We start from the raw sequence: 144,179 nt of genomic DNA on the forward strand, positions 1-144,179 counted from the left end.
ATATATTTTTGGTGTACTTTCATATTTTATGTATAGTATATAATATATATTTTTTGAAATTTGATATTATATGTACAGTATATAATATATATTTGGTGAAATTTGATATTTTATGGACAGTATATAATATATATTTGGTGAAATTTGATATTTTATGTACAGTATATAATATGTATTTGCTGTATTTTCATATTTTATGTATAGTATATAATATACATTTGGTGAAATTTGATATTTTATATACAGTATATCAAATATATTTGGTGAAATTTGATATTTTATGGACAGTATGATATATATATTTGGTGTACTTTCACAATTTATGTACAATATATATTATATATTTGGTTAAATTTGATATTTTGTGTACAGTATATAATATGCATTTGGTGTACTTTCATATTTTATTTACAGTATATAATATATATTTGCTGTAGTTTGATATTTTATGTAGAGTATATAATATAAATTTGGTGTACTTTCATATTTTATGTACAGTAGATAACATATTTTTGGGGTACTTTCATATCTTATGTACAGTATGTAATATATATTTGGTTAAATTTGATATTATATGTACAGTATATAATTTATATTTGGTGAAATTTGATATTTTATGGACAGTATATAATATATATTTGGTGAAATTTGATATTTTATGTACAGCATATAATATATATTTGGTGTACTTTCATCTTTTATGTACAGTATGTAATATTTATTTTTTGAAATTTGATATTTTATGTAGAGTATATAATATATATTTCGTGGAATTTGATATTTTATGGACAGTATATAATATATATTTGTTGAAATTTGATATTTTATGTACAGTATATAATATGTATTTGCTGTATTTTCATATTTTATGTATAGTATATAATATACATTTGGTGAAATTTGATATTTTATATACAGTATATCAAATATATTTGGTGAAATTTGATATTTTATGTACAGTATGATATATATATTTGGTGTACTTTCATAATTTATGTACAATATATATTATATATTTGGTTAAATTTGATATTTTGTGTGCAGTATATAATATGCATTTGGTGAACTTTCATATTTTATTTACAATATATAATATATATTTGCTGTACTTTGATATTTTATATAGAGTATATAATATAAATTTGGTGTACTTTCTTGTTTTATGTACAGTAGATAACATATTTTTGGGGTACTTTCATATTTTAAGTACAGTATACAATATATATTTGGTGAAATTTGATATTTTATGTACAGTATATAATATATATTTGGTGAAATTTGATATTTTATGTACAGTATATAATATATTTTTGGTGTACTTTCATATTTTATGTACAGTATATAATATATAATTTTGAAATTTGATATTATATGTACACTATATAATATATATTTGGTGAAATTTGATATTTTATGGACAGTATATAATATATATTTGGTGAAATTTGATATTTTATGTACAGTATGTAATATGCATTTGCTGTGTTTTCATATTTTATGTATAGTATATAATATACATTTGGTGAAATTTGATATTTTATATACAGTATATCAAATATATTTGGTGAAATTTGATATTTTATGTACAGTATGATATATATATTTGGTGTACTTTCATAATTTATGTACAATATATATTATATATTTGGTTAAATTTGATATTTTGTGTACAGTATATAATATGCATTTGGTGTACTTTCATATTTTATTTACAGTATATAATATATATTTGCTGTACTTTGATATTTTATGTAGAGTATATAATATAAATTTGGTGTACTTTCATATTTTATGTACAGTAGATAACATATTTTTGGGGTACTTTCATATTTTAAGTACAGTATACAATATATATTTGGTGAAATTTGATATTGTATGTACAGTATATAATATATATTTGGTGAAATTTGATATTTTATGTACAGTATATAATATATTTTTGGTGTACTTTCATATTTTATGTACAGTATATAATATATATTTTTTGAAATTTGATATTATATGTACAGTATATAATATATATTTGGTGAAATTTGATATTTTATGGACAGTATATAATATATATTTGGTGAAATTTGATATTTTATGTACAGTATATAATATGTATTTGCTGTATTTTCATATTTTATGTATAGTATATAATATACATTTGGTGAAATTTGATATTTTATATACAGTATATCAAATATATTTGGTGAAATTTGATATTTTATGGACAGTATGATATATATATTTGGTGTACTTTCACAATTTATGTACAATGTATAATACATATTTGGTTAAATTTGATATTTTGTGTACAGTGTATAATATGCATTTGGTGTACTTTCATATTTTATTTACAGTATATAATATATATTTGCTGTAGTTTGATATTTTATGCAGAGTATATAATATAAATTTGGTGTACTTTCATATTTTATGTACAGTAGATAACATATTTTTGGGGTACTTTCATATCTTATGTACAGTATGTAATATATATTTGGTTAAATTTGATATTATATGTACAGTATATAATATATATTTGGTGAAATTTGATATTTTATGGACAGTATATAATATATATTTGGTGAAATTTGATATTGTATGTACAGTATATAATATATTTTTGGTGTACTTTCATATTTTATGTACAGTATATAATATATATTTTTTGAAATTTGATATTATATGTACAGTATATAATATATATTTGGTGAAATTTGATATTTTATGGACAGTATATAATATATATTTGGTGAAATTTGATAATTTATGTACAGTATATAATATGTATTTGCTGTGTTTTCATATTTTATGTATAGTATATAATATACATTTGGTGAAATTTGATATTTTATATACAGTATATCAAATATACTTGGTGGAATTTCATATTTTATGTACAGTATGATATATGTATTTGGTGTACTTTCATAATTTATGTACAATATATATTATATATTTGGTTAAATTTGATATTTTGTGTACAGTATATAATATGCATTTGGTGTACTTTCATATTTTATTTACAGTATATAATATATATTTGCTGTACTTTGATATTTTATGTAGAGTATATAATATAAATTTGGTGTACTTTCATATTTTATGTACAGTAGATAACATATTTTTGGGGTACTTTCATATCTTATGTACAGTATACAATATATATTTGGTGAAATTTGATATTTTATGTACAGTATATAATATATTTCTGGTGTACTTTCATATCTTATGTACAGTATGTAATATATATTTGGTTAAATTTGATATTATATGTACAGTATATAATATATATTTGGTGAAATTTGATATTTTATGGACAGTATATAATATATATTTGGTGTAATTTGATATTTTATGTACAGTATATAATATATTTTTGGTGTACTTTCATATTTTATGTACAGTATATAATATATATTTTTTGAAATTTGATATTATATGTACAGTATATAATATATATTTGGTGAAATTTGATATTTTATGGACAGTATATAATATATATTTGGTGAAATTTGATAATTTATGTACAGTATATAATATGTATTTGCTGTGTTTTCATATTTTATGTATAGTATATAATATACATTTGGTGAAATTTGATATTTTATATACAGTATATCAAATATATTTGGTGAAATTTGATATTTTATGTACAGTATGATATATGTATTTGGTGTACTTTCATAATTTTTGTACAATATATATTATATATTTGGTTAAATTTGATATTTTGTGTACAGTATATAATATGCATTTGGTGTACTATCATATTTTATTTACAGTATATAATATATATTTGCTGTACTTTGATATTTTATGTAGAGTATATAATATAAATTTGGTGTACTTTCATATTTTATGTACAGTAGATAACATATTTTTTGGGTACTTTCATATTTTAAGTACAGTATACAATATATATTTGGTGAAATTTGATATGTTATGTACAGTATATAATATATATGTGGTGAAATTTGATATTTTATGTACAGTATATAATATATTTTTGGTGTACTTTCATATTTTATGTATAGTATATAATATATATTTTTTGAAATTTGATATTATATGTACAGTATATAATATATATTTGGTGAAATTTGATATTTTATGGACAGTATATAATATATATTTGGTGAAATTTGATATTTTATGTACAGTATATAATATGTATTTGCTGTATTTTCATATTTTATGTATAGTATATAATATACATTTGGTGAAATTTGATATTTTATATACAGTATATCAAATATATTTGGTGAAATTTGATATTTTATGGACAGTATGATATATATATTTGGTGTACTTTCACAATTTATGTACAATATATATTATATATTTGGTTAAATTTGATATTTTGTGTACAGTATATAATATGCATTTGGTGTACTTTCATATTTTATTTTCAGTATATAATATATATTTGCTGTAGTTTGATATTTTATGTAGAGTATATAATATAAATTTGGTGTACTTTCATATTTTATGTACAGTAGATAACATATTTTTGGGGTACTTTCATATCTTATGTACAGTATGTAATATATATTTGGTTAAATTTGATATTATATGTACAGTATATAATTTATATTTGGTGAAATTTGATATTTTATGGACAGTATATAATATATATTTGGTGAAATTTGATATTTTATGTACAGCATATAATATATATTTGGTGTACTTTCATCTTTTATGTACAGTATGTAATATTTATTTTTTGAAATTTGATATTTTATGTACAGTATATAATATATATTTCGTGGAATTTGATATTTTATGGACAGTATATAATATATATTTGTTGAAATTTGATATTTTATGTACAGTATATAATATGTATTTGCTGTATTTTCATATTTTATGTATAGTATATAATATACATTTGGTGAAATTTGATATTTTATATACAGTATATCAAATATATTTGGTGAAATTTGATATTTTATGTACAGTATGATATATATATTTGGTGTACTTTCATAATTTATGTACAATATATATTATATATTTGGTTAAATTTGATATTTTGTGTGCAGTATATAATATGCATTTGGTGAACTTTCATATTTTATTTACAATATATAATATATATTTGCTGTACTTTGATATTTTATATAGAGTATATAATATAAATTTGGTGTACTTTCTTGTTTTATGTACAGTAGATAACATATTTTTGGGGTACTTTCATATTTTAAGTACAGTATACAATATATATTTGGTGAAATTTGATATTTTATGTACAGTATATAATATATATTTGGTGAAATTTGATATTTTATGTACAGTATATAATATATTTTTGGTGTACTTTCATATTTTATGTACAGTATATAATATATAATTTTGAAATTTGATATTATATGTACACTATATAATATATATTTGGTGAAATTTGATATTTTATGGACAGTATATAATATATATTAGGTGAAATTTGATATTTTATGTACAGTATGTAATATGCATTTGCTGTGTTTTCATATTTTATGTATAGTATATAATATACATTTGGTGAAATTTGATATTTTATATACAGTATATCAAATATATTTGGTGAAATTTGATATTTTATGTACAGTATGATATATATATTTGGTGTACTTTCATAATTTATGTACAATATATATTATATATTTGGTTAAATTTGATATTTTGTGTACAGTATATAATATGCATTTGGTGTACTTTCATATTTTATTTACAGTATATAATATATATTTGCTGTACTTTGATATTTTATGTAGAGTATATAATATAAATTTGGTGTACTTTCATATTTTATGTACAGTAGATAACATATTTTTGGGGTACTTTCATATTTTAAGTACAGTATACAATATATATTTGGTGAAATTTGATATTTTATGTACAGTATATAATATATATTTGGTGAAATTTGATATTTTATGTACAGTATATAATATATTTTTGGTGTACTTTCATATTTTATGTACAGTATATAATATATATTTTTTGAAATTTGATATTATATGTACAGTATATAATATATATTTGGTGAAATTTGATATTTTATGGACAGTATATAATATATATTTGGTGAAATTTGATATTTTATGTACAGTATATAATATGTATTTGCTGTATTTTCATATTTTATGTATAGTATATAATATACATTTGGTGAAATTTGATATTTTATATACAGTATATCAAATATATTTGGTGAAATTTGATATTTTATGGACAGTATGATATATATATTTGGTGTACTTTCACAATTTATGTACAATGTATAATATATATTTGGTTAAATTTGATATTTTGTGTACAGTGTATAATATGCATTTGGTGTACTTTCATATTTTATTTACAGTATATAATATATATTTGCTGTAGTTTGATATTTTATGCAGAGTATATAATATAAATTTGGTGTACTTTCATATTTTATGTACAGTAGATAACATATTTTTGGGGTACTTTCATATCTTATGTACAGTATGTAATATATATTTGGTTAAATTTGATATTATATGTACAGTATATAATATATATTTGGTGAAATTTGATATTTTATGGACAGTATATAATATATATTTGGTGAAATTTGATATTTTATGTACAGTATATAATATATTTTTGGTGTACTTTCATATTTTATGTACAGTATATAATATATATTTTTTGAAATTTGATATTATATGTACAGTATATAATATATATTTGGTGAAATTTGATATTTTATGGACAGTATATAATATATATTTGGTGAAATTTGATAATTTATGTACAGTATATAATATGTATTTGCTGTGTTTTCATATTTTATGTATAGTATATAATATACATTTGGTGAAATTTGATATTTTATATACAGTATATCAAATATACTTGGTGGAATTTCATATTTTATGTACAGTATGATATATGTATTTGGTGTACTTTCATAATTTATGTACAATATATATTATATATTTGGTTAAATTTGATATTTTGTGTACAGTATATAATATGCATTTGGTGTACTTTCATATTTTATTTACAGTATATAATATATATTTGCTGTACTTTGATATTTTATGTAGAGTATATAATATAAATTTGGTGTACTTTCATATTTTATGTACAGTAGATAACATATTTTTTGGGTACTTTCATATTTTAAGTACAGTATACAATATATATTTGGTGAAATTTGATATTTTATGTACAGTATATAATATATATGTGGTGAAATTTGATATTTTATGTACAGTATATAATATATTTTTGGTGTACTTTCATATTTTATGTATAGTATATAATATATATTTTTTGAAATTTGATTTTATATGTACAGTATATAATATATATTTGGTGAAATTTGATATTTTATGGACAGTATATAATATATATTTGGTGAAATTTGATATTTTATATACAGTATATAATATGTATTTGCTGTATTTTCATATTTTATGTATAGTATATAATATACATTTGGTGAAATTTGATATTTTATATACAGTATATCAAATATATTTGGTGAAATTTGATATTTTATGGACAGTATGATATATATATTTGGTGTACTTTCACAATTTATGTACAATATATATTATATATTTGGTTAAATTTGATATTTTGTGTACAGTATATAATATGCATTTGGTGTACTTTCATATTTTATTTACAGTATATAATATATATTTGCTTTACTTTGATATTTTATGTAGAGTATATAATATAAATTTGGTGTACTTTCATATTTTATGTACAGTAGATAACATATTTTTGGGGTACTTTCATATCTTATGTACAGTATGTAATATATATTTGGTTAAATTTGATATTATATGTACAGTATATAATTTATATTTGGTGAAATTTGATATTTTATGGACAGTATATAATATATATTTGGTGAAATTTGATATTTTATGTACAGCATATAATATATATTTGGTGTACTTTCATCTTTTATGTACAGTATGTAATATTTATTTTTTGAAATTTGATATTTTATGTACAGTATATAATATATATTTCGTGGAATTTGATATTTTATGGACAGTATATAATATATATTTGGTGAAATTTGATATTTTATGTACAGTATATAATATGTATTTGCTGTATTTTCATATTTTATGTATAGTATATAATATACATTTGGTGAAATTTGATATTTTATATACAGTATATCAAATATATTTGGTGAAATTTGATATTTTATGTACAGTATGATATATATATTTGGTGTACTTTCATAATTTATGTGCAATATATATTATATATTTGGTTAAATTTGATATTTTGTGTGCAGTATATAATATGCATTTGGTGAACTTTCATATTTTATTTACAGTATATAATATATATTTGCTGTACTTTGATATTTTATGCAGAGTATATAATATAAATTTGGTGTACTTTCATGTTTTATGTACAGTAGATAACATATTTTTGGGGTACTTTCATATTTTAAGTACAGTATACAATATATATTTGGTGAAATTTGATATTTTATGGACAGTATATAATATATATTTGGTGAAATTTGATATTTTATGTACAGTATATAATATATTTTTGGTGTACTTTCATATTTTATGTACAGTATATAATATATATTTTTTGAAATTTGATATTATATGTACACTATATAATATATATTTGGTGAAATTTGATATTTTATGGACAGTATATAATATATATTTGGTGAAATTTGATATTTTATGTACAGTATGTAATATGCATTTGCTGTGTTTTAATATTTTATGTATAGTATATAATATACATTTGGTGAAATTTGATATTTTATATACAGTATATCAAATATATTTGGTGAAATTTGATATTTTATGTACAGTATGATATATGTATATGGTGTACTTTCATAATTTATGTACAATATATATTATATATTTGGTTAAATTTGATATTTTGTGTACAGTATATAATATGCATTTGGTGTACTTTCATATTTTATTTACAGTATATAATATATATTTGCTGTACTTTGATATTTTATGTAGAGTATATAATATAAATTTGGTGTACTTTCATATTTTATGTACAGTAGATAACATATTTTTTGGGTACTTTCATATTTCAAGTACAGTATACAATATATATTTGGTGAAATTTGATATTTTATGTACAGTATATAATATATATGTGGTGAAATTTGATATTTTATGTACAGTATATAATATATTTATGGTGTACTTTCATATTTTATGTATAGTATATAATATATATTTTTTGAAATTTGATTTTATATGTACAGTATATAATATATATTTGGTGAAATTTGATATTTTATGGACAGTATATAATATATATTTGGTGAAATTTGATATTTTATGTACAGTATATAATATGTATTTGCTGTATTTTCATATTTTATGTATAGTATATAATATACATTTGGTGAAATTTGATATTTTATATACAGTATATCAAATATATTTGGTGAAATTTGATATTTTATGGACAGTATGATATATATATTTGGTGTACTTTCACAATTTATGTACAATATATATTATATATTTGGTTAAATTTGATATTTTGTGTACAGTATATAATATGCATTTGGTGTACTTTCATATTTTATTTACAGTATAAAATATATATTTGCTGTACTTTGATATTTTACGTAGAGTATATAATATAAATTTGGTGTACTTTCATATTTTATGTACAGTAGATAACATATTTTTGTGGTACTTTCATATTTTAAGTACAGTATACAATATATATTTGATGAAATTTGATATTTTATGTACAGTATATAATATATATTTGGTGAAATTTGATATTTTATGCACAGTATATAATATATTTTTGGTGTACTTTCATATTTTATGTACAGTATATAATATATATTTTTTGAAATTTGATATTATATGTACAGTATATAATATATATTTGTTGAAATTTGATATTTTATGGACAGTATATAATATATATTTGGTGAAATTTGATATTTTATGTAAAGTATATAATATATACTTGGTGTATTTTCATATTTTATGTACAGTATGTAATATATATTTTTTGAAATTTGATATTATATGTACAGTATTTAGTATATATTTGGTGAAATTTGATATTTCAAGGACAGTATATAATATATATTAGGTGAAATTTCATATTATATGTACAGTATATAATATATATTTGCTGTCTTTTCATATTTTATGTATAGTATATAATGCACATTTGCTGAAATTTGATATTTTATATACAGTATATCAAATATATTTGGTGAAATTTGATATTTTATGTACAGTATATTATATATAGTTGTTAAAATTTGATATTTTATGTACAGTATATAATGTATATTTGGTGAAATTTGATATTTCATATACAGTATATAATATGTATTTGCTGTATTTTCATATTTTATGTATAGTATATAATATACATTTGGTGAAATTTGATATTTTATATACAGTATATCAAATATATTTGGTGAAATTTGATATTTTATGGACAGTATGATATATATATTTGGTGTACTTTCACAATTTATGTACAATATATATTATATATTTGGTTAAATTTGATATTTTGTGTACAGTATATAATATGCATTTGGTGTACTTTCATATTTTATTTACAGTATATAATATATATTTGCTGTACTTTGATATTTTATGTAGAGTATATAATATAAATTTGGTGTACTTTCATATTTCATGTACAGTAGATAACATATTTTTGGGGTACTTTCATATCTTATGTACAGTATGTAATATATATTTGGTTAAATTTGATATTATATGGACAGTATATAATATATATTTGGTGAAATTTGATATTTTATGGACAGTATATAATATATATTTGGTGAAATTTGATATTTTATGTACAGCATATAATATATATTTGGTGTACTTTCATCTTTTATGTACAGTATGTAATATTTATTTTTTGAAATTTGATATTTTATGTACAGTATATAATATATATTTCGTGGAATTTGATATTTTATGGACAGTATATAATATATATTTGGTGAAATTTGATATTTTATGTACAGTATATAATATGTATTTGCTGTATTTTCATATTTTATGTATAGTATATAATATACATTTGGTGAAATTTGATATTTTATATAGAGTATATCAAATATATTTGGTGAAATTTGATATTTTATGTACAGTATAATATATATATTTGGTGTACTTTCATAATTTATGTACAATATATATTATATATTTGGTTAAATTTGATATTTTGTGTACAGTATATAATATGCATTTGGTGTACTTTCATATTTTATTTACAGTATATAATATATATTTGCTCTACTTTGATATTTTATGTAGAGTATATAATATAAATTTGGTGTACTTTCATGTTTTATGTACAGTAGATAACATATTTTTGGGGTACTTTCATATTTTAAGTACAGTATACAATATATATTTGGTGAAATTTGATATTTTATGTACAGTATATAATATATATTAGGTGAAATTTGATATTTTATGTACAGTATATAATATATTTTTGGTGTACTTTCATATTTTATGTACAGTATATAATATATATTTTTTGAAATTTGATATTATATGCACAGTATATAATATATATTTGGTGAAATTTGATATTTTATGGACAGTATATAATATATATTTGGTGAAATTTGATATTTTATGTACAGTATATAATATGTATTTGCTGTGTTTTCATATTTTATGTATAGTATATAATATACATTTGGTGAAATTTGATATTTTATATACAGTATATCAAATATATTTGGTGAAATTTGATATTTTATGTACAGTATGATATATGTATTTGGTGTACTTTCATAATTTATGTACAATATATATTATATATTTGGTTAAATTTGATATTTTGTGTACAGTATATAATATGTATTTGGTGTACTTTCATATTTTATTTACAGTATATAATATATATTTGCTGTACTTTGATATTTTACGTAGAGTATATAATATAAATTTGGTGTACTTTCATATTTTATGTACAGTAGATAACATATTTTTGGGGTACTTTCATATTTTAAGTACAGTATACAATATATATTTGGTGAAATTTGATATTTTATGTACAGTATATAATATATATTTGGTGAAATTTGATATTTTATGTACAGTATATAATATATTTTTGGTGTACTTTCATATTTTATGTACAGTATATAATATATATTTTTTGAAATTTGATATTATATGTACAGTATATAATATATATTTGGTGAAATTTGATATTTTATGGACAGTATATAATATATATTTGGTGAAATTTGATATTTTATGTACAGTATATAATATGTATTTGCTGTATTTTCATATTTTATGTATAGTATATAATATACATTTGGTGAAATTTGATATTTTATATACAGTATATCAAATATATTTGGTGAAATTTGATATTTTATGGACACTATGATATATATATTTGGTGTACTTTCACAATTTATGTACAATATATATTATATATTTGGTTAAATTTGATATTTTGTGTACAGTTTATAATATGCATTTGGTGTACTTTCATATTTTATTTACAGTATATAATATATATTTGCTGTAGTTTGATATTTTATGTAGAGTATATAATATAAATTTGGTGTACTTTCATATTTTATGTACAGTAGATAACATATTTTTGGGGTACTTTCATATCTTATGTACAGTATGTAATATATATTTGGTTAAATTTGACATTATATGTACAGTATATAATATATATTTGGTGAAATTTGATATTTTATGGACAGTATATAATGTATATTTGGTGAAATTTGATATTTTATGTACAGCATATAATATATATTTGGTGTACTTTCATCTTTTATGTACAGTATGTAATATTTATTTTTTGAAATTTGATATTTTATGTACAGTATGTAATATATATTTCATGGAATTTGATATTTTATGGACAGTATATAATATATATTTGGTGAAATTTGATATTTTATGTACAGTATATAATATGTATTTTCTGTATTTTCATATTTTATGTATAGTATATAATATACATTTGGTGAAATTTTATATTTTATATACAGTATATCAAATATATTTGGTGAAATTTGATATTTTATGTACAGTATGATATATATATTTGGTGTACTTTCATAATTTATGTACAATATATATTATATATTTGGTTAAATTTGATATTTTGTGTACAGTATATAATATGCATTTGGTGTACTTTCATATTTTATTTACTGTATATAATATATATTTGCTGTACTTTGATATTTTATGTAGAGTATATAATATAAATTTGGTGTACTTTCATGTTTTATGTACAGTAGATAACATATTTTTGGGGTACTTTCATATTTTAAGTACAGTATACAATATATATTTGGTGAAATTTGATATGTTATGTACAGTATATAATATATATTTGGTGAAATTTGATATTTTATGTACAGTATATAATATATTTTTGGTGTACTTTCATATTTTATGTACAGTATATAATATATATTTTTTGAAATTTGATATTATATGCACAGTATATAATATATATTTGGTGAAATTTGATATTTTATGGACAGTATATAATATATATTTGGTGAAATTTGATATTTTATGTACAGTATATAATATGTATTTGCTGTGTTTTCATATTTTATGTATAGTATATAATATACATTTGGTGAAATTTGATATTTTATATACAGTATATCAAATATATTTGGTGAAATTAGATATTTTATGTACAGTATGATATATGTATTTGGTGTACTTTCATAATTTATGTACAATATATATTATATATTTGGTTAAATTTGATATTTTGTGTACAGTATATAATATGCATTTGGTGTACTTTCATATTTTATTTACAGTATATAATATATATTTGCTGTACTTTGATATTTTATGTAGAGTATATAATATAAATTTGGTGTACTTTCATATTTTATGTACAGTAGATAACATATTTTTGGGGTACTTTCATATTTTAAGTACAGTATACAATATATATTTGGTGAAATTTGATATTTTATGTACAGTATATAATATATATTTGGTGAAATTTGATATTTTATGTACAGTATATAATATATTTTTGGTGTACTTTCATATTTTATGTACAGTATATAATATATATTTTTTGAAATTTGATATTATATGTACAGTATATAATATATATTTGGTGAAATTTGATATTTTATGGACAGTATATAATATATATATGGTGAAATTTGATATTTTATGTACAGTATATAATATGTATTTGCTGTATTTTCATATTTTATGTATAGTATATAATATACATTTGGTTAAATTTGATATTTTATATACAGTATATCAAATATATTTGGTGAAATTTGATATTTTATGGACAGTATGATATATATATTTGGTGTACTTTCACAATTTATGTACAATGTATAATATATATTTGGTTAAATTTGATGTTTTGTGTACAGTGTATAATATGCATTTGGTGTACTTTCATATTTTATTTACAGTATATAATATATATTTGCTGTAGTTTGATATTTTATGCAGAGTATATAATATAAATTTGGTGTACTTTCATATTTTATGTACAGTAGATAACATATTTTTGGGGTACTTTCATATCTTATGTACAGTATGTAATATATATTTGGTTAAATTTGATATTATATGTACAGTATATAATATATATTTGGTGAAATTTGATATTTTATGGACAGTATATAATATATATTTGGTGAAATTTGATATTTTATGTACAGTATATAATATATTTTTGGTGTACTTTCATATTTTATGTACAGTATATAATATATATTTTTTGAAATTTGATATTATATGTACAGTATATAATATATATTTGGTGAAATTTGATATTTTATGGACAGTATATAATATATATTTGGTGAAATTTGATAATTTATGTACAGTATATAATATGTATTTGCTGTGTTTTCATATTTTATGTATAGTATATAATATACATTTGGTGAAATTTGATATTTTATATACAGTATATCAAATATACTTGGTGGAATTTGATATTTTATGTACAGTATGATATATGTATTTGGTGTACTTTCATAATTTATGTACAATATATATTATATATTTGGTTAAATTTGATATTTTGTGTACAGTATATAATATGCATTTGGTGTACTTTCATATTTTATTTACAGTATATAATATATATTTGCTGTACTTTGATATTTTATGTAGAGTATATAATATAAATTTGGTGTACTTTCATATTTTATGTACAGTAGATAACATATTTTTTGGGTACTTTCATATTTTAAGTACAGTGTACAATATATATTTGGTGAAATTTGATATTTTATGTACAGTATATAATATATATGTGGTGAAATTTGATATTTTATGTACAGTATATAATATATTTTTGGTGTACTTTCATATTTTATGTATAGTATATAATATATATTTTTTGAAATTTGATTTTATATGTACAGTATATAATATATATTTGGTGAAATTTGATATTTTATGGACAGTATATAATATATATTTGGTGAAATTTGATATTTTATATACAGTATATAATATGTATTTGCTGTATTTTCATATTTTATGTATAGTATATAATATACATTTGGTGAAATTTGATATTTTATATACAGTATATCAAATATATTTGGTGAAATTTGATATTTTATGGACAGTATGATATATATATTTGGTGTACTTTCACAATTTATGTACAATATATATTATATATTTGGTTAAATTTGATATTTTGTGTACAGTATATAATATGCATTTGGTGTACTTTCATATTTTATTTACAGTATATAATATATATTTGCTTTACTTTGATATTTTATGTAGAGTATATAATATAAATTTGGTGTACTTTCATATTTTATGTACAGTAGATAACATATTTTTGGGGTACTTTCATATCTTATGTACAGTATGTAATATATATTTGGTTAAATTTGATATTATATGTACAGTATATAATTTATATTTGGTGAAATTTGATATTTTATGGACAGTATATAATATATATTTGGTGAAATTTGATATTTTATGTACAGCATATAATATATATTTGGTGTACTTTCATCTTTTATGTACAGTATGTAATATTTATTTTTTGAAATTTGATATTTTATGTACAGTATATAATATATATTTCGTGGAATTTGATATTTTATGGACAGTATATAATATATATTTGGTGAAATTTGATATTTTATGTACAGTATATAATATGTATTTGCTGTATTTTCATATTTTATGTATAGTATATAATATACATTTGGTGAAATTTGATATTTTATATACAGTATATCAAATATATTTGGTGAAATTTGATATTTTATGTACAGTATGATATATATATTTGGTGTACTTTCATAATTTATGTGCAATATATATTATATATTTGGTTAAATTTGATATTTTGTGTGCAGTATATAATATGCATTTGGTGAACTTTCTTATTTTATTTACAGTATATAATATATATTTGCTGTACTTTGATATTTTATGCAGAGTATATAATATAAATTTGGTGTACTTTCATGTTTTATGTACAGTAGATAACATATTTTTGGGGTACTTTCATATTTTAAGTACAGTATACAATATATATTTGGTGAAATTTGATATTTTATGTACAGTATATAATATATATTTGGTGAAATTTGATATTTTATGTACAGTATATAATATATTTTTGGTGTACTTTCATATTTTATGTACAGTATATAATATATATTTTTTGAAATTTGATATTATATGTACACTATATAATATATATTTGGTGAAATTTGATATTTTATGGACAGTATATAATATATATTTGGTGAAATTTGATATTTTATGTACAGTATGTAATATGCATTTGCTGTGTTTTCATAGTTTATGTATAGTATATAATATACATTTGGTGAAATTTGATATTTTATATACAGTATATCAAATATATTTGGTGAAATTTGATATTTTATGTACAGTATGATATATGTATATGGTGTACTTTCATAATTTATGTACAATATATATTATATATTTGGTTAAATTTGATATTTTGTGTACAGTATATAATATGCATTTGGTGTACTTTCATATTTTATTTACAGTATATAATATATATTTGCTGTACTTTGATATTTTATGTAGAGTATATAATATAAATTTGGTGTACTTTCATATTTTATGTACAGTAGATAACATATTTTTTGGGTACTTTCATATTTCAAGTACAGTATACAATATATATTTGGTGAAATTTGATATTTTATGTACAGTATATAATATATATGTGGTGAAATTTGATATTTTATGTACAGTATATAATATATTTTTGGTGTACTTTCATATTTTATGTATAGTATATAATATATATTTTTTGAAATTTGATTTTATATGTACAGTATATAATATATGTTTGGTGAAATTTGATATTTTATGGACAGTATATAATATATATTTGGTGAAATTTGATATTTTATGTACAGTATATAATATGTATTTGCTGTATTTTCATATTTTATGTATAGTATATAATATACATTTAGTGAAATTTGATATTTTATATACAGTATATCAAATATATTTGGTGAAATTTGATATTTTATGGACAGTATGATATATATATTTGGTGTACTTACACAATTTATGTACAATATATATTATATATTTGGTTAAATTTGATATTTTGTGTACAGTATATAATATGCATTTGGTGTACTTTCATATTTTATTTACAGTATAAAATATATATTTGCTGTACTTTGATATTTTACGTAGAGTATATAATATAAATTTGGTGTACTTTCATATTTTATGTACAGTAGATAACATATTTTTGTGGTACTTTCATATTTTAAGTACAGTATACAATATATATTTGATGAAATTTGATATTTTATGTACAGTATATAATATATATTTGGTGAAATTTGATATTTTATGTACAGTATATAATATATTTTTGGTGTACTTTCATATTTTATGTACAGTATATAATATATATTTTTTGAAATTTGATATTATATGTACAGTATATAATATATATTTGTTGAAATTTGATATTTTATGGACAGTATATAATATATATTTGGTGAAATTTGATATTTTATGTAAAGTATATAATATATACTTGGTGTATTTTCATATTTTATGTACAGTATGTAATATATATTTTTTAAAATTTGATATTATATGTACAGTATTTAGTATATATTTGGTGAAATTTGATATTTCAAGGACAGTATATAATATATATTAGGTGAAATTTCATATTATATGTACAGTATATAATATATATTTGCTGTCTTTTCATATTTTATGTATAGTATATAATGCACATTTGCTGAAATTTGATATTTTATATACAGTATATCAAATATATTTGGTGAAATTTGATATTTTATGTACAGTATATTATATATAGTTGTTGAAATTTGATATTTTATGTACAGTATATAATGTATATTTGGTGAAATTTGATATTTCATATACAGTATATAATATATATTTGCTGTACTTTCATATTTTATATACAGTATATCATATATATTTTGTTAAATTTGATATTTTATGCACTGTATATAATACATATTTAGTGTACTTTCATGTTTTATGTACAGTATATAGTATATATTAGGTGAAATTTGATGTTCTATATACAGTATATAATATATATTTCGTCTACTTTCATATTTCATATACAGTATAAAATAAATTTGGTGTACTTTCATATTTTATGTACAGCATATAATATATATTTGGTGTACTTTCATATTTTATTTACAGTAGATAACATATATTTGGTGTACTTTCATATTTTATTTACAGTAGATAACATATATTTGGTGTACTTTCATATTTTATATACAGTATACAATATATATTTGGTGAAATTTGATATTTTCTGTACAGTATACAATATATATTTGGTGAAATTTGATATTTTATGTACAGTATATAATATATATTTGGTGAAATTTGATATTTTATGTACAGTATATAATATATTTTTGGTGTAATTTCATATTTTATGTATAGTATATAATATATATTTTTTGAAATTTGATATTATATGTACAGTATATAATATATATTTGGTGAAATTTGATATTTTATGGACAGTATATAATATATATTTGGTGTACTTTCATATTTCATATACACTATATAGTATATATTTTCTGAAATTTGATATTTTATGTACAGTATATAATATATATTTGGTGAAATTTGATATTTCATGTACGGCATTTAATATATATTTGTTGAAATTTGATATTTTATGTACAGTATATAATATATATTTGCTGTATTTTCATATTTTATGTATGGTATATAATATATATTTGGTGAAATTTGATATTTTATGCACAGCATATAATATATATTTGGTGAAATTTGGTATTTTATGTACAGTATATAATGTATTTCTGGTGTACTTTCATATTTTATGAACAGGATATAATATATATTTTTTGAAATTTGATATTACATGTACAGTATATAATACATATTTGGTGTAATTTGATATTTTATGGACAGTATATAATATATATTTGGTGAAATTTGTTATTTTATGTACAGTATATAATATATATTTGGTGTACTTTCATCTTTTATGTACAGTATGTAATATATATTTTTTGAAATTTGATATTTTATGTACAGTATATAATATATATTTTGTGGAATTTGATATTTTATGGACAGTATATAATATATTTTAGGTGAAATTTGATATTTTATGTACAGTATATAATATGTATTTGCTGTATTTTCATATTTTATTTATAGTATATAATATACATTTGGTGAAATTTGGTATTTTATATACAGTATTTCAAATATATTTGGTGAAATTTGATATTTTATGTACAGTATGATATATATATTTGGTGTACTTTCATAATTTATGTACAATATATATTATATATTTGGTTAAATTTGATATTTTGTGTACAGTAGATAATATGCATTTGGTGAACTTTCATATTTTTTTACAGTATATAATATATATTTGCTGTACTTTGATATTTTATGTAGAGTATATAATATATATTTGGTGTACTTTCATATTTTATGTACAGTAGATAACATATTTTTGGGGAACTTTCATATTTTATGTACAGTATACAATATATATTTGGTGAAATTTGATATTTTCTGTACAGTATATAATATATATTTGGTGAAATTTGATATTTTATGTACAGTATATAATATATTTTTGGTGTACTTTCATATTTTATGTACAGTATATAATATATATTTTTTGAAATTTGATACATGTACAGTATATAATATATATTTGGTGAAATTTGATATTTTATGGACAGTATATAATATATATTTGGTGAAATTTGATATTTTATGTAAAGTATATTATATATACTTGGTGTACTTTCATATTTTATGTACAGTATGTAATATATATTTTTTGAAATTTGATATTATATGTACAGTATTTAATATATATTTGGTGAAATTTGATATTTCATGGACAGTATATAATATATATTAGGTGAAATTTCATATTATATGTACAGTATATAATATATATTTGCTGTCTTTTCATATTTTATGTATAGTATATAATGCACATTTGCTGAAATTTGATATTTTATATACAGTATATCAAATATATTTGGTGAAATTTGATATTTTATGTACAGTATATTATATATAGTTGTTAAAATTTGATATTTTATGTACAGTATATAATGTATATTTGGTGAAATTTGATATTTCATATACAGTATATAATATGTATTTGCTGTATTTTCATATTTTATGTATAGTATATAATATACATTTGGTGAAATTTGATATTTTATATACAGTATATCAAATATATTTGGTGAAATTTGATATTTTATGGACAGTATGATATATATATTTGGTGTACTTTCACAATTTATGTACAATATATATTATATATTTGGTTAAATTTGATATTTTGTGTACAGTATATAATATGCATTTGGTGTACTTTCATATTTTATTTACAGTATATAATATATATTTGCTGTAGTTTGATATTTTATGTAGTGTATATAATATAAATTTGGTGTACTTTCATATTTTATGTACAGTAGATAACATATTTTTGGGGTACTTTCATATCTTATGTACAGTATGTAATATATATTTGGTTAAATTTGATATTATATGTACAGTATATAATATATATTTGGTGAAATTTGATATTTTATGGACAGTATATAATATATATTTGGTGAAATTTGATATTTTATGTACAGCATATAATATATATTTGGTGTACTTTCATCTTTTATGTACAGTATGTAATATTTATTTTTTGAAATTTGATATTTTATGTACAGTATATAATATATATTTCGTGGAATTTGATATTTTATGGACAGTATATAATATATATTTGGTGAAATTTGATATTTTATGTACAGTATATAATATGTATTTGCTGTATTTTCATATTTTATGTATAGTATATAATATACATTTGGTGAAATTTGATATTTTATATACAGTATATCAAATATATTTGGTGAAATTTGATATTTTATGTACAGTATGATATATATATTTGGTGTACTTTCATAATTTACGTACAATATATATTATATATTTGGTTAAATTTGATATTTTGTGTACAGTATATAATATGCATTTGGTGTACTTTCATATTTTATTTACAGTATATAATATATATTTGCTGTACTTTGATATTTTATGTAGAGTATATAATATAAATTTGGTGTACTTTCATGTTTTATGTACAGTAGATATATTTTTGGGGTACTTTCATATTTTAAGTACAGTATACAATATATATTTGGTGAAATTTGATATTTTATGTACAGTATATAATATATATTTGGTGAAATTTGATATTTTATGTACGGTATATAATATATTTTTGGTGTACTTTCATATTTTATGTACAGTATATAATATATATTTTTTGAAATTTGATATTATATGTACAGTATATAATATATATTTGGTGAAATTTGATATTTTATGGACAGTATATAATATATATTTGGTGAAATTTGATATTTTATGGACAGTATATAATATGTATTTGCTGTATTTTCATATTTTATGTATAGTATATAATATACATTTGGTGAAATTTGATATTTTATATACAGTATATCAAATATATTTGGTGAAATTTGATATTTTATGGACAGTATGATATATATATTTGGTGTACTTTCACAATTTATGTACAATATATATTATATATTTGGTTAAATTTGATATTTTGTGTACAGTATATAATATGCATTTGGTGTACTTTCATATTTTATTTACAGTATATAATATATATTTGCTGTAGTTTGATATTTTATGTAGAGTATATAATATAAATTTGGTGTACTTTCATATTTCATGTACAGTAGATAACATATTTTTGGGGTACTTTCATATCTTATGTACAGTATGTAATATATATTTGGTTAAATTTGATATTATATGGACAGTATATAATATATATTTGGTGAAATTTGATATTTTATGGACAGTATATAATATTTATTTGGTGAAATTTGATATTTTATGTACAGCATATAATATATATTTGGTGTACTTTCATCTTTTATGTACAGTATGTAATATTTATTTTTTGAAATTTGATATTTTATGTACAGTATATAATATATATTTCGTGGAATTTGATATTTTATGGACAGTATATAATATATATTTGGTGAAATTTGATATTTTATGTACAGTATATAATATGTATTTGCTGTATTTTCATATTTTATGTATAGTATATAATATACATTTGGTGAAATTTGATATTTTATATAGAGTATATCAAATATATTTGGTGAAATTTGATATTTTATGTACAGTATAATATATATATTTGGTGTACTTTCATAATTTATGTACAATATATATTATATATTTGGTTAAATTTGATATTTTGTGTACAGTATATAATATGCATTTGGTGTACTTTCATATTTTATTTACAGTATATAATATATATTTGCTCTACTTTGATATTTTATGTAGAGTATATAATATAAATTTGGTGTACTTTCATGTTTTATGTACAGTAGATAACATATTTTTGGGGTACTTTCATATTTTAAGTACAGTATACAATATATATTTGGTGAAATTTGATATTTTATGTACAGTATATAATATATATTAGGTGAAATTTGATATTTTATGTACAGTATATAATATATTTTTGGTGTACTTTCATATTTTATGTACAGTATATAATATATATTTTTTGAAATTTGATATTATATGCACAGTATATAATATATATTTGGTGAAATTTGATATTTTATGGACAGTATATAATATATATTTGGTGAAATTTGATATTTTATGTACAGTATATAATATGTATTTGCTGTGTTTTCATATTTTATGTATAGTATATAATATACATTTGGTGAAATTTGATATTTTATATACAGTATATCAAATATATTTGGTGAAATTTGATATTTTATGTACAGTATGATATATGTATTTGGTGTACTTTCATAATTTATGTACAATATATATTATATATTTGGGTAAATTTGATATTTTGTGTACAGTATATAATATGTATTTGGTGTACTTTCATATTTTATTTACAGTATATAATATATATTTGCTGTACTTTGATATTTTACGTAGAGTATATAATATAAATTTGGTGTACTTTCATATTTTATGTACAGTAGATAACATATTTTTGGGGTACTTTCATATTTTAAGTACAGTATACAATATATATTTGGTGAAATTTGATATTTTATGTACAGTATATAATATATATTTGGTGAAATTTGATATTTTATGTACAGTATATAATATATTTTTGGTGTACTTTCATATTTTATGTACAGTATATAATATATATTTTTTGAAATTTGATATTATATGTACAGTATATAATATATATTTGGTGAAATTTGATATTTTATGGACAGTATATAATATATATTTGGTGAAATTTGATATTTTATGTACAGTATATAATATGTATTTGCTGTATTTTCATATTTTATGTATAGTATATAATATACATTTGGTGAAATTTGATATTTTATATACAGTATATCAAATATATTTGGTGAAATTTGATATTTTATGGACACTATGATATATATATTTGGTGTACTTTCACAATTTATGTACAATATATATTATATATTTGGTTAAATTTGATATTTTGTGTACAGTATATAATATGCATTTGGTGTACTTTCATATTTTATTTACAGTATATAATATATATTTGCTGTAGTTTGATATTTTATGTAGAGTATATAATATAAATTTGGTGTACTTTCATATTTTATGTACAGTAGATAACATATTTTTGGGGTACTTTCATATCTTATGTACAGTATGTAATATATATTTGGTTAAATTTGACATTATATGTACAGTATATAATATATATTTGGTGAAATTTGATATTTTATGGACAGTATATAATGTATATTTGGTGAAATTTGATATTTTATGTACAGCATGTAATATATATTTGGTGTACTTTCATCTTTTATGTACAGTATGTAATATTTATTTTTTGAAATTTGATATTTTATGTACAGTATGTAATATATATTTCATGGAATTTGATATTTTATGGACAGTATATAATATATATTTGGTGAAATTTGATATTTTATGTACAGTATATAATATGTATTTTCTGTATTTTCATATTTTATGTATAGTATATAATATACATTTGGTGAAATTTGATATTTTATATACAGTATATCAAATATATTTGGTGAAATTTGATATTTTATGTACAGTATGATATATATATTTGGTGTACTTTCATAATTTATGTACAATATATATTATATATTTGGTTAAATTTGATATTTTGTGTACAGTATATAATATGCATTTGGTGTACTTTCATATTTTATTTACAGTATATAATATATATTTGCTGTACTTTGATATTTTATGTAGAGTATATAATATAAATTTGGTGTACTTTCATGTTTTATGTACAGTAGATAACATATTTTTGGGGTACTTTCATATTTTAAGTACAGTATACAATATATATTTGGTGAAATTTGATATGTTATGTACAGTATATAATATATATTTGGTGAAATTTGATATTTTATGTACAGTATATAATATATTTTTGGTGTACTTTCATATTTTATGTACAGTATATAATATATATTTTTTGAAATTTGATATTATATGCACAGTATATAATATATATTTGGTGAAATTTGATATTTTATGGACAGTATATAATATATATTTGGTGAAATTTGATATTTTATGTACAGTATATAATATGTATTTGCTGTGTTTTCATATTTTATGTATAGTATATAATATACATTTGGTGAAATTTGATATTTTATATACAGTATATCAAATATATTTGGTGAAATTAGATATTTTATGTACAGTATGATATATGTATTTGGTGTACTTTCATAATTTATGTACAATATATATTATATATTTGGTTAAATTTGATATTTTGTGTACAGTATATAATATGCATTTGGTGTACTTTCATATTTTATTTACAGTATATAATATATATTTGCTGTACTTTGATATTTTATGTAGAGTATATAATATAAATTTGGTGTACTTTCATATTTTATGTACAGTAGATAACATATTTTTGGGGTACTTTCATATTTTAAGTACAGTATACAATATATATTTGGTGAAATTTGATATTTTATGTACAGTATATAATATATATTTGGTGAAATTTGATATTTTATGTACAGTATATAATATATTTTTGGTGTACTTTCATATTTTATGTACAGTATATAATATATATTTTTTGAAATTTGATATTATATGTACAGTATATAATATATATTTGGTGAAATTTGATATTTTATGGACAGTATATAATATATATATGGTGAAATTTGATATTTTATGTACAGTATATAATATGTATTTGCTGTATTTTCATATTTTATGTATAGTATATAATATACATTTGGTTAAATTTGATATTTTATATACAGTATATCAAATATATTTGGTGAAATTTGATATTTTATGGACAGTATGATATATATATTTGGTGTACTTTCACAATTTATCTACAATATATATTATATATTTGGTTAAATTTGATATTTTGTGTACAGTATATAATATGCATTTGGTGTACTTTCATATTTTATTTACAGTATATAATATATATTTGCTGTAGTTTGATATTTTATGTAGAGTATATAATATAAATTTGGTGTACTTTCATATTTTATGTACAGTAGATAACATATTTTTGGGGTACTTTCATATCTTATGTACAGTATGTAATATATATTTGGTTAAATTTGATATTATATGTACAGTATATAATTTATATTTGGTGAAATTTGATATTTTATGGACAGTATATAATATATATTTGGTGAAATTTGATATTTTATGTACAGCATATAATATATATTTGGTGTACTTTCATCTTTTATGTACAGTATGTAATATTTATTTTTTGAAATTTGATATTTTATGTACAGTATAAAATATATATTTCGTGGAATTTGATATTTTATGGACAGTATATAATATATATTTGGTGAAATTTGATATTTTATGTACAGTATATAATATGTATTTGCTGTATTTTCATATTTTATGTATAGTATATAATATACATTTGGTGAAATTTGATATTTTATATACAGTATATCAAATATATTTGGTGAAATTTGATATTTTATGTACAGTATGATATATATATTTGGTGTACTTTCATAATTTATGTACAATATATATTATATATTTGGTTAAATTTGATATTTTGTGTGCAGTATATAATATGCATTTGGTGTACTTTCATATTTTATTTACAGTATATAATATATATTTGCTGTACTTTGATATTTTATGTAGAGTATATAATATAAATTTGGTGTACTTTCATGTTTTATGTACAGTAGATAACATATTATTGGGGTACTTTCATATTTTAAGTACAGTATACAATATATATTTGGTGAAATTTGATATGTTATGTACAGAATATAATATATATTTGGTGAAATTTGATATTTTATGTACAGTATATAATATATTTTTGGTGTACTTTCATATTTTATGTACAGTATATAATATATATTTTTTGAAATTTGATATTATATGCACAGTCTATAATATATATTTGGTGAAATTTGATATTTTATGGACAGTATATAATATATATTTGGTGAAATTTGATATTTTATGTACAGTATATAATATGTATTTGCTGTGTTTTCATATTTTATGTATAGTATATAATATACATTTGGTGAAATTTGATATTTTATATACAGTATATCAAATATATTTGGTGAAATTTGATATTTTATGTACAGTATGATATATGTATTTGGTGTACTTTCATAATTTATGTACAATATATATTATATATTTGGTTAAATTTGATATTTTGTGTACAGTATATAATATGCATTTGGTGTACTTTCATATTTTATTTACAGTATAAAATATATATTTGCTGTACTTTGATATTTTACGTAGAGTATATAATATAAATTTGGTGTACTTTCATATTTTATGTACAGTAGATAACATATTTTTGTGGTACTTTCATATTTTAAGTACAGTATACAATATATATTTGATGAAATTTGATATTTTATGTACAGTATATAATATATATTTGGTGAAATTTGATATTTTATGTACAGTATATAATATATTTTTGGTGTACTTTCATATTTTATGTACAGTATATAATATATATTTTTTGAAATTTGATATTATATGTACAGTATATAATATATATTTGGTGAAATTTGATATTTTATGGACAGTATATAATATATATTTGGTGAAATTTGATATTTTATGTAAAGTATATAATATATACTTGGTGTATTTTCATATTTTATGTACAGTATGTAATATATATTTTTTGAAATTTGATATTATATGTACAGTATTTAGTATATATTTGGTGAAATTTGATATTTCAAGGACAGTATATAATATATATTAGGTGAAATTTCATATTATATGTACAGTATATAATATATATTTGCTGTCTTTTCATATTTTATGTATAGTATATAATGCACATTTGCTGAAATTTGATATTTTATATACAGTATATCAAATATATTTGGTGAAATTTGATATTTTATGTACAGTATATTATATATAGTTGTTGAAATTTGATATTTTATGTACAGTATATAATGTATATTTGGTGAAATTTGATATTTCATATACAGTATATAATATATATTTGCTGTACTTTCATATTTTATATACAGTATATCATATATATTTTGTGAAATTTGATATTTTATGCACTGTATATAATACATATTTAGTGTACTTTCATGTTTTATGTACAGTATATAGTATATATTAGGTGAAATTTGATGTTTTATATACAGTATACAATATATATTTCGTCTACTTTCATATTTCATATACAGTATAAAATAAATTTGGTGTACTTTCATATTTTATGTACAGCATATAATATATATTTGGTGTACTTTCATATTTTATTTACAGTAGATAACATATATTTGGTGTACTTTCATATTTTATATACAGTATACAATATATATTTGGTGAAATTTGATATTTTCTGTACAGTATACAATATATATTTGGTGAAATTTGATATTTTATGTACAGTATATAATATATATTTGGTGTACTTTCATATTTTATATACAGTATATAGTATATATTTTCTGAAATTTGATATTTTATGTACAGTATATAATATATATTTGGTGAAATTTGATATTTCATGTACGGCATTTAATATATATTTGTTGAAATTTGATATTTTATGTACAGTATATAATATATATTTGCTGTATTTTCATATTTTATGTATGGTATATAATATATATTTGGTGAAATTTGATATTTTATGCACAGCATATAATATATATTTGGTGTAATTTGATATTTTATGTACAGTATATAATGTATTTCTGGTGTACTTTCATATTTTATGAACAGGATATAATATATATTTTTTGAAATTTGATATTACATGTACAGTATATAATACATATTTGGTGTAATTTGATATTTTATGGACAGTATATAATATATATTTGGTGAAATTTGTTATTTTATGTACAGTATATAATATATATTTGGTGTACTTTCATCTTTTATGTACAGTATGTAATATATATTTTTTGAAATTTGATATTTTATGTACAGTATATAATATATATTTTGTGGAATTTGATATTTTATGGACAGTATATAATATATTTTAGGTGAAATTTGATATTTTATGTACAGTATATAATATGTATTTGCTGTATTTTCATATTTTATTTATAGTATATAATATACATTTGGTGAAATTTGGTATTTTATATACAGTATTTCAAATATATTTGGTGAAATTTGATATTTTATGTACAGTATGATATATATATTTGGTGTACTTTCATAATTTATGTACAATATATATTATATATTTGGTTAAATTTGATATTTTGTGTACAGTATATAATATGCATTTGGTGAACTTTCATATTTTTTTACAGTATATAATATATATTTGCTGTACTTTGATATTTTATGTAGAGTATATAATATATATTTGGTGTACTTTCATATTTTATGTACAGTAGATAACATATTTTTGGGGAACTTTCATATTTTATGTACAGTATACAATATATATTTGGTGAAATTTGATATTTTCTGTACAGTATATAATATATATTTGGTGAAATTTGATATTTTATGTACAGTATATAATATATTTTTTGTGTACTTTCATATTTTATGTACAGTATATAATATATATTTTTTGAAATTTGATACATGTACAGTATATAATATATATTTGGTGAAATTTGATATTTTATGGACAGTATATAATATATATTTGGTGAAATTTGATATTTTATGTAAAGTATATAATATATACTTGGTGTACTTTCATATTTTATGTACAGTATGTAATATATATTTTTTGAAATTTGATATTATATGTACAGTATTTAGTATATATTTGGTGAAATTTGATATTTCATGGACAGTATATAATATATATTAGGTGAAATTTCATATTATATGTACAGTATATAATATATATTTGCTGTCTTTTCATATTTTATGTATAGTATATAATGCACATTTGCTGAAATTTGATATTTTATATACAGTATATCAAATATATTTGGTGAAATTTGATATTTTATGTACAGTATATTATATATAGTTGTTAAAATTTGATATTTTATGTACAGTATATAATGTATATTTGGTGAAATTTGATATTTCATATACAGTATATAATATGTATTTGCTGTATTTTCATATTTTATGTATAGTATATAATATACATTTGGTGAAATTTGATATTTTATATACAGTATATCAAATATATTTGGTGAAATTTGATATTTTATGGACAGTATGATATATATATTTGGTGTACTTTCACAATTTATGTACAATATATATTATATATTTGGTTAAATTTGATATTTTGTGTACAGTATATAATATGCATTTGGTGTACTTTCATATTTTATTTACAGTATATAATATATATTTGCTGTAGTTTGATATTTTATGTAGTGTATATAATATAAATTTGGTGTACTTTCATATTTTATGTACAGTAGATAACATATTTTTGGGGTACTTTCATATCTTATGTACAGTATGTAATATATATTTGGTTAAATTTGATATTATATGTACAGTATATAATATATATTTGGTGAAATTTGATATTTTATGGACAGTATATAATATATATTTGGTGAAATTTGATATTTTATGTACAGCATATAATATATATTTGGTGTACTTTCATCTTTTATGTACAGTATGTAATATTTATTTTTTGAAATTTGATATTTTATGTACAGTATATAATATATATTTCGTGGAATTTGATATTTTATGGACAGTATATAATATATATTTGGTGAAATTTGATATTTTATGTACAGTATATAATATGTATTTGCTGTATTTTCATATTTTATGTATAGTATATAATATACATTTGGTGAAATTTGATATTTTATATACAGTATATCAAATATATTTGGTGAAATTTGATATTTTATGTACAGTATGATATATATATTTGGTGTACTTTCATAATTTACGTACAATATATATTATATATTTGGTTAAATTTGATATTTTGTGTACAGTATATAATATGCATTTGGTGTACTTTCATATTTTATTTACAGTATATAATATATATTTGCTGTACTTTGATATTTTATGTAGAGTATATAATATAAATTTGGTGTACTTTCATGTTTTATGTACAGTAGATATATTTTTGGGGTACTTTCATATTTTAAGTACAGTATACAATATATATTTGGTGAAATTTGATATTTTATGTACAGTATATAATATATATTTGGTGAAATTTGATATTTTATGTACAGTATATAATATATTTTTGGTGTACTTTCATATTTTATGTACAGTATATAATATATATTTTTTGAAATTTGATATTATATGTACAGTATATAATATATATTTGGTGATATTTGATATTTTATGGACAGTATATAATATATATTTGGTGAAATTTGATATTTTATGTACAGTATGTAATATGTATTTGCTGTGTTTTCATATTTTATGTATAGTATATAATATACATTTGGTGAAATTTGATATTTTATATAGAGTATATCAAATATATTTGGTGAAATTTGATATTTTATGTACAGTATGATATATGTATTTGGTGTACTTTCATAATTTATGTACAATATATATTATATATTTGGTTAAATTTGATATTTTGTGTACAGTATATAATATGCATTTGGTGTACTTTCATATTTTATTTACAGTATATAATATATATTTGCTGTACTTTGATATTTTATGTAGAGTATATAATATAAATTTGGTGTACTTTCATGTTTTATGTACAGTAGATAACATATTTTTGTGGTACTTTCATATTTTAAGTACAGTATACAATATATATTTGGTGAAATTTGATATTTTATGGACAGTATATAATATATATTTGGTGAAATTTGATATTTTATGTACAGTATATAATATATTTTTGGTGTACTTTCATATTTTATGTACAGTATATAATATATATTTTTTGAAATTTGATATTATATGTACAGTATATAATATATATTTGGTGAAATTTGATATTTTATGGACAGTATATAATATATATTTGGTGAAATTTGATATTTTATGGACAGTATATAATATGTATTTGCTGTGTTTTCATATTTTATGTATAGTATATAATATACATTTGGTGATATTTGATATTTTATATACAGTATATCAAATATATTTGGTGAAATTTGATATTTTATGTACAGTATGATATATGTATTTGGTGTACTTTCATAATTTATGTACTATATATCATATATTTGGTTAAATTTGATATTTTGTGTACAGTATATAATATGCATTTGGTGTACTTTCATATTTTATTTACAGTATATAATATATATTTGCTGTACTTTGATATTTTATATAGAGTATATAATATATATTTGGTGTACTTTCATATTTTATGTACAGTAGATAACACATTTTTGGGGTACTTTCATATTTTAAGTACAGTATACAATATATATTTGGTGAAATTTGATATTTTATGTACAGTATATAATATATATTTGGTGAAATTTGATATTTTATGTACAGTATATAATATATTTTTGGTGTACTTTCATATTTTATGTACAGTATATAATATATATTTTTTGAAATTTGATATTATATGTACAGTATATAATATATATTTGGTGAAATTTGATATTTTATGGACAGTATATAATATATATTTGGTGAAATTTGATATTTTATGTACAGTATATAATATGTATTTGCTGTATTTTCATATTTTTTGTATAGTATATAATATACATTTGGTGAAATTTGATATTTTATATACAGTATATCAAATATATTTGGTGAAATTTGATATTTTATGGACAGTATGATATATATATTTGGTGTACTTTCACAATTTATGTACAATATATATTATATATTTGGTTAAATTTGATATTTTGTGTACAGTATATAATATGCATTTGGTGTACTTTCATATTTTATTTACAGTATATAATATATATTTGCTGTAGTTTGATATTTTATGTAGAGTATATAATATAAATTTGGTGTACTTTCATATTTCATGTACAGTAGATAACATATTTTTGGGGTACTTTCATATCTTATGTACAGTATGTAATATATATTTGGTTAAATTTGATATTATATGGACAGTATATAATATATATTTGGTGAAATTTGATATTTTATGGACAGTATATAATATATATTTGGTGAAATTTGATATTTTATGTACAGCATATAATATATATTTGGTGTACTTTCATCTTTTATGTACAGTATGTAATATTTATTTTTTGAAATTTGATATTTTATGTACAGTATATAATATATATTTCGTGGAATTTGATATTTTATGGACAGTATATAATATATATTTGGTGAAATTTGATATTTTATGTACAGTATATAATATGTATTTGCTGTATTTTCATATTTTATGTATAGTATATATTATATATTTGGTTAAATTTGATATTTTGTGTACAGTATATAATATGCATTTGGTGTACTTTCATATTTTATTTACAGTATATAATATATATTTGCTCTACTTTGATATTTTATGTAGAGTATATAATATAAATTTGGTGTACTTTCATGTTTTATGTACAGTAGATAACATATTTTTGGGGTACTTTCATATTTTAAGTACAGTATACAATATATATTTGGTGAAATTTGATATTTTATGTACAGTATATAATATATATTTGGTGAAATTTGATATTTTATGTACAGTATATAATATATTTTTGGTGTACTTTCATATTTTATGTACAGTATATAATATATATTTTTTGAAATTTGATATTATATGCACAGTATATAATATATATTTGGTGAAATTTGATATTTTATGGACAGTATATAATATATATTTGGTGAAATTTGATATTTTATGGACAGTATATAATATATATTTGGTGAAATTTGATATTTTATGGACAGTATATAATATGTATTTGCTGTGTTTTCATATTTTATGTATAGTATATAATATACATTTGGTGATATTTGATATTTTATATACAGTATATCAAATATATTTGGTGAAATTTGATATTTTATGTACAGTATGATATATGTATTTGGTGTACTTTCATAATTTATGTACTATATATCATATATTTGGTTAAATTTGATATTTTGTGTACAGTATATAATATGCATTTGGTGTACTTTCATATTTTATTTACAGTATATAATATATATTTGCTGTACTTTGATATTTTATATAGAGTATATAATATATATTTGGTGTACTTTCATATTTTATGTACAGTAGATAACACATTTTTGGGGTACTTTCATATTTTAAGTACAGTATACAATATATATTTGGTGAAATTTGATATTTTATGTACAGTATATAATATATATTTGGTGAAATTTGATATTTTATGTACAGTATATAATATATTTTTGGTGTACTTTCATATTTTATGTACAGTATATAATATATATTTTTTGAAATTTGATATTATATGTACAGTATGTAATATATATTTGGTTAAATTTGATATTATATGGACAGTATATAATATATATTTGGTGAAATTTGATATTTTATGTACAGTATATAATATGTATTTGCTGTATTTTCATATTTTATGTATAGTATATAATATACATTTGGTGAAATTTGATATTTTATATACAGTATATCAAATATATTTGGTGAAATTTGATATTTTATGGACAGTATGATATATATATTTGGTGTACTTTCACAATTTATGTACAATATATATTATATATTTGGTTAAATTTGATATTTTGTGTACAGTATATAATATGCATTTGGTGTACTTTCATATTTTATTTACAGTATATAATATATATTTGCTGTAGTTTGATATTTTATGTAGAGTATATAATATAAATTTGGTGTACTTTCATATTTTATGTACAGTAGATAACATATTTTTGGGGTACTTTCATATCTTATGTACAGTATGTAATATATATTTGGTTAAATTTGACATTATATTGACAGTATATAATATATATTTGGTGAAATTTGATATTTTATGGACAGTATATAATATATATTTGGTGAAATTTGATATTTTATGTACAGCATATAATATATATTTGGTGTACTTTCATCTTTTATGTACAGTATGTAATATTTATTTTTTGAAATTTGATATTTTATGTACAGTATATAATATATATTTCGTGGAATTTGATATTTTATGGACAGTATATAATATATATTTGGTGAAATTTGATATTTTATGTACAGTATATAATATGTATTTGCTGTATTTTCATATTTTATGTATAGTATATATTATATATTTGGTTAAATTTGATATTTTGTGTACAGTATATAATATGCATTTGGTGTACTTTCATATTTTATTTACAGTATATAATATATATTTGCTCTACTTTGATATTTTATGTAGAGTATATAATATAAATTTGGTGTACTTTCATGTTTTATGTACAGTAGATAACATATTTTTGGGGTACTTTCATATTTTAAGTACAGTATACAATATATATTTGGTGAAATTTGATATTTTATGGACAGTATATAATATATATTTGGTGAAATTTGATATTTTATGTACAGTATATAATATATTTTTGGTGTACTTTCATATTTTATGTACAGTATATAATATATATTTTTTGAAATTTGATATTATATGTACAGTATATAATATATATTTGGTGAAATTTGATATTTTATGGACAGTATATAATATATATTTGGTGAAATTTGATATTTTATGGACAGTATATAATATGTATTTGCTGTATTTTCATATTTTATGTATAGTATATAATATACATTTGGTGAAATTTGATATTTTATATACAGTATATCAAATATATTTGGTGAAATTTGATATTTTATGGACAGTATGATATATATATTTGGTGTACTTTCACAATTTATGTACAATATATATTATATATTTGGTTAAATTTGATATTTTGTGTACAGTATATAATATGCATTTGGTGTACTTTCATATTTTATTTACAGTATATAATATATATTTGCTGTAGTTTGATATTTTATGTAGAGTATATAATATAAATTTGGTGTACTTTCATATTTCATGTACAGTAGATAACATATTTTTGGGGTACTTTCATATCTTATGTACAGTATGTAATATATATTTGGTTAAATTTGATATTATATGGACAGTATATAATATATATTTGGTGAAATTTGATATTTTATGGACAGTATATAATATATATTTGGTGAAATTTGATATTTTATGTACAGCATATAATATATATTTGGTGTACTTTCATCTTTTATGTACAGTATGTAATATTTATTTTTTGAAATTTGATATTTTATGTACAGTATATAATATATATTTCGTGGAATTTGATATTTTATGGACAGTATATAATATATATTTGGTGAAATTTGATATTTTATGTACAGTATATAATATGTATTTGCTGTATTTTCATATTTTATGTATAGTATATAATATACATTTGGTGAAATTTGATATTTTATATAGAGTATATCAAATATATTTGGTGAAATTTGATATTTTATGTACAGTATAATATATATATTTGGTGTACTTTCATAATTTATGTACAATATATATTATATATTTGGTTAAATTTGATATTTTGTGTACAGTATATAATATGCATTTGGTGTACTTTCATATTTTATTTACAGTATATAATATATATTTGCTCTACTTTGATATTTTATGTAGAGTATATAATATAAATTTGGTGTACTTTCATGTTTTATGTACAGTAGATAACATATTTTTGGGGTACTTTCATATTTTAAGTACAGTATACAATATATATTTGGTGAAATTTGATATTTTATGTACAGTATATAATATATATTTGGTGAAATTTGATATTTTATGTACAGTATATAATATATTTTTGGTGTACTTTCATATTTTATGTACAGTATATAATATATATTTTTTGAAATTTGATATTATATGCACAGTATATAATATATATTTGGTGAAATTTGATATTTTATGGACAGTATATAATATATATTTGGTGAAATTTGATATTTTATGTACAGTATATAATATGTATTTGCTGTGTTTTCATATTTTATGTATTGTATATAATATACATTTGGTGAAATTTGATATTTTATATACAGTATATCAAATATATTTGGTGAAATTTGATATTTTATGTACAGTATGATATATGTATTTGGTGTACTTTCATAATTTATGTACAATATATATTATATATTTGGTTAAATTTGATATTTTGTGTACAGTATATAATATGTATTTGGTGTACTTTCATATTTTATTTACAGTATATAATATATATTTGCTGTACTTTGATATTTTACGTAGAGTATATAATATAAATTTGGTGTACTTTCATATTTTATGTACAGTAGATAACATATTTTTGGGGTACTTTCATATTTTAAGTACAGTATACAATATATATTTGGTGAAATTTGATATTTTATGTACAGTATATAATATATATTTGGTGAAATTTGATATTTTATGTACAGTATATAATATATTTTTGGTGTACTTTCATATTTTATGTACAGTATATAATATATATTTTTTGAAATTTGATATTATATGTACAGTATATAATATATATTTGGTGAAATTTGATATTTTATGGACAGTATATAATATATATTTGGTGAAATTTGATATTTTATGTACAGTATATAATATGTATTTGCTGTATTTTCATATTTTATGTATAGTATATAATATACATTTGGTGAAATTTGATATTTTATATACAGTATATCAAATATATTTGGTGAAATTTGATATTTTATGGACAGTATGATATATATATTTGGTGTACTTTCACAATTTATGTACAATATATATTATATATTTGGTTAAATTTGATATTTTGTGTACAGTATATAATATGCATTTGGTGTACTTTCATATTTTATTTACAGTATATAATATATATTTGCTGTAGTTTGATATTTTATGTAGAGTATATAATATAAATTTGGTGTACTTTCATATTTTATGTACAGTAGATAACATATTTTTGGGGTACTTTCATATCTTATGTACAGTATGTAATATATATTTGGTTAAATTTGACATTATATGTACAGTATATAATATATATTTGGTGAAATTTGATATTTTATGGACAGTATATAATGTATATTTGGTGAAATTTGATATTTTATGTACAGCATATAATATATATTTGGTGTACTTTCATCTTTTATGTACAGTATGCAATATTTATTTTTTGAAATTTGATATTTTATGTACAGTATGTAATATATATTTCGTGGTATTTGATATTTCATGGACAGTATATAATATATATTTGGTGAAATTTGATATTTTATGTACAGTATATAATATGTATTTGCTGTATTTTCATATTTTATGTATAGTATATAATATACATTTGGTGAAATTTGATATTTTATATACAGTATATCAAATATATTTGGTGAAATTTGATATTTTATGTACAGTATGATATATATATTTGGTGTACTTTCATAATTTATGTACAATATATATTATATATTTGGTTAAATTTGATATTTTGTGTACAGTATATAATATGCATTTGGTGTACTTTCATATTTTATTTACAGTATATAATATATATTTGCTGTACTTTGATATTTTATGTAGAGTGTATAATATAAATTTGGTGTACTTTCATGTTTTATGTACAGTAGATAACATATTTTTGGGGTACTTTCATATTTTAAGTACAGTATACAATATATATTTGGTGAAATTTGATATTTTATGTACAGTATATAATATATATTTGGTGAAATTTGATATTTTATGTACAGTATATAATATATTTTTGGTGTACTTTCATATTTTATGTACAGTATATAATATATATTTTTTGAAATTTGATATTATATGTACAGTATATTATATATTTGGTGAAATTTGATATTTTATGTACAGTATATAATATGTATTTGCTGTGTTTTCATATTTTATGTATAGTATATAATATACATTTGGTGAAATTTGATATTTTATATACAGTATATCAAATATATTTGGTGAAATTTGATATTTTATGGACAGTATGATATATATATTTGGTGTACTTTCACAATTTATGTACAATATATATTATATATTTGGTTAAATTTGATATTTTGTGTACAGTGTATAATATGCATTTGGTGTACTTTCATATTTTATTTACAGTATATAATATATATTTCCTGTAGTTTGATATTTTATGTAGAGTATATAATATAAATTTGGTGTACTTTCATATTTTATGTACAGTAGATAACATATTTTTGGGGTACTTTCATATCTTATGTACAGTATGTAATATATATTTGGTTAAATTTGATATTATATGTACAGTATATAATATATATTTGGTGAAATTTGATATTTTATGGACAGTATATAATATATATTTGGTGAAATTTGATATTTTATTTACAGTATATAATATATTTTTGGTGTACTTTCATATTTTATGTACAGTATATAATATATATTTTTTGAAATTTGATATTATATGTACAGTATATAATATATATTTGGTGAAATTTGATATTTTATGGACAGTATATAATATATATTTGGTGAAATTTGATAATTTATGTACAGTATATAATATGTATTTGCTGTGTTTTCATATTTTATGTATAGTATATAATATACATTTGGTGAAATTTGATATTTTATATACAGTATATCAAATATATTTGGTGAAATTTGATATTTTATGTACAGTATGATATATGTATTTGGTGTACTTTCATAATTTTTGTACAATATATATTATATATTTGGTTAAATTTGATATTTTGTGTACAGTATATAATATGCATTTGGTGTACTATCATATTTTATTTACAGTATATAATATATATTTGCTGTACTTTGATATTTTATGTAGAGTATATAATATAAATTTGGTGTACTTTCATATTTTATGTACAGTAGATAACATATTTTTTGGGTACTTTCATATTTTAAGTACAGTATACAATATATATTTGGTGAAATTTGATATTTTATGTACAGTATATAATATATATGTGGTGAAATTTGATATTTTATGTACAGTATATAATATATTTTTGGTGTACTTTCATATTTTATGTATAGTATATAATATATATTTTTTGAAATTTGATATTATATGTACAGTATATAATATATATTTGGTGAAATTTGATATTTTATGGACAGTATATAATATATATTTGGTGAAATTTGATATTTTATGGACAGTATATAATATGTATTTGCTGTATTTTCATATTTTATGTATAGTATATAATATACATTTGGTGAAATTTGATATTTTATATACAGTATATCAAATATATTTGGTGAAATTTGATATTTTATGGACAGTATGATATATATATTTGGTGTACTTTCACAATTTATGTACAATATATATTATATATTTGGTTAAATTTGATATTTTGTGTACAGTATATAATATGCATTTGGTGTACTTTCATATTTTATTTACAGTATATAATATATATTTGCTGTAGTTTGATATTTTATGTAGAGTATATAATATAAATTTGGTGTACTTTCATATTTTATGTACAGTAGATAACATATTTTTGGGGTACTTTCATATCTTATGTACAGTATGTAATATATATTTGGTTAAATTTGATATTATATGTACAGTATATAATTTATATTTGGTGAAATTTGATATTTTATGGACAGTATATAATATATATTTGGTGAAATTTGATATTTTATGTACAGCATATAATATATATTTGGTGTACTTTCATCTTTTATGTACAGTATGTAATATTTATTTTTTGAAATTTGATATTTTATGTACAGTATATAATATATATTTCGTGGAATTTGATATTTTATGGACAGTATATAATATATATTTGGTGAAATTTGATATTTTATGCACAGTATATAATATGTATTTGCTGTATTTTCATATTTTATGTATAGTATATAATATACATTTGGTGAAATTTGATATTTTATATACAGTATATCAAATATATTTGGTGAAATTTGATATTTTATGTACAGTATGATATATATATTTGGTGTACTTTCATAATTTATGTACAATATATATTATATATTTGGTTAAATTTGATATTTTGTGTGCAGTATATAATATGCATTTGGTGAACTTTCATATTTTATTTACAGTATATAATATATATTTGCTGTACTTTGATATTTTATATAGAGTATATAATATAAATTTGGTGTACTTTCTTGTTTTATGTACAGTAGATAACATATTTTTGGGGTACTTTCATATTTTATGTACAGTATACAATATATATTTGGTGAAATTTGATATTTTATGTACAGTATATAATATATATTTGGTGAAATTTGATATTTTATGTACAGTATATAATATATTTTTGGTGTACTTTCATATTTTATGTACAGTATATAATATATAATTTTGAAATTTGATATTATATGTACACTATATAATATATATTTGGTGAAATTTGATATTTTATGGACAGTATATAATATATATTTGGTGAAATTTGATATTTTATGTACAGTATGTAATATGCATTTGCTGTGTTTTCATATTTTATGTATAGTATATAATATACATTTGGTGAAATTTGATATTTTATATACAGTATATCAAATATATTTGGTGAAATTTGATATTTTATGTACAGTATGATATATATATTTGGTGTACTTTCATAATTTATGTACAATATATATTATATATTTGGTTAAATTTGATATTTTGTTTACAGTATATAATATGCATTTGGTGTACTTTCATATTTTATTTACAGTATATAATATATATTTGCTGTACTTTGATATTTTATGTAGAGTATATAATATAAATTTGGTGTACTTTCATATTTTATGTACAGTAGATAACATATTTTTGGGGTACTTTCATATTTTAAGTACAGTATACAATATATATTTGGTGAAATTTGATATTTTATGTACAGTATATAATATATATTTGGTGAAATTTGATATTTTATGTACAGTATATAATATATTTTTGGTGTACTTTCATATTTTATGTACAGTTTATAATATATATTTTTTGAAATTTGATATTATATGTACAGTATATAATATATATTTGGTGAAATTTGATATTTTATGGACAGTATATAATATATATTTGGTGAAATTTGATATTTTATGTACAGTATATAATATGTATTTGCTGTATTTTCATATTTTATGTATAGTATATAATATACATTTGGTGAAATTTGATATTTTATATACAGTATATCAAATATATTTGGTGAAATTTGATATTTTATGGACAGTATGATATATATATTTGGTGTACTTTCACAATTTATGTACAATGTATAATATATATTTGGTTAAATTTGATATTTTGTGTACAGTGTATAATATGCATTTGGTGTACTTTCATATTTTATTTACAGTATATAATATATATTTGCTGTAGTTTGATATTTTATGCAGAGTATATAATATAAATTTGGTGTACTTTCATATTTTATGTACAGTAGATAACATATTTTTGGGGTACTTTCATATCTTATGTACAGTATGTAATATATATTTGGTTAAATTTGATATTATATGTACAGTATATAATATATATTTGGTGAAATTTGATACTTTATGGACAGTATATAATATATATTTGGTGAAATTTGATATTTTATGTACAGTATATAATATATTTTTGGTGTACTTTCATATTTTATGTACAGTATATAATATATATTTTTTGAAATTTGATATTATATGTACAGTATATAATATATATTTGGTGAAATTTGATATTTTATGGACAGTATATAATATATATTTGGTGAAATTTGATAATTTATGTACAGTATATAATATGTATTTGCTGTGTTTTCATATTTTATGTATAGTATATAATATACATTTGGTGAAATTTGATATTTTATATACAGTATATCAAATATACTTGGTGGAATTTGATATTTTATGTACAGTATGATATATGTATTTGGTGTACTTTCATAATTTATGTACAATATATATTATATATTTGGTTAAATTTGATATTTTGTGTACAGTATATAATATGCATTTGGTGTACTTTCATATTTTATTTACAGTATATAATATATATTTGCTGTACTTTGATATTTTATGTAGAGTATATAATATAAATTTGGTGTACTTTCATATTTTATGTACAGTAGATAACATATTTTTTGGGTACTTTCATATTTTAAGTACAGTATACAATATATATTTGGTGAAATTTGATATTTTATGTACAGTATATAATATATATGTGGTGAAATTTGATATTTTATGTACAGTATATAATATATTTTTGGTGTACTTTCATATTTTATGTATAGTATATAATATATATTTTTTGAAATTTGATTTTATATGTACAGTATATAATATATATTTGGTGAAATTTGATATTTTATGGACAGTATATAATATATATTTGGTGAAATTTGATATTTTATATAAAGTATATAATATGTATTTGCTGTATTTTCATATTTTATGTATAGTATATAATATACATTTGGTGAAATTTGATATTTTATATACAGTATATCAAATATATTTGGTGAAATTTGATATTTTATGGACAGTATGATATATATATTTGGTGTACTTTCACAATTTATGTACAATATATATTATATATTTGGTTAAATTTGATATTTTGTGTACAGTATATAATATGCATTTGGTGTACTTTCATATTTTATTTACAGTATATAATATATATTTGCTTTACTTTGATATTTTATGTAGAGTATATAATATAAATTTGGTGTACTTTCATATTTTATGTACAGTAGATAACATATTTTTGGGGTACTTTCATATCTTATGTACAGTATGTAATATATATTTGGTTAAATTTGATATTATATGTACAGTATATAATTTATATTTGGTGAAATTTGATATTTTATGGACAGTATATAATATATATTTGGTGAAATTTGATATTTTATGTACAGCATATAATATATATTTGGTGTACTTTCATCTTTTATGTACAGTATATAATATTTATTTTTTGAAATTTGATATTTTATGTACAGTATATAATATATATTTCGTGGAATTTGATATTTTATGGACAGTATATAATATATATTTGGTAAAATTTGATATTTTATGTACAGTATATAATATGTATTTGCTGTATTTTCATATTTTATGTATAGTATATAATATACATTTGGTGAAATTTGATATTTTATATACAGTATATCAAATATATTTGGTGAAATTTGATATTTTATGTACAGTATGATATATATATTTGGTGTACTTTCATAATTTATGTGCAATATATATTATATATTTGGTTAAATTTGATATTTTGTGTGCAGTATATAATATGCATTTGGTGAACTTTCATATTTTATTTACAGTATATAATATATATTTGCTGTACTTTGATATTTTATGCAGAGTATATAATATAAATTTGGTGTACTTTCATGTTTTATGTACAGTAGATAACATATTTTTGGGGTACTTTCATATTTTAAGTACAGTATACAATATATATTTGGTGAAATTTGATATTTTATGTACAGTATATAATATATATTTGGTGAAATTTGATATTTTATGTACAGTATATAATATATTTTTGGTGTACTTTCATATTTTATGTACAGTATATAATATATATTTTTTGAAATTTGATATTATATGTACACTATATAATATATATTTGGTGAAATTTGATATTTTATGGACAGTATATAATATATATTTGGTGAAATTTGATATTTTATGTACAGTATGTAATATGCATTTGCTGTGTTTTCATATTTTATGTATAGTATATAATATACATTTGGTGAAATTTGATATTTTATATACAGTATATCAAATATATTTGGTGAAATTTGATATTTTATGTACAGTATGATATATGTATTTGGTGTACTTTCATAATTTATGTACAATATATATTATATATTTGGTTAAATTTGATATTTTGTGTACAGTATATAATATGCATTTGGTGTACTTTCATATTTTATTTACAGTATATAATATATATTTGCTGTACTTTGATATTTTATGTAGAGTATATAATATAAATTTGGTGTACTTTCATATTTTATGTACAGTAGATAACATATTTTTTGGGTACTTTCATATTTCAAGTACAGTATACAATATATATTTGGTGAAATTTGATATTTTATGTACAGTATATAATATATATGTGGTGAAATTTGATATTTTATGAACAGTATATAATATATTTTTGGTGTACTTTCATATTTTATGTATAGTATATAATATATATTTTTTGAAATTTGATTTTATATGTACAGTATATAATATATATTTGGTGAAATTTGATATTTTATGGACAGTATATAATATATATTTGGTGAAATTTGATATTTTATGTACAGTATATAATATGTATTTGCTGTATTTTCATATTTTATATATAGTATATAATATACATTTGGTGAAATTTGATATTTTATATACAGTATATCAAATATATTTGGTGAAATTTGATATTTTATGGACAGTATGATATATATATTTGGTGTACTTTCACAATTTATGTACAATATATATTATATATTTGGTTAAATTTGATATTTTGTGTACAGTATATAATATGCATTTGGTGTACTTTCATATTTTATTTACAGTATAAAATATATATTTGCTGTACTTTGATATTTTACGTAGAGTATATAATATAAATTTGGTGTACTTTCATATTTTATGTACAGTAGATAACATATTTTTTGGGTACTTTCATATTTCAAGTACAGTATACAATATATATTTGGTGAAATTTGATATTTTATGTACAGTATATAATATATATGTGGTGAAATTTGATATTTTATGTACAGTATATAATATATTTTTGGTGTACTTTCATATTTTATGTACAGTATATAATATATATTTTTTGAAATTTGATTTTATATGTACAGTATATAATATATATTTGGTGAAATTTGATATTTTATGGACAGTATATAATATATATTTGGTGAAATTTGATATTTTATGTAAAGTATATAATATATACTTGGTGTATTTTCATATTTTATGTACAGTATGTAATATATATTTTTTGAAATTTGATATTATATGTACAGTATTTAGTATATATTTGGTGAAATTTGATATTTCAAGGACAGTATATAATATATATTAGGTGAAATTTCATATTATATGTACAGTATATAATATATATTTGCTGTCTTTTCATATTTTATGTATAGTATATAATGCACATTTGCTGAAATTTGATATTTTATATACAGTATATCAAATATATTTGGTGAAATTTGATATTTTATGTACAGTATATTATATATAGTTGTTGAAATTTGATATTTTATGTACAGTATATAATGTATATTTGGTGAAATTTGATATTTCATATACAGTATATAATATATATTTGCTGTACTTTCATATTTTATATACAGTATATCATATATATTTTGTGAAATTTGATATTTTATGCACTGTATATAATACATATTTAGTGTACTTTCATGTTTTATGTACAGTATATAGTATATATTAGGTGAAATTTGATGTTTTATATACAGTATATAATATATATTTCGTCTACTTTCATATTTCATATACAGTATAAAATAAATTTGGTGTACTTTCATATTTTTTGTACAGCATATAATATATATTTGGTGTACTTTCATATTTTATTTACAGTAGATAACATATATTTGGTGTACTTTCATATTTTATATACAGTATACAATATATATTTGGTGAAATTTGATATTTTCTGTACAGTATACAATATATATTTGGTGAAATTTGATATTTTATGTACAGTATATAATATATATTTGGTGAAATTTGATATTTTATGTACAGTATATAATATATTTTTGGTGTAATTTCATATTTTATGTATAGTATATAATATATATTTTTTGAAATTTGATAATATATGTACAGTATATAATATATATTTGGTGAAATTTGATATTTTATGGACAGTATATAATATATATTTGGTGTACTTTCATATTTTATATACAGTATATAGTATATATTTTCTGAAATTTGATATTTTATGTACAGTATATAATATATATTTGGTGAAATTTGATATTTCATGTACGGCATTTAATATATATTTGTTGAAATTTGATATTTTATGTACAGTATATAATATATATTTGCTGTATTTTCATATTTTATGTATGGTATATAATATATATTTGGTGAAATTTGATATTTTATGCACAGCATATAATATATATTTGGTGAAATTTGATATTTTATGTACAGTATATAATGTATTTCTGGTGTACTTTCATATTTTATGAACAGGATATAATATATATTTTTTGAAATTTGATATTACATGTACAGTATATAATACATATTTGGTGTAATTTGATATTTTATGGACAGTATATAATATATATTTGGTGAAATTTGTTATTTTATGTACAGTATATAATATATATTTGGTGTACTTTCATCTTTTATGTACAGTATGTAATATATATTTTTTGAAATTTGATATTTTATGTACACTATATAATATATATTTTGTGGAATTTGATATTTTATGGACAGTATATAATATATTTTAGGTGAAATTTGATATTTTATGTACAGTATATAATATGTATTTGGTGTATTTTCATATTTTATTTATAGTATATAATATACATTTGGTGAAATTTGGTATTTTATATACAGTATTTCAAATATATTTGGTGAAATTTGATATTTTATGTACAGTATGATATATATATTTGGTGTACTTTCATAATTTATGTACAATATATATTATATATTTGGTTAAATTTGATATTTTGTGTACAGTATATAATATGCATTTGGTGAACTTTCATATTTTTTTACAGTATATAATATATATTTGCTGTACTTTGATATTTTATGTAGAGTATATAATATATATTTGGTGTACTTTCATATTTTATGTACAGTAGATAACATATTTTTGGGGAACTTTCATATTTTATGTACAGTATACAATATATATTTGGTGAAATTTGATATTTTCTGTACAGTATATAATATATATTTGGTGAAATTTGATATTTTATGTACAGTATATAATATATTTTTGGTGTACTTTCATATTTTATGTACAGTATATAATATATATTTTTTGAAATTTGATACATGTACAGTATATAATATATATTTGGTGAAATTTGATATTTTATGGACAGTATATAATATATATTTGGTGAAATTTGATATTTTATGTAAAGTATATAATATATACTTGGTGTACTTTCATATTTTATGTACAGTATGTAATATATATTTTTTGAAATTTGATATTATATGTACAGTATTTAGTATATATTTGGTGAAATTTGATATTTCATGGACAGTATATAATATATATTAGGTGAAATTTCATATTATATGTACAGTATATAATATATATTTGCTGTCTTTTCATATTTTATGTATAGTATATAATGCACATTTGCTGAAATTTGATATTTTATATACAGTATATCAAATATATTTGGTGAAATTTGATATTTTATGTACAGTATATTATATATAGTTGTTAAAATTTGATATTTTATGTACAGTATATAATGTATATTTGGTGAAATTTGATATTTCATATACAGTATATAATATGTATTTGCTGTATTTTCATATTTTATGTATAGTATATAATATACATTTGGTGAAATTTGATATTTTATATACAGTATATCAAATATATTTGGTGAAATTTGATATTTTATGGACAGTATGATATATATATTTGGTGTACTTTCACAATTTATGTACAATATATATTATATATTTGGTTAAATTTGATATTTTGTGTACAGTATATAATATGCATTTGGTGTACTTTCATATTTTATTTACAGTATATAATATATATTTGCTGTAGTTTGATATTTTATGTAGTGTATATAATATAAATTTGGTGTACTTTCATATTTTATGTACAGTAGATAACATATTTTTGGGGTACTTTCATATCTTATGTACAGTATGTAATATATATTTGGTTAAATTTGATATTATATATACAGTATATAATATATATTTGGTGAAATTTGATATTTTATGGACAGTATATAATATATATTTGGTGAAATTTGATATTTTATGTACAGCATATAATATATATTTGGTGTACTTTCATCTTTTATGTACAGTATGTAATATTTATTTTTTGAAATTTGATATTTTATGTACAGTATATAATATATATTTCGTGGAATTTGATATTTTATGGACAGTATATAATATATATTTGGTGAAATTTGATATTTTATGTACAGTATATAATATGTATTTGCTGTATTTTCATATTTTATGTATAGTATATAATATACATTTGGTGAAATTTGATATTTTATATACAGTATATCAAATATATTTGGTGAAATTTGATATTTTATGTACAGTATGATATATATATTTGGTGTACTTTCATAATTTACGTACAATATATATTATATATTTGTTTAAATTTGATATTTTGTGTACAGTATATAATATGCATTTGGTGTACTTTCATATTTTATTTACAGTATATAATATATATTTGCTGTACTTTGATATTTTATGTAGAGTATATAATATAAATTTGGTGTACTTTCATGTTTTATGTACAGTAGATATATTTTTGGGGTACTTTCATATTTTAAGTACAGTATACAATATATATTTGGTGAAATTTGATATTTTATGTACAGTATATAATATATATTTGGTGAAATTTGATATTTTATGTACAGTATATAATATATTTTTGGTGTACTTTCATATTTTATGTACAGTATATAATATATATTTTTTGAAATTTGATATTACATGTACAGTATATAATATATATTTGGTGATATTTGATATTTTATGGACAGTATATAATATATATTTGGTGAAATTTGATATTTTATGTACAGTATGTAATATGTATTTGCTGTGTTTTCATATTTTATGTATAGTATATAATATACATTTGGTGAAATTTGATATTTTATATAGAGTATATCAAATATATTTGGTGAAATTTGATATTTTATGTACAGTATGATATATGTATTTGGTGTACTTTCATAATTTATGTACAATATATATTATATATTTGGTTAAATTTGATATTTTGTGTACAGTATATAATATGCATTTGGTGTACTTTCATATTTTATTTACAGTATATAATATATATTTGCTGTACTTTGATATTTTATGTAGAGTATATAATATAAATTTGGTGTACTTTCATGTTTTATGTACAGTAGATAACATATTTTTGGGGTACTTTCATATTTTAAGTACAGTATACAATATATATTTGGTGAAATTTGATATTTTATGGACAGTATATAATATATATTTGGTGAAATTTGATATTTTATGTACAGTATATAATATATTTTTGGTGTACTTTCATATTTTATGTACAGTATATAATATATATTTTTTGAAATTTGATATTATATGTACAGTATATAATATATATTTGGTGAAATTTGATATTTTATGGACAGTATATAATATATATTTGGTGAAATTTGATATTTTATGGACAGTATATAATATGTATTTGCTGTGTTTTCATATTTTATGTATAGTATATAATATACATTTGGTGATATTTGATATTTTATATACAGTATATCAAATATATTTGGTGAAATTTGATATTTTATGTTCAGTATGATATATGTATTTGGTGTACTTTCATAATTTATGTACTATATATCATATATTTGGTTAAATTTGATATTTTGTGTACAGTATATAATATGCATTTGGTGTACTTTCATATTTTATTTACAGTATATAATATATATTTGCTGTACTTTGATATTTTATATAGAGTATATAATATAAATTTGGTGTACTTTCATATTTTATGTACAGTAGATAACATATTTTTGGGGTACTTTCATATTTTAAGTACAGTATACAATATATATTTGGTGAAATTTGATATTTTATGTACAGTATATAATATATATTTGGTGAAATTTGATATTTTATGTACAGTATATAATATATTTTTGGTGTACTTTCATATTTTATGTACAGTATATAATATATATTTTTTGAAATTTGATATTATATGTACAGTATATAATATATATTTGGTGAAATTTGATATTTTATGGACAGTATATAATATATATTTGGTGAAATTTGATATTTTATGTACAGTATATAATATGTATTTGCTGTATTTTCATATTTTATGTATAGTATATAATATACATTTGGTGAAATTTGATATTTTATATACAGTATATCAAATATATTTGGTGAAATTTGATATTTTATGGACAGTGTGATATATATATTTGGTGTACTTTCACAATTTATGTACAATATATATTATATATTTGGTTAAATTTGATATTTTGTGTACAGTATATAATATGCATTTGGTGTACTTTCATATTTTATTTACAGTATATAATATATATTTGCTGTAGTTTGATATTTTATGTAGAGTATATAATATAAATTTGGTGTACTTTCATATTTTATGTACAGTAGATAACATATTTTTGGGGTACTTTCATATCTTATGTACAGTATGTAATATATATTTGGTTATTTTACGTAGAGTATATAATATAAATTTGGTGTACTTTCATATTTTATGTACAGTAGATAACATATTTTTGGGGTACTTTCATATTTTAAGTACAGTATACAATATATATTTGGTGAAATTTGATATTTTATGTACAGTATATAATATATATTTGGTGAAATTTGATATTTTATGTACAGTATATAATATATATTTGGTGAAATTTGATAATTTATGTACAGTATATAATATATATTTTTTGAAATTTGATATTATATGTAGAGTATATAATATATATTTGGTGAAATTTGATATTTTATGGACAGTATATAATATATATTTGGTGAAATTTGATATTATATGTACAGTATATAATATGTATTTGCTGTGTTTTCATATTTTATGTATAGTATATAATATACATTTGGTGAAATTTGATATTTTATATACAGTATATCAAATATATTTGGTGAAATTTGATATTTTATGTACAGTATGATATATGTATTTGGTGTACTTTCATAATTTATGTACAATATATATTATATATTTGGTTAAATTTGATATTTTGTGTACAGTATATAATATGCATTTGGTGTACTTTCATATTTTATTTACAGTATATAATATATATTTGCTGTACTTTGATATTTTATGTAGAGTATATAATATAAATTTGGTGTACTTTCATATTTTATGTACAGTAGATAACATATTTTTGGGGTACTTTCATATTTTAAGTACAGTATACAATATATATTTGGTGAAATTTGATATTTTATGTACAGTATATAATATATATTTGGTGAAATTTGATATTTTATGTACAGTATATAATATATTTTTGGTGTACTTTCATATTTTATGTACAGTATATAATATATATTTTTTGAAATTTGATATTATATGTACAGTATATAATATATATTTGGTGAAATTTGATATTTTATGGACAGTATATAATATATATATGGTGAAATTTGATATTTTATGTACAGTATATAATATGTATTTGCTGTATTTTCATATTTTATGTATAGTATATAATATACATTTGGTGAAATTTGATATTTTATATACAGTATATCAAATATATTTGGTGAAATTTGATATTTTATGGACAGTATGATATATATATTTGGTGTACTTTCACAATTTATGTACAATATATATTATATATTTGGTTAAATTTGATATTTTGTGTACAGTATATAATATGCATTTGGTGTACTTTCATATTTTATTTACAGTATATAATATATATTTGCTGTAGTTTGATATTTTATGTAGAGTATATAATATAAATTTGGTGTACTTTCATATTTTATGTACAGTAGATAACATATTTTTGGGGTACTTTCATATCTTATGTACAGTATGTAATATATATTTGGTTAAATTTGATATTATATGTACAGTATATAATTTATATTTGGTGAAATTTGATATTTTATGGACAGTATATAATATATATTTGGTGAAATTTGATATTTTATGTACAGCATATAATATATATTTGGTGTACTTTCATCTTTTATGTACAATATGTAATATTTATTTTTTGAAATTTGATATTTTATGTACAGTATATAATATATATTTCGTGGAATTTGATATTTTATGGACAGTATATAATATATATTTGGTGAAATTTGATATTTTATGTACAGTATATAATATGTATTTGCTGTATTTTCATATTTTATGTATAGTATATAATATACATTTGGTGAAATTTGATATTTTATATACAGTATATCAAATATATTTGGAGAAATTTGATATTTTATGTACAGTATGATATATATATTTGGTGTATTTTCATAATTTATGTACAATATATATTATATATTTATTAAATTTGATATTTTGTGTGCAGTATATAATATGCATTTGGTGTACTTTCATATTTTATTTACAGTATATAATATATATTTGCTGTACTTTGATATTTTATGTAGAGTATATAATATATATTTGGTGTACTTTCATGTTTTATGTACAGTAGATAACATATTATTGGGGTACTTTCATATTTTAAGTACAGTATACAATATATATTTGGTGAAATTTGATATGTTATGTACAGAATATAATATATAATTGGTGAAATTTTATATTTTATGTACAGTATATAATATATTTTTGGTGTACTTTCATATTTTATGTACAGTATATAATATATATTTTTTGAAATTTGATATTATATGCACAGTCTATAATATATATTTGTTGAAATTTGATATTTTATGGACAGTATATAATATATATTTGGTGAAATTTGATATTTTATGTACAGTATATAATATGTATTTGCTGTGTTTTCATATTTTATGTATAGTATATAATATACATTTGGTGAAATTTGATATTTTATATACAGTATATCAAATATATTTGGTGAAATTAGATATTTTATGTACAGTATGATATATGTATTTGGTGTACTTTCATAATTTATGTACAATATATATTATATATTTGGTTAAATTTGATATTTTGTGTACAGTATATAATATGCATTTGGTGTACTTTCATATTTTATTTACAGTATATAATATATATTTGCTGTACTTTGATATTTTATGTAGAGTATATAATATAAATTTGGTGTACTTTCATATTTTATGTACAGTAGATAACATATTTTTGGGGTACTTTCATATTTTAAGTACAGTATACAATATATATTTGGTGAAATTTGATATTTTATGTACAGTATATAATATATATTTGGTGAAATTTGATATTTTATGTACAGTATATAATATATTTTTGGTGTACTTTCATATTTTATGTACAGTATATAATATATATTTTTTGAAATTTGATATATGTACAGTATATAATATATATTTGGTGAAATTTGATATTTTATGGACAGTATATAATATATATATGGTGAAATTTGATATTTTATGTACAGTATATAATATGTATTTGCTGTATTTTCATATTTTATGTATAGTATATAATATACATTTGGTTAAATTTGATATTTTATATACAGTATATCAAATATATTTGGTGAAATTTGATATTTTATGGACAGTATGATATATATATTTGGTGTACTTTCACAATTTATGTACAATATATATTATATATTTGGTTAAATTTGATATTTTGTGTACAGTATATAATATGCATTTGGTGTACTTTCATATTTTATTTACAGTATATAATATATATTTGTTGTAGTTTGATATTTTATGTAGAGTATATAATATAAATTTGGTGTACTTTCATATTTTATGTACAGTAGATAACATATTTTTGGGGTACTTTCATATCTTATGTACAGTATGTAATATATATTTGGTTAAATTTGATATTATATGTACAGTATATAATTTATATTTGGTGAAATTTGATATTTTATGGACAGTATATAATATATATTTGGTGAAATTTGATATTTTATGTACAGCATATAATATATATTTGGTGTACTTTCATCTTTTATGTACAGTATGTAATATTTATTTTTTGAAATTTGATATTTTATGTACAGTATATAATATATATTTCGTGGAATTTGATATTTTATGGACAGTATATAATATATATTTGGTGAAATTTGATATTTTATGTACAGTATATAATATGTATTTGCTGTATTTTCATATTTTATGTATACTATATAATATACATTTGGTGAAATTTGATATTTTATATACAGTATATCAAATATATTTGGTGAAATTTGATATTTTATGTACAGTATGATATATATATTTGGTGTACTTTCATAATTTATGTACAATATATATTATATATTTGGTTAAATTTGATATTTTGTGTGCAGTATATAATATGCATTTGGTGTACTTTCATATTTTATTTACAGTATATAATATATATTTGCTGTACTTTGATATTTTATGTAGAGTATATAATATAAATTTGGTGTACTTTCATGTTTTATGTACAGTAGATAACATATTATTGGGGTACTTTCATATTTTAAGTACAGTATACAATATATATTTGGTGAAATTTGATATGTTATGTACAGAATATAATATATATTTGGTGAAATTTGATATTTTATGTACAGTATATAATATATTTTTGGTGTACTTTCATATTTTATGTACAGTATATAATATATATTTTTTGAAATTTGATATTATATGCACAGTCTATAATATATATTTGGTGAAATTTGATATTTTATGGACAGTATATAATATATATTTGGTGAAATTTGATATTTTATGTACAGTATATAATATGTATTTGCTGTGTTTTCATATTTTATGTATAGTATATAATATACATTTGGTGAAATTTGATATTTTATATACAGTATATCAAATATATTTGGTGAAATTTGATATTTTATGGACAGTATGATATATGTATTTGGTGTACTTTCATAATTTATGTACAATATATATTATATATTTGGTTAAATTTGATATTTTGTGTACAGTATATAATATGCATTTGGTGTACTTTCATATTTTATTTACAGTATATAATATATATTTGCTGTAGTTTGATATTTTATGTAGAGTATATAATATAAATTTGGTGTACTTTCATATTTTATGTACAGTAGATAACATATTTTTGGGGTACTTTCATATCTTATGTACAGTATGTAATATATATTTGGTTAAATTTGATATTATATGTACAGTATATAATTTATATTTGGTGAAATTTGATATTTTATGGACAGTATATAATATATATTTGGTGAAATTTGATATTTTATGTACAGCATATAATATATATTTGGTGTACTTTCATCTTTTATGAACAGTATGTAATATTTATTTTTTGAAATTTGATATTTTATGTACAGTATATAATATATATTTCGTGGAATTTGATATTTTATGGACAGTATATAATATATATTTGGTGAAATTTGATATTTTATGTACAGTATATAATATGTATTTGCTGTATTTTCATATTTTATGTATAGTATATAATATACATTTGGTGAAATTTGATATTTTATATACAGTATATCAAATATATTTGGTGAAATTTGATATTTTATGTACAGTATGATATATATATTTGGTGTACTTTCATAATTTATGTACAATATATATTATATATTTGGTTAAATTTGATATTTTGTGTGCAGTATATAATATGCATTTGGTGTACTTTCATATTTTATTTACAGTATATAATATATATTTGCTGTACTTTGATATTTTATGTAGAGTATATAATATAAATTTGGTGTACTTTCATGTTTTATGTACAGTAGATAACATATTATTGGGGTACTTTCATATTTTAAGTACAGTATACAATATATATTTGGTGAAATTTGATATGTTATGTACAGAATATAATATATATTTGGTGAAATTTGATATTTTATGTACAGTATATAATATATTTTTGGTGTACTTTCATATTTTATGTACAGTATATAATATATATTTTTTGAAATTTGATATTATATGCACAGTCTATAATATATATTTGGTGAAATTTGATATTTTATGGACAGTATATAATATATATTTGGTGAAATTTGATATTTTATGTACAGTATATAATATGTATTTGCTGTGTTTTCATATTTTATGTATAGTATATAATATACATTTGGTGAAATTTGATATTTTATATACAGTATATCAAATATATTTGGTGAAATTAGATATTTTATGTACAGTATGATATATGTATTTGGTGTACTTTCATAATTTATGTACAATATATATTATATATTTGGTTAAATTTGATATTTTGTGTACAGTATATAATATGCATTTGGTGTACTTTCATATTTTATTTACAGTATATAATATATATTTGCTGTACTTTGATATTTTATGTAGAGTATATAATATAAATTTGGTGTACTTTCATATTTTATGTACAGTAGATAACATATTTTTGGGGTACTTTCATATTTTAAGTACAGTATACAATATATATTTGGTGAAATTTGATATTTTATGTACAGTATATAATATATATTTGGTGAAATTTGATATTTTATGTACAGTATATAATATATTTTTGGTGTACTTTCATATTTTATGTACAGTATATAATATATATTTTTTGAAATTTGATATTATATGTACAGTATATAATATATATTTGGTGAAATTTGATATTTTATGGACAGTATATAATATATATATGGTGAAATTTCATATTTTATGTACAGTATATAATATGTATTTGCTGTATTTTCATATTTTATGTATAGTATATAATATACATTTGGTGAAATTTGATATTTTATATACAGTATATCAAATATATTTGGTGAAATTTGATATTTTATGGACAGTATGATATATATATTTGGTGTACTTTCACAATTTATGTACAATATATATTATATATTTGGTTAAATTTGATATTTTGTGTACAGTATATAATATGCATTTGGTGTACTTTCATATTTTATTTACAGTATATAATATATATTTGCTGTAGTTTGATATTTTATGTAGAGTATATAATATAAATTTGGTGTACTTTCATATTTTATGTACAGTAGATAACATATTTTTGGGGTACTTTCATATCTTATGTACAGTATGTAATATATATTTGGTTAAATTTGATATTATATGTACAGTATATAATTTATATTTGGTGAAATTTGATATTTTATGGACAGTATATAATATATATTTGGTGAAATTTGATATTTTATGTACAGCATATAATATATATTTGGTGTACTTTCATCTTTTATGTACAATATGTAATATTTATTTTTTGAAATTTGATATTTTATGTACAGTATATAATATATATTTCGTGGAATTTGATATTTTATGGACAGTATATAATATATATTTGGTGAAATTTGATATTTTATGTACAGTATATAATATGTATTTGCTGTATTTTCATATTTTATGTATAGTATATAATATACATTTGGTGAAATTTGATATTTTATATACAGTATATCAAATATATTTGGTGAAATTTGATATTTTATGTACAGTATGATATATATATTTGGTGTATTTTCATAATTTATGTACAATATATATTATATATTTGGTTAAATTTGATATTTTGGGTGCAGTATATAATATGCATTTGGTGTACTTTCATATTTTATTTACAGTATATAATATATATTTGCTGTACTTTGATATTTTATGTAGAGTATATAATACATATTTGGTGTACTTTCATGTTTTATGTACAGTAGATAACATATTATTGGGGTACTTTCATATTTTAAGTACAGTATACAATATATATTTGGTGAAATTTGATATGTTATGTACAGAATATAATATATAATTGGTGAAATTTTATATTTTATGTACAGTATATAATATATTTTTGGTGTACTTTCATATTTTATGTACAGTATATAATATATATTTTTTGAAATTTGATATTATATGCACAGTCTATAATATATATTTGGTGAAATTTGATATTTTATGGACAGTATATAATATATATTTGGTGAAATTTGATATTTTATGTACAGTATATAATATGTATTTGCTGTGTTTTCATATTTTATGTATAGTATATAATATACATTTGGTGAAATTTGATATTTTATATACAGTATATCAAATATATTTGGTGAAATTAGATATTTTATGTACAGTATGATATATGTATTTGGTGTACTTTCATAATTTATGTACAATATATATTATATATTTGGTTAAATTTGATATTTTGTGTACAGTATATAATATGCATTTGGTGTACTTTCATATTTTATTTACAGTATATAATATATATTTGCTGTACTTTGATATTTTACGTAGAGTATATAATATAAATTTGGTGTACTTTCATATTTTATGTACAGTAGATAACATATTTTTGGGGTACTTTCATATTTTAAGTACAGTATACAATATATATTTGGTGAAATTTGATATTTTATGTACAGTATATAATATATATTTGGTGAAATTTTATATTTTATGTACAGTATATAATATATTTTTGGTGTACTTTCATATTTTATGTACAGTATATAATATATATTTTTTGAAATTTGATATTATATGCACAGTCTATAATATATATTTGGTGAAATTTGATATTTTATGGACAGTATATAATATATATTTGGTGAAATTTGATATTTTATGTACAGTATATAATATGTATTTGCTGTGTTTTCATATTTTATGTATAGTATATAATATACATTTGGTGAAATTTGATATTTTATATACAGTATATCAAATATATTTGGTGAAATTAGATATTTTATGTACAGTATGATATATGTATTTGGTGTACTTTCATAATTTATGTACAATATATATTATATATTTGGTTAAATTTGATATTTTGTGTACAGTATATAATATGCATTTGGTGTACTTTCATATTTTATTTACAGTATATAATATATATTTGCTGTACTTTGATATTTTACGTAGAGTATATAATATAAATTTGGTGTACTTTCATATTTTATGTACAGTAGATAACATATTTTTGGGGTACTTTCATATTTTAAGTACAGTATACAATATATATTTGGTGAAATTTGATATTTCATGTACAGTATATAATATATATTTGGTGAAATTTGATATTTTATGTACAGTATATAATATATTTTTGGTGTACTTTCATATTTTATGTACAGTATATAATATATATTTTTTGAAATTTGATATTATATGTACAGTATATAATATATATTTGGTGAAATTTGATATTTTATGGACAGTATATAATATATATTTGGTGAAATTTGATATTTTATGTACAGTATATAATATGTATTTGCTGTATTTTCATATTTTATGTATAGTATATAATATACATTTGGTGAAATTTGATATTTTATATACAGTATATCAAATATATTTGGTGAAATTTGATATTTTATGGACAGTATGATATATATATTTGGTGTGCTTTCACAATTTATGTACTATATATTATATATTTGGTTAAATTTGATATTTTGTGTACAGTATATAATATGCATTTGGTGTACTTTCATATTTTATTTACAGTATATAATATATATTTGCTGTAGTTTGATATTTTATGTAGAGTATATAATATAAATTTGGTGTACTTTCATATTTTATGTACAGTAGATAACATATTTTTGGGGTACTTTCATATCTTATGTACAGTATGTAATATATATTTGGTTAAATTTGATATTATATGTACAGTATATAATATATATTTGGTGAAATTTGATATTTTAGGGACAGAATATAATATATATTTGGTGAAATTTGATATTTTATGTACAGCATATAATATATATTTGGTGTACTTTCATCTTTTATGTACAGTATGTAATATTTATTTTTTGAAATTTGATATTTTATGTACAGTATATAATATATATTTCGTGGAATTTGATATTTTATGGACAGTATATAATATACATTTGGTGAAATTTGATATTTTATGTACAGTATATAATATGTATTTGCTGTGTTTTCATATTTAATGTATAGTATATAATATACATTTGGTGAAATTTGATATTTTATATAGAGTATATCAAATATATTTGGTGAAATTTGATATTTTATGGACAGTATGATATATGTATTTGGTGTACTTTCATAATTTATGTACAAGATATATTATATATTTGGTTAAATTTGATATTTTGTGTACAGTATATAATATGCATTTGGTGTACTTTCATATTTTATTTACAGTATATAATATATATTTGCTGTACTTTGATATTTTACGTAGAGTATATAATATAAATTTGGTGTACTTTCATATTTTATGTACAGTAGATAACATATTTTTGGGGTACTTTCATATTTTAAGTACAGTATACAATATATATTTGGTGAAATTTGATATTTTATGTACAGTATATAATATATATTTGGTGAAATTTGATATTTTATGTACAGTATATAATATATTTTTGGTGTACTTTTATATTTTATGTACAGTATATAATATATATTTTTTGAAATTTGATATTATATGTAGAGTATATAATATATATTTGGTGAAATTTGATATTTTATGGACAGTATATAATATATATTTGGTGAAATTTGATATTATATGTACAGTATATAATATGTATTTGCTGTGTTTTCATATTTTATGTATAGTATATAATATACATTTGGTGAAATTTGATATTTTATATACAGTATATCAAATATATTTGGTGAAATTTGATATTTTATGTACAGTATGATATATGTATTTGGTGTACTTTCATAATTTATGTACAATATATATTATATATTTGGTTAAATTTGATATTTTGTGTACAGTATATAATATGCATTTGGTGTACTTTCATATTTTATTTACAGTATATAATATATATTTGCTGTACTTTGATATTTTATGTAGAGTATATAATATATATTTGGTGTACTTTCATGTTTTATGTACAGTAGATAACATATTATTGGGGTACTTTCATATTTTAAGTACAGTATACAATATATATTTGGTGAAATTTGATATGTTATGTACAGAATATAATATATAATTGGTGAAATTTTATATTTTATGTACAGTATATAATATATTTTTGGTGTACTTTCATATTTTATGTACAGTATATAATATATATTTTTTGAAATTTGATATTATATGCACAGTCTATAATATATATTTGGTGAAATTTGATATTTTATGGACAGTATATAATATATATTTGGTGAAATTTGATATTTTATGTACAGTATATAATATGTATTTGCTGTGTTTTCATATTTTATGTATAGTATATAATATACATTTGGTGAAATTTGATATTTTATATACAGTATATCAAATATATTTGGTGAAATTAGATATTTTATGTACAGTATGATATATTTATTTGGTGTACTTTCATAATTTATGTACAATATATATTATATATTTGGTTAAATTTGATATTTTGTGTACAGTATATAATATGCATTTGGTGTACTTTCATATTTTATTTACAGTATATAATATATATTTGCTGTACTTTGATATTTTACGTAGAGTATATAATATAAATTTGGTGTACTTTCATATTTTATGTACAGTAGATAACATATTTTTGGGGTACTTTCATATTTTAAGTACAGTATACAATATATATTTGGTGAAATTTGATATTTTATGTACAGTATATAATATATATTTGGTGAAATTTGATATTTTATGTACAGTATATAATATATTTTTGGTGTACTTTCATATTTTATGTACAGTATATAATATATATTTTTTGAAATTTGATATTATATGTACAGTATATAATATATATTTGGTGAAATTTGATATTTTATGGACAGTATATAATATATATTTGGTGAAATTTGATATTTTATGTACAGTATATAATATGTATTTGCTGTATTTTCATATTTTATGTATAGTATATAATATACATTTGGTGAAATTTGATATTTTATATACAGTATATCAAATATATTTGGTGAAATTTGATATTTTATGGACAGTATGATATATATATTTGGTGTACTTTCACAATTTATGTACAATATATATTATATATTTGGTTAAATTTGATATTTTGTGTACAGTATATAATATGCATTTGGTGTACTTTCATATTTTATTTACAGTATATAATATATATTTGCTGTAGTTTGATATTTTATGTAGAGTATATAATATAAATTTGGTGTACTTTCATATTTTATGTACAGTAGATAACATATTTTTGGGGTACTTTCATATCTTATGTACAGTATGTAATATATATTTGGTTAAATTTGATATTATATGTACAGTATATAATATATATTTGGTGAAATTTGATATTTTATGGACAGAATATAATATATATTTGGTGAAATTTGATATTTTATGTACAGCATATAATATATATTTGGTGTACTTTCATCTTTTATGTACAGTATGTAATATTTATTTTTTGAAATTTGATATTTTATGTACAGTATATAATATATATTTCGTGGAATTTGATATTTTATGGACAGTATATAATATACATTTGGTGAAATTTGATATTTTATGTACAGTATATAATATGTATTTGCTGTGTTTTCATATTTAATGTATAGTATATAATATACATTTGGTGAAATTTGATATTTTATATAGAGTATATCAAATATATTTGGTGAAATTTGATATTTTATGGACAGTATGATATATGTATTTGGTGTACTTTCATAATTTATGTTCAATATATATTATATATTTGGTTAAATTTGATATTTTGTGTACAGTATATAATATGCATTTGGTGTACTTTCATATTTTATTTACAGTATATAATATATATTTGCTGTACTTTGATATTTTACGTAGAGTATATAATATAAATTTGGTGTACTTTCATATTTTATGTACAGTAGATAACATATTTTTGGGGTACTTTCATATTTTAAGTACAGTATACAATATATATTTGGTGAAATTTGATATTTTATGTACAGTATATAATATATATTTGGTGAAATTTGATATTTTATGTACAGTATATAATATATTTTTGGTGTACTTTCATATTTTATGTACAGTATATAATATATATTTTTTGAAATTTGATATTATATGTAGAGTATATAATATATATTTGGTGAAATTTGATATTTTATGGACAGTATATAATATATATTTGGTGAAATTTGATATTATATGTACAGCATATAATATATATTTGGTGTACTTTCATCTTTTATGTACAGTATGTAATATTTATTTTTTGAAATTTGATATTTTATGTACAGTATATAATATATATTTCGTGGAATTTGATATTTTATGGACAGTATATAATATACATTTGGTGAAATTTGATATTTTATGTACAGTATATAATATGTATTTGCTGTGTTTTCATATTTAATGTATAGTATATAATATACATTTGGTGAAATTTGATATTTTATATAGAGTATATCAAATATATTTGGTGAAATTTGATATTTTATGGACAGTATGATATATGTATTTGGTGTACTTTCATAATTTATGTTCAATATATATTATATATTTGGTTAAATTTGATATTTTGTGTACAGTATATAATATGCATTTGGTGTACTTTCATATTTTATTTACAGTATATAATATATATTTGCTGTACTTTGATATTTTACGTAGAGTATATAATATAAATTTGGTGTACTTTCATATTTTATGTACAGTAGATAACATATTTTTGGGGTACTTTCATATTTTAAGTACAGTATACAATATATATTTGGTGAAATTTGATATTTTATGTACAGTATATAATATATATTTGGTGAAATTTGATATTTTATGTACAGTATATAATATATTTTTGGTGTACTTTCATATTTTATGTACAGTATATAATATATATTTTTTGAAATTTGATATTATATGTAGAGTATATAATATATATTTGGTGAAATTTGATATTTTATGGACAGTATATAATATATATTTGGTGAAATTTGATATTATATGTACAGTATATAATATGTATTTGCTGTGTTTTCATATTTTATGTATAGTATATAATATACATTTGGTGAAATTTGATATTTTATATACAGTATATCAAATATATTTGGTGAAATTTGATATTTTATGTACAGTATGATATATGTATTTGGTGTACTTTCATAATTTATGTACAATATATATTATATATTTGGTTAAATTTGATATTTTGTGTACAGTATATAATATGCATTTGGTGTACTTTCATATTTTATTTACAGTATATAATATATATTTGCTGTACTTTGATATTTTATGTAGAGTATATAATATAAATTTGGTGTACTTTCATATTTTATGTACAGTAGATAACATATTTTTGGGGTACTTTCATATTTTAAGTACAGTATACAATATATATTTGGTGAAATTTGATATTTTATGTACAGTATATAATATATATTTGGTGAAATTTGATATTTTATGTACAGTATATAATATATTTTTGGTGTACTTTCATATTTTATGTACAGTATATAATATATATTTTTTGAAATTTGATATTATATGTACAGTATATAATATATATTTGGTGAAATATGATATTTTATGGGCAGTATATAATATATATATGGTGAAATTTGATATTTTATGTACAGTATATAATATGTATTTGCTGTATTTTCATATTTTATGTATAGTATATAATATACATTTGGTGAAATTTGATATTTTATATACAGTATATCAAATATATTTGGTGAAATTTGATATTTTATGGACAGTATGATATATATATTTGGTGTACTTTCACAATTTATGTACAATATATATTATATATTTGGTTAAATTTGATATTTTGTGTACAGTATATAATATGCATTTGGTGTACTTTCATATTTTATTTACAGTATATAATATATATTTGCTGTAGTTTGATATTTTATGTAGAGTATATAATATAAATTTGGTGTACTTTCATATTTTATGTACAGTAGATAACATATTTTTGGGGTACTTTCATATCTTATGTACAGTATGTAATATATATTTGGTTAAATTTGATATTATATGTACAGTATATAATTTATATTTGGTGAAATTTGATATTTTATGGACAGTATATAATATATATTTGGTGACATTTGATATTTTATGTACAGCATATAATATATATTTGGTGTACTTTCATCTTTTATGTACAATATGTAATATTTATTTTTTGAAATTTGATATTTTATGTACAGTATATAATATATATTTCGTGGAATTTGATATTTTATGGACAGTATATAATATATATTTGGTGAAATTTGATATTTTATGTACAGTATATAATATGTATTTGCTGTATTTTCATATTTTATGTATAGTATATAATATACATTTGGTGAAATTTGATATTTTATATACAGTATATCAAATATATTTGGTGAAATTTGATATTTTATGTACAGTATGATATATATATTTGGTGTATTTTCATAATTTATGTACAACATATACTATATTTGGTTAAATTTGATATTTTGTGTGCAGTATATAATATGCATTTGGTGTACTTTCATATTTTATTTACAGTATATAATATATATTTGCTGTACTTTGATATTTTATGTAGAGTATATAATATATATTTGGTGTACTTTCATGTTTTATGTACAGTAGATAACATATTATTGGGGTACTTTCATATTTTAAGTACAGTATACAATATATATTTGGTGAAATTTGATATGTTATGTACAGAATATAATATATAATTGGTGAAATTTTATATTTTATGTACAGTATATAATATATTTTTGGTGTACTTTCATATTTTATGTACAGTATATAATATATATTTTTTGAAATTTGATATTATATGCACAGTCTATAATATATATTTGGTGAAATTTGATATTTTATGGACAGTATATAATATATATTTGGTGAAATTTGATATTTTATGTACAGTATATAATATGTATTTGCTGTGCTTTCATATTTTATGTATAGTATATAATATACATTTGGTGAAATTTGATATTTTATATACAGTATATCAAATATATTTGGTGAAATTAGATATTTTATGTACAGTATGATATATGTATTTGGTGTACTTTCATAATTTATGTACAATATATATTATATATTTGGTTAAATTTGATATTTTGTGTACAGTATATAATATGCATTTGGTGTACTTTCATATTTTATTTACAGTATATAATATATATTTGCTGTACTTTGATATTTTACGTAGAGTATATAATATAAATTTGGTGTACTTTCATATTTTATGTACAGTAGATAACATATTTTTGGGGTACTTTCATATTTTAAGTACAGTATACAATATATATTTGGTGAAATTTGATATTTTATGTACAGTATATAATATATATTTGGTGAAATTTGATATTTTATGTACAGTATATAATATATTTTTGGTGTACTTTCATATTTTATGTACAGTATATAATATATATTTTTTGAAATTTGATATTATATGTACAGTATATAATATATATTTGGTGAAATTTGATATTTTATGGACAGTATATAATATATATATGGTGAAATTTCATATTTTATGTACAGTATATAATATGTATTTGCTGTATTTTCATATTTTATGTATAGTATATAATATACATTTGGTGAAATTTGATATTTTATATACAGTATATCAAATATATTTGGTGAAATTTGATATTTTATGGACAGTATGATATATATATTTGGTGTACTTTCACAATTTATGTACAATATATATTATATATTTGGTTAAATTTGATATTTTGTGTACAGTATATAATATGCATTTGGTGTACTTTCATATTTTATTTACAGTATATAATATATATTTGCTGTAGTTTGATATTTTATGTAGAGTATATAATATAAATTTGGTGTACTTTCATATTTTATGTACAGTAGATAACATATTTTTGGGGCACTTTCATATCTTATGTACAGTATGTAATATATATTTGGTTAAATTTGATATTATATGTACAGTATATAATATATATTTGGTGAAATTTGATATTTTATGGACAGAATATAATATATATTTGGTGAAATTTGATATTTTATGTACAGCATATAATATATATTTGGTGTACTTTCATCTTTTATGTACAGTATGTAATATTTATTTTTTGAAATTTGATATTTTATGTACAGTATATAATATATATTTCGTGGAATTTGATATTTTATGGACAGTATATAATATACATTTGGTGAAATTTGATATTTTATGTACAGTATATAATATGTATTTGCTGTGTTTTCATATTTAATGTATAGTATATAATATACATTTGGTGAAATTTGATATTTTATATAGAGTATATCAAATATATTTGGTGAAATTTGATATTTTATGGACAGTATGATATATGTATTTGGTGTACTTTCATAATTTATGTACAATATATATTATATATTTGGTTAAATTTGATATTTTGTGTACAGTATATAATATGCATTTGGTGTACTTTCATATTTTATTTACAGTATATAATATATATTTGCTGTACTTTGATATTTTACGTAGAGTATATAATATAAATTTGGTGTACTTTCATATTTTATGTACAGTAGATAACATATTTTTGGGGTACTTTCATATTTTAAGTACAGTATACAATATATATTTGGTGAAATTTGATATTTTATGTACAGTATATAATATATATTTGGTGAAATTTGATATTTTATGTACAGTATATAATATATTTTTGGTGTACTTTCATATTTTATGTACAGTATATAATATATATTTTTTGAAATTTGATATTATATGTAGAGTATATAATATATATTTGGTGAAATTTGATATTTTATGTACAGTATACAATATATATTTGGTGAAATTTGATATTATATGTACAGTATATAATATGTATTTGCTGTGTTTTCATATTTTATGTATAGTATATAATATACATTTGGTGAAATTTGATATTTTATATACAGTATATCAAATATATTTGGTGAAATTTGATATTTTATGTACAGTATGATATATGTATTTGGTGTACTTTCATAATTTATGTACAATATATATTATATATTTGGTTAAATTTGATATTTTGTGTACAGTATATAATATGCATTTGGTGTACTTTCATATTTTATTTACAGTATATAATATATATTTGCTGTACTTTGATATTTTATGTAGAGTATATAATATAAATTTGGTGTACTTTCATGTTTTATGTACAGTAGATAACATATTATTGGGGTACTTTCATATTTTAAGTACAGTATACAATATATATTTGGTGAAATTTGATATGTTATGTACAGAATATAATATATATTTGGTGAAATTTGATATTTTATGTACAGTATATAATATATTTTTGGTGTACTTTCATATTTTATGTACAGTATATAATATATATTTTTTGAAATTTGATATTATATGCACAGTCTATAATATATATTTGGTGAAATTTGATATTTTATGGACAGTATATAATATATATTTGGTGAAATTTGATATTTTATGTACAGTATATAATATGTATTTGCTGTGTTTTCATATTTTATGTATAGTATATAATATACATTTGGTGAAATTTGATATTTTATATACAGTGTATCAAATATATTTGGTGAAATTAGATATTTTATGTACAGTATGATATATGTATTTGGTGTACTTTCATAATTTATGTACAATATATATTATATATTTGGTTAAATTTGATATTTTGTGTACAGTATATAATATGCATTTGGTGTACTTTCATATTTTATTTACAGTATATAATATATATTTGCTGTACTTTGATATTTTATGTAGAGTATATAATATAAATTTGGTGTACTTTCATATTTTATGTACAGTAGATAACATATTTTTGGGGTACTTTCATATTTTAAGTACAGTATACAATATATATTTGGTGAAATTTGATATTTTATGTACAGTATATAATATATATTTGGTGAAATTTGATATTTTATGTACAGTATATAATATATTTTTGGTGTACTTTCATATTTTATGTACAGTATATAATATATATTTTTTGAAATTTGATATTATATGTACAGTATATAATATATATTTGGTGAAATTTGATATTTTATGGACAGTATATAATATATATATGGTGAAATTTCATATTTTATGTACAGTATATAATATGTATTTGCTGTATTTTCATATTTTATGTATAGTATATAATATACATTTGGTGAAATTTGATATTTTATATACAGTATATCAAATATATTTGGTGAAATTTGATATTTTATGGACAGTATGATATATATATTTGGTGTACTTTCACAATTTATGTACAATATATATTATATATTTGGTTAAATTTGATATTTTGTGTACAGTATATAATATGCATTTGGTGTACTTTCATATTTTATTTACAGTATATAATATATATTTGCTGTAGTTTGATATTTTATGTAGAGTATATAATATAAATTTGGTGTACTTTCATATTTTATGTACAGTAGATAACATATTTTTGGGGTACTTTCATATCTTATGTACAGTATGTAATATATATTTGGTTAAATTTGATATTATATGTACAGTATATAATTTATATTTGGTGAAATTTGATATTTTATGGACAGTATATAATATATATTTGGTGAAATTTGATATTTTATGTACAGCATATAATATATATTTGGTGTACTTTCATCTTTTATGTACAATATGTAATATTTATTTTTTGAAATTTGATATTTTATGTACAGTATATAATATATATTTCGTGGAATTTGATATTTTATGGACAGTATATAATATATATTTGGTGAAATTTGATATTTTATGTACAGTATATAATATGTATTTGCTGTATTTTCATATTTTATGTATAGTATATAATATACATTTGGTGAAATTTGATATTTTATATACAGTATATCAAATATATTTGGTGAAATTTGATATTTTATGTACAGTATGATATATATATTTGGTGTATTTTCATAATTTATGTACAATATATATTATATATTTGGTTAAATTTGATATTTTGGGTGCAGTATATAATATGCATTTGGTGTACTTTCATATTTTATTTACAGTATATAATATATATTTGCTGTACTTTGATATTTTATGTAGAGTATATAATACATATTTGGTGTACTTTCATGTTTTATGTACAGTAGATAACATATTATTGGGGTACTTTCATATTTTAAGTACAGTATACAATATATATTTGGTGAAATTTGATATGTTATGTACAGAATATAATATATAATTGGTGAAATTTTATATTTTATGTACAGTATATAATATATTTTTGGTGTACTTTCATATTTTATGTACAGTATATAATATATATTTTTTGAAATTTGATATTATATGCACAGTCTATAATATATATTTGGTGAAATTTGATATTTTATGGACAGTATATAATATATATTTGGTGAAATTTGATATTTTATGTACAGTATATAATATGTATTTGCTGTGTTTTCATATTTTATGTATAGTATATAATATACATTTGGTGAAATTTGATATTTTATATACAGTATATCAAATATATTTGGTGAAATTAGATATTTTATGTACAGTATGATATATGTATTTGGTGTACTTTCATAATTTATGTACAATATATATTATATATTTGGTTAAATTTGATATTTTGTGTACAGTATATAATATGCATTTGGTGTACTTTCATATTTTATTTACAGTATATAATATATATTTGCTGTACTTTGATATTTTACGTAGAGTATATAATATAAATTTGGTGTACTTTCATATTTTATGTACAGTAGATAACATATTTTTGGGGTACTTTCATATTTTAAGTACAGTATACAATATATATTTGGTGAAATTTGATATTTTATGTACAGTATATAATATATATTTGGTGAAATTTGATATTTTATGTACAGTATATAATATATTTTTGGTGTACTTTCATATTTTATGTACAGTATATAATATATATTTTTTGAAATTTGATATTATATGTACAGTATATAATATATATTTGGTGAAATTTGATATTTTATGGACAGTATATAATATATATTTGGTGAAATTTGATATTTTATGTACAGTATATAATATGTATTTGCTGTATTTTCATATTTTATGTATAGTATATAATATACATTTGGTGAAATTTGATATTTTATATACAGTATATCAAATATATTTGGTGAAATTTGATATTTTATGGACAGTATGATATATATATTTGGTGTACTTTCACAATTTATGTACAATATATATTATATATTTGGTTAAATTTGATATTTTGTGTACAGTATATAATATGCATTTGGTGTACTTTCATATTTTATTTACAGTATATAATATATATTTGCTGTAGTTTGATATTTTATGTAGAGTATATAATATAAATTTGGTGTACTTTCATATTTTATGTACAGTAGATAACATATTTTTGGGGTACTTTCATATCTTATGTACAGTATGTAATATATATTTGGTTAAATTTGATATTATATGTACAGTATATAATATATATTTGGTGAAATTTGATATTTTATGGACAGAATATAATATATATTTGGTGAAATTTGATATTTTATGTACAGCATATAATATATATTTGGTGTACTTTCATCTTTTATGTACAGTATGTAATATTTATTTTTTGAAATTTGATATTTTATGTACAGTATATAATATATATTTCGTGGAATTTGATATTTTATGGACAGTATATAATATACATTTGGTGAAATTTGATATTTTATGTACAGTATATAATATGTATTTGCTGTGTTTTCATATTTAATGTATAGTATATAATATACATTTGGTGAAATTTGATATTTTATATAGAGTATATCAAATATATTTGGTGAAATTTGATATTTTATGGACAGTATGATATATGTATTTGGTGTACTTTCATAATTTATGTACAATATATATTATATATTTGGTTAAATTTGATATTTTGTGTACAGTATATAATATGCATTTGGTGTACTTTCATATTTTATTTACAGTATATAATATATATTTGCTGTACTTTGATATTTTACGTAGAGTATATAATATAAATTTGGTGTACTTTCATATTTTATGTACAGTAGATAACATATTTTTGGGGTACTTTCATATTTTAAGTACAGTATACAATATATATTTGGTGAAATTTGATATTTTATGTACAGTATATAATATATATTTGGTGAAATTTGATATTTTATGTACAGTATATAATATATTTTTGGTGTACTTTTATATTTTATGTACAGTATATAATATATATTTTTTGAAATTTGATATTATATGTAGAGTATATAATATATATTTGGTGAAATTTGATATTTTATGGACAGTATATAATATATATTTGGTGAAATTTGATATTATATGTACAGTATATAATATGTATTTGCTGTGTTTTCATATTTTATGTATAGTATATAATATACATTTGGTGAAATTTGATATTTTATATACAGTATATCAAATATATTTGGTGAAATTTGATATTTTATGTACAGTATGATATATGTATTTGGTGTACTTTCATAATTTATGTACAATATATATTATATATTTGGTTAAATTTGATATTTTGTGTACAGTATATAATATGCATTTGGTGTACTTTCATATTTTATTTACAGTATATAATATATATTTGCTGTACTTTGATATTTTATGTAGAGTATATAATATATATTTGGTGTACTTTCATGTTTTATGTACAGTAGATAACATATTATTGGGGTACTTTCATATTTTAAGTACAGTATACAATATATATTTGGTGAAATTTGATATGTTATGTACAGAATATAATATATAATTGGTGAAATTTTATATTTTATGTACAGTATATAATATATTTTTGGTGTACTTTCATATTTTATGTACAGTATATAATATATATTTTTTGAAATTTGATATTATATGCACAGTCTATAATATATATTTGGTGAAATTTGATATTTTATGGACAGTATATAATATATATTTGGTGAAATTTGATATTTTATGTACAGTATATAATATGTATTTGCTGTGTTTTCATATTTTATGTATAGTATATAATATACATTTGGTGAAATTTGATATTTTATATACAGTATATCAAATATATTTGGTGAAATTAGATATTTTATGTACAGTATGATATATTTATTTGGTGTACTTTCATAATTTATGTACAATATATATTATATATTTGGTTAAATTTGATATTTTGTGTACAGTATATAATATGCATTTGGTGTACTTTCATATTTTATTTACAGTATATAATATATATTTGCTGTACTTTGATATTTTACGTAGAGTATATAATATAAATTTGGTGTACTTTCATATTTTATGTACAGTAGATAACATATTTTTGGGGTACTTTCATATTTTAAGTACAGTATACAATATATATTTGGTGAAATTTGATATTTTATGTACAGTATATAATATATATTTGGTGAAATTTGATATTTTATGTACAGTATATAATATATTTTTGGTGTACTTTCATATTTTATGTACAGTATATAATATATATTTTTTGAAATTTGATATTATATGTACAGTATATAATATATATTTGGTGAAATTTGATATTTTATGGACAGTATATAATATATATTTGGTGAAATTTGATATTTTATGTACAGTATATAATATGTATTTGCTGTATTTTCATATTTTATGTATAGTATATAATATACATTTGGTGAAATTTGATATTTTATATACAGTATATCAAATATATTTGGTGAAATTTGATATTTTATGGACAGTATGATATATATATTTGGTGTACTTTCACAATTTATGTACAATATATATTATATATTTGGTTAAATTTGATATTTTGTGTACAGTATATAATATGCATTTGGTGTACTTTCATATTTTATTTACAGTATATAATATATATTTGCTGTAGTTTGATATTTTATGTAGAGTATATAATATAAATTTGGTGTACTTTCATATTTTATGTACAGTAGATAACATATTTTTGGGGTACTTTCATATCTTATGTACAGTATGTAATATATATTTGGTTAAATTTGATATTATATGTACAGTATATAATATATATTTGGTGAAATTTGATATTTTATGGACAGAATATAATATTTATTTGGTGAAATTTGATATTTTATGTACAGCATATAATATATATTTGGTGTACTTTCATCTTTTATGTACAGTATGTAATATTTATTTTTTGAAATTTGATATTTTATGTACAGTATATAATATATATTTCGTGGAATTTGATATTTTATGGACAGTATATAATATACATTTGGTGAAATTTGATATTTTATGTACAGTATATAATATGTATTTGCTGTGTTTTCATATTTAATGTATAGTATATAATATACATTTGGTGAAATTTGATATTTTATATAGAGTATATCAAATATATTTGGTGAAATTTGATATTTTATGGACAGTATGATATATGTATTTGGTGTACTTTCATAATTTATGTTCAATATATATTATATATTTGGTTAAATTTGATATTTTGTGTACAGTATATAATATGCATTTGGTGTACTTTCATATTTTATTTACAGTATATAATATATATTTGCTGTACTTTGATATTTTACGTAGAGTATATAATATAAATTTGGTGTACTTTCATATTTTATGTACAGTAGATAACATATTTTTGGGGTACTTTCATATTTTAAGTACAGTATACAATATATATTTGGTGAAATTTGATATTTTATGTACAGTATATAATATATATTTGGTGAAATTTGATATTTTATGTACAGTATATAATATATTTTTGGTGTACTTTCATATTTTATGTACAGTATATAATATATATTTTTTGAAATTTGATATTATATGTAGAGTATATAATATATATTTGGTGAAATTTGATATTTTATGGACAGTATATAATATATATTTGGTGAAATTTGATATTATATGTACAGTATATAATATGTATTTGCTGTGTTTTCATATTTTATGTATAGTATATAATATACATTTGGTGAAATTTGATATTTTATATACAGTATATCAAATATATTTGGTGAAATTTGATATTTTATGTACAGTATGATATATGTATTTGGTGTACTTTCATAATTTATGTACAATATATATTATATATTTGGTTAAATTTGATATTTTGTGTACAGTATATAATATGCATTTGGTGTACTTTCATATTTTATTTACAGTATATAATATATATTTGCTGTACTTTGATATTTTATGTAGAGTATATAATATAAATTTGGTGTACTTTCATATTTTATGTACAGTAGATAACATATTTTTGGGGTACTTTCATATTTTAAGTACAGTATACAATATATATTTGGTGAAATTTGATATTTTATGTACAGTATATAATATATATTTGGTGAAATTTGATATTTTATGTACAGTATATAATATATTTTTGGTGTACTTTCATATTTTATGTACAGTATATAATATATATTTTTTGAAATTTGATATTATATGTACAGTATATAATATATATTTGGTGAAATTTGATATTTTATGGGCAGTATATAATATATATATGGTGAAATTTGATATTTTATGTACAGTATATAATATGTATTTGCTGTATTTTCATATTTTATGTATAGTATATAATATACATTTGGTGAAATTTGATATTTTATATACAGTATATCAAATATATTTGGTGAAATTTGATATTTTATGGACAGTATGATATATATATTTGGTGTACTTTCACAATTTATGTACAATATATATTATATATTTGGTTAAATTTGATATTTTGTGTACAGTATATAATATGCATTTGGTGTACTTTCATATTTTATTTACAGTATATAATATATATTTGCTGTAGTTTGATATTTTATGTAGAGTATATAATATAAATTTGGTGTACTTTCATATTTTATGTACAGTAGATAACATATTTTTGGGGTACTTTCATATCTTATGTACAGTATGTAATATATATTTGGTTAAATTTGATATTATATGTACAGTATATAATTTATATTTGGTGAAATTTGATATTTTATGGACAGTATATAATATATATTTGGTGAAATTTGATATTTTATGTACAGCATATAATATATATTTGGTGTACTTTCATCTTTTATGTACAATATGTAATATTTATTTTTTGAAATTTGATATTTTATGTACAGTATATAATATATATTTCGTGGAATTTGATATTTTATGGACAGTATATAATATATATTTGGTGAAATTTGATATTTTATGTACAGTATATAATATGTATTTGCTGTATTTTCATATTTTATGTATAGTATATAATATACATTTGGTGAAATTTGATATTTTATATACAGTATATCAAATATATTTGGTGAAATTTGATATTTTATGTACAGTATGATATATATATTTGGTGTATTTTCATAATTTATGTACAACATATACTATATTTGGTTAAATTTGATATTTTGTGTGCAGTATATAATATGCATTTGGTGTACTTTCATATTTTATTTACAGTATATAATATATATTTGCTGTACTTTGATATTTTATGTAGAGTATATAATATATATTTGGTGTACTTTCATGTTTTATGTACAGTAGATAACATATTATTGGGGTACTTTCATATTTTAAGTACAGTATACAATATATATTTGGTGAAATTTGATATGTTATGTACAGAATATAATATATAATTGGTGAAATTTTATATTTTATGTACAGTATATAATATATTTTTGGTGTACTTTCATATTTTATGTACAGTATATAATATATATTTTTTGAAATTTGATATTATATGCACAGTCTATAATATATATTTGGTGAAATTTGATATTTTATGGACAGTATATAATATATATTTGGTGAAATTTGATATTTTATGTACAGTATATAATATGTATTTGCTGTGTTTTCATATTTTATGTATAGTATATAATATACATTTGGTGAAATTTGATATTTTATATACAGTATATCAAATATATTTGGTGAAATTAGATATTTTATGTACAGTATGATATATGTATTTGGTGTACTTTCATAATTTATGTACAATATATATTATATATTTGGTTAAATTTGATATTTTGTGTACAGTATATAATATGCATTTGGTGTACTTTCATATTTTATTTACAGTATATAATATATATTTGCTGTACTTTGATATTTTACGTAGAGTATATAATATAAATTTGGTGTACTTTCATATTTTATGTACAGTAGATAACATATTTTTGGGGTACTTTCATATTTTAAGTACAGTATACAATATATATTTGGTGAAATTTGATATTTTATGTACAGTATATAATATATATTTGGTGAAATTTGATATTTTATGTACAGTATATAATATATTTTTGGTGTACTTTCATATTTTATGTACAGTATATAATATATATTTTTTGAAATTTGATATTATATGTACAGTATATAATATATATTTGGTGAAATTTGATATTTTATGGACAGTATATAATATATATTTGGTGAAATTTGATATTTTATGTACAGTATATAATATGTATTTGCTGTATTTTCATATTTTATGTATAGTATATAATATACATTTGGTGAAATTTGATATTTTATATACAGTATATCAAATATATTTGGTGAAATTTGATATTTTATGGACAGTATGATATATATATTTGGTGTACTTTCACAATTTATGTACAATATATATTATATATTTGGTTAAATTTGATATTTTGTGTACAGTATATAATATGCATTTGGTGTACTTTCATATTTTATTTACAGTATATAATATATATTTGCTGTAGTTTGATATTTTATGTAGAGTATATAATATAAATTTGGTGTACTTTCATATTTTATGTACAGTAGATAACATATTTTTGGGGCACTTTCATATCTTATGTACAGTATGTAATATATATTTGGTTAAATTTGATATTATATGTACAGTATATAATATATATTTGGTGAAATTTGATATTTTATGGACAGAATATAATATATATTTGGTGAAATTTGATATTTTATGTACAGCATATAATATATATTTGGTGTACTTTCATCTTTTATGTACAGTATGTAATATTTATTTTTTGAAATTTGATATTTTATGTACAGTATATAATATATATTTCGTGGAATTTGATATTTTATGGACAGTATATAATATACATTTGGTGAAATTTGATATTTTATGTACAGTATATAATATGTATTTGCTGTGTTTTCATATTTAATGTATAGTATATAATATACATTTGGTGAAATTTGATATTTTATATAGAGTATATCAAATATATTTGGTGAAATTTGATATTTTATGGACAGTATGATATATGTATTTGGTGTACTTTCATAATTTATGTACAATATATATTATATATTTGGTTAAATTTGATATTTTGTGTACAGTATATAATATGCATTTGGTGTACTTTCATATTTTATTTACAGTATATAATATATATTTGCTGTACTTTGATATTTTACGTAGAGTATATAATATAAATTTGGTGTACTTTCATATTTTATGTACAGTAGATAACATATTTTTGGGGTACTTTCATATTTTAAGTACAGTATACAATATATATTTGGTGAAATTTGATATTTTATGTACAGTATATAATATATATTTGGTGAAATTTGATATTTTATGTACAGTATATAATATATTTTTGGTGTACTTTCATATTTTATGTACAGTATATAATATATATTTTTTGAAATTTGATATTATATGTAGAGTATATAATATATATTTGGTGAAATTTGATATTTTATGTACAGTATATAATATATATTTGGTGAAATTTGATATTATATGTACAGTATATAATATGTATTTGCTGTGTTTTCATATTTTATGTATAGTATATAATATACATTTGGTGAAATTTGATATTTTATATACAGTATATCAAATATATTTGGTGAAATTTGATATTTTATGTACAGTATGATATATGTATTTGGTGTACTTTCATAATTTATGTACAATATATATTATATATTTGGTTAAATTTGATATTTTGTGTACAGTATATAATATGCATTTGGTGTACTTTCATATTTTATTTACAGTATATAATATATATTTGCTGTACTTTGATATTTTATGTAGAGTATATAATATAAATTTGGTGTACTTTCATGTTTTATGTACAGTAGATAACATATTATTGGGGTACTTTCATATTTTAAGTACAGTATACAATATATATTTGGTGAAATTTGATATGTTATGTACAGAATATAATATATAATTGGTGAAATTTTATATTTTATGTACAGTATATAATATATTTTTGGTGTACTTTCATATTTTATGTACAGTATATAATATATATTTTTTGAAATTTGATATTATATGCACAGTCTATAATATATATTTGGTGAAATTTGATATTTTATGGACAGTATATAATATATATTTGGTGAAATTTGATATTTTATGTACAGTATATAATATGTATTTGCTGTGTTTTCATATTTTATGTATAGTATATAATATACATTTGGTGAAATTTGATATTTTATATACAGTGTATCAAATATATTTGGTGAAATTAGATATTTTATGTACAGTATGATATATGTATTTGGTGTACTTTCATAATTTATGTACAATATATATTATATATTTGGTTAAATTTGATATTTTGTGTACAGTATATAATATGCATTTGGTGTATTTTCATATTTTATTTACAGTATATAATATATATTTGCTGTACTTTGATATTTTACGTAGAGTATATAATATAAATTTGGTGTACTTTCATATTTTATGTACAGTAGATAACATATTTTTGGGGTACTTTCATATTTTAAGTACAGTATACAATATATATTTGGTGAAATTTGATATTTTATGTACAGTATATAATATATATTTGGTGAAATTTGATATTTTATGTAGAGTATATAATATATTTTTGGTGTACTTTCATATTTTATGTACAGTATATAATATATATTTTTTGAAATTTGATATTATATGTACAGTATATAATATATATTTGGTGAAATTTGATATTTTATGGACAGTATATAATATATATTTGGTGAAATTTGATATTTTATATACAGTATATCAAATATATTTGGTGAAATTTGATATTTTATGTACAGTATGATATATATATTTGGTGTATTTTCATAATTTATGTACAATATATATTATATATTTGGTTAAATTTGATATTTTGTGTGCAGTATATAATATGCATTTGGTGTACTTTCATATTTTATTTACAGTATATAATATATATTTGCTGTACTTTGATATTTTATGTAGAGTATATAATATATATTTGGTGTACTTTCATGTTTTATGTACAGTAGATAACATATTATTGGGGTACTTTCATATTTTAAGTACAGTATACAATATATATTTGGTGAAATTTGATATGTTATGTACAGAATATAATATATAATTGGTGAAATTTTATATTTTATGTACAGTATATAATATATTTTTGGTGTACTTTCATATTTTATGTACAGTATATAATATATATTTTTTGAAATTTGATATTATATGCACAGTCTATAATATATATTTGGTGAAATTTGATATTTTATGGACAGTATATAATATATATTTGGTGAAATTTGATATTTTATGTACAGTATATAATATGTATTTGCTGTGTTTTCATATTTTATGTATAGTATATAATATACATTTGGTGAAATTTGATATTTTATATACAGTATATCAAATATATTTGGTGAAATTAGATATTTTATGTACAGTATGATATATGTATTTGGTGTACTTTCATAATTTATGTACAATATATATTATATATTTGGTTAAATTTGATATTTTGTGTACAGTATATAATATGCATTTGGTGTACTTTCATATTTTATTTACAGTATATAATATATATTTGCTGTACTTTGATATTTTATGTAGAGTATATAATATAAATTTGGTGTACTTTCATATTTTATGTACAGTAGATAACATATTTTTGGGGTACTTTCATATTTTAAGTACAGTATACAATATATATTTGGTGAAATTTGATATTTTATGTACAGTATATAATATATATTTGGTGAAATTTGATATTTTATGTACAGTATATAATATATTTTTGGTGTACTTTCATATTTTATGTACAGTATATAATATATATTTTTTGAAATTTGATATTATATGTACAGTATATAATATATATTTGGTGAAATTTGATATTTTATGGACAGTATATAATATATATTTGGTGAAATTTGATATTTTATGTACAGTATATAATATGTATTTGCTGTATTTTCATATTTTATGTATAGTATATAATATACATTTGGTGAAATTTGATATTTTATATACAGTATATCAAATATATTTGGTGAAATTTGATATTTTATGGACAGTATGATATATATATTTGGTGTACTTTCACAATTTATGTACAATATATATTATATATTTGGTTAAATTTGATATTTTGTGTACAGTATATAATATGCATTTGGTGTACTTTCATATTTTATTTACAGTATATAATATATATTTGCTGTAGTTTGATATTTTATGTAGAGTATATAATATAAATTTGGTGTACTTTCATATTTTATGTACAGTAGATAACATATTTTTGGGGCACTTTCATATCTTATGTACAGTATGTAATATATATTTGGTTAAATTTGATATTATATGTACAGTATATAATATATATTTGGTGAAATTTGATATTTTATGGACAGAATATAATATATATTTGGTGAAATTTGATATTTTATGTACAGCATATAATATATATTTGGTGTACTTTCATCTTTTATGTACAGTATGTAATATTTATTTTTTGAAATTTGATATTTTATGTACAGTATATAATATATATTTCGTGGAATTTGATATTTTATGGACAGTATATAATATACATTTGGTGAAATTTGATATTTTATGTACAGTATATAATATGTATTTGCTGTGTTTTCATATTTAATGTATAGTATATAATATACATTTGGTGAAATTTGATATTTTATATAGAGTATATCAAATATATTTGGTGAAATTTGATATTTTATGGACAGTATGCTATATGTATTTGGTGTACTTTCATAATTTATGTACAATATATATTATATATTTGGTTAAATTTGATATTTTGTGTACAGTATATAATATGCATTTGGTGTACTTTCATATTTTATTTACAGTATATAATATATATTTGCTGTACTTTGATATTTTACGTAGAGTATATAATATAAATTTGGTGTACTTTCATATTTTATGTACAGTAGATAACATATTTTTGGGGTACTTTCATATTTTAAGTACAGTATACAATATATATTTGGTGAAATTTGATATTTTATGTACAGTATATAATATATATTTGGTGAAATTTGATATTTTATGCACAGTATATAATATATTTTTGGTGTACTTTCATATTTTATGTACAGTATATAATATATATTTTTTGAAATTTGATATTATATGTAGAGTATATAATATATATTTGGTGAAATTTGATATTTTATGTACAGTATATAATATATATTTGGTGAAATTTGATATTATATGTACAGTATATAATATGTATTTGCTGTGTTTTCATATTTTATGTATAGTATATAATATACATTTGGTGAAATTTGATATTTTATATACAGTATATCAAATATATTTGGTGAAATTTGATATTTTATGTACAGTATGATATATGTATTTGGTGTACTTTCATAATTTATGTACAATATATATTATATATTTGGTTAAATTTGATATTTTGTGTACAGTATATAATATGCATTTGGTGTACTTTCATATTTTATTTACAGTATATAATATATATTTGCTGTACTTTGATATTTTATGTAGAGTATATAATATAAATTTGGTGTACTTTCATGTTTTATGTACAGTAGATAACATATTATTGGGGTACTTTCATATTTTAAGTACGGTATACAATATATATTTGGTGAAATTTGATATGTTATGTACAGAATATAATATATAATTGGAGAAATTTTATATTTTATGTACAGTATATAATATATTTTTGGTGTACTTTCATATTTTATGTACAGTATATAATATATATTTTTTGAAATTTGATATTATATGCACAGTCTATAATATATATTTGGTGAAATTTGATATTTTATGGACAGTATATAATATATATTTGGTGAAATTTGATATTTTATGTACAGTATATAATATGTATTTGCTGTGTTTTCATATTTTATGTATAGTATATAATATACATTTGGTGAAATTTGATATTTTATATACAGTATATCAAATATATTTGGTGAAATTAGATATTTTATGTACAGTATGATATATGTATTTGGTGTACTTTCATAATTTATGTACAATATATATTATATATTTGGTTAAATTTGATATTTTGTGTACAGTATATAATATGCATTTGGTGTACTTTCATATTTTATTTACAGTATATAATATATATTTGCTGTACTTTGATATTTTACGTAGAGTATATAATATAAATTTGGTGTACTTTCATATTTTATGTACAGTAGATAACATATTTTTGGGGTACTTTCATATTTTAAGTACAGTATACAATATATATTTGGTGAAATTTGATATTTTATGTACAGTATATAATATATATTTGGTGAAATTTGATATTTTATGTACAGTATATAATATATTTTTGGTGTACTTTCATATTTTATGTACAGTATATAATATATATTTTTTGAAATTTGATATTATATGTACAGTATATAATATATATTTGGTGAAATTTGATATTTTATGGACAGTATATAATATATATTTGGTGAAATTTGATATTTTATGTACAGTATATAATATGTATTTGCTGTATTTTCATATTTTATGTATAGTATATAATATACATTTGGTGAAATTTGATATTTTATATACAGTATATCAAATATATTTGGTGAAATTTGATATTTTATGTACAGTATGATATATATATTTGGTGTATTTTCATAATTTATGTACAATATATATTATATATTTGGTTAAATTTGATATTTTGTGTGCAGTATATAATATGCATTTGGTGTACTTTCATATTTTATTTACAGTATATAATATATATTTGCTGTACTTTGATATTTTATGTAGAGTATATAATATATATTTGGTGTACTTTCATGTTTTATGTACAGTAGATAACATATTATTGGGGTACTTTCATATTTTAAGTACAGTATACAATATATATTTGGTGAAATTTGATATGTTATGTACAGAATATAATATATAATTGGTGAAATTTTATATTTTATGTACAGTATATAATATATTTTTGGTGTACTTTCATATTTTATGTACAGTATATAATATATATTTTTTGAAATTTGATATTATATGCACAGTCTATAATATATATTTGGTGAAATTTGATATTTTATGGACAGTATATAATATATATTTGGTGAAATTTGATATTTTATGTACAGTATATAATATGTATTTGCTGTGTTTTCATATTTTATGTATAGTATATAATATACATTTGGTGAAATTTGATATTTTATATACAGTATATCAAATATATTTGGTGAAATTAGATATTTTATGTACAGTATGATATATGTATTTGGTGTACTTTCATAATTTATGTACAATATATATTATATATTTGGTTAAATTTGATATTTTGTGTACAGTATATAATATGCATTTGGTGTACTTTCATATTTTATTTACAGTATATAATATATATTTGCTGTACTTTGATATTTTACGTAGAGTATATAATATAAATTTGGTGTACTTTCATATTTTATGTACAGTAGATAACATATTTTTGGGGTACTTTCATATTTTAAGTACAGTATACAATATATATTTGGTGAAATTTGATATTTTATGTACAGTATATAATATATATTTGGTGAAATTTGATATTTTATGTACAGTATATAATATATTTTTGGTGTACTTTCATATTTTATGTACAGTATATAATATATATTTTTTGAAATTTGATATTATATGTACAGTATATAATATATATTTGGTGAAATTTGATATTTTATGGACAGTATATAATATATATTTGGTGAAATTTGATATTTTATGTACAGTATATAATATGTATTTGCTGTATTTTCATATTTTATGTATAGTATATAATATACATTTGGTGAAATTTGATAATTTATATACAGTATATCAAATATATTTGGTGAAATTTGATATTTTATGGACAGTATGATATATATATTTGGTGTACTTTCACAATTTATGTACAATATATATTATATATTTGGTTAAATTTGATATTTTGTGTACAGTATATAATATGCATTTGGTGTACTTTCATATTTTATTTACAGTATATAATATATATTTGCTGTAGTTTGATATTTTATGTAGAGTATATAATATAAATTTGGTGTACTTTCATATTTTATGTACAGTAGATAACATATTTTTGGGGTACTTTCATATCTTATGTACAGTATGTAATATATATTTGGTGAAATTTGATATTATATGTACAGTATATAATATATATTTGGTGAAATTTGATATTTTATGGACAGAATATAATATATATTTGGTGAAATTTGATATTTTATGTACAGCATATAATATATATTTGGTGTACTTTCATCTTTTATGTACAGTATGTAATATTTATTTTTTGAAATTTGATATTTTATGTACAGTATATAATATATATTTCGTGGAATTTGATATTTTATGGACAGTATATAATATACATTTGGTGAAATTTGATATTTTATGTACAGTATATAATATGTATTTGCTGTGTTTTCATATTTAATGTATAGTATATAATATACATTTGGTGAAATTTGATATTTTATATAGAGTATATCAAATATATTTGGTGAAATTTGATATTTTATGGACAGTATGATATATGTATTTGGTGTACTTTCATAATTTATGTACAATATATATTATATATTTGGTTAAATTTGATATTTTGTGTACAGTATATAATATGCATTTGGTGTACTTTCATATTTTATTTACAGTATATAATATATATTTGCTGTACTTTGATATTTTACGTAGAGTATATAATATAAATTTGGTGTACTTTCATATTTTATGTACAGTAGATAACATATTTTTGGGGTACTTTCATATTTTAAGTACAGTATACAATATATATTTGGTGAAATTTGATATTTTATGTACAGTATATAATATATATTTGGTGAAATTTGATATTTTATGTACAGTATATAATATATTTTTGGTGTACTTTCATATTTTATGTACAGTATATAATATATATTTTTTGAAATTTGATATTATATGTAGAGTATATAATATATATTTGGTGAAATTTGATATTTTATGTACAGTATATAATATATATTTGGTGAAATTTGATATTATATGTACAGTATATAATATGTATTTGCTGTGTTTTCATATTTTATGTATAGTATATAATATACATTTGGTGAAATTTCATATTTTATAAACAGTATATCAAATATATTTGGTGAAATTTGATATTTTATGTACAGTATGATATATGTATTTGGTGTACTTTCATAATTTATGTACAATATATATTATATATTTGGTTAAATTTGATATTTTGTGTACAGTATATAATATGCATTTGGTGTACTTTCATATTTTATTTACAGTATATAATATATATTTGCTGTACTTTGATATTTTATGTAGAGTATATAATATAAATTTGGTGTACTTTCATGTTTTATGTACAGTAGATAACATATTATTGGGGTACTTTCATATTTTAAGTACAGTATACAATATATATTTGGTGAAATTTGATATGTTATGTACAGAATATAATATATAATTGGTGAAATTTTATATTTTATGTACAGTATATAATATATTTTTGGTGTACTTTCATATTTTATGTACAGTATATAATATATATTTTTTGAAATTTGATATTATATGCACAGTCTATAATATATATTTGGTGAAATTTGATATTTTATGGACAGTATATAATATATATTTGGTGAAATTTGATATTTTATGTACAGTATATAATATGTATTTGCTGTGTTTTCATATTTTATGTATAGTATATAATATACATTTGGTGAAATTTGATATTTTATATACAGTATATCAAATATATTTGGTGAAATTAGATATTTTATGTACAGTATGATATATGTATTTGGTGTACTTTCATAATTTATGTACAATATATATTATATATTTGGTTAAATTTGATATTTTGTGTACAGTATATAATATGCATTTGGTGTACTTTCATATTTTATTTATAGTATATAATATATATTTGCTGTACTTTGATATTTTACGTAGAGTTTATAATATAAATTTGGTGTACTTTCATATTTTATGTACAGTAGATAACATATTTTTGGGGTACTTTCATATTTTAAGTACAGTATACAATATATATTTGGTGAAATTTGATATTTTATGTACAGTATATAATATATATTTGGTGAAATTTGATATTTTATGTACAGTATATAATATATTTTTGGTGTACTTTCATATTTTATGTACAGTATATAATATATATTTTTTGAAATTTGATATTATATGTACAGTATATAATATATATTTGGTGAAATTTGATATTTTATGGACAGTATATAATATATATTTGGTGAAATTTGATATTGTATGTACAGTATATAATATGTATTTGCTGTATTTTCATATTTTATGTATAGTATATAATATACATTTGGTGAAATTTGATATTTTATATACAGTATATCAAATATATTTGGTGAAATTTGATATTTTATGGACAGTATGATATATATATTTGGTGTACTTTCACAATTTATGTACAATATATATTATATATTTGGTTAAATTTGATATTTTGTGTACAGTATATAATATGCATTTGGTGTACTTTCATATTTTATTTACAGTATATAATATATATTTGCTGTAGTTTGATATTTTATGTAGAGTATATAATATAAATTTGGTGTACTTTCATATTTTATGTACAGTAGATAACATATTTTTGGGGTACTTTCATATCTTATGTACAGTATGTAATATATATTTGGTTAAATTTGATATTATATGTACAGTATATAATATATATTTGGTGAAATTTGATATTTTATGGACAGAATATAATATATATTTGGTGAAATTTGATATTTTATGTACAGCATATAATATATATTTGGTGTACTTTCATCTTTTATTTACAGTATGTAATATTTATTTTTTGAAATTTGATATTTTATGTACAGTATATAATATATATTTCGTGGAATTTGATATTTTATGGACAGTATATAATATACATTTGGTGAAATTTGATATTTTATGTACAGTATATAATATGTATTTGCTGTGTTTTCATATTTAATGTATAGTATATAATATACATTTGGTGAAATTTGATATTTTATATAGAGTATATCAAATATATTTGGTGAAATTTGATATTTTATGGACAGTATGATATATGTATTTGGTGTAATTTCATAATTTATGTACAATATATATTATATATTTGGTTAAATTTGATATTTTGTGTACAGTATATAATATGCATTTGGTGTACTTTCATATTTTATTTACAGTATATAATATATATTTGCTGTACTTTGATATTTTACGTAGAGTATATAATATAAATTTGGTGTACTTTCATATTTTATGTACAGTAGATAACATATTTTTGGGGTACTTTCATATTTTAAGTACAGTATACAATATATATTTGGTGAAATTTGATATTTTATGTACAGTATATAATATATATTTGGTGAAATTTGATATTTTATGTACAGTATATAATATATTTTTGGTGTACTTTCATATTTTATGTACAGTATATAATATATATTTTTTGAAATTTGATATTATATGTAGAGTATATAATATATATTTGGTGAAATTTGATATTTTATGGACAGTATATAATATATATTTGGTGAAATTTGATATTATATGTACAGTATATAATATGTATTTGCTGTGTTTTCATATTGTATGTATAGTATATAATATACATTTGGTGAAATTTGATATTTTATATACAGTATATCAAATATATTTGGTGAAATTTGATATTTTATGTACAGTATGATATATGTATTTGGTGTACTTTCATAATTTATGTACAATATATATTATATATTTGGTTAAATTTGATATTTTGTGTACAGTATATAATATGCATTTGGTGTACTTTCATATTTTATTTACAGTATATAATATATATTTGCTGTACTTTGATATTTTATGTAGAGTATATAATATAAATTTGGTGTACTTTCATATTTTATGTACAGTAGATAACATATTTTTGGGGTACTTTCATATTTTAAGTACAGTATACAATATATATTTGGTGAAATTTGATATTTTATGTACAGTATATAATATATATTTGGTGAAATTTGATATTTTATGTACAGTATATAATATATTTTTGGTGTACTTTCATATTTTATGTATAGTATATAATATATATTTTTTGAAATTTGATATTATATGTACAGTATATAATATATATTTGGTGAAATTTGATATTTTATGGACAGTATATAATATATATTTGGTGAAATTTGATATTTTATGTACAGTATATAATATGTATTTGCTGTATTTTCATATTTTATGTATAGTATATAATATACATTTGGTGAAATTTGATATTTTATATACAGTATATCAAATATATTTGGTGAAATTTGATATTTTATGGACAGTATGATATATATATTTGGTGTACTTTCACAATTTATGTACAATATATATTATATATTTGGTTAAATTTGATATTTTGTGTACAGTATATAATATGCATTTGGTGTACTTTCATATTTTATTTACAGTATATAATATATATTTGCTGTAGTTTGATATTTTATGTAGAGTATATAATATAAATTTGGTGTACTTTCATATTTTATGTACAGTAGATAACATATTTTTGGGGTACTTTCATATCTTATGTACAGTATGTAATATATATTTGGTTAAATTTGATATTATATGTACAGTATATAATATATATTTGGTGAAATTTGATATTTTATGGACAGAATATAATATATATTTGGTGAAATTTGATATTTTATGTACAGCATATAATATATATTTGGTGTACTTTCATCTTTTATGTACAGTATGTAATATTTATTTTTTGAAATTTGATATTTTATGTACAGTATATAATATATATTTCGTGGAATTTGATATTTTATGGACAGTATATAATATACATTTGGTGAAATTTGATATTTTATGTACAGTATATAATATGTATTTGCTGTGTTTTCATATTTAATGTATAGTATATAATATACATTTGGTGAAATTTGATATTTTATATAGAGTATATCAAATATATTTGGTGAAATTTGATATTTTATGGACAGTATGATATATGTATTTGGTGTACTTTCATAATTTATGTACAATATATATTATATATTTGGTTAAATTTGATATTTTGTGTACAGTATATAATATGCATTTGGTGTACTTTCATATTTTATTTACAGTATATAATATATATTTGCTGTACTTTGATATTTTACGTAGAGTATATAATATAAATTTGGTGTACTTTCATATTTTATGTACAGTAGATAACATATTTTTGGGGTACTTTCATATTTTAAGTACAGTATACAATATATATTTGGTGAAATTTGATATTTTATGTACAGTATATAATATATATTTGGTGAAATTTGATATTTTATGTACAGTATATAATATATTTTTGGTGTACTTTCATATTTTATGTACAGTATATAATATATATTTTTTGAAATTTGATATTATATGTAGAGTATATAATATATATTTGGTGAAATTTGATATTTTATGGACAGTATATAATATATATTTGGTGAAATTTGATATTATATGTACAGTATATAATATGTATTTGCTGTGTTTTCATATTTTATGTATAGTATATAATATACATTTGGTGAAATTTGATATTTTATATACAGTATATCAAATATATTTGGTGAAATTTGATATTTTATGTACAGTATGATATATGTATTTGGTGTACTTTCATAATTTATGTACAATATATATTATATATTTGGTTAAATTTGATATTTTGTGTACAGTATATAATATGCATTTGGTGTACTTTCATATTTTATTTACAGTATATAATATATATTTGCTGTACTTTGATATTTTATGTAGAGTATATAATATAAATTTGGTGTACTTTCATATTTTATGTACAGTAGATATATTTTTGGGGTACTTTCATATTTTAAGTACAGTATACAATATATATTTGGTGAAATTTGATATTTTATGTACAGTATATAATATATATTTTGTGAAATTTGATATTTTATGTACAGTATATAATATATTTTTGGTGTACTTTCATATTTTATGTATAGTATATAATATATATTTTTTGAAATTTGATATTATATGTACAGTATATAATATATATTTGGTGAAATTTGATATTTTATGGACAGTATATAATATATATTTGGTGAAATTTGATATTTTATGTACAGTATATAATATGTATTTGCTGTATTTTCATATTTTATGTATAGTATATAATATACATTTGGTGAAATTTGATATTTTATATACAGTATATCAAATATATTTGTTGAAATTTGATATTTTATGGACAGTATGATATATATATTTGGTGTACTTTCACAATTTATGTATAATATATATTATATATTTGGTTAAATTTGATATTTTGTGTACAGTATATAATATGCATTTGGTGTACTTTCATATTTTACTTACAGTATATAATATATATTTGCTGTAGTTTGATATTTTATGTAGAGTATATAATATAAATTTGGTGTACTTTCATATTTTATGTACAGTAGATAACATATTTTTGGGGTACTTTCATATCTTATGTACAGTATGTAATATATATTTGGTTAAATTTGATATTATATGTACAGCATATAATATATATTTGGTGAAATTTGATATTTTATGGACAGTATATAATATATATTTGGTGAAATTTGATATTTTATGGACAGCATATAATATATATTTGGTGTACTTTCATCTTTTATGTACAGTATGTAATATTTATTTTTTGAAATTTGATATTTTATGTACAGTATATAATATATATTTCGTGGAATTTGATATTTTATGGACAGTATATAATATATATTTGGTGAAATTTGATATTTTATGTACAGTATATAATATGTATTTGCTGTGTTTTCATATTTTATGTATAGTATATAATATACATTTGGTGAAATTTGATATTTTATATACAGTATATCAAATATATTTGGTGAAATTAGATATTTTATGTACAGTATGATATATGTATTTGGTGTACTTTCATAATTTATGTACAATATATATTATATATTTGGTTAAATTTGATATTTTGTTTACAGTATATAATATGCATTTGGTGTACTTTCATATTTTATTTACAGTATATAATATATATTTGCTGTACTTTGATATTTTACGTAGAGTATATAATATAAATTTGGTGTACTTTCATATTTTATGTACAGTAGATAACATATTTTTGGGGTACTTTCATATTTTAATTACAGTATACAATATATATTTGGTGAAATTTGATATTTTATGTACAGTATATAATATATATTTTTTGAAATTTGATATTTTATGTACAGTATATAATATATTTTTGGTGTACTTTCATATTTTATGTACAGTATATAATATATATTTTTTGAAATTTGATATTTTATGTACAGTATATAATATATATTTGGTGAAATTTGATATTTTATGGACAGTATATAATATATATTTGGTGAAATTTGATATTATATGTACAGTATATAATATGTATTTGCTGTGTTTTCATATTTTATGTATAGTATATAATATACATTAGGTGAAATTTGATATTTTATATACAGTATATCAAATATATTTGGTGAAATTTGATATTTTATGTACAGTATGATATATGTATTTGGTGTACTTTCATAATTTATGTACAATATATATTATATATTTGGTTAAATTTGATATTTTGTGTACAGTATATAATATGCATTTGGTGTACTTTCATATTTTATTTACAGTATATAATATATATTTGCTGTACTTTGATATTTTATGTAGAGTATATAATATAAATTTGGTGTACTTTCATATTTTATGTACAGTAGATAACATATTTTTGGGGTACTTTCATATTTTAAGTACAGTATACAATATATATTTGGTGAAATTTGATATTTTATGTACAGTATATAATATATATTTGGTGAAATTTGATATTTTATGTACAGTATATAATATATTTTTGGTGTACTTTCATATTTTATGTATAGTATATAATATATATTTTTTGAAATTTGATATTATATGTACAGTATATAAAATATATTTGGTGAAATTTGATATTTTATGGACAGTATATAATATATATTTGGTGAAATTTGATATTTTATGTACAGTATATAATATGTATTTGCTGTATTTTCATATTTTATGTATAGTATATAATATACATTTGGTGAAATTTGATATTTTATATACAGTATATCAAATATATTTGGTGAAATTTGATATTTTATGGACAGTATGATATATATATTTGGTGTACTTTCACAATTTATGTATAATATATATTATATATTTGGTTAAATTTGATATTTTGTGTACAGTATATAATATGCATTTGGTGTACTTTCATATTTTATTTACAGTATATAATATATATTTGCTGTACTTTCATATTTTATGTAGAGTATATAATATAAATTTGGTGTACTTTCATATTTTATGTACAGTAGATAACATATTTTTGGGGTACTTTCATATCTTATGTACAGTATGTAATATATATTTGGTTAAATTTGATATTATATGTACAGCATATAATATATATTTGGTGAAATTTGATATTTTATGGACAGTATATAATATATATTTGGTTAAATTTGATATTTTATGTACAGCATATAATATATATTTGGAGTACTTTCATCTTTTATGTACAGTATGTAATATTAATTTTTTGAAATTTGATATTTTATGTACAGTATATAATATATATTTGGTGAAATTTGATATTTTATGTACAGTATATAATATATTTTTGGTGTACTTTCATATTTTATGTACAGTATATAATATATATTTTTTGAAATTTGATATTATATGTACAGTATATAATATATATTTGGTGAAATTTGATATTTTATGGACAGTATATAATATATATTTGGTGAAATTTGATATTTTATGTACAGTATATAATATGTATTTGCTGTATTTTCATATTTTATGTATAGTATATAATATACATTTGGTGAAATTTGATATTTTATATACAGTATATCAAATATATTTGGTGAAATTTGATATTTTATGTACAGTATGATATATATATTTGGTGTACTTTCGTAATTTATGTACAATATATGTTATATATTTGGTTAAATTTGATATTTTGTGTACAGTATATAATATGCATTTGGTGTACTTTCATATTTTATTTACAGTATATAATATATATTTGCTGTAGTTTGATATTTTATGTAGAGTATATAATATAAATTTGGTGTACTTTCATATTTTATGTACAGTAGATAACATATTTTTGGGGTACTTTCATATCTTATGTACAGTATACAATATATATTTGGTGAAATTTGATATTTTATGTACAGTATATAATATATTTCTGGTATACTTTCATATTTTATGTACAGTAGATAACATATTTTTGGCGTACTTTCATATTTTATGTACAGTATATAATATATATTTGGTGAAATTTGATATTTTATGGACAGTATATAATATATATTTGGTGAAATTTGATATTTTATGTACAGCATATAATATATATTTGGTGTACTTTCATCTTTTATGTACAGTATGTAATATTTATTTTTTGAAATTTGATATTTTATGTACAGTATATAATATATATTTTGTGGAATTTGGTATTTTATGGACAGTATGTAATATATATTTGGTGAAATTTGATATTTTATGTACAGTATATAATATGTATTTGCTGTATTTTCATATTTTATGTATAGTATATAATATACATTTGGTGAAATTTGATATTTTATATACAGTATATCAAATATATTTGGTGAAATTTGATATTTTATGTACAGTATGATATATATATTTGGTGTACTTTCATAATTTATGTACAATATATATTATATATTTGGTTAAATTTGATATTTTGTGTACAGTATATAATATGCATTTGGTGTACTTTCATATTTTATTTACAGTATATAATATATATTTGCTGTACTTTGATATTTTATATAGAGTATATAATATATTTCTGGTGTACTTTCATATTTTATGAACAGTATATAATATATATTTTTTGAAATTTGATATTATATGTACAGTATATAATATATATTTGGTGAAATTTGATATTTTATGGACAGTATATAATATATATTTGGTGAAATTTGATATTTTATGTACAGCATATAATATATATTTGGTGTACTTTCATCTTTTATGTACAGTATGTAATATTTATTTTTTGAAATTTGATATTTTATGTAGAGTATATAATATATATTTTGTGGAATTTGATATTTTATGGACAGTATGTAATATATATTTGGTGAAATTTGATATTTTATGTACAGTATATAATATGTATTTGCTGTATTTTCATATTTTATGTATAGTATATAATATACATTTGGTGAAATTTGATATTTTATATACAGTATATCAAATATATTTGGTGAAATTTGATATTTTATGTACAGTATGATATATATATTTGGTGTACTTTCGTAATTTATGTACAATATATGTTATATATTTGGTTAAATTTGATATTTTGTGTACAGTATATAATATGCATTTGGTGTACTTTCATATTTTATTTACAGTATATAATATATATTTGCTGTAGTTTGATATTTTATGTAGAGTATATAATATAAATTTGGTGTACTTTCATATTTTATGTACAGTAGATAACATATTTTTGGGGTACTTTCATATCTTATGTACAGTATACAATATATATTTGGTGAAATTTGATATTTTATGTACAGTATATAATATATTTCTGGTATACTTTCATATTTTATGTACAGTAGATAACATATTTTTGGGGTACTTTCATATTTTATGTACAGTATATAATATATATTTGGTGAAATTTGATATTTTATGGACAGTATATAATATATATTTGGTGAAATTTGATATTTTATGTACAGCATATAATATATATTTGGTGTACTTTCATCTTTTATGTACAGTATGTAATATTTATTTTTTGAAATTTGATATTTTATGTACAGTATATAATATATATTTTGTGGAATTTGGTATTTTATGGACAGTATGTAATATATATTTGGTGAAATTTGATATTTTATGTACAGTATATAATATGTATTTGCTGTATTTTCATATTTTATGTATAGTATATAATATACATTTGGTGAAATTTGATATTTTATATACAGTATATCAAATATATTTGGTGAAATTTGATATTTTATGTACAGTATGATATATATATTTGGTGTACTTTCATAATTTATGTACAATATATATTATATATTTGGTTAAATTTGATATTTTGTGTACAGTATATAATATGCATTTGGTGTACTTTCATATTTTATTTACAGTATATAATATATATTTGCTGTACTTTGATATTTTATATAGAGTATATAATATATTTCTGGTGTACTTTCATATTTTATGAACAGTATATAATATATATTTTTTGAAATTTGATATTATATGTACAGTATATAATATATATTTGGTGAAATTTGATATTTTATGGACAGTATATAATATATATTTGGTGAAATTTGATATTTTATGTACAGCATATAATATATATTTGGTGTACTTTCATCTTTTATGTACAGTATGTAATATTTATTTTTTGAAATTTGATATTTTATGTAGAGTATATAATATATATTTTGTGGAATTTGATATTTTATGGACAGTATGTAATATATATTTGGTGAAATTTGATATTTTATGTACAGTATATAATATGTATTTGCTGAATTTTCATATTTTATGTATAGTATGTAATATACATTTGGTGAAATTTGATATTTTATATACCGTATATCTAATATATTTGGTGAAATTTGATATTTTATGTATAGTATGATATATATATTTGGTGTACTTTCATAATTTATGTACAATTTATATTATATATTTGGTTAAATTTGATATTTTGTGTACAGTATAAAATATGCATTTGGTGTATTTTCATATTTTATTTACAGTATATAATATATATTTGCTGTAGTTTGATATTTTATGTAGAGTATATAATATAAATTTGGTGTACTTTCATATTTTATGTACAGTAGATAACATATTTTTGGGGTACTTTCATATCTTATGTACAGTATACAATATATATTTGGTGAAATTTGATATTTTATGTACAGTATATAATATATTTCTGGTATACTTTCATATTTTATGTACAGTAGATAACATATTTTTGGGGTACTTTCATATTTTATGTACAGTATATAATATATATTTGGTGAAATTTGATATTTTATGGACAGTATATAATATATATTTGGTGAAATTTGATATTTTATGTACAGCATATAATATATATTTGGTGTACTTTCATCTTTTATGTACAGTATGTAATATTTATTTTTTGAAATTTGATATTTTATGTACAGTATATAATATATATTTTGTGGAATTTGGTATTTTATGGACAGTATGTAATATATATTTGGTGAAATTTGATATTTTATGTACAGTATATAATATGTATTTGCTGTATTTTCATATTTTATGTATAGTATATAATATACATTTGGTGAAATTTGATATTTTATATACAGTATATCAAATATATTTGGTGAAATTTGATATTTTATGTACAGTATGATATATATATTTGGTGTACTTTCATAATTTATGTACAATATATATTATATATTTGGTTAAATTTGATATTTTGTGTACAGTATATAATATGCATTTGGTGTACTTTCATATTTTATTTACAGTATATAATATATATTTGCTGTACTTTGATATTTTATATAGAGTATATAATATATTTCTGGTGTACTTTCATATTTTATGAACAGTATATAATATATATTTTTTGAAATTTGATATTATATGTACAGTATACAATATATATTTGGTGAAATTTGATATTTTATGGACAGTATATAATATATATTTGGTGAAATTTGATATTTTATGTACAGCATATAATATATATTTGGTGTACTTTCATCTTTTATGTACAGTATGTAATATTTATTTTTTGAAATTTGATATTTTATGTAGAGTATATAATATATATTTTGTGGAATTTGATATTTTATGGACAGTATGTAATATATATTTGGTGAAATTTGATATTTTATGTACAGTATATAATATGTATTTGCTGAATTTTCATATTTTATGTATAGTATGTAATATACATTTGGTGAAATTTGATATTTTATATACCGTATATCTAATATATTTGGTGAAATTTGATATTTTATGTATAGTATGATATATATATTTGGTGTACTTTCATAATTTATGTACAATTTATATTATATATTTGGTTAAATTTGATATTTTGTGTACAGTATAAAATATGCATTTGGTGTATTTTCATATTTTATTTACAGTATATAATATATATTTGCTGTACTTTGATATTTTATGTAGAGTATATAATATAAATTTGGTGTACTTTCATATTTTATGTACAGTAGATAACATATTTTTGGGGTACTTTCATATCTTATGTACAGTATAAAATATATATTTGGTGAAATTTGATATTTTATGTACAGTATATAATATATATTTGGTGAAATTTGATATTTTATGTACAGTATATAATATATTTTTGGTGTACTTTCATATTTTATGTACAGTATATAATATATATTTTTTGAAATTTGATATTATTTGTACAGTATATAATATATATTTGGTGAAATTTGATATTTTATGGACAGTATATAATATATATTTGGTGAAATTTGATATTTTATGTACAGTATATAATATGTATTTGCTGTATTTTCATATTTTATGTATAGTATATAATATACATTTGGTGAAATTTGATATTTTATATACAGTATATCAAATATATTTGGTGAAATTTGATATTTTATGGACAGTATGATATATATATTTGGTGTACTTTCATAATTTATGTACAATATATATTATATATTTGGTTAAATTTGATATTTTGTGTACAGTATATAATATGCATTTGGTGTACTTTCATATTTTATTTACAGTATATAATATATATTTGCTGTACTTTGATATTTTATATAGAGTATATAATATATTTCTGGTGTACTTTCATATTTTATGAACAGTATATAATATATATTTTTTGAAATTTGATATTATATGTACAGTATATAATATATATTTGGTGAAATTTGATATTTTATGGACAGTATATTATATATATTTGGAGAAATTTGATATTTTATGTACAGCATATAATATATATTTGGTGTACTTTCATCTTTTATGTACAGTATGTAATACTTATTTTTTGAAATTTGATATTTTATGTAGAGTATATAATATATATTTTGTGGAATTTGATGTTTTATGGACAGTATGTAATATTTATCTTTTGAAATTTGATATTTTATGGACAGTATGTAATATATATTTGGTGAAATTTGATATTTTATGTACAGTATATAATATGTATTTGCTGTATTTTCATATTTTATGTATAGTATATAATATACATTTGGTGAAATTTGATATTTTATATACAGTATATGAAATATATTTGGAGAAATTTGATATTTTATGTGCAGTATGATATATATATTTGGTGTACTTTCATAATTTATGTACAATATATATTATATATTTGGTTAAATTTGATATTTTGTGTACAGTATATAATATGCATTTGGTGTACTTTCGTATTTTATTTACAGTATATAATATATATTTGCTGTACTTTGATATTTTATATAGAGTATATAATATATTTCTGGTGTACTTTCATATTTTATGAACAGTATATAATATATATTTTTTGAAATTTGATATTATATGTACAGTATAAAATATATATTTGGTGAAATTTGATATTTTATGTACAGTATATAATATATATTTGGTGAAATTTGATATTTTATGTACAGTATATAATATATTTTTGGTGTACTTTCATATTTTATGTACAGTATATAATATATATTTTTTGAAATTTGATATTATATGTACAGTATATAATATATATTTGGTGAAATTTGATATTTTATGGACAGTATATAATATATATTTGGTGAAATTTGATATTTTATGTACAGTATATAATATGTATTTGCTGTATTTTCATATTTTATGTATAGTATATAATATACATTTGGTGAAATTTGATATTTTATATACAGTATATCAAATATATTTGGTGAAATTTGATATTTTATGGACAGTATGATATATATATTTGGTGTACTTTCATAATTTATGTACAATATATATTATATATTTGGTTAAATTTGATATTTTGTGTACAGTATATAATATGCATTTGGTGTACTTTCATATTTTATTTACAGTATATAATATATATTTGCTGTACTTTGATATTTTATATAGAGTATATAATATATTTCTGGTGTACTTTCATATTTTATGAACAGTATATAATATATATTTTTTGAAATTTGATATTATATGTACAGTATATAATATATATTTGGTGAAATTTGATATTTTATGGACAGTATATAATATATATTTGGAGAAATTTGATATTTTATGTACAGCATATAATATATATTTGGTGTACTTTCATATTTTATGTACAGTATGTAATATTTGTTGTTTGAAATTTGATATTTTATGTAGAGTATATAATATATATTTTGTGGAATTTGATGTTTTATGGACAGTATGTAATATTTATCTTTTGAAATTTGATATTTTATGGACAGTATGTAATATATATTTGGTGAAATTTGATATTTTATGTACAGTATATAATATGTATTTGCTGTATTTTCATATTTTATGTATAGTATATAATATACATTTGGTGAAATTTGATATTTTATATACAGTATATCAAATATATTTGGTGAAATTTGATATTTTATGTACAGTATGATATATATATTTGGTGTACTTTCATAATTTATGTACAATATATATTATATATTTGGTTAAATTTGATATTTTGTGTACAGTATATAATATGCATTTGGTGTACTTTCATATTTTATTTACAGTATATAATATATATTTGCTGTACTTTGATATTTTATATAGAGTATATAATATATTTCTGGTGTACTTTCATATTTTATGAACAGTATATAATATATATTTTTTGAAATTTGATATTATATGTACAGTATATAATATATATTTGGTGAAATTTGATATTTTATGGACAGTATATAATATATATTTGGTGAAATTTGATATTTTATGTACAGCATATAATATATATTTGGTGTACTTTCATCTTTTATGTACAGTATGTAATATTTATTTTTTGAAATTTGATATTTTATGTAGAGTATATAATATATATTTTGTGGAATTTGATATTTTATGGACAGTATGTAATATATATTTGCTGAAATTTGATATTTTATGTACAGTATATAATATGTATTTGCTGAATTTTCATATTTTATGTATAGTATGTAATATACATTTGGTGAAATTTGATATTTTATATACCGTATATCAAATATATTTGGTGAAATTTGATATTTTATGTATAGTATGATATATATATTTGGTGTACTTTCATAATTTATGTACAATTTATATTATATATTTGGTTAAATTTGATATTTTGTGTACAGTATAAAATATGCATTTGGTGTATTTTCATATTTTATTTACAGTATATAATATATATTTGCTGTACTTTGATATTTTATGTAGAGTATATAATATAAATTTGGTGTACTTTCATATTTTATGTACAGTAGATAACATATTTTTGGGGTACTTTCATATCTTATGTACAGTATAAAATATATATTTGGTGAAATTTGATATTTTATGTACAGTATATAATATATATTTGGTGAAATTTGATATTTTATGTACAGTATATAATATATTTTTGGTGTACTTTCATATTTTATGTACAGTATATAATATATATTTTTTGAAATTTGATATTATATGTACAGTATATAATATATATTTGGTGAAATTTGATATTTTATGGACAGTATATAATATATATTTGGTGAAATTTGATATTTTATGTACAGTATATAATATGTATTTGCTGTATTTTCATATTTTATGTGTAGTATATAATATACATTTGGTGAAATTTGATATTTTATATACAGTATATCAAATATATTTGGTAAAATTTGATATTTTATGTACAGTATGATATATATATTTGGTGTACTTTCATAATTTATGTACAATATATATTATATATTTGGTTAAATTTGATATTTTGTGTACAGTATTTAATATGCATTTGGTGTACTTTCATATTTTATTTACAGTATATAATATATATTTGCTGTACTTTGATATTTTATATAGAGTATATAATATATTTCTGCTGTACTTTCATATTTCATGAACAGTATATAATATATATTTTTTGAAATTTGATATTATATGTACAGTATATAATATATATTTGGTGAAATTTGATATTTTATGGACTGTATATAATATATATTTGGTGAAATTTGATATTTTATGTACAGCATATAATATATATTTGGTGTACTTTCATCTTTTATGTACAGTATGTAATATTTATTTTTTGAAATTTGATATTTTATGTAGAGTATATAATATATATTTTGTGGAATTTGATATTTTATGGACAGTATGTAATATATATTTGGTGAAATTTGATATTTTATGGACAGTATGTAATATATATTTGGTGAAATTTGATATTTTATGTACAGTATATAATATGTATTTGCTGTATTTTCATATTTTATGTATAGTATATAATATACATTTGGTGAAATTTGATATTTTATATACAGTATATCAAATATATTTGGTGAAATTTGATATTTTATGTACAGTATGATATATATATTTGGTGTACTTTCATAATTTATGTACAATATATATTACATATTTGGTTAAATTTGATATTTTGTGTACAGTATATAATATGCATTTGGTGTAATTTCATATTTTATTTACAGTATATAATATATATTTGCTGTACTTTGATATTTTATATAGAGTATATAATATATTTCTGGTGTACTTTCTTATTTTATGAACAGTATATAATATATATTTTTTGAAATTTGATATTATATGTACAGTATATAATATATATTTGGTGAAATTTGATATTTTATGGACAGTATATAATATATATTTGGTGAAATTTGATATTTTATGTACAGCATATAATATATATTTGGTGTACTTTCATCTTTTATGTACAGTATGTAATATTTATTTTTTGAAATTTGATATTTTATGTACAGTATATAATATATATTTTGTGGAATTTGATATTTTATGGACAGTATGTAATATATATTTTGTGAAATTTGATATTTTATGTACAGTATATAATATGTATTTGCTGAATTTTCATATTTTATGTATAGTATATAATATACATTTGGTGAAATTTGATATTTTATATACCGTATATCAAATATATTTGGTGAAATTTGATATTTTATGTATAGTATGATATATATATTTGGTGTACTTTCATAATTTATGTACAATTTATATTATATATTTGGTTAAATTTGATATTTTGTGTACAGTATAAAATATGCATTTGGTGTATTTTCATATTTTATTTACAGTATATAATATATATTTGCTGTACTTTGATATTTTATGTAGAGTATATAATATAAATTTGGTGTACTTTCATATTTTATGTACAGTAGATAACATATTTTTGGGGTACTTTCATATCTTATGTACAGTATAAAATATATATTTGGTGAAATTTGATATTTTATGTACAGTATATAATATATATTTGGTGAAATTTGATATTTTATGTACAGTATATAATATATTTTTGGTGTACTTTCATATTTTATGTACAGTATATAATATATATTTTTTGAAATTTGATATTATATGTACAGTATATAATATATATTTGGTGAAATTTGATATTTTATGGACAGTTTATAATATATATTTGGTGAAATTTGATATTTTATGTACAGTATATAATATGTATTTGCTGTATTTTCATATTTTATGTATAGTATATAATATACATTTGGTGAAATTTGATATTTTATATACAGTATATCAAATATATTTGGTGAAATTTGATATTTTATGTACAGTATGATATATATATTTGGTGTACTTTCATAATTTATGTACAATATATATTATATATTTGGTTAAATTTGATATTTTGTGTACAGTATATAATATGCATTTGGTGTACTTTCATATTTTATTTACAGTATACAATATATATTTGCTGTAGTTTGATATTTTATGTAGAGTATATAATATAAATTTGGTGTACTTTCATATTTTATGTACAGTAGATAACATATTTTTGGGGTACTTTCATATCTTATGTACAGTATACAATATATATTTGGTGAAATTTGATATTTTATGTACAGTATATAATATATTTCTGGTGTACTTTCATATTTTATGTACAGTAGATAACATATTTTTGGGGTACTTTCATATTTTATGTACAGTATATAATATATATTTGGTGAAATTTGATATTTTATGGACAGTATATAATATATATTTTGTGGAATTTGGTATTTTATGGACAGTATGTAATATATATTTGGTGAAATTTGATATTTTATGGACAGTATATAATATATATTTGGTGAAATTTGATATTTTATGTACAGCATATAATATATATTTGGTGTACTTTCATCTTTTATGTACAGTATGTAATATTTATTTTTTGAAATTTGATATTTTATGTACAGTATATAATATGTATTTTGTGGAATTTGGTATTTTATGGACAGTATGTAATATATATTTGGTGAAATTTGATATTTTATGTACAGTATATAATATGTATTTGCTGTATTTTCATATTTTATGTATAGTATATAATATACATTTGGTGAAATTTGATATTTTATATACAGTATATCAAATATATTTGGTGAAATTTGATATTTTATGTACAGTATGATATATATATTTGGTGTACTTTCATAATTTATGTACAATATATATTATATATTTGGTTAAATTTGATATTTTGTGTACAGTATATAATATGCATTTGGTGTACTTTCATATTTTATTTACAGTATATAATATATATTTGCTGTACTTTGATATTTTATATAGAGTATATAATATATTTCTGGTGTACTTTCATATTTTATGAACAGTATATAATATATATTTTTTGAAATTTGATATTATATGTACAGTATATAATATATATTTGGTGAAATTTGATATTTTGTGGACAGTATATAATATATATTTGGTGAAATTTGATATTTTATGTACAGCATATAATATATATTTGGTGTACTTTCATCTTTTATGTACAGTATGTAATATTTATTTTTTGAAATTTGATATTTTATGTACAGTATATAATATATATTTTGTGGAATTTGGTATTTTATGGACAGTATGTAATATATATTTGGTGAAATTTGATATTTTATGTACAGTATATAATATGTATTTGCTGTATTTTCATATTTTATGTATAGTATATAATATACATTTGGTGAAATTTGATATTTTATATACAGTATATCAAATATATTTGGTGAAATTTGATATTTTATGTACAGTATGATATATATATTTGGTGTACTTTCATAATTTATGTACAATATATATTATATATTTGGTTAAATTTGATATTTTGTGTACAGTATATAATATGCATTTGGTGTACTTTCATATTTTATTTACAGTATATAATATATATTTGCTGTACTTTGATATTTTATATAGAGTATATAATATATTTCTGGTGTACTTTCATATTTTATGAACAGTATATAATATATATTTTTTGAAATTTGATATTATATGTACAGTATATAATATATATTTGGTGAAATTTGATATTTTATGGACAGTATATAATATATATTTGGTGAAATTTGATATTTTATGTACAGCATATAATATATATTTGGTGTACTTTCATCTTTTATGTACAGTATGTAATATTTATTTTTTGAAATTTGATATTTTATGTAGAGTATATAATATATATTTTGTGGAATTTGATATTTTATGGACAGTATGTAATATATATTTGCTGAAATTTGATATTTTATGTACAGTATATAATATGTATTTGCTGAATTTTCATATTTTATGTATAGTATGTAATATACATTTGGTGAAATTTGATATTTTATATACCGTATATCAAATATATTTGGTGAAATTTGATATTTTATGTATAGTATGATATATATATTTGGTGTACTTTCATAATTTATGTACAATTTATATTATATATTTGGTTAAATTTGATATTTTGTGTACAGTATAAAATATGCATTTGGTGTATTTTCATATTTTATTTACAGTATATAATATATATTTGCTGTACTTTGATATTTTATGTAGAGTATATAATATTAATTTGGTGTACTTTCATATTTTATGTACAGTAGATAACATATTTTTGGGGTACTTTCATATCTTATGTACAGTATAAAATATATATTTGGTGAAATTTGATATTTTATGTACAGTATATAATATATATTTGGTGAAATTTGATATTTTATGTACAGTATATAATATATTTTTGGTGTACTTTCATATTTTATGTACAGTATATAATATATATTTTTTGAAATTTGATATTATATGTACAGTATATAATATATATTTGGTGAAATTTGATATTTTATGGACAGTATATAATATATATTTGGTGAAATTTGATATTTTATGTACAGTATATAATATGTATTTGCTGTATTTTCATATTTTATGTATAGTATATAATATACATTTGGTGAAATTTGATATTTTATATACAGTATATCAAATATATTTGGTGAAATTTGATATTTTATGTACAGCATGATATATATATTTGGTGTACTTTCATAATTTATGTACAATATATATTATATATTTGGTTAAATTTGATATTTTGTGTACAGTATATAATATGCATTTGGTGTACTTTCATATTTTATTTACAGTATATAATATATATTTGCTGTACTTTGATATTTTATATAGAGTATATAATATATTTCTGCTGTACTTTCATATTTTATGAACAGTATATAATATATATTTTTTGAAATTTGATATTATATGTACAGTATATAATATATATTTGGTGAAATTTCATATTTTATGGACAGTATATAATATATATTTGGTGAAATTTGATATTTTATGTACAGCATATAATATATATTTGGTGTACTTTCATCTTTTATGTACAGTATGTAATATTTATTTTTTGAAATTTGATATTTTATGTATAGTATATAATATATATTTTGTGGAATTTGATATTTTATGGACAGTATGTAATATATATTTGGTGAAATTTGATATTTTATGGACAGTATGTAATATATATTTGGTGAAATTTGATATTTTATGTACAGTATATAATATGTATTTGCTGTATTTTCATATTTTATGTATAGTATATAATATACATTTGGTGAAATTTGATATTTTATATACAGTATATCAAATATATTTGGTGAAATTTGATATTTTATGTACAGTATGATATATATGTACAGTATGATATTTTATGTACAGTATGATATATATATTTGGTGTACTTTCATAATTTATGTACAATATATATTATATATTTGGTTAAATTTGATATTTTGTGTACAGTATATAATATGCATTTGGTGTACTTTCATATTTTATTTACAGTATATAATATATATTTGCTGTACTTTGATATTTTTTATAGAGTATATAATATATTTCTGGTGTACTTTCTTATTTTATGAACAGTATATAATATATGTTTTTTGAAATTTGATTTTATATGTACAGTATATAATATATATTTGGTGATATTTGATATTTTATGGACAGTATATAATATATATTTGGTGAAATTTGATATTTTATGTACAGCATATAATATATATTTGGTGTACTTTCATCTTTTATGTACAGTATGTAATATTTATTTTTTGAAATTTGATATTTTATGTACAGTATATAATATATATTTTGTGGAATTTGATATTTTATGGACAGTATGTAATATATATTTTGTGAAATTTGATATTTTATGTACAGTATATAATATGTATTTGCTGAATTTTCATATTTTATGTATAGTATATAATATACATTTGGTGAAATTTGATATTTTATATACCGTATATCAAATATATTTGGTGAAATTTGATATTTTATGTATAGTATGATATATATATTTGGTGTACTTTCATAATTTATGTACAATTTATATTATATATTTGGTTAAATTTGATATTTTGTGTACAGTATAAAATATGTATTTTTATATTTTATTTACAGTATATAATATATATTTGCTGTACTTTGATATTTTATGTAGAGTATATAATATAAATTTGGTGTACTTTCATATTTTATGTACAGTAGATAACATATTTTTGGGGTACTTTCATATCTTATGTACAGTATAAAATATATATTTGGAGACATTTGATATTTTATGTACAGTATATAATATATATTTGGTGAAATTTGATATTTTATGTACAGTATATAATATATTTTTGGTGTACTTTCATATTTTATGTACAGTATATAATATATATTTTTTGAAATTTGATATTATATGTACAGTATATAATATATATTTGGTGAAATTTGATATTTTATGGACAGTATATAATATATATTTGGTGAAATTTGATATTTTATGTACAGTATATAATATGTATTTGCTGTATTTTCATATTTTATGTATAGTATATAATATACATTTGGTGAAATTTGATATTTTATATACAGTATATCAAATATATTTGGTGAAATTTGATATTTTATGTACAGTATGATATATATATTTGGTGTACTTTCGTAATTTATGTACAATATATGTTATATATTTGGTTAAATTTGATATTTTGTGTACAGTATATAATATGCATTTGGTGTACTTTCATATTTTATTTACAGTATATAATATATATTTGCTGTAGTTTGATATTTTATGTAGAGTATATAATATAAATTTGGTGTACTTTCATATTTTATGTACAGTAGATAACATATTTTTGGGGTACTTTCATATCTTATGTACAGTATACAATATATATTTGGTGAAATTTGATATTTTATGTACAGTATATAATATATTTCTGGTATACTTTCATATTTTATGCACAGTAGATAACATATTTTTGGGGTACTTTCATATTTTATGTACAGTATATAATATATATTTGGTGAAATTTGATATTTTATGGACAGTATATAATATATATTTGGTGAAATTTGATATTTTATGTACAGCATATAATATATATTTGGTGTACTTTCATCTTTTATGTACAGTATGTAATATTTATTTTTTGAAATTTGATATTTTATGTACAGTATATAATATATATTTTGTGGAATTTGGTATTTTATGGACAGTATGTAATATATATTTGGTGAAATTTGATATTTTATGTACAGTATATAATATGTATTTGCTGTATTTTCATATTTTATGTATAGTATATAATATACATTTGGTGAAATTTGATATTTTATATACAGTATATCAAATATATTTGGTGAAATTTGATATTTTATGTACAGTATGATATATATATTTGGTGTACTTTCATAATTTATGTACAATATATATTATATATTTGGTTAAATTTGATATTTTGTGTACAGTATATAATATGCATTTGGTGTACTTTCATATTTTATTTACAGTATATAATATATATTTGCTGTACTTTGATATTTTATATAGAGTATATAATATATTTCTGGTGTACTTTCATATTTTATGAACAGTATATAATATATATTTTTTGAAATTTGATATTATATGTACAGTATATAATATATATTTGGTGAAATTTGATATTTTATGGACAGTATATAATATATATTTGGTGAAATTTGATATTTTATGTACAGCATATAATATATATTTGGTGTACTTTCATCTTTTATGTACAGTATGTAATATTTATTTTTTGAAATTTGATATTTTATGTAGAGTATATAATATATATTTTGTGGAATTTGATATTTTATGGACAGTATGTAATATATATTTGGTGAAATTTGATATTTTATGTACAGTATATAATATGTATTTGCTGAATTTTCATATTTTATGTATAGTATATAATATACATTTGGTGAAATTTGATATTTTATATACCGTGTATCAAATATATTTGGTGAAATTTGATATTTTATATATAGTATGATATATATATTTGGTGTACTTTCATAATTTATGTACAATTTATATTATATATTTGGTTAAATTTGATATTTTGTGTACAGTATAAAATATGCATTTGGTGTACTTTCATATTTTATTTACAGTATATAATATATATTTGCTGTACTTTGATATTTTATGTAGAGTATATAATATAAATTTGGTGTACTTTCATATTTTATGTACAGTAGATAACATATTTTTGGGGTACTTTCATATCTTATGAACAGTATAAAATATATATTTGGTGAAATTTGATATTTTATGTACAGTATATAATATATATTTGGTGAAATTTGATATTTTATGTACAGTATATAATATATTTTTGGAGTACTTTCATATTTTATGTACAGTATATAATATATATTTTTTGAAATTTGATATTATATGTACAGTATATAATATATATTTGGTGAAATTTGATATTTTATGGACAGTATATAATATATATTTGGTGAAATTTGATATTTTATGTACAGTATATAATATGTATTTGCTGTATTTTCATATTTTATGTATAGTATATAATATACATTTGGTGAAATTTGATATTTTATGTACAGTATGATATATATATTTGGTGTACTTTCATAATTTATGTACAATATATATTATATATTTGGTTAAATTTGATATTTTGTGTACAGTATATAATATGCATTTGGTGTACTTTCATGTTTTATTTACAGTATATAATATATATTTGCTGTAGTTTGATATTTTATGTAGAGTATATAATATAAATTTGGTGTACTTTCATATTTTATGTACAGTAGATAACATATTTTTGGGGTACTTTCATATCTTATGTACAGTATACAATATATATTTGGTGAAATTTGATATTTTATGTACAGTATATAATATATTTCTGGTGTACTTTCATATTTTATGTACAGTAGATAACATATTTTTGGGGTACTTTCATATTTTATGTACAGTATATAATATATATTTGGTGAAATTTGATATTTTATGGACAGTATATAATATATATTTGGTGAAATTTGATATTTTATGTACAGCATATAATATATATTTGGTGTACTTTCATCTTTTATGTACAGTATGTAATATTTATTTTTTGAAATTTGATATTTTATGTACAGTATATAATATATATTTTGTGGAATTTGATATTTTATGGACAGTATGTAATATATATTTGGTGAAATTTGATATTTTATGAAGAGTATATAATATGTATTTGCTGTATTTTCATATTTTATGTATAGTATATAATATACATTTGGTGAAATTTGATATTTTATATACAGTATATCAAATATATTTGGTGAAATTTGATATTTTATGTACAGTATGATATATATATTTGGTGTACTTTCATAATTTATGTACAATATATATTATATATTTGGTTAAATTTGATATTTTGTGTACAGTATATAATATGCATTTGGTGTACTTTCATATTTTATTTACAGTATATAATATATATTTGCTGTAGTTTGATATTTTATGTAGAGTATATAATATAAATTTGGTGTACTTTCATATTTTATGTACAGTAGATAACATATTTTTGGGGTACTTTCATATCTTATGTACAGTATACAATATATATTTGGTGAAATTTGATATTTTATGTACAGTATATAATATATTTCTGGTGTACTTTCATATTTTATGTACAGTAGATAACATATTTTTGGGGTACTTTCATATTTTATGTACAGTATATAATATATATTTGGTGAAATTTGATATTTTATGGACAGTATATAATATATATTTGGTGAAATTTGATATTTTATGTACAGCATATAATATATATTTGGTGTACTTTCATCTTTTATGTACAGTATGTAATATTTATTTTTTGAAATTTGATATTTTATGTACAGTATATAATATATATTTTGTGGAATTTGATATTTTATGGACAGTATGTAATATATATTTGGTGAAATTTGATATTTTATGAAGAGTATATAATATGTATTTGCTGTATTTTCATATTTTATGTATAGTATATAATATACATTTGGTGAAATTTGATATTTTATATACAGTATATCAAATATATTTGGTGAAATTTGATATTTTATGTACAGTATGATATATATATTTGGTGTACTTTCATAATTTATGTACAATATATATTATATATTTGGTTAAATTTGATATTTTGTGTACAGTATATAATATGCATTTGGTGTACTTTCATATTTTATTTACAGTATATAATATATATTTGCTGTACTTTGATATTTTATATAGAGTATATAATATATTTCTGGTGTACTTTCATATTTTATGAACAGTATATAATATATATTTTTTGAAATTTGATATTATATGTACAGTATATAATATATATTTGGTGAAATTTGATATTTTATGGACAGTATATAATATATATTTGGTGAAATTTGATATTTTATGTACAGCATATAATATATATTTGGTGTACTTTCATCTTTTATGTACAGTATGTAATATTTATTTTTTGAAATTTGATATTTTATGTAGAGTATATAATATATATTTTGTGGAATTTGATATTTTATGGACAGTATGTAATATATATTTTGTGAAATTTGATATTTTATGTACAGTATATAATATGTATTTGCTGAATTTTCATATTTTATGTATAGTATATAATATACATTTGGTGAAATTTGATATTTTATATACCGTATATCAAATATATTTGGTGAAATTTGATATTTTATGTATAGTATGATATATATATTTGGTGTACTTTCATAATTTATGTACAATTTATATTATATATTTGGTTAAATTTGATATTTTGTGTACAGTATAAAATATGCATTTGGTGTACTTTCATATTTTATTTACAGTATATAATATATATTTGCTGTACTTTGATATTTTATGTAGAGTATATAATATAAATTTGGTGTACTTTCATATTTTATGTACAGTAGATAACATATTTTTGGGGTACTTTCATATCTTATGTACAGTATACAATATATATTTGGTGAAATTTGATATTTTATGTACAGTATATAATATATTTCTGGTGTACTTTCATATTTTATGTACAGTAGATAACATATTTTTGGGGTACTTTCATATTTTATGTACAGTATATAATATATATTTGGTGAAATTTGATATTTTATGGACAGTATATAATATATATTTGGTGAAATTTGATATTTTATGTACAGCATATAATATTTATTTGGTGTACTTTCATCTTTTATGTACAGTATGTAATATTTATTTTTTGAAATTTGATATTTTATGTACAGTATATAATATATATTTTGTGGAATTTGGTATTTTATGGACAGTATGTAATATATCTTTGGTGAAATTTGATATTTTATGTACAGTATATAATATGTATTTGCTGTATTTTCATATTTTATATATAGTATATAATATACATTTGGTGAAATTTGATATTTTATATACAGTATATCAAATATATTTGGTGAAATTTGATATTTTATGTACAGTATGATATATATATTTGGTGTACTTTCATAATTTATGTACAATATATATTATATATTTGGTTAAATTTGATATTTTGTGTACAGTATATAATATGCATTTGGTGTACTTTCATATTTTATTTACAGTATATAATATATATTTGCTGTACTTTGATATTTTATATAGAGTATATAATATATTTCTGGTGTACTTTCATATTTTATGAACAGTATATAATATATATTTTTTGAAATTTGATATTATATGTACAGTATATAATATATATTTGGTGAAATTTGATATTTTATGGACAGTATATAATATATATTTGGTGAAATTTGATATTTTATGTACAGCATATAATATATATTTGGTGTACTTTCATCTTTTATGTACAGTATGTAATATTTATTTTTTGAAATTTGATATTGTATGTAGAGTATATAATATATATTTTGTGGAATTTGATATTTTATGGACAGTATGTAATATATATTTTGTGAAATTTGATATTTTATGTACAGTATATAATATGTATTTGCTGAATTTTCATATTTTATGTATAGTATATAATATACATTTGGTGAAATTTGATATTTTATATACCGTATATCAAATATATTTGGTGAAATTTGATATTTTATGTATAGTATGATATATATATTTGGTGTACTTTCATAATTTATGTACAATTTATATTATATATTTGGTTAAATTTGATATTTTGTGTACAGTATAAAATATGTATTTGGTGTACTTTCATATTTTATTTACAGTATATAATATATATTTGCTGTACTTTGATATTTTATGTAGAGTATATAATATAAATTTGGTGTACTTTCATATTTTATGTACAGTAGATAACATATTTTTGGGGTACTTTCATATCTTATGTACAGTATACAATATATATTTGGTGAAATTTGATATTTTATGGACAGTATATAATATATTTCTGGTGTACTTTCATATTTTATGTACAGTAGATAACATATTTTTGGGGTACTTTCATATTTTATGTACAGTATATAATATATATTTGGTGAAATTTGATATTTTATGGACAGTATATAATATATATTTGGTGAAATTTGATATTTTATGTACAGCATATAATATATATTTGGTGTACTTTCATCTTTTATGTACAGTATGTAATATTTATTTTTTGAAATTTGATATTTCATGTACAGTATATAATATATATTTTGTGGAATTTGGTATTTTATGGACAGTATGTAATATATATTTGGTGAAATTTGATATTTTATGTACAGTATATAATATGTATTTGCTGTATTTTCATATTTTATGTATAGTATATAATATACATTTGGTGAAATTTGATATTTTATATACAGTATATCAAATATATTTGGTGAAATTTGATATTTTATGTACAGTATGATATATATATTTGGTGTACTTTCATAATTTCTGTACAATATATATTATATATTTGGTTAAATTTGATATTTTGTGTACAGTATATAATATGCATTTGGTGTACTTTCATATTTTATTTACAGTATATAGTATATATTTGCTGTACTTTGATATTTTATATAGAGTATATAATATATTTCTGGTGTACTTTCATATTTTATGAACAGTATATAATATATATTTTTTGAAATTTGATATTATATGTACAGTATATAATATATATTTGGTGAAATTTGATATTTTATGGACAGTATATAATATATATTTGGTGAAATTTGACATTTTATGTACAGCATATAATATATATTTGGTGTACTTTCATCTTTTATGTACAGTATGTAATATTTATTTTTTGAAATTTGATATTTTATGTAGAGTATATAATATATATTTTGTGGAATTTGATATTTTATGGACAGTATGTAATATATATTTTGTGAAATTTGATATTTTATGTACAGTATATAATATGTATTTGCTGAATTTTCATATTTGATGTATAGTATATAATATACATTTGGTGAAATTTGATATTTTATATACCGTATATCAAATATATTTGGTGAAATTTGATATTTTATGTATAGTATGATATATATATTTGGTGTACTTTCATAATTTATGTACAATTTATATTATATATTTGGTTAAATTTGATATTTTGTGTACAGTATAAAATATGCATTTGGTGTACTTTCATATTTTATTTACAGTATATAATATATATTTGCTGTACTTTGATATTTTATGTAGAGTATATAATATAAATTTGGTGTACTTTCATATTTTATGTACAGTAGATAACATTTTTTTGGGGTACTTTCATATCTTATGTACAGTATAAAATATATATGTTTGGTGAAATTTGATATTTTATGTACAGTATATAATATATATTTGGTGAAATTTGATATTTTATGTACAGTATATAATATATTTTTGGTGTACTTTCATATTTTATGTACAGTATATAATATATATTTTTTGAAATTTGATATTATATGTACAGTATATAATATATATTTGGTGAAATTTGATATTTTATGGACAGTATATAATATATATTTGGTGAAATTTGATATTTTATGTACAGTATATAATATGTATTTGCTGTATTTTCATATTTTATGTATAGTATATAATATACATTTGGTGAAATTTGATATTTTATATACAGTATATCAAATATATTTGGTGAAATTTGATATTTTATGTACAGTATGATATATATATTTGGTGTACTTTCATAATTTATGTACAATATATATTATATATTTGGTTAAATTTGATGTTTTGTGTACAGTATATAATATGCATTTGGTGTACTTTCATATTTTATTTACAGTATATAATATATATTTGCTGTATTTTGATATTTTATGTAGAGTATATAATATAAATTTGGTGTACTTTCATATTTTATGTACAGTAGATAACATATTTTTGGGGTACTTTCATATCTTATGTACAGTATACAATATATATTTGGTGAAATTTGATATTTTATGTACAGTATATAATATATTTCTGGTGTACTTTCATATTTTATGTACAGTAGATAACATATTTTTGGGGTACTTTCATATTTTATGTACAGTATATAATATATATTTGGTGAAATTTGATATTTTATGGACAGTATATAATATATATTTGGTGAAATTTGATATTTTATGTACAGCATATAATATATATTTGGTGTACTTTCATCTTTTATGTACAGTATGTAATATTTATTTTTTGAAATTTGATATTTTATGTACAGTATGTAATATATATTTTGTGGAATTTGATATTTTATGGACAGTATGTAATATATATTTGGTGAAATTGGTATTTTATGTACAGTATATAATATGTATTTGCTGTATTTTCATATTTTATGTATAGTATATAATATACATTTGGTGAAATTTGATATTTTATATACAGTATATCAAATATATTTGGTGAAATTTGATATTTTATGTACAGTATGATATATATATTTGGTGTACTTTCATAATTTATGTACAGTATATATTATATATTTGGTTAAATTTGATATTTTGTGTACAGTATATAATATGCATTTGGTGTACTTTCATATTTTATTTACAGTATATAATATATATTTGCTGTACTTTGATATTTTATATAGAGTATATAATATATTTCTGGTGTACTTTCATATTTTATGAACAGTATATAATATATATTTTTTGAAATTTGATATTATATGTACAGTATATAATATATATTTGGTGAAATTTGATATTTTATGGACAGTATATAATATATATTTGGTGAAATTTGATATTTTATGTACAGCATATAATATATATTTGGTGTACTTTCATCTTTTATGTACAGTATGTAATATTTATTTTTTGAAATTTGATATTTTATGTAGAGTATATAATATATATTTTGTGGAATTTGATATTTTATGGAGAGTATGTAATATATATTTTGTGAAATTTGATATTTTATGTAGAGTATATAATATGTATTTGCTGAATTTTCATATTTTATGTATAGTATATAATATACATTTGTTGAAATTTGATATTTTATATACCGTATATCAAATATATTTGGTGAAATTTGATATTTTATGTATAGTATGATATATATATTTGGTGTACTTTCATAATTTATGTACAATTTATATTATCTATTTGGTTAAATTTGATATTTTGTGTACAGTATAAAATATGCATTTGGTGTACTTTCATATTTTATTTACAGTATATAATATATATTTGCTGTACTTTGATATTTTATGTAGAGTATATAATATAAATTTGGTGTACTTTCATATTTTATGTACAGTAGATAACATATTTTTGGGGTACTTTCATATCTTATGTACAGTATAAAATATATATTTGGTGAAATTTGATATTTTATGTACAGTATATAATATATATTTGGTGAAATTTGATATTTTATGTACAGTATATAATATATTTTTGGTGTACTTTCATATGAAATTTGATATTATATATACAGTATATAATATATATTTGGTGAAATTTGATATTTTATGGACAGTATATAATATATATTTGGTGAAATTTGATATTTTATGTACAGCATATAATATATATTTGGTGTACTTTCATCTTTTATGTACAGTATGTAATATTTATTTTTTGAAATTTGATATTTTATGTAGAGTATATAATATATATTTTGTGGAATTTGATATTTTATGGAGAGTATGTAATATATATTTTGTGAAATTTGATATTTTATGTACAGTATATAATATGTATTTGCTGAATTTTCATATTTTATGTATAGTATATAATATACATTTGGTGAAATTTGATATTTTATATACCGTATATCAAATATGTTTGGTGAAATTTGATATTTTATGTAAAGTATGATATATATATTTGGTGTACTTTCATAATTTATGTACAATTTATATTATATATTTGGTTAAATTTGATATTTTGTGTACAGTATAAAATATGCATTTGGTGTACTTTCATATTTTATTTACAGTATATAATATATATTTGCTGTACTTTGATATTTTATGTAGAGTATATAATATAAATTTGGTGTACTTTCATATTTTATGTACGGTAGATAACATATTTTTGGGGTACTTTCATATCTTATGTACAGTATAAAATTTATATTTGGTGAAATTTGATATTTTATGTACAGTATATAATATATATTTGGTGAAATTTGATATTTTATGTACAGTATATAATATATTTTTGGTGTACTTTCATATTTTATGTACAGTATATAATATATATTTTTTGAAATTTGATATTATATGTACAGTATATAATATATATTTGGTGAAATTTGATATTTTATGGACAGTATATAATATATATTTGGTGAAATTTGATATTTTATGTACAGTATATAATATGTATTTGCTGTATTTTCATATTTTATGTATAGTATATAATATACATTTGGTGAAATTTGATATTTTATATACAGTATATCAAATATATTTGGTGAAATTTGATATTTTATGTACAGTATGATATATATATTTGGTGTACTTTCATAATTTATGTACAATATATATTATATATTTGGTTAAATTTGATATTTTGTGTACAGTATATAATATGCATTTGGTGTACTTTCATATTTTATTTACAGTATATAATATATATTTGCTGTAGTTTGATATTTTATGTAGAGTATATAATATAAATTTGGTGTACTTTCATATTTTATGTACAGTAGATAACATATTTTTGGGGTACTTTCATATCTTATGTACAGTATACAATATATATTTGGTGAAATTTGATATTTTATGTACAGTATATAATATATTTCTGGTGTACTTTCATATTTTATGTACAGTAGATAACATATTTTTGGGGTACTTTCATATTTTATGTACAGTATATAATATATATTTGGTGAAATTTGATATTTTATGGACAGTATATAATATATATTTGGTGAAATTTGATATTTTATGTACAGCATATAATATATATTTGGTGTACTTTCATCTTTTATGTACAGTATGTAATATTTATTTTTTGAAATTTGATATTTTATGTACAGTATATAATATATATTTTGTGGAATTTGATATTTTATGGACAGTATGTAATATATATTTGGTGAAATTTGATATTTTATGTACAGTATATAATATGTATTTGCTGTATTTTCATATTTTATGTATAGTATATAATATACATTTGGTGAAATTTGATATTTTATATACAGTATATCAAATATATTTGGTGAAATTTGATATTTTATGTACAGTATGATATATATATTTGGTGTACTTTCATAATTTATGTACAATATATATTATATATTTGGTTAAATTTGATATTTTGTGTACAGTATATAATATGCATTTGGTGTACTTTCATATTTTATTTACAGTATATAATATATATTTGCTGTACTTTGATATTTTATATAGAGTATATAATATATTTCTGGTGTACTTTCATATTTTATGAACAGTATATAATATATATTTTTTGAAATTTGGTATTATATGTACAGTATATAATATATATTTGGTGAAATTTGATATTTTATGAACAGTATATAATATATATTTGGTGAAATTTGATATTTTATGTACAGCATATAATATATATTTGGTGTACTTTCATCTTTTATGTACAGTATGTAATATATATTTTTTGAAATTTGATATTTTATGTAGAGTATATAATATAAATTTTGTGGAATTTGATATTTTATGGACAGTATGTAATATATATTTTGTGAAATTTGATATTTTATGTACAGTATATAATATGTATTTGCTGAATTTTCATATTTGATGTATAGTATATAATATACATTTGGTGAAATTTGATATTTTATATACCGTATATCAAATATATTTGGTGAAATTTGATATTTTATGTATAGTATGATATATATATTTGGTGTACTTTCATAATTTATGTACAATTTATATTATATATTTGGTTAAATTTGATATTTTGTGTACAGTATAAAATATGCATTTGGTGTACTTTCATATTTTATTTACAGTATATAATATATATTTGCTGTACTTTGATATTTTATGTAGAGTATATAATATAAATTTGGTGTACTTTCATATTTTATGTACAGTAGATAACATATTTTTGGGGTACTTTCATATCTTATGTACAGTATACAATATATATTTGGTGAAATTTGATATTTTATGTACAGTATATAATATATTTCTGGTGTACTTTCATATTTTATGTACAGTAGATAACATATTTTTGGGGTACTTTCATATCTTATGTACAGTATAAAATATATATTTGGTGAAATTTGATATTTTATGTACAGTATATAATATATATTTGGTGAAATTTGATATTTTATGTACAGTATATAATATATTTTTGGTGTACTTTCATATTTTATGTACAGTATATAATATATATTTTTTGAAATTTGATATTATATGTACATTATATAATATATATTTGGTGAAATTTGATATTTTATGGACAGTATATAATATATATTTGGTGAAATTTGATATTTTATGTACAGCATATAATATATATTTGGTGTACTTTCATCTTTTATGTACAGTATGTAATATATATTTTTTGAAATTTCATATTATATGTACAGTATATAATATATATTTCGTGAAATTTGATATTTTATGGACAGTATATAATATATATTTGGTGAAATTTGATATTTTATGGACAGTATATAACATATATTTGGTGAAATTTGATATTTTATGTACAGCATATAATATATATTTGGTGTACTTTCATCTTTTATGTACAGTATGTAATATTTATTTTTTGAAATTTGATATTTTATGTAGAGTATATAATATATATTTTGTGGAATTTGATATTTTATGGACAGTATGTAATATATCTTTGGTGAAATTTGATATTTTATGTACAGTATATAATATGTATTTGCTGTATTTTCATATTTTATGTATAGTATATAATATACATTTGGTGAAATTTGATATTTTATATACAGTATATCAAATATATTTGGTGAAATTTGATATTTTATGTACAGTATGATATATATATTTGGTGTACTTTCATAATTTATGTACAATATATATTATATATTTGGTTAAATTTGATATTTTGTGTACAGTATATAATATGCATTTGGTGTACTTTCATATTTTATTTACAGTATATAATATATATTTGCTGTACTTTGATATTTTATATAGAGTATATAATATATTTCTGGTGTACTTTCATATTTTATGAACAGTATATAATATATATTTTTTGAAATTTGATATTATATGTACAGTATATAATATATATTTGGTGAAATTTGATATTTTATGGACAGTATATAATATATATTTGGTGAAATTTGATATTTTATGTACAGCATATAATATATATTTGGTGTACTTTCATCTTTTATGTACAGTATGTAATATTTATTTTTTGAAATTTGATATTTTATGTAGAGTATATAATATATATTTTGTGGAATTTGATATTTTATGGACAGTATGTAATATATATTTGGTGAAATTTGATATTTTATGTACAGTATATTATATGTATTTGCTGAATTTTCATATTTTATGTATAGTATATAATATACATTTGGTGAAATTTGATATTTTATATACCGTATATCAAATACATTTGGTGAAATTTGATATTTTATGTATAGTATGATATATATATTTGGTGTACTTTCATAATTTATGTACAATTTATATTATATATTTGGTTAAATTTGATATTTTGTGTACAGTATAAAATATGCATTTGGTGTACTTTCATATTTTATTTACAGTATATAATATATATTTGCTGTACTTTGATATTTTATGTAGAGTATATAATATAAATTTGGTGTACTTACTTATTTTATGTACAGTAGATAACATATTTTTGGGGTACTTTCATATCTTATGTACAGTATACAATATATATTTGGTGAAATTTGATATTTTATGTACAGTATATAATATATTTCTGGTGTACTTTCATATTTTATGTACAGTAGATAACATATTTTTGGGGTACTTTCATATTTTATGTACAGTATATAATATATATTTGGTGAAATTTGATATTTTATGGACAGTACATAATATATATTTGGTGAAATTTGATATTTTATGTACAGCATATAATATATATTTGGTGTACTTTCATCTTTTATGTACAGTATGTAATATTTATTTTTTGAAATTTGATATTTTATGTACAGTATATAATATATATTTTGTGGAATTTGGTATTTTATGGACAGTATGTAATATATATTTGGTGAAATTTGATATTTTATGTACAGTATATAATATGTATTTGCTGTATTTTCATATTTTATGTATAGTATATAATATACATTTGGTGAAATTTGATATTTTATATACAGTATATCAAATATATTTGGTGAAATTTGATATTTTATGTACAGTATGATATATATATTTGGTGTACTTTCATAATTTCTGTACAATATATATTATATATTTGGTTAAATTTGATATTTTGTGTACAGTATATAATATGCATTTGGTGTACTTTCATATTTTATTTACAGTATATAGTATATATTTGCTGTACTTTGATATTTTATATAGAGTATATAATATATTTCTGGTGTACTTTCATATTTTATGAACAGTATATAATATATATTTTTTGAAATTTGATATTATATGTACAGTATATAATATATATTTGGTGAAATTTGATATTTTATGGACAGTATATAATATATATTTGGTGAAATTTGATATTTTATGTACAGCATATAATATATATTTGGTGTACTTTCATCTTTTATGTACAGTATGTAATATTTATTTTTTGAAATTTGATATTTTATGTAGAGTATATAATATATATTTTGTGGAATTTGATATTTTATGGACAGTATGTAATATATATTTTGTGAAATTTGATATTTTATGTACAGTATATTATATGTATTTGCTGAATTTTCATATTTTATGTATAGTATATAATATACATTTGGTGAAATTTGATATTTTATATACCGTATATCAAATATATTTGGTGAAATTTGATATTTTATGTATAGTATGATATATATACTTGGTGTACTTTCATAATTTATGTACAATTTATATTATATATTTGGTTAAATTTGATATTTTGTGTACAGTATAAAATATGCATTTGGTGTACTTTCATATTTTATTTACAGTATATAATATATATTTGCTGTACTTTGATATTTTATGTAGAGTATAGAATATAAATTTGGTGTACTTTCATATTTTATGTACAGTAGATAACATATTTTTGGGGTACTTTCATATCTTATGTACAGTATAAAATATATATTTGGTGAAATTTGATATTTTATGTACAGTATATAATATATATTTGGTGAAATTTGATATTTTATGTACAGTATATAATATATTTTTGGTGTACTTTCATATTTTATGTACAGTATATAATATACATTTTTTGAAATTTGATATTATATGTACAGTATATAATATATATTTGGTGAAATTTGATATTTTATGGACAGTATATAATATATATTTGGTGAAATTTGATATTTTATGTACAGTATATAATATGTATTTGCTGTATTTTCATATTTTATGTATAGTATATAATATACATTTGGTGAAATTTGATATTTTATATACAGTATATCAAATATATTTGGTGAAATTTGATATTTTATGTACTGTATGATATATATATTTGGTGTACTTTCATAATTTATGTACAATATATATTATATATTTGGTTAAATTTGATATTTTGTGTACAGTATATAATATGCATTTGGTGTACTTTCATATTTTATTTAAAGTATATAATATATATTTGCTGTAGTTTGATATTTTATGTAGAGTATATAATATAAATTTGGTGTACTTTCATATTTTATGTACAGTAGATAACATATTTTTGGGGTACTTTCATATCTTATGTGCAGTATACAATATATATTTGGTGAAATTTGATATTTTATGTACAGTATATAATATATTTCTGGTGTACTTTCATATTTTATGTACAGTAGATAACATATTTTTGGGGTACTTTCATATTTTATGTACAGTATATAATATATATTTGGTGAAATTTGATATTTTATGGACAGTATATAATATATATTTGGTGAAATTTGATATTTTATGTACAGCATATAATATATATTTGGTGTACTTTCATCTTTTATGTACAGTATGTAATATTTATTTTTTGAAATTTGATATTTTATGTACAGTATATAATATATATTTTGTGGAATTTGATATTTTATGGACAGTATGTAATATATATTTGGTGAAATTTGATATTTTATGTACAGTATATAATATGTATTTGCTGTATTTTCATATTTTATGTATAGTATATAATATACATTTGGTGAAATTTGATATTTTATATACAGTATATCAAATATATTTGGTGAAATTTGATATTTTATGTACAGTATGATATATATATTTGGTGTACTTTCATAATTTATGTACAATATATATTATATATTTGGTTAAATTTGATATTTTGTGTACAGTATATAATATGCATTTGGTGTACTTTCATATTTTATTTACAGTATATAATATATATTTGCTGTACTTTGATATTTTATATAGAGTATATAATATATTTCTGGTGTACTTTCATATTTTATGAACAGTATATAATATATAATTTTTGAAATTTGATATTATATGTACAGTATATAATATATATTTGGTGAAATTTGATATTTTATGAACAGTATATAATATATATTTGGTGAAATTTGATATTTTATGTACAGCATATAATATATATTTGGTGTACTTTCATCTTTTATGTACAGTATGTAATATTTATTTTTTGAAATTTGATATTTTATGTAGAGTATATAATATAAATTTTGTGGAATTTGATATTTTATGGACAGTATGTAATATATATTTTGTGAAATTTGATATTTTATGTACAGTATATAATATGTATTTGCTGAATTTTCATATTTGATGTATAGTATATAATATACATTTGGTGAAATTTGATATTTTATATACCGTATATCAAATATATTTGGTGAAATTTGATATTTTATGTATAGTATGATATATATATTTGGTGTACTTTCATAATTTATGTACAATTTATATTATATATTTGGTTAAATTTGATATTTTGTGTACAGTATAAAATATGCATTTGGTGTACTTTCATATTTTATTTACAGTATATAATATATATTTGCTGTACTTTGATATTTTATGTAGAGTATATAATATAAATTTGGTGTACTTTCATATTTTATGTACAGTAGATAACATATTTTTGGGGTACTTTCATATATTATGTACAGTATAAAATATATATTTGGTGAAATTTGATATTTTATGTACAGTATATAATATATATTTGGTGAAATTTGATATTTTATGTACAGTATATAATATATTTTTGGTGTACTTTCATATTTTATGTACAGTATATAATATATATTTTTTGAAATTTGATATTATATGTACAGTATATAATATATATTTGGTGAAATTTGATATTTTATGGACAGTATATAATATATATTTGGTGAAATTTGATATTTTATGTACAGTATATAATATGCATTTGCTGTATTTTCATATTTTATGTATAGTATATAATATACATTTGGTGAAATTTGATATTTTATATACAGTATATCAAATATATTTGGTGAAATTTGATATTTTATGTACAGTATGATATATATATTTGGTGTACTTTCATAATTTAAGTACAATATATATTATATATTTGGTTAAATTTGATGTTTTGTGTACAGTATATAATATGCATTTGGTGTACTTTCATATTTTATTTACAGTATATAATATATATTTGCTGTAGTTTGATATTTTATGTAGAGTATATAATATAAATTTGGTGTACTTTCATATTTTATGTACAGTAGATAACATATTTTTGGGGTACTTTCATATCTTATGTACAGTATACAATATATATTTGGTGAAATTTGATATTTTATGTACAGTATATAATATATTTCTGGTGTACTTTCATATTTTATGTACAGTAGATAACATATTTTTGGGGTACTTTCATATTTTATGTACAGTATATAATATATATTTGGTGAAATTTGATATTTTATGGACAGTATATAATATATATTTGGTGAAATTTGATATTTTATGTACAGCATATAATATATATTTGGTGTACTTTCATCTTTTATGTACAGTATGTAATATTTATTTTTTGAAATTTGATATTTTATGTAGAGTATATAATATATATTTTGTGGAATTTGATATTTTATGGACAGTATGTAATATATATTTTGTGAAATTTGATATTTTATGTACAGTATATAATATGTATTTGCTGAATTTTCATATTTTATGTATAGTATATAATATACATTTGGTGAAATTTGATATTTTATATACCGTATATCAAATATATTTGGTGAAATTTGATATTTTATGTATAGTATGATATATATATTTGGTGTACTTTCATAATTTATGTACAATTTATATTATATATTTGGTTAAATTTGATATTTTGTGTACAGTATATAATATGCATTTGGTGTACTTTCATATTTTATTTACAGTATATAATATATATTTGCTGTAGTTTGATATTTTATGTATAGTATATAATATAAATTTGGTGTACTTTCATATTTTATGTACAGTAGATAACATATTTTTGGGGTACTTTCATATCTTATGTACAGTATACAATATATATTTGGTGAAATTTGATATTTTATGTACAGTATATAATATATTTCTGGTGTACTTTCATATTTTATGTACAGTAGATAACATATTTTTGGGGTACTTTCATATTTTATGTACAGTATATAATATATATTTGGTGAAATTTGATATTTTATGGACAGTATATAATATATATTTGGTGAAATTTGATATTTTATGTACAGCATATAATATATATTTGGTGTACTTTCATCTTTTATGTACAGTATTTAATATTTATTTTTTGAAATTTGATATTTTATGTACAGTATATAATATATATTTTGTGGAATTTGATATTTTATGGACAGTATGTAATATATGTTTGGTGAAATTTGATATTTTATGTACAGTATATAATATGTATTTGCTGTATTTTCATATTTTATGTATAGTATATAATATACATTTGGTGAAATTTGATATTTTATATACAGTATATCAAATATATTTGGTGAAATTTGATATTTTATGTACAGTATGATATATATATTTGGTGTACTTTCATAATTTATGTACAATATATATTATATATTTGGTTAAATTTGATATTTTGTGTACAGTATATAATATGCATTTGGTGTACTTTCATATTTTATTTACAGTATATAATATATATTTGCTGTACTTTGATATTTTATATAGAGTATATAATATATTTCTGGTGTACTTTCATATTTTATGAACAGTATATAATATATATTTTTTGAAATTTGATATTATATGTACAGTATATAATATATATTTGGTGAAATTTGATATTTTATGAACAGTATATAATATATATTTGGTGAAATTTGATATTTTATGTACAGCATATAATATATATTTGGTGTACTTTCATCTTTTATGTACAGTATGTAATATTTATTTTTTGAAATTTGATATTTTATGTAGAGTATATAATATAAATTTTGTGGAATTTGATATTTTATGGACAGTATGTAATATATATTTTGTGAAATTTGATATTTTATGTACAGTATATAATATGTATTTGCTGAATTTTCATATTTGATCTATAGTATATAATATACATTTGGTGAAATTTGATATTTTATATACCGTATATCAAATATATTTGGTGAAATTTGATATTTTATGTATAGTATGATATATATATTTTGTGTACTTTCATAATTTATGTACAATTTATATTATATATTTGGTTAAATTTGATATTTTGTGTACAGTATAAAATATGCATTTGGTGTACTTTCATATTTTATTTACAGTATATAATATATATTTGCTGTACTTTGATATTTTATGTAGAGTATATAATATAAATTTGGTGTACTTTCATATTTTATGTACAGTAGATAACATATTTTTGGGGTACTTTCATATATTATGTACAGTTTAAAATATATATTTGGTGAAATTTGATATTTTATGTACAGTATATAATATATATTTGGTGAAATTTGATATTTTATGTACAGTATATAATATATTTTTGGTGTACTTTCATATTTTATGTACAGTATATAATATATATTTTTTGAAATTTGATATTATATGTACAGTATATAATATATATTTGGTGAAATTTGATATTTTATGGACAGTATATAATATATATTTGGTGAAATTTGATATTTTATGTACAGTATATAATATGTATTTGCTGTATTTTCATATTTTATGTATAGTATATAATATACATTTGGTGAAATTTGATATTTTATATACAGTATATCAAATATATTTGGTGAAATTTGATATTTTATGAACAGTATGATATATATATTTGGTGTACTTTCATAATTTATGTACAATATATATTATATATTTGGTTAAATTTGATGTTTTGTGTACAGTATATAATATGCATTTGGTGTACTTTCATATTTTATTTACAGTATATAATATATATTTGCTGTAGTTTGATATTTTATGTAGAGTATATAATATAAATTTGGTGTACTTTCATATTTTATGTACAGTAGATAACATATTTTTGGGGTACTTTCATATCTTATGTACAGTATACAATATATATTTGGTGAAATTTGATATTTTATGTACAGTATATAATATATTTCTGCTGTACTTTCATATTTTATGTACAGTAGATAACATATTTTTGGGGTACTTTCATATTTTATGTACAGTATATAATATATATTTGGTGAAATTTGATATTTTATGGACAGTATATAATATATATTTGGTGAAATTTGATATTTTATGTACAGCATATAGTATATATTTGGTGTACTTTCATCTTTTATGTACAGTATGTAATATTTATTTTTTGAAATTTGATATTTTATGTAGAGTATATAATATATATTTTGTGGAATTTGATATTTTATGGACAGTATGTAATATATATTTTGTGAAATTTGATATTTTATGTACAGTATATAATATGTATTTGCTGAATTTTCATATTTTATGTATAGTATATAATATACATTTGGTGAAATTTGATATTTTATATACCGTATATCAAATATATTTGGTGAAATTTGATATTTTATGTATAGTATGATATATATATTTGGTGTACTTTCATAATTTATGTACAATTTATATTATCTATTTGGTTAAATTTGATATTTTGTGTACAGTATAAAATATGCATTTGGTGTACTTTCATATTTTATTTACAGTATATAATATATATTTGCTGTACTTTTATATTTTATGTAGAGTATATAATATAAATTTGGTGTACTTTCATATTTTATGTACAGTAGATAACATATTTTTGGGGTACTTTCATATCTTATGTACAGTATACAATATATATTTGGTGAAATTTGATATTTTATGTACAGTATATAATATATTTCTGGTGTACTTTCATATTTTATGTACAGTAGATAACATATTTTTGGGGTACTTTCATATTTTATGTACAGTATATAATATATATTTGGTGAAATTTGATATTTTATGGACAGTATATAATATATATTTGGTTAAATTTGATATTTTATGGACAGCATATAATATATATTTGGTGTACTTTCATCTTTTATGTACAGTATGTAATATTTATTTTTTGAAATTTGATATTTTATGTAGAGTATATAATATATATTTTGTGGAATTTGATATTTTATGGACAGTATGTAATATATATTTGGTGAAATTTGATATTTTATGTACAGTATATAATATGTATTTGCTGAATTTTCATATTTTATGTATAGTATATAATATACATTTGGTGAAATTTGATATTTTATATACCGTATATCAAATATATTTGGTGAAATTTGATATTTTATGTATAGTATGATATATATATTTGGTGTACTTTCATAATTTATGTACAATTTATATTATATATTTGGTTAAATTTGATATTTTGTGTACAGTATAAAATATGCATTTGGAGTACTTTCATATTTTATTTACAGTATATAATATATATTTGCTGTACTTTGATATTTTATGTAGAGTATATAATATAAATTTGGTGTACTTTCATATTTTATGTACAGTAGATAACATATTTTTGGGGTACTTTCATATCTTATGTACAGTATAAAATATATATTTGGTGAAATTTGATATTTTATGTACAGTATGATATATATATTTGGTGTACTTTCATAATTTATGTACAATATATATTATATATTTGGTTAAATTTGATATTTTGTGTACAGTATATAATATGCATTTGGTGTACTTTCATATTTTATTTACAGTATATAATATATATTTGCTGTACTTTGATATATTATATAGAGTATATAATATATTTCTGGTGTACTTTCATATTTTATGAACAGTATATAATATATATTTTTTGAAATTTGATATTATATGTACAGTATATAATATATATTTGGTGAAATTTGATATTTTATGGACAGTATATAATATATATTTGGTGAAATTTGATATTTTATGTAAAGCATATAATATATATTTGGTGTACTTTCATCTTTTATGTACAGTATGTAATATTTATTTTTTGAAATTTGATATTTTATGTAGAGTATATAATATATATTTTGTGGAATTTGATATTTTATGGACAGTATGTAATATATATTTGGTGAAATTTGATATTTTATGTACAGTATATAATATGTATTTGCTGAATTTTCATATTTTATGTATAGTATATAATATACATTTGGTGAAATTTGATATTTTATATACCGTATATCAAATATATTTGGTGAAATTTGATATTTTATATATAGTATGATATATATATTTGGTGTACTTTCATAATTTATGTACAATTTATATTATATATTTGGTTAAATTTGATATTTTGTGTACAGTATAAAATATGCATTTGGTGTACTTTCATATTTTATTTACAGTATATAATATATATTTGCTGTACTTTGATATTTTATGTAGAGTATATAATATAAATTTGGTGTACTTTCATATTTTATGTACAGTAGATAACATATTTTTGTGGTACTTTCATATCTTATGTACAGTATAAAATATATATTTGGTGAAATTTGATATTTTATGTACAGTATATAATATATATTTGGTGAAATTTGATATTTTATGTACAGTATATAATATATTTTTGGAGTACTTTCATATTTTATGTACAGTATATAATATATATTTTTTGAAATTTGATATTATATGTACAGTATATAATATATATTTGGTGAAATTTGATATTTTATGGACAGTATATAATATATATTTGGTGAAATTTGATATTTTATGTACAGTATATAATATGTATTTGCTGTATTTTCATATTTTATGTATAGTATATAATATACATTTGGTGAAATTTGATATTTTATATACAGTATATCAAATATATTTGGTGAAATTTGATATTTTATGTACAGTATGATATATATATTTGGTGTACTTTCATAATTTATGTACAATATATATTATATATTTGGTTAAATTTGATATTTTGTGTACAGTATATAATATGCATTTGGTGTACTTTCATGTTTTATTTACAGTATATAATATATATTTGCTGTAGTTTGATATTTTATGTAGAGTATATAATATAAATTTGGTGTACTTTCATATTTTATGTACAGTAGATAACATATTTTTGGGGTACTTTCATATCTTATGTACAGTATACAATATATATTTGGTGAAATTTGATATTTTATGTACAGTATATAATATATTTCTGGTGTACTTTCATATTTAATGTACAGTAGATAACATATTTTTGGGGTACTTTCATATTTTATGTACAGTATATAATATATATTTGGTGAAATTTGATATTTTATGGACAGTATATAATATATATTTGGTGAAATTTGATATTTTATGTACAGCATATAATATATATTTGGTGTACTTTCATCTTTTATGTACAGTATGTAATATTTATTTTTTGAAATTTGATATTTTATGTACAGTATATAATATATATTTTGTGGAATTTGATATTTTATGGACAGTATGTAATATATATTTGGTGAAATTTGATATTTTATGTACAGTATATAATATGTATTTGCTGTATTTTCATATTTTATGTATAGTATATAATATACATTTGGTGAAATTTGATATTTTATATACAGTATATCAAATATATTTGGTGAAATTTGATATTTTATGTACAGTATGATATATGTATTTGGTGTACTTTCATAATTTATGTACAATATATATTATATATTTGGTTAAATTTGATATTTTGTGTACAGTATATAATATGCATTTGGTGTACTTTCATATTTTATTTACAGTATATAATATATATTTGCTGTACTTTGATATTTTATATAGAGTATATAATATATTTCTGGTGTACTTTCATATTTTATGAACAGTATATAATATATATTTTTTGAAATTTGATATTATATGTACAGTATATAATATATATTTGGTGAAATTTGATATTTTATGGACAGTATATAATATATATTTGGTGAAATTTGATATTTTATGTACAGCATATAATATATATTTGGTGTACTTTCATCTTTTATGTACAGTATGTAATATTTATTTTTTGAAATTTGATATTTTATGTAGAGTATATAATATATATTTTGTGGAATTTGATATTTTATGGACAGTATGTAATATATATTTTGTGAAATTTGATATTTTATGTACAGTATATAATATGTATTTGCTGAATTTTCATATTTTATGTATAGTATATAATATACATTTGGTGAAATTTGATATTTTATATACCGTATATCAAATATATTTGGTGAAATTTGATATTTTATGTATAGTATGATATATATATTTGGTGTACTTTCATAATTTATGTACAATTTATATTATCTATTTGGTTAAATTTGATATTTTGTGTACAGTATAAAATATGCATTTGGTGTACTTTCATATTTTATTTACAGTATATAATATATATTTGCTGTACTTTGATATTTTATGTAGAGTATATAATATAAATTTGGTGTACTTTCATATTTTATGTACAGTAGATAACATATTTTTGGGGTACTTTCATATCTTATGTACAGTATACAATATATATTTGGTGAAATTTGATATTTTATGTACAGTATATAATATATTTCTGGTGTACTTTCATATTTTATGTACAGTAGATAACATATTTTTGGGGTACTTTCATATTTTATGTACAGTATATAATATATATTTGGTGAAATTTGATATTTTATGGACAGTATATAATATATATTTGGTGAAATTTGATATTTTATGTACAGCATATAATATATATTTGGTGTACTTTCATCTTTTATGTACAGTATGTAATATTTATTTTTTGAAATTTGATATTTTATGTACAGTATATAATATATATTTTGTGGAATTTGATATTTTATGGACAGTATGTAATATATATTTGGTGAAATTTGATATTTTATGTACAGTATATAATATGTATTTGCTGTATTTTCATATTTTATATATAGTATATAATATACATTTGGTGAAATTTGATATTTTATATACAGTATATCAAATATATTTGGTGAAATTTGATATTTTATGTACAGTATGATATATATATTTGGTGTACTTTCATAATTTATGTACAATATATATTATATATTTGGTTAAATTTGATATTTTGTGTACAGTATATAATATGCATTTGGTGTACTTTCATATTTTATTTACAGTATATAATATATATTTGCTGTACTTTGATATTTTATATAGAGTATATAATATATTTCTGGTGTACTTTCATCTTTTATGAACAGTATATAATATATATTTTTTGAAATTTGATATTATATGTACAGTATATAATATATATTTGGTGAAATTTGATATTTTATGGACAGTATATAATATATATTTGGTGAAATTTGATATTTTGTGTACAGCATATAATATATATTTGGTGCACTTTCATGTTTTATGTACAGTATGTAATATTTATTTTTTGAAATTTGATATTTTATGTAGAGTATATAATATATATTTTGTGGAATTTGATATTTTATGGAGAGTATGTAATATATATTTTGTGAAATTTGATATTTTATGTACAGTATATAATATGTATTTGCTGAATTTTCATATTTTATGTATAGTATATAATATACATTTGGTGAAATTTGATATTTTATATACCGTATATCAAATATATTTGGTGAAATTTGATATTTTATGTATAGTATGATATATATATTTGGTGTACTTTCATAATTTATGTACAATTTATATTATATATTTGGTTAAATTTGATATTTTGTGTACAGTATAAAATATGCATTTGGTGTACTTTCATATTTTATTTACAGTATATAATATATATTTGCTGTACTTTGATATTTTATGTAGAGTATATAATATAAATTTGGTGTACTTTCATATTTTATGTACAGTAGATAACATATTTTTGGGGTACTTTCATATCTTATGTACAGTATAAAATATATATTTGGTGAAATTTGATATTTTATGTACAGTATATAATATATATTTGGTGAAATTTGATATTTTATGTACAGCATATAATATATATTTGGTGTACTTTCATCTTTTATGTACAGTATGTAATATTTATTTTTTGAAATTTGATATTTTATGTACAGTATATAATATATATTTGGTGAAATTTGATATTTTATGGACAGTATAAAATATGCATTTGGTGTACTTTCATATTTTATTTACAGTATATAATATATATTTGCTGTACTTTGATATTTTATGTAGAGTATATAATATAAATTTGGTGTACTTTCATATCTTATGTACAGTATACAATATATATTTGGTGAAATTTGATATTTTATGTACAGTATATAATATATTTCTGGTGTACTTTCATATTTTATGTACAGTAGATAACATATTTTTGGGGTACTTTCATATTTTATGTACAGTATATAATATATATTTGGTGAAATTTGATATTTTATGGACAGTATATAATATATATTTGGTGAAATTTGATATTTTATGTACAGCATATAATATATATTTGGTGTACTTTCATCTTTTATGTACAGTATGTAATATTTATTTTTTGAAATTTGATATTTTATGTACAGTATATAATATATATTTTGTGGAATTTGGTATTTTATGGACAGTATGTAATATATATTTGGTGAAATTTGATATTTTATGTACAGTATATAATATGTATTTGCTGTATTTTCATATTTTATGTATAGTATATAATATACATTTGGTGAAATTTGATATTTTATATACAGTATATCAAATATATTTGGTGAAATTTGATATTTTATGTACAGTATGATATATATATTTGGTGTACTTTCATAATTTATGTACAATATATATTATATATTTGGTTAAATTTGATATTTTGTGTACAGTATATAATATGCATTTGGTGTACTTTCATATTTTATTTACAGTATATAATATATATTTGCTGTACTTTGATATTTTATATGGAGTATATAATATATTTCTGGTGTACTTTCATCTTTTATGAACAGTATATAATATATATTTTTTGAAATTTGATATTATATGTACAGTATATAATATATATTTGGTGAAATTTGATATTTTATGGACAGTATATAATATATATTTGGTGAAATTTGATATTTTATGTACAGCATATAATATATATTTGGTGTACTTTCATCTTTTATGTACAGTATGTAATATTTATTTTTTGAAATTTGATATTTTATGTAGAGTATATAATATATATTTTGTGGAATTTGATATTTTATGGACAGTATGTAATATATATTTTGTGAAATTTGATATTTTATGTACAGTATATAATATGTATTTGCTGAATTTTCATATTTTATGTATAGTATATAATATACATTTGGTGAAATTTGATATTTTATATACCGTATATCAAATATATTTGGTGAAATTTGATATTTTATGTATAGTATGATATATATATTTGGTGTACTTTCATAATTTATGTACAATTTATATTATCTATTTGGTTAAATTTGATATTTTGTGTACAGTATAAAATATGCATTTGGTGTACTTTCATATTTTATTTACAGTATATAATATATATTTGCTGTACTTTGATATTTTATGTAGAGTATATAATATAAATTTGGTGTACTTTCATATTTTATGTACAGTAGATAACATATTTTTGGGGTACTTTCATATCTTATGTACAGTATAAAATATATATTTGGTGAAATTTGATATTTTATGTACAGTATATAATATGTATTTGCTGTATTTTCATATTTTATGTATAGTATATAATATACATTTGGTGAAATTTGATATTTTATATACAGTATATCAAATATATTTGGTGAAATTTGATATTTTATGTACAGTATGATATATATATTTGGTGTACTTTCATAATTTATGTACAATATATATTATATATTTGGTTAAATTTGATATTTTGTGTACAGTATATAATATGCATTTGGTGTACTTTCATATTTTATTTACAGTATATAATATATATTTGCTGTAGTTTGATATTTTATGTAGAGCATATAATATAAATTTGGTGTACTTTCATATTTTATGTACAGTAGATAACTTATTTTTGGGGTACTTTCATATTTTATGTACAGTATATAATATATATTTGGTGAAATTTGATATTTTATGTACAGTATATAATATATATTTGGTGAAATTTGATATTTTATGTACAGCATATAATATATATTTGGTGTACTTTCATCTTTTATGTACAGTATGTAATATTTATTTTTTGAAATTTGATATTTTATGTACAGTATATAATATATATTTTGTGGAATTTGATATTTTATGGACAGTATGTAATATATATTTGGTGAAATTTGATATTTTATGTACAGTATATAATATGTATTTGCTGAATTTTCATATTTTATGTATAGTATATAATATACATTTGGTGAAATTTGATATTTTATATACAGTATATCAAATATATTTGGTGAAATTTGATATTTTATGTACAGTATGATATATATATTTGGTGTACTTTCATAATTTATGTACAATATATATTATATATTTGGTTAAATTTGATATTTTGTGTACAGTATATAATATGCATTTGGTGTACTTTCATATTTTATTTACAGTATATAATATATATTTGCTGTAGTTTGATATTTTATGTAGAGTATATAATATAAATTTGGTGTACTTTCATATTTTATGTACAGTAGATAACATATTTTTGGGGTACTTTCATATCTTATGTACAGTATACAATATATATTTGGTGAAATTTGATATTTTATGTACAGTATATAATATATTTCTGGTGTACTTTCATATTTTATGTACAGTAGATAACATATTTTTGGGGTACTTTCATATTTTATGTACAGTATATAATATATATTTGGTGAAATTTGATATTTTATGGACAGTATATAATATATATTTGGTGAAATTTGATATTTTATGTACAGCATATAATATATATTTGGTGTACTTTCATCTTTTATGTACAGTATATAATATTTATTTTTTGAAATGTGATATTTTATGTACAGTATATAATATATATTTTGTGGAATTTGGTATTTTATGGACAGTATGTAATATATATTTGGTGAAATTTGATATTTTATGTACAGTATATAATATGTATTTGCTGTATTTTCATATTTTATGTATAGTATATAATATACATTTGGTGAAATTTGATATTTTATATACAGTATATCAAATATATTTGGTGAAATTTGATATTTTATGTACAGTATGATATTTATATTTGGTGTACTTTCATAATTTATGTACAATATATATTATATATTTGGTTAAATTTGATATTTTGTGTACAGTATATAATATGCATTTGGTGTACTTTCATATTTTATTTACAGTATATAATATATATTTGCTGTACTTTGATATTTTATATAGAGTATATAATATATTTCTGGTGTACTTTCATATTTTATGAACAGTATATAATATATATTTTTTGAAATTTGATATTATATGTACAGTATATAATATATATTTTGTGAAATTTGATATTTTATGTACAGTATATAATATGTATTTGCTGAATTTTCATATTTTATGTATATTATATAATATACATTTGGTGAAATTTGATATTTTATATACCGTATATCAAATATATTTGGTGAAATTTGATATTTTATGTATAGTATGATATATATATTTGGTGTACTTTCATAATTTATGTACAATTTATATTATCTATTTGGTTAAATTTGATATTTTGTGTACAGTATAAAATATGCATTTGGTGTACTTTCATATTTTATTTACAGTATATAATATATATTTGCTGTACTTTGATATTTTATGTAGAGTATATAATATAAATTTGGTGTACTTTCATATTTTATGTACAGTAGATAACATATTTTTGGGGTACTTTCATATCTTATGTACAGTATACAATATATATTTGGTGAAATTTGATATTTTATGTACAGTATATAATATATTTCTGGTGTACTTTCATATTTTATGTACAGTAGATAACATATTTTTGGGGTACTTTCATATTTTATGTACAGTATATAATATATATTTGGTGAAATTTGATATTTTATGGACAGTATATAATATATATTTGGTGAAATTTGATATTTTATGTACAGCATATAATATATATTTGGTGTACTTTCATCTTTTATGTACAGTATGTAATATTTATTTTTTGAAATTTGATATTTTATGTACAGTATATAATATATATTTTGTGAAATTTGGTATTTTATGGACAGTATGTAATATATATTTGGTGAAATTTGATATTTTATGTACAGTATATAATATGTATTTGCTGTATTTTCATATTTTATATATAGTATATAATAAACATTTGGTGAAATTTGATATTTTATATACAGTATATCAAATATATTTGGTGAAATTTGATATTTTATGTACAGTATGATATATATATTTGGTGTACTTTCATAATTTATGTACAATATATATTATATATTTGGTTAAATTTGATATTTTGTGTACAGTATATAATATGCATTTGGTGTACTTTCATATTTTATTTACAGTATATAATATATATTTGCTGTACTTTGATATTTTATGTAGAGTATATAATATATTTCTGGTGTACTTTCATATTTTATGAACAGTATATAATATATATTTTTTGAAATTTGATATTATATGTACAGTATATAATATATATTTGGTGAAATTTGATATTTTATGGACAGTATATAATATATATTTGGTGAAATTTGATATTTTATGTACAGCATATAATATATATTTGGTGTACTTTCATCTTTTATGTACAGTATGTAATATTTATTTTTTGAAATTTGATATTTTATGTAGAGTATATAATATATATTTTGTGGAATTTGATATTTTATGGACAGTATGTAATATATATTTGCTGAAATTTGATATTTTATGTACAGTATATAATATATATTTGGTGAATTTTCATATTTTATGTATAGTATATAATATACATTTGGTGAAATTTGATATTTTATATACCATATATCAAATATATTTGGTGAAATTTGATATTTTATGTATAGTATGATATATATATTTGGTGTACTTTCATAATTTATGTACAATTTATATTATATATTTGGTTAAATTTGATATTTTGTGTACAGTATATAATATGCATTTGGTGTACTTTCATATTTTATTTACAGTATATAATATATATTTGCTGTACTTTGATATTTTATGTAGAGTATATAATATAAATTTGGTGTACTTTCATATTTTATGTACAGTAGATAACATATTTTTGGGGTACTTTCATATCTTATGTACAGTATACAATATATATTTGGTGAAATTTGATATTTTATGTACAGTATATAATATATATTTGGTGAAATTTGATATTTTATGTACAGTATATAATATATTTTTGGTGTACTTTCATATTTTATGTACAGTATATAATATATATTTTTTGAAATTTGATATTATATGTACAGTATATAATATATATTTGGTGAAATTTGATATTTTATGGACAGTATATAATATATATTTGGTGAAATTTGATATTTTATGTACAGTATATAATATGTATTTGCTGTATTTTCATATTTTATGTATAGTATATAATATACATTTGGTGAAATTTGATATTTTATATACAGTATATCAAATATATTTGGTGAAATTTGATATTTTATGTACAGTATGATATATATATTTGGTGTACTTTCATAATTTATGTACAATATATATTATATATTTGGTTAAATTTGATATTTTGTGTACAGTATATAATATGCATTTGGTGTATTTTCATATTTTATTTACAGTATATAATATATATTTGCTGTAGTTTGATATTTTATGTAGAGTATATAACATAAATTTGGTGTACTTTCATATTTTATGTACAGTAGATAACATATTTTTGGGGTACTTTCATATTTTATGTACAGTATATAATATATATTTGTTGAAATTTGATATTTTATGGACAGTATATAATATATATTTGGTGAAATTTGATATTTTATGTACAGCATATAATATATATTTGGTGTACTTTCATCTTTTATGTACAGTATGTAATATTTATTTTTTGAAATTTGATATTTTATGTACAGTATATAATATATATTTTGTGGAATTTGATATTTTATGGACAGTATGTAATATATATTTGGTGAAATTTGATATTTTATGTACAGTATATAATATGTATTTGCTGTATTTTCATATTTTATGTATAGTATATAATATACATTTGGTGAAATTTGATATTTTATATACAGTATATCAAATATATTTGGTGAAATTTGATATTTTATGTACAGTATGATATATATATTTGGTGTACTTTCATAATTTATGTACAATATATATTATATATTTGGTTAAATTTGATATTTTGTGTACAGTATATAATATGCATTTGGTGTACTTTCATATTTTATTTACAGTATATAATATATATTTGCTGTACTTTGATATTTTATATAGAGTATATAATATATTTCTGGTGTACTTTCATATTTTATGAACAGTATATAATATATATTTTTTGAAATTTGATATTATATGTACAGTATATAATATATATTTGGTGAAATTTGATATTTTATGGACAGTATATAATATATATTTGGTGAAATTTGATATTTTATGTACAGCATATAATATATATTTGGTGTACTTTCATCTTTTATGTACAGTATGTAATATTTATTTTTTGAAATTTGATATTTTATGTAGAGTATATAATATATATTTTGTGGAATTTGATATTTTATGGAGAGTATGTAATATATATTTTGTGAAATTTGATATTTTATGTACAGTATATAATATGTATTTGCTGAATTTTCATATTTTATGTATAGTATATAATATACATTTGGTGAAATTTGATATTTTATATACCGTATATCAAATATATTTGGTGAAATTTGATATTTTATGTATAGTATGATATATATATTTGGTGTACTTTCATAATTTATGTACAATTTATATTATCTATTTGGTTAAATTTGATATTTTGTGTACAGTATAAAATATGCATTTGGTGTACTTTCATATTTTATTTACAGTATATAATATATATTTGCTGTACTTTGATATTTTATGTAGAGTATATAATATAAATTTGGTGTACTTTCATATTTTATGTACAGTAGATAACATATTTTTGGGGTACTTTCATATCTTATTTACAGTATAAAATATATATTTGGTGAAATTTGATATTTTATGTACAGTATATAATATATATTTGGTGAAATTTGATATTTTATGTACAGCATATAATATATATTTGGTGTACTTTCATCTTTTATGTACAGTATGTAATATTTATTTTTTGAAATTTGATATTTTATGTACAGTATATAATATATATTTTGTGGAGTTTGATATTTTATGGACAGTATGTAATATATATTTGGTGAAATTTGATATTTTATGTACAGTATATAATATGTATTTGCTGAATTTTCATATTTTATGTATAGTATATAATATACATTTGGTGAAATTTGATATTTTATATACAGTATATCAAATATATTTGGTGAAATTTGATATTTTATGTACAGTATGATATATATATTTGGTGTACTTTCATAATTTATGTACAATATATATTATATATTTGGTTAAATTTGATATTTTGTGTACAGTATATAATATGCATTTGGTGTACTTTCATATTTTATTTACAGTATATAATATATATTTGCTGTAGTTTGATATTTTATGTAGAGTATATAATATAAATTTGGTGTACTTTCATATTTTATGTACAGTAGATAACATATTTTTGGGGTACTTTCATATCTTATGTACAGTATACAATATATATTTGG

The sequence above is a fragment of the Gorilla gorilla genome, chromosome 17 (genome assembly GCF_029281585.2).
Source record: "Gorilla gorilla gorilla isolate KB3781 chromosome 17, NHGRI_mGorGor1-v2.1_pri, whole genome shotgun sequence".
NCBI lineage: Eukaryota > Metazoa > Chordata > Mammalia > Primates > Hominidae > Gorilla > Gorilla gorilla.